This window comes from Microcebus murinus, chromosome X, assembly GCF_040939455.1.
Source record: "Microcebus murinus isolate Inina chromosome X, M.murinus_Inina_mat1.0, whole genome shotgun sequence".
NCBI classification, from domain to species: domain Eukaryota; kingdom Metazoa; phylum Chordata; class Mammalia; order Primates; family Cheirogaleidae; genus Microcebus; species Microcebus murinus.
In genome coordinates, this window is record NC_134136.1 from 120,914,441 (window position 1) to 121,058,619 (window position 144,179).

Consider the following 144,179-nt stretch of genomic DNA (forward strand, 5'->3'; position numbering starts at 1 on the left):
CAAACACTTAGAAATTAAGCAACACACTTCTCATTAATCTATGAGTTAAGGAGGGAGTCTTAAGGGAAAATTTTAAAAATGCAGTGACATGAATGCCTGAATGTAGATGAAAATACAGCATATCAAAATTTCAAGGGTATAACTTAAATTGGTGCTAAGAGGGAAATTGAGAGCATGAAATGCTTATATGAGGAGAAGATGAAAGGTCTCAAATGAATAATCTAAGCTCCCACCTTAAGAAACTAGAAAAAGAAGAGCAAAATAAACCCAAAGCAAGCAGAAGAAAGGAAATAATAAAGAAAAGGGCAGAAGTCAATGTAATTGAAAACAAAAACAATAAAGGTAGACAATGAATCTAAAAGTTGGTTCCTTGAAAAGAGATTCTGACTTAATTGGTAATGGGTCCAGTTTGGGCACTGGGATTTTATAAGTTCCCCATGTGATTCCCCTGTGTAACGAGGGTTGAGTAGCTCTTCTGGGGTGGCCAAATATATTTTCTTGGGATTTAACCTGCTGTTGGCATCTATCTGCCAGACCCTCTACTGAGGGAAATTTGTAGCCATTTCATTTTCCCTCATTTTTTGTTGCCCTCAAAGTCAGTAGTGACTTTTATGTTAACTTCCATGTCTGATTGCTCCCTTGCCATGGGCATTGATCTGACTGGTAAGCTTTAACAGCAACCCTCCTTCCCTTCACACCCACACCTGCCTTGATTTTGAGATTAACTCTGAACCCCTTCCCCCACTGGCTTGTCACACATCATTGGTTACCTTTTTAATGCTGTGATCACCCAAGCCACATTGACAATGTGTCTGGTGCACCTGGTCCTGTGACCCTGGTTCTGAGGGAGCCAAAGGACTTGCTTGGTTTTTCAGTTTTTTCGTTGTCTGTCCTCTTTCTGGTGGCCAGTACAATGCTTGCCCACTATTAGCACAGTATTAACAGTTGGTGTGCAGTGGATTTGAACTAGCTCAGTAAGTTTGGGATTGTTTCTGTGTGTTTGACCTTATATGTGAGGCTTACATGCTTGTTATTGTTACTAAAACTTCATAAAGGTTATTTTTCTCCTAATAAATTCTGATTACTTTAAATCACCTAGGTGTTATTGTAAATGTATTAGGGGTACATGTGGGTAAAGATTTCAATGTGGAAACAACTCACAACAACAGATAAGACATAATGGAAATCATTATTTTAAAAAATTGTTTGAGTTTATCTGGAGAAAGAATTATATATTTCATAGTAAAAGCAATTCTTGCTGATTTACTTTATTAGGAGGTCTTATCTGCAAATGGTATTTTATCTTAAAGTGATATATGTTTTGTACATATATATCTTTTTATTCTTAAGATGCCAAGCCTACCTATCTGGGTAGTTGAATTTTTGAATATATGTACATAAATTAAAAAGAAAATACACTGTTAATTGTTTAAATGCTACTGCAACTGAGGCCTTTTTCCTTATAAAGGTATAAAGCAGATTTTAATTTAGAAAGGGCCATAACCATTCATATTTGTTGAGTTAACATTACAGAATAGGCTACCCAGGCTAAAACCTCATTCTAATGAAGTCTCTATCAACCAGATAGTAGACTGAGAGATTGGGGGATGAGGTAGGTAGTATTAGAAGAGTGATAATTCAATTGTATGCTTCTAATTTTCAATATTCTTTCTTTCATTAAAAGAAAGATTTCTTGTAGTTTAGACCAAAAGTTGACAAACTGGCCTGTGAGCCAAATCTAGCTTGTCACTTGTATTGGTATGGCCTACAAGCCATGCAGTAATGGTTTTTATGTTTTTAAATGTTTGAAAAATAATTAAAGGACGAATAATATTTTGTGACATGAAAAGTATATGAAATTCAAATAATATGAAGATTTATTGGAACACAGCCATGCTCATTTGTTTAGGTACTGTCAATGGCTGCTTTCAGGCTACAGTGGCAGATTTGAGTAATTATGACAGAGACCATATGGCCACAAGCCAAAAATATTTCCTATCTGGTCCTTTACAGACAAAGTTTGCTGTCCCCAGGTTTAGACTCACTTCCCAACCTGGCCTTCTCATGCAAGGTGATTTCTACTCAAGGGGTTAGAAATTCCCAAATAATTTGTTAACAAGTCTGTATATTAAAGAGAGTAAGCATGCTTCCTAGTGACAGGGATAATTGTGGTTGACATAGAAATACTTGTCTCAGTGGCAGGACCCTACCTAGGTAAATCTGTATTTTCTAATTTTCTTTTTCTTTTTTCCTGAATGCTCTTTGAGGGCTTTGGAAAAGAATTGACCTCTAGACTCCTCATCTGGTCACAGGGACACCTGAATTATATGGTGTATTTTAATTTTTAAAAACAAGCTTTAGCTTCTTTTAGAAAGTACAGAAACATTCACCTACTCCAACTTCTGATGTCTCTTATTTCAAAGATTTGTTGGGGGTGAGGTAAGATACATAAGATATGTTCTTTTTCTTCTGATTATTTTTTATTTACTCAGACTCTAGATAGAATTTTATGGCTTTAATTGCTAAACTACTGAGATGTGGTAGAAATAAGATATGCAAGGCGAACAGACTTGAAGGGGAGAGTTTCATTTTCATGACATTGAAGCAGTAATAAATTGAATTGTTTTGTAGAGTAGGGTAAATCCTGAATTAAGGCATAGGCACTTAAACGGTCTCACTGTGGAGAGAGTTAGTATTGTTTATCCTAAAGCAGAGGTAATCAGCTCAAGAAACATATTTTAGCATTCATGACTTCTGTTTAAGTAATAGTTTGGGAGGTTCTTTGCCCACGTTGGTAGGAATTGACCCTTAAGGGTAAAAGAAGTGTGCTGCTCCAGTCTGACCAGTGGACTAACTTGTATGTCTGTCTCTGATAATGGCTCTGAATAATATTTTCCAGAAAGCCTAAGGGAGCTGGATTTTCAGATATTTCTTTACTTGAGAATTACTTCCAAACACCATCATGGATTTATCCTCTCTGATTTTATCTCAGTCCTTCTTGAACCTGTGTACATTTTCATTTTGTTCCACTTCTTGAGCTGATGAGTTTCCTGAGCATTGCTGAAAGTCCTGTTTTCCTTTTGATAAAATTGCCTTTAGATTTCAGGGAGTACCTCTTTGTTACTTAATTCTGTATGTAATTGGATGCATAAGCTCAAGTTGATCATTTCTACACTCGTCTTGATGCTTATTGATTTCTGCTTCATCCCTTTAGAGCAAGATTTCTCAACTTTGGCACTGTTGACATGTTGGGCCAGATAAGTGGACTGTCCTGTACCTTGCAGGATGTTTAGCGTCATCCCTCCTGGCCTCTACCCCCTAGATGCTAGTTACATCAATTACTATGACAAGCAATAAATGTCTCTAGATATTACCAAATGTCCCCAGAGGAGGCAAAATTGTCTTCAGTCGAAAACCACCGCTTAGACCTTTGGCTTTTTCAAAATGAAAAGTTTGTGCTTTCTGAACTATCTTTATGATATGGAGAACTTTATGATATGGAGAACTCTATTCAGTTAATTATATTGTGCTTTTCTGAATTTCTTCCAGCTCTGGTTAATGTCCATCTTGAATGGCAGTGACAGCAACTTTTATAGTTTCAGTGTTTCAGGTCAGCTGCATCATTTGGGGATCATGTGGGGCAGATACTTTGAATATTTGCAGTACAACTGAGGTGCTTTTTGCATGTACAGAGACTTGGATAGAAAGCAAAAGAGTGAATAATTATAGGGGAGGATATCTGGGGAGTTTCACTGAGGCGATCCAAAGAATGAGTAGACCAGGTTGGGGGAAAATGGGCTGGTCAGGGTAAACAGGGGGAGGAATTATAGGCAGAAGGAAGAGCCCCATGCAAAGGCCGGCAACAAGATGAATGTGTTCACAGAATCACATGAGGCATACCATGTGAGGAACAACTGGGAAAGATAGGGGAGCAGCAGCTGATCAGGCCTGACAGACTAGAGCCAAAAGAACACTGTGGGCCTTCTAGGCCATGCTCAGGAGGCTAGGCTTAGAAGGGGGACAGCATTCTTGACCTCTGGCTTTGGGGTCAACTTGGAGTGCTTATTGCCAATGTAACTGCCAGCTCTGCCCTCTGGTGGCCATGTGGCTCCAAGCATGTTTCTGAGGCCCAATTTCCTCATCTGTGAAATGGCTGCTGATGATATGTATAGGACTGTTGTTATGATTAGAAATCATAAACAAAGATATAAAGATTTACCATCATGGAATTATTCTGCTGCTATTTATTGGTCTCTGTCATTTTTCTACAGTAATTAAAACAACAGTATTGTCACAGAAATGGGTAGATGGATCAAATGGACTTTAATAGCCCAGACCCAGCAATTAGCTTGTTTTCTTTTCTAAAAATCATTGACGACTCATTTTCATATTTCCCAAGACTGGTGTTAGTGGTATTAGGTAATCTATTTCCTAGGCTCTTTACTGATAATACAATATTTTTGTTTCCATCTATAATAAAAAAATGGTTGTTAGTAATAGTTTAAAGAACATCAAATTTTGCAGAGTCTTAAAAATTTCCCTCTGTCATGAATGGTTTGGTAACTCTAAAGAACACACTATCATATAAAATAAAAGTTTATCCAAACTACACGAGCCCAGAACTTCAGCTGAGAGGAAGACCCATCTCACAAGTCATCTTAGGTCTTCTGAAACTCCCAGGTGAGGAGAGAGTGTCCATGCTTAGTTGGCTTTCTTCACTGAGAGTTTTAGAGAATAAAAGTATTTCTTCTATGGTAAGTGTTACTCTTGATCCCATCATGAGTCATCCATATGGAGGTTGTATTCAGTAGATACAGAAGTTTTCTACTGCTACTCTTCTAGATACCACCTAAACAGTTCTCATTGGTAAAATGTTACAATAATTTTTAAAAGTTGTTTTAGCTTTATTCAAGGTATAATTTATACACTATAAAATTCATTCATTTTGAAGTATACAGTTGTGTGGGTTTTGGTATATTTACAAAGTTGTACAGCCATCACCACCATCCAATTTTAGACCATTTCCATCACCCCAAAAAGAAGTGCTATGCCCATTTTTACTCAGTCCCTATTCTCACCCTAAATCCTCGTTAACCACCAATAGATTTATAGATTTGCCTATTATGTACATTTCATGTAAATACAATCAAACAATAAACGGTCTTCTATGTGTGACTTCTTTCACAGAGCATATGTTTTTGCTAAGTGTTTTTTAACCTGTTTTACATGTTGTAGCATGTATCAGTGCTTTGTTCCTTTTTATTGCTGAGTGGTATTCCATAGTATGAATGTACCACAGATTGATTGACCATTGATCTGTTGAAAGACATCTTGGTTGTTTCCAGTTTGCGCTATTGTGAATAAAGCCACTGTAAACGTTTGTATAAATGTAAAGTTTTCTCTCTCTGGGATAAATGCCCAGGAGTGCAATTGCTGGGTCTTAGTTGCATGTTTAATGTTTTAAGAAATGACCAAATTATTTTCTAGAACAGTTGTACCATTTTACATTTCCATCAGCAATGTGAGTGATACAGCTTCTCCACATCTTCTCCAGTGTTCAATATTTTCACCATCTTTTATTTTAGCCATTCTAATAAACATGTAGTGATATCTTATTGTGGTTTTAGTTTGCATCGCCCTAATGGCTAATGATGTTGAACATCTTTTCACAGCTTATTTGCCATGTGTGTTCCTTTTTGGTGAAATGTCTGTTGGTTATTAATTAGGTCATTTGTTTCCTTACTATTGAGTTTTCAGAGTTCTTTACACATTCTGAATTTAAATTCATTGTCAGATAAGTGTTTTGTAATAAATATTATGTGTGTGATATGTGTAAATATTTTGTCCCATTCTGTAGCTCTTTTCTTTTCTTTTTTTTTTTTTTTTTTTTTTTGCATCTTCTTAACAGGGTCTGTCTTAGAGCAAAAGTTTTTTGTTTTTTAAAAATATATAATTGGAGAGTTTATTTGGGCCAAGTTTGAGGACTGCAGTCTGGGAACGTAGATGTAAGTTACCCTGAATATATACTGCCCAGAGCAAACATTTTTAATTTTGATGAAGTCGCATTTTTCTTTGCCAAACCATACTTTGGGTATCAATTCTAAGAACTCTGCCTAACTCTAGATCTTGAAGATTTTCTCCAGTGCTTTTTGTAACTGTTTTATAGTTTTACATTTTACATTTAAGTCTGTAGTCCATTTTGAGTTAAATTTTGTGTAAGGTGGGAGACTTATGTTGAGGTTTGTTTTCTGTTTTTGCTTATTTCTCTAGTGCCATTTGTTAAAAAGGCTATCTTTCCTTCATTTGATTACTTTTTTACTTTTGTCAAAAATATCCTGGGCATATTTGTCTGGGAGTATATTCACTTTTAATAAGGCAAAAATATATTAGGTTGTGGTAGTCAGAATAATGAGCCTTCAAAGATGTCCATGTCCTAATCCCTAGAACCTGTGGATATGCTAGGTTACATGGCAAAGGGGACTCAAGGCTGCTAATCAGCTGACTTCAAAATAGGGATATTATCTTGGATTATCCAGGTGGGCCCCATGTAATCACAAGTGTCCTTAAAAGTGGAAAAGGGAAGCAGAAGAGAAGGGACAGAGAATGAGACGTGATGACAGAAGCAGGATCAGATCAGAGCGATGCATTATTGCTAGCATTAAAGATGGAGGTAGATGGCCAAGATCCAGGAAATGTGAATATCCTCTAGCAGCTATAATAGGCAAGGAAATGGAGTCTCCCCTAGAGCCTCCAGAAAGAATGCAGCCCTGCTGACATCTTGATTTTTATCTCAGTGAGACTTGTGTCAGACTTCTGACCCTCTAAACTGTAAGGTAATAAATTTATGTGGTTTTAAGCCACTGCATCTCTGGTAATTTGTTATTTCAATTTTAGAAAAGCTCCCAATACTGATAGTTAGGATTTTAAATGTTTGGGCATGCCATTTATCTGGCAAGTTTGTATGTATGGAACACCCTATGATATCAGACAAAAGAAGTGCTGCTCTAGGTAGATTTGTGCATTCAATGGGCAGTAGTTAGAAAATATTACTTTTATTTCTGTTTAAATTTCTACATTCATTGTGACTTTATACATTACTTTTTGATAGGAAGTATTTTGTTGTTGCTGCTATTATTGTTTTTGTTTGCATTTCAGAAGAGTATTTTAATGTCTTAAGTTTTGCACCAAGATGCCAAATGTAGCTGCAACACACATTTATGTAATGGGAGGCTAACATTCTATTTAAAGAAATATTCAATTGACTTTGAAATAGGACAAATAGAAGCTTAGTTAATGATCCTGATACTTGTACTCTTATTAGTTTTACTGGTTTATTATAATCTTATTAGTTTTAAATGACAGCTTTATTGAAATATAATTCATATACCATACAGTTCACCCACTTAAGTATACAATTCAATTATTATATTCACAAATATATACAATCACCAGAGAACACTTTGAATATGTTGTCCCACTGTCTTCTAACTTCCATTGTTTCCAATGAGAAGTTAGCTCTTAATCTTATTTGGGCTCTCTTATGTGATGAGTTGTTTTTTTCCACCTACTGCTTTCAAGATTTTCTTTTTGTCTTTGTCTTTCAGCAACTATGATATATCTGTTTGTGGGTCTCTTTGCATTTATCCTGCATGGAGTTCATTGAGTTTCACAGATATATAAATTAATGTTTTTTGGTAAATTTGGGAAGTTTTTCTAATATTTTTTTTTGCTCCTTTTCTCTCTTCTCCTTGTCATACTCCCATTATGTATATGTTGGTGGACTTAATGGTGTCCCACATTTCTCTGAGGTTCTGTTTATTTTTCTTCATCTTTTTTCTCTCTATTCTTTGGCTTCTGTTGACCTATTTCAAGTTCACTAATTCTTTTTTCTTCCAGTTCAGATCTACTGTCCAGGCCCTTTAGTGAATATTTCATTTCAGTTATTACAGTATTCAACACCAGAATTTCCATTTGTTCTTTTTTATAGTTTCCATTTCTTTATTGATATTCTCTATTTGACAAGATATTGTCATCATACCATTTTTCTTTAGTTGTGGTTTTCTTTACTTCTTTGAACATATTTATATGGCCAATTTGAAGGCTTTGCCTATTAAATCTGACATCTGGCTGCTCTCATAGGCAATTTCTGTCGCTTGCTTTTTTTGCTAGTGTATGAGTTATACTTTCCTGTTTCTTTGCATATCTCATAATTTTTTGTTGAAAACTGGGCATTTTAGATAAGTATATTGTAGCAACTCTGGGTACTATTCCATCCCCCAAGGCTCCTTATTGTTATTTGCTTGTTTACTTCTTTAGTGACTGGCTGGATTGTTTTATTGAAGTCTATTTACTCAACCACCCTTCCCCCATCCTGCAGTATGAAGCCTCTGATGTTTCTCCTCAGGGGCACAACCTTGGATATGCTCACAGTCACCCTGGGATGGCAGTAGTTGTGGCAGGGCTCTCTTTGGCTGTCTCTTTCCCTGACCACACCCAAGTGTTAAGGTCCACTAATTGCTTGCTGATTGTTCTGTTGTTTGTTTGTTTTTTTTTTTTTTTTTTTGAGACAGTCTCTCACTCTGTTGCCCAGGCTAGAGTGAGTGCCATGGCGTTGGCCTGGCTCACAGCAACCTCAATCTCCGGGGCTCAGCGATCCTCCTGCCTCAGCCTCCCGAGTAGCTGGGACTACAGGCATGCGCCACCATGCCTGGCTAACTTTTTGTATATATATATATATTAGTTGGTCAATTAATTTCTTTCTACTTTTGGTGGAGACGGGGTCTCGCTCAGGCTGGTTTCGAACTCCTGACCTTGAGCAATCCGCCCGCCTCGGCCTCCCAAAGTGCTAGGATTACAGGCGTGAGCCACCACGCCCGGCCTGTTCTGTTGTTTTTTATAACATCCTAGAGCACAAATTGCACCACAAGCTGATCCAATCAAATTAGGGTCCTCTAAAAGGATAGTTCCTGAGATCAGGATTTGAGATTTATTTTGACCCCAGGAGACTTCTCCCTCCTCTCTTTCTCTGGTTCTCTCTGGCGTATTAGCCAGCCTGGGCTTCAACTTCTCTATACTCAGTTGCAAGTGAAGACAGTTCCATTGGGGGAAAGAATTGGAGCCCTCTATTCTGTGCCCTGCCTCTCTCCCTGGGAAATCTCTGAGCCACAGTTCTGGTGTAGAGGATGGGGACAGTGGTGAGCTTCTCTCCGTGTGGCAGCCTCAGGTCTCCCTGCTTTGCCTCTACTGGTGTAGAACCCCCACTTACGAGCTGGGGCCAGGGCAGTCAAGGCCTCAGTATTCTTGGTGGTACCAAGCCCACCAAGGTATAGCCTCCATTCCATTGAGTAGGAACTGGGTGGAAGAAGGGAGGACCCCCTACCTGTTAGCCACACTTGTCTGGAACTTCACCTCAGTAGCAGGTAGCTGGGGGCAAGAGTTGCTGATGTCCTCTTCCTCCTAGGAAGAAAGGCTTGCAACTGGGAGCTAAGAGAGAAAGAGTTTTGTGTTCTTGTCTATACCATTCTGGCATGAGATCTGTATTGGGAGGGGAGATGGAGGGAATGGGTCTAGGTCCAAATACCATAGACTCCCACTCTACTTACTATATTTTAGTAGATTTTCTTGAATAAATGCTTCTTCATTTGCTATATACCTTTAGGATTATTTCCAGATACTTTAAATGGTGAGCTGTTTTTAAATTGAAATAATTTTCACTATTTTCACTGGGTATTAGATCTATGGAGCTCCTGACACTATCATGCCAAAAGTGGAACTCTGTAAGCTTTTTAACATACAATTTTGTTGTTATTCATAATTACTCAAAGTGGCTTTGTACTTGGATTTCTACCTCCTCAGTAGATTGTAAGTGGCTTGAAGGCAGTAGCCTTGACCTTTATTCCTTATGGAATTATGATAGCCCCTAGTAGCATTTTTGCATGTTGTGGCACATAAAAGAATGTCAGTCACTATATTACTGTCTTTTCTAGTTTGCATTTTTAGTACTTCCTTTATGACTTAAAGTGTTTAATTGTGTCTTCCTTTTTTCGTACATTCTACTGGCTATTGTGTTCCCAGAGGGTGATGCCTCCTTTTTACCTGTCATTGGCCACACTCAGTGAATAACACTTGAGCTATTAGAAGTTTTAGTCCAAAGTATTATTCACTTTTCACAATATAGGAGCTTTCTATAACATTTCTTGCAGTGTATATATAGTTATCATTTTAGATTAGGGTACTTGTTTGGGATATATGGGGACAGAGGGAATAAGAAAGGGAGAAAGGGCAGGCAGAAAAACAGTGTGGTTGTACTCAAAGGTAGGACATGCCTCACTTGTTCTTTTTTCAGACTAACCATGTCTCATGCCTTTCAACCTTGGTCCTTGATGGTGCTGCCCTAACAATTGATTTTTTTCCTTTCCTGCTCCTTCCTTATTGGAGATCCCTGGATGGTGATGGCCCCGTGGCTGCCTCTCTTTTTTGGGGGAACAGTGGACACGTGGCCACACCTGAGGCTCTGGTCAACATTGTACCGCTCATCCTCTGTAGCTTGGGCTTCCTCCTAAGGCTGTGTAGACTCACCCAATCTTTGATACAATTTGTATTGCAGGATTTCGTTACTCTAGGTCATTTGAGAATATCCTTGAAAGAAATCATTTCATTTGAGTGATTTGTCTGCTGCTACTTCTGGGATCTCTGGGACAGTATTGACTGACTGCCTTCTGGGATGGGTGTATGCTGTTTTATTCAGTGTTGTTCTGTTTCCCAGGATGCTCCAGGATGAAACGCCATAGGCGCCTCAGCAGCAGTGACAGTTCAGATGAGAGTGAGTAGAACCAGCTGGTAGCTGGTAACCTTTGTATCTATACCCCTTGAAGATTTCTTCTTTGACTTGAGGATAAGCCATTTCATGCTTCCTTCGGTGGTTAAAAAATAATGTTTCTGGGAAGGAAAGCTCAGGGTATCATTTTTCTTACTCATTTAAATTTCATTAGAGATAGATAAATTAGGTGGAAGAATTGGTTTTGTGGGGCATATAACATTTTGTTTTTCACCTTTCATTTACCTAAAAACAAAAGCTAAATTTAGTAATGCTTTAACAGATCTTCTCTAGAAAGGAAGAAAAGTATGACAGCATAAATTGTAGGCCCTGATTCTAATTGTAGCTCAAGTACTAGATGTTTGACCATGGGTCAATTATCATTTATAAAAGTCAGTGACCTTATTAACAGTAGCCTTTGGGGAGGTGCTGAAGCATACACAGATTACTTGCTCCACATCTTCAGTTTTTCCAGTTGTTTTTGCAGATATTTTTTCTCCAGGTTGAAGATGAATTGTGTTATTCCAAAACATTATGAGGCGTGATTACACCAAATCGGATCTTCTCAGCCTTAGCATTGTTGAACCTTTTGCACTCTGGGACATCACCTATAAAATGTCATTAAACTCCATTATGAGGCTCTCTTGGGTGCAGTTTGACTGTTTTCTTCAGTGGTATGAGATCTCTGTGGTCTTCTCCATCATATCTTTCATATTCTCTTGGATAACATTTAGTTTTATGACATTTAATTATATTAGTGGGTAATATATCTCAGTATTTTTTTCTAATTATCTTTTGCAGGTCCTTCTACTTCTTTTACTTCTGGCTCAATGTATAGGATCAAGTCAAAAATTCGAAATGAACACAAGAAACCTGCTGAGGTGAGCTTAGATATTCAATTATTAGACTTATGCTATAGTTTGGATGTTTATTGCCCCAAACTTCATGTTGAAATTTGATCTCAATGTTGGAGGTGGGGACCTAAGGATCATGGGGCTGGATCCCTCATGAATAGATTAATGCCCTCTTGGGGGATGGTTAGTGAGTTCTCACTTTATTAGTTCCCAGGAAAGCTGGTTGTTAAAAAGAACCTGGCACATTCCCTCCCCCAGCACACACACCTATCTCTCTCTCTCTCTCTCATATTCTCTCTCTCTCTCTCTCCCCCCCCCCTTTCTCTCTCTCATTCCCTCCCTCCCTCTTTCCCTCCCTCCCTCTCTATCTCCTTCTCCCTTTCTCTCCCTCTCTCTCCCTCTCTCCCTCCCTCCCTCTCTCTCTCTCCCCCCCTTCTCTCTCTCCTTCCCTCCCTCCCTCCCTCCCTCCCTCTCCCTCTCCCTTTCTCTCCCTCTCTCTCCCTCTCCCTCCCTCCCTCCCTCCCTCCTCTCTCTCTCTCTCTCTCTCTCTCTCTCTCTCTCTCTCTCTCTCTCTCTCTCTCTCTCTCTCTCTCTCTCGCACGCGCTCTCTCTCTCTCACTCGCGCTCTCGCTCTCTCGCTCTCGCTCTCTCCCCCTCTCCCCCTCACTCTCCCTCTGTTGCCACATGATCTCTGCACACATCAGTGCCCTTTTGCCTTCCACTGTGAGTGGAAACAGCCTGAGGTCCTCACCAGAAGCCCAATCTTGAACCTTCCAACCAGCAGAACCATGAGGTAAATAAACCTCTTCTCTTTAAAAATTACCCAGCCTCAAGTATTCCTTTATAGCAGCACTAACTGGACTAAGACAACTGTAAAAAAAAATAGATAACTGCCTCCTGCCTACATACCAAGAATATCCAGAATCTAAAGAAGATGTGAAGAGTAAAGTATGTGCCAATGGATAGGCTTGTTTTCTGATGAATTTGTTTTCCAAAAAAGATTCCATTTTCATTTCCCTTTAGGAAAACAACAATCTTCACACTGTGATTTCATTTTGGTAATGACACTTTTTTTTTTTTTTTTTTTTTTTTTTTTTGAGACAGAGTCTCGCTTTCTTGCCTAGGCTAGAGTGAGTGCCGTGGCGTCAGCCTAGCTCACAGCAACCTCAATCTCCTGGGCTTAAGCGATCCTGCTGCCTCAGCCTCCCGAGTTGCTGGGACTACAGGCACGAGCCACCATGCCCGGCTAATTTTTTATATATATATATTAGTTGGCCAATTGATGTCTTTCTATTTTTATAGTAGAGACGGGGTCTCGCTCAGGCTGGTTTTGAACTCCTGACCTTGAGCAATCCGCCCGCCTCGGCCTCCCAGAGTGCTAGGATTACAGGCGTGAGCCACCGCCCCCGGCCTTGGTAATGACACTTAAATGACTGGCTTTAGAATATTCTTCCCTTAACCAGGAAGTCAAACAGAGCCTGACATGAGGCATTGTGAAGGACCAAGAGATCTTCTGGGTTGTGATTGGAAAGAGCTAAGTTGGCAGGTGGGAGATAGTACAGGAAGAGATAGGGTAAGAGGTTGTAGTTGGAGAAGAGAAGGACTAGGTTAGCGATCATCTGAGCTGTGGGCTGTGATGGGTCCTCACAGCCTTTGGAGTACTGGTGGCCCAGGAAGAATGGATCCCTCTTTGTGATGCTGTTTGTCTTCTGCCCCAAGGGCAGCAAAGTGCCAGACTTGCACTTGAACTTGGTAATGATTTAGTGGATCCTACAGACTTTCCTCTGTGATGATTAAATGATAGGATACTAATTTTATGTGTCTTCACTTCTATGAGTAGACTTCCTTGGCTGTAAGGAAAAGAGAATGTATTGGTTTCTGTTGCTGCATTACAAATTCTTACAAAATTAATGGTTTAAAGCAGCACACATTTATTATCTCAATTTCTGTGGGTCAGGAGTCTGGGCAGGGCATGGCATGACTAGGTTCTCTGTTCAGGTTCTTTTGAGGCTGTAATCACTGTACTGACTGGGGATGTCTTCTCATCTGGAGGTTCAACTAAGGAAGAATTTGCTTTCGAGCTCATTCAGATTGGTGGTAGAACTCATCTCCTTGGAGCTAAAGGACTGAGTTCCTGTGTTCTTGCTGGCTTTTGTCAGAGAGCCACTCTTAAGTTCCTTGCCACATGGCCTTCTCCATAGGTCCTTTCACAACATAGTAGCTTACTTTTTTAGAGCCAAGAGAGGGGGAGTCTTTTCCTGCAGCTTGCTAAATTGGAGTCTTATATAACAAAATATAGTCAACCCCATTATGTTTGCCATATAACATGACCTAATCAAGGGAGTGACATCCCATCATGTTTGCCATATTATATTGTTCAGAAGCAAGTTACAGGTTCCACCTGCTCTTGTAGAAAGGGAGTGATTCCTTGGGGCTTACCAGAGAGCATTTCTCCGTTTATCATAAGTCACTTTTCCTTCATTTGCCATGGCTTTTTCTGGGCACAGTAGAATATCAGAGTGTGTTTTTGTGTTTTTCATACAGAAAAAGTTAGGGAATATAATACACATAAATAGGAATGGAAAGAATTTTCCATCTATCCAAAGGAGGCTTTGACTATGAAATGGTGAGAATGAAACCTTGCTACCTACCCCTTTAGGAAGACAACTGGTCCTAGGATATAAAGTGATTTGAGGGCTTTGGGTCTTGAGACCTATTGCCTCCAGGTCAGTGGGAATAGTAGTCTTTTGTTACAAGGGATAGTGACCTGGGCTACTGGAAGCAAACTTTTTTCATTTGTATTTCACATTCTGTTATAAAAGGGAGAACCTGGTGATGTTGTAGGACAGAGCTAGCCTTGACATTAGAAGAGCTTCATTCTATGTTCTCCTTTGCTGGCCTACTTCATTTCTCTGAAATAATTTGTTTTGTTAACATAACATGGACATTATCATACTTACCTCTCATAGCTACCATTTATTGACGTTTTATATACCAAAGCTTTACATTAGATATTAATAATTTGTTTCCCAAACGTCAGCAGTTACAAGACTATCCTTGGAAGTTTATCAAAAATACTCTTTCCAGATTCACCCTACCCTATGACATTAGTAAATTAATATTTCCAAGGAAGGTTCCTGGGCTCTGGTTTTTAAAAGGTGACTCAGGTGATTTTTATTATCAAGCACATTGGGGAAATAATACACTCTTGTTTCATTCCCCCAATAGCACTAAGAAGTAGGTACTTTTATGTTCTATTTGCAGGTGATGAGGTTCAGAGAAGTTAAGTTACTTGCCCAGGGTCATAAAAATAAGAGCAAAGTTGAAATTCAAGTTTTTATTCACCCAGAATCCTGTTTTATTAACCAGTATGTTAATAGAACAGATCACACAATCTCGGTTTGTGTGATGCATGTCTTGTGATTAGATAGAATCTATTGTTTGGGTGAAGAATAAAACAGAGATGAAGTGCCCTTCTCATGACATTTTTATTTTAGTTTTTTAGAGAAAGGGTCTCATCTCACTCTGTCATCCAGACTGGAGTGTGGCAGCATGATCTAGCTCACTACAGCCTCGAACTTCTGGGCTCAAGCGATCCTCCTGCCTCAGCTTCCCAAGTAGCTGGGACTACAGGCATGTACTACCACACCAGCTAATTTTTTGTTTCAATTTTTAGAGACAGAATCTCACTGTGTTGCTCAGTCTGGTCTCGAACTCCTGGCCACAAGCGATCCTCAGCCTCTCAAATCTCTGGGATTACAGGCGTGAGCCACTGTATCTGACTCCTTCTCATCACATTTTATCAGGGGGCTTATCATTTGGCTAAGATAATATTTATGAGGTTTCTCCATTGTAAAGTTACTATTTTTCCCTTTTCCTATTCTCTTCTTTTGAAAATGAGTCACTAAGCCTTGCCTACCATTAAGGGTGTGATATTGGTCAGAGATTAAGCTTCACCTCCTGAAAGAAAGCATTAGTTGTTAACTTATATTATTTCATAATATTCTGTAAGGAAAATTATCTTTTTGCCTCCATTTTAAAAGTTATTTATATCAATTATGGACTCATGTTTGTTTATTTGATACTTTGGGTTATAATCTAATATTACATAATTTATTGTATTCAAATTGTTCCATAAATCAGTGAAATCATCTCTATTAGTTTTCTGTTTTCAATGTCATTGATTTCTGCTCTTATTTTTATTATTCTCTTCCTTCTTCTTGCTTTGGGTTATTTTATTCTTTTTCTAGATTCTTGAGGTGGGTGCTTAGGTTGTTAATTTGAGGTTTTTCTTTTTTCTAGTGTAAGAATTTTAATACTGTAAATTCCCCTTTAAACACTGTTTTAGCTACATCCCATTAATTTTGATATGTTTATTTTTGTGTATTTTTTATTTCCCTTAAGACAACTTCTTTGACCCATGGATTATTTAGAAGTGTGTTGTTTCATTCTCCAGTGTTTGGAGACTTTCCTGCTGTCTTTTCATTATTGATTTCTAGTTTGTGTCCACTTTTGTCAGAGAACATAGTCTATATGATTTCAGTTCTTTTGCATTTGTCAAGATTTGCTTCATGGCCCAGGATGTGGTTTATCTTGGTGAATGTTCCACAGGCACTTGAAAAACATGTGTACAGCTGTTTTGGTATCTGTGGGGGATTGGTTTCAGGATGCCCCCAGGGATACCAAAATCAAATCCCTTATATAAAATGGTGTGATATTTGCATATGACCTATGTACATCCTCCCATATATTTTAAATCATCTTTAGGTTACTTATAATACCTAATACAATGTAAATGCTATGTAAATAGTTGTAATATTGGACTTTTTCCCCTAATATTTTCTATCCATGGTTCCTTGAACCAGCGGATATGGAGGGCTTACTGTATTCTGCTATTGTGGAATCATATTGGTTGATCAGGTTCTTCTGTTTCCCCACTGATTCTCTACGTCATAGTTTTAGCAGTTGTTCAGAGAGGACAGTAGAAGTCTCCAGCTGTAGTTGTGGATTTGTCTATTTCCCCTCCCAGTTCTATAAGTTTTGCTTTATGTATTTTGAAGCTTTATTGTTAGGTGCATACATATTAGGATTGCTATGTCTGCTTGGTAAACTGACCCTTTTATCATAGTGTCCCTGTTTGTCTTTGATAATTTTATTTTCTCTGAAATCTATACTATTTAATGTTAATATAGTTTCTCAGTTTCTTTTGATTCGTGTTTGTATGGTTTACTTTTTCTGTCTGTCTACCTTCAATCTATATATATGATTATATTTGAAGTGAGTTTCTCATCAATGATATAGAGTTAGGTCATTTTTCAAAAATTTACTCTATCAATCTCTATATTCTAATTGGTATTTAAACCATTTATTGAATATAACTTTTGATATGATTTGGCTTGAGTCTGCCATTTTATGGTTTTGTTTTCTATTTGTTCCCTCTGGGGTTTTGTTGTTGTTTCTCTGTTTTATTTTCTATGTTTCAGTGGGTTACTTGAATAGTTTTTTTTAATTCCATGTTGATTTATCTGTACTAATTTTGAGTGTATATCTTTGTATAGATTTTTAGTGGTAGCTTTTGGTACTATCTTTTACATACATAACTTAGTCTACTGATCTCTACATTTTGCCACTTAGAGTGAAGCATAGAATCCTTACCACCACTTCTGTCTTTTTATTCCCTCCCACCTTTATAATTATCTTAAATATTTTCTCTATTTATGGTGAGAACCACATTAGACAGTGTTACAATAGTTGCCTCAACCATCAAACTTTATTTAGAAAACTCATGAGAAGGATAGTCTATTTACTCATATTTGTTCTCTTCTTTCTTTTTTCCTAATGTTCCAATTTTTCTTTTTTGTTCATTTTTTTCTGTTTGAAGAACTTCCTTTAGGCATTCTTATAGGGTAAATCTGCTGATGATAACATCTTCGTTTTCCTTCATCTGTGAATGTCTTGATTTCACCTTCGTTCCTGAAGGATATTTTCACTTGATAGAGAATTCTGATTTGCTAGCACTTTTCTTTCAGCACCTGAAAAATGTTGTGCTGCTTCTTTCCGGTCTCCATGGTTTCTACTGAGAAATCTTCTCTCCTTCAGGTAGTTGTTACCCTCTAAATAATTAATCGTTTCTTTCCCAGTTGCTTTCAAGATTTTTCTTTGTTTGTCTTTAGTTTTAAAAAGTTAGATTATGATGTACCTGGGCATAGAATCTTTTGGTTTATCCTGTTTGGGGTCTTGTCAGTGTCTTTAATCTGTAGATTTATATCTCCCATCAAGTTTGGGAAATTTTCAGCTGTTATTGCTTCAGATATTTTTTCAGCTCTTCTTTTCTCCTCTCCTTTTGGGACTTAAGGTACATGAATGTTAGATCTTTTGTTATTTTCCCACAGGTGTCTCAGGCTCTTTTTTTTAGTCTATATTCTTTCTGTTAATCAGACTGAGTAATTTCTCTTGTTCACTGGTTCTTTTCTTCTACTAGTTAATTCCATTCTATTGAGTCTATCACATATGAGTTATTTTAGTAATTGTGTAATTCCATTCTTAAATTTCCATTTGGTTATTTTTTATAGCCTCTCTTTTTTTTGATCAGAATATTTTTTTAAAAGAGTCTATAATTTCTTGTTGAAACATTTTTATTATAGATGCTTTAAAATCCTTGTCAGATAATTCTAACATTTTTGTGATCTCAGTGTTGGTGCCTGTTGATTGCCTCTTCTCATTCCCAGGTCTTAGTATGATGAGTGATTTTCTATTGTATCTTGAACTTTTTTGGTATTGTGAAACACTAAGTCTTATTTAAATCTTCTGTTTTAGCAGTCCTCTGCTATAACTGGGCCAGTGTGGAAGAGTGCTGCCCCTTCACCACTGGTCACAGAATTCCTAGGCTCCATCCTCGCGCTTTTATCTCTCTGGGAAGCAAGGGTAGGGAGTCTCATTACCACTTGATAGAGGTAGAAATCCCTACCTTGTTGCCTCCACTGATAATAGAGAATGTGGTGGTGGTAAGTGGTACCACATTACTGATGGGTGATGGTAACAGCCCAGACTTCTACCCAGTCTCTGCTAACACCACATCAAGGAGGAGGGGTGCCTCATTGCTGGATGGGAGTGGACATCAAGGACTCTCAGGTGGTGTCCATAAACACAATAATCACCCTTTTTAAAAAAACATTTTTAATATATTTTATGAAATATAATTTCATAGCATACAATTTACCTCTTTAGAATATATAATTCAGTGGGTTTTAGTATATTCAGAGTTGTGCAACCATTACTACAATCTAAACTTAGAACATTTTCATCACCCCAGAAGGAAACCCCCTACCCATTAGCAGTTACTCCCCAGTCTCCCTACCCCTAACCCCTGGCAACCACTAATATGTTCTCCATCTCTATGGGTTTGCCTATTCTGAACATTTCATATAAATGGAATCATATATATGTGGCCTTTTGTGTCTGGCGTCTTTCTCTAAGCATAATGTTTTCAAGGTTCATCCATGTTGTAGCACATATCAGTATTTTATTTGTTTTTATGACTGAATGATAATACATTGTATGAATATAGCACATTTTGTTTATCCATTCATCAATTGATGGACTTCTGGGTTGTTTCCACTTTTGGAGTATTTATGAGTAATTTTAATGAACGTTCATATACAAGTTTTTATGGGGACATATGTTTTCATTTGTCTCAAGTATATACTCAGGAGTGAATTGTTGGGTCAGATTAACTTTATTTAACCATTTAACTATTTAAGGGATTGCCAGGTGGTTTTCCAAAGTGGCTTTGTCATTTTTCTGTCCCACCAGCAGTGTATTAGGGTATTTGAAACTTGTTATTGCTGTAGGCACCAGAGACCTGAAATCCCTCTAGTGGCCTTGTTTTTATCTCCTCTCTTGGCTTAGAGTCTTTTTGCACTTGTCCTCAGAGAAATTCTGAGTCTTGTAGCTCTCCCAGCTATTAGCCACTGTTATTATCACTGGAGGTTTAAGCATGGTTGTAGGGTATAAGGAAGGGGCAGCATTCTCTAATCTTCTAATAGGTCTTTTGAGTGTATAGTGGTCCTGTGTGTGGGATGGAGGAGGTCTTCATAGGTAGAACCTTTTTGCCTCTGTCCCCTATTCCTTTATCTTCCTGAAGCAGGTATCCTCTGATGTTCTCAGTCTTTGTCATTGAGTTTCTGCCTCCTATGGATTACGGCTTTTTGTCCCTTAGGTAACACAGGGATGCTGAGGCTGAGTGCTTTTCCCTTCCCCAGCAGTAGTGAAATTATACCATTGCCCTCACTTGATATCCTTCCTCTGAGGATGAAGCCTTTTGTTCAGTAAGGAAACCAGAGCACTAAGCACCAGGGACATAGAGAGCACCACTCAGAGAGCTTTCTACAGGTTCCCTGCCCTGCTTCTTCTCTATGTGAGCCTAGTTGGGTTCCTGAAGAAAAAGCTTGCAAAAGGATGGGAACCCCTATGACAATATCCCCCAAGAACTTCATGCTCTCATTAATAGTCCCCACATGGCTTCCAGCAATTCATCAAAATTTCTAGTTTAATGTTCCTACTGTGACTTCTGGCACAGATAAGCAAATGTTCTGTCCTGTGTCTTTCTGCAGGTGCCTCTCTCTCTTTGAATTGGCCATTTGTCCTGTGACTCATTTCTCTGATGGGTTCATGAAAAATTGTTAATTTGCTGTCTGTCCTGCCTTTTTCTTCTTATAAAGATGGGAATTTCTTTTTTCTGACTCTACAGGTCCAAGATGAAACCAGAAGTCTTGAGCCTTTTGTTTTTACTGGGAGTTAGTCATTGATGTGCAATTTAAATTATCCATTTTGCAGGGTCTTAATTCACTGTATTAATAAATACATATTTCTTTGATATTTAGTACATCAGTGAGATTCTTGTGAATATCTCCCTCTGATTTATCTTCTGGAGAAGAATTTCCTAAGGGTGTGTGAATCACACATAAGGTTCAGAGGCTTTGTGTTCAATTAGAATGTATTAAAAAGTATTCTATTCTTTCTCAAAAGAGAAAGAATTTCACCAAATATTAGTCTGGTCTGTAAAACATATCAATCTATCTTAAAGGATTGACTGCATATCATCTATAGGCCTGGCGTCTCATTTATTATCATCTAAGACTTTCATAACAGCATAGTGAAAGCTCATGTATTTTAATTCAGTGAAGAATACTACATATCCTCAAGTGGAGCCTGTTTATATCATCTTACCTATTTCTCTCTCTCTCTCTCTCTCTCTCTCTCTCTCTCTCTCTCTCTCTCTCTCTCTCTCTTTCTCTTTCTCTTTCTCTTTCTCTTTCTTTCTCTTTCTCTTTGTAGAAACAGGGTCTTACTCTGTCACTGAGGCTGGAGTGCAGTGGCATGATCATAGCTCACTGCAGCCTCAAACACCTGGACTCAAGCGATCCTCCCACCTCGGCCTCCTAAGTAGCTGGAACTACAGGCATACATCACCATGCCCAGCTAAATTTTTATAATTTCTTTTTTTAGAGATGGGGTCTTGCTATGTTACCCAGGCTGGTTTTGAACTCCTGGCCTCAAACAATGTTTCCACCTCAGCCTCCCAAAGTGTTGAATTACAGGCATGAGCCACCACACCTGGCCAATTACCTATATTTCTAATAAGCTTAGTTATTTGGTTTTCTGACCTACAACAGATAAAAAAACACTAAGCTGTAAATGCACAGTTATTACACAAAGGGACTTTGGGGGAAGAGAGAATAACTTACAAAGCAAACCTCAGATGTCATTTCTTGAGTGAAAATTGCCCAGATCTCCATGTCAGACTCAATTGCTCCCCCTCCTCCATCACCAGGTTACATAAACCTCCTCCTCCATCACCAGGTTACATAAACCCCTGTTTGGTATAGGGTAAGGGGCATAATACAGCTTACCTAAGCAACTCAAAAGTACATTGTTTTACGGTAATTGAAGTTCCAGTTGGTGTCAGCCTATTGCCATCAAAAATGTTCTGTTTATTCTGTATAAGAAACCTGACAATTATTTTAAATTATTTGAAAAATATTTCCATAGGTTTCAAAGTTGTAAATTTAGAGACTGAATAACCTTTGATTCGTTGGAAAAATCAACGTAGGATACAATGTCTTAACAATACTGGGTACCTTTGTTATCATATAAGAATGGGTTTATACTCTTTGCTAGGTTTTCTCCGCTTTAAGTGGTTGATAACTTGAAAGTCTTTTTTTGCCTTAAGATTGTACAATTATAGTTAATCCCTTTTGATTAAATTTAGTTAACAGTTTGCAGCTGTTCTGTGCTTTTAGGGTGACATATCAGTTTGTGGTCAGTTATGTATAGTTTCAGATTTCAGTGAATATGAGTGAAAATTTATCAATCTCTGCTTTATTCACATGGACCAGACACTGTTTCCCTTTATGTCATACAGGAAGTAAATGTTTTGGCTGTTCCTATGAAAAATGTCACACAAATGTTCAGACTAGCCGTGCTTTAAGAAACTGCCAGCTGAGACATGGTAATGAGAATAATAAAAGCCAGAGTTGTCCATGAAGGGCATTGTCATTTTGTGACTCTGGCAGGTTAAGCATTGATGTTCTAATTGAAGTCATAGTGAGGCCTCCTTTGTTTCTGCATGCATCTGAGAGGCCAGATGTACACGCAGTGTTGGACTTGGCATAGCTTCTGGACTGTATGTTAGCCTGTGAATCTCCTCTTTGACCATAAATGAGCGGTTATCTGATAAGTACAAAGCCTTTTTGTTTCTGGAATTTGGGGAGAAACTACCAGTGCATATAAAACAGGCTCACTATTAAGAACTTGTAAAACTTCTCAACTTCATTACCTAGAAAGGTCAGTGTCAACATCCAAATCCTTCATTCATGATTTTTAATTTAGCAGCAAATGGCCATGTTTTATTTGTGATGTTCTGCGTTACCTTTTGGCCTCTGGAATGTTGGGTTAAAGTTCTTGATGGAGCTCTCCCTTGGGAACTGTGTTTTTGCGAGCCAAAGCATGTACATTTTAATTGAGCCACAAACTCACATTTCTCCTACCTCATCGACAATTACTTTATGGATTAGATAGAATATCTTAGCTATATACTTCTTTCTGCTGTCAGAAGAAAAGCCAAGACTATGATGATGATAAAATAACTACATCTAGCATTTATTTAACAATTACTATGAGACTAATACCATGCTAAGCCCTTTACACATGTTCACCCATTTAATGCTTACAACAGCCCCTATGAGGTGAGTTTTATCCCCACTTTACACATGAGTAAACTAAAACACAAAGAATTTGGATACCTTGCCAAAAACTACTAAGGGCTGAAACCATTAGACCAATCTAGGTAATCTATCCCAGAACTCATATTCCTTTCTTTAAAAATTTTTAATTATATAAAATATTTGCCTAATTCAAACTTTAAACTGTAAAACAAAATACATTCAGAGAAGGCCGGGCGCGGTGGCTCATGCCTGTAATCCTAGCACTCTGGGAGGCAGAGGCGGGTGGATTGCTCAAGGTCATGAGTTTGAAACCAGCCTGAACAAGAGCAAGACCCCATCTCTACTAAAAATAAAAAAAAACCTAATTGGACAACTAAAAATATATATAAAAAATTAGCCGGGCATGGTGGCACATGCCTGTAGTCCCAGCTACTCAGGAGGCTGAGACAGAAGGATTGCTTGAGCCCAGGAGTTTGAGGTTACTGTGAGCTAGGCTGATGCCACAGCACTCACTCTAGCCTGGGCAACAAAGTGAGACTCTGTCTCAAAAAAAAAAAAAAACATATATATATATATATATATATATATATATATAGAGAGAGAGAGAGAGAGAGAGAGAGAGAGAGAGAGGTGTGTGTGTGTGTGTGTGTGTGTGTATATATATATATATATATATATATATATACCTCTCTGTTTTCTCACCCCCTCTGCGGAGTTAACCATTATTTTAAGTTTTTGGTTTATCCTTTTGTTTCTTTATGAAAATATATACAAATGTGTGTGTGCCACTCTGTGTATAAAATTCACATCACTAACCAGGATATTCTGTAGCTATCTTGTTTGTATTCAGTTTAAAAACCTTAAAAATGCCTTTTCTTATCAGGAGCAGGTTCATGAGACCAGTTTAGTAAATACATTTTATATCTCTTTGCAGATATTTGCTTGAGTGCTAAACTTACATTCCCATCCCCTCTTCAACATTTTATGTTCTGTCTCATGCTTGAGATGTTTGACTTCTATAGCAAGATAAGGCAGACTCTCACACTCTGCCTTGAGTAAAAATGCTTCTCTAGAAAACTTGGATCTGATGCTGTTTAATTTGGCTAGTTTGTAAAATTGAAATCAGGCTTGTCATATGTCTACTGTTTTTATCTAAAGAGGAAGGGAAAATTATAATAGTCACTGGATTTAGCTTTCATTTGCTTAATAAAAACAGGTATAAATTGGTTGGTGTTCAATTCAAGTTTCCCAGACTTTACAGAGTGCCTCTTTTTTGGAGGTTAGGTATTTCAGAAGCCATAGACAAGGACCAGATTTCATTGGCTTCTGCTTTTATATCTCTTTGTTTTGTCTAGAGACTTCAGGTTACTCTTCTGTTTGGTAAACATGTGTATTAGTTTCCTAGGGCTGCTGTAACAAATTACCACAAACTAGGTACCTTAAAACAGGACTTTATTCCCTCACAGTTCTGGAAGCCAGAAGTCCAAAATCAGCCAGTCTGCACTCCTTCCAGAGGTTTTAGGGAAGATTCTGTTCTTTGCCTCTTCCAGCCTTTGGTGGATGTCAGGATTCATTGATATGTGTACATATCTAATCTCTGCTTCCATGGCCACACTGCCTCCACCTCTTCTGTTTCAAATCTTCCTCTGCCTTTCTCTTGTAAGGACACTTGTCATTGGATTTAGGGCTCACCTGTATGTTCCATAATGATCTCCTCATTTGAATAGCCTTAACTTAATTATATCTGCAAAGACTTTTTCCAAATAAGGTAACATCCACAGTTTCTGGGAATTAGGACATGGACATATCTTTTTGGGGGAGTCACCATTCAACCCACTATAATGTGTTTCTAGGCTTAGATAGACCAGATTATCTGTTTTTATATAGAACAGATTTCATAAGCAGTTATGGCTTATGCCATGTGATTAGATGGTATGGCATTATTAAGCTCACAGCATGATTTTGCAATCCATTTTGTAAAGATTACCCATAGTATAGTGGTCATTTCTCGTAGTATAGTGGTATCACATTTGCCTCACAGAAAAGAATATCACTTGGAAAACAATGAAATACTTCAGGATACTGATAAGTCCTTGATTCTAGCATTCTTTCCAGATCTAAGGTAGGATTTTCCACAGCACTTTCTTTCCCAAAGACAGTAGTTTGGCACAATTGTAAATTGCCACCACTGCTTAACCGCTGGCTCATTAAAGGCACTCTAGTAATTTATAGAAGGGGATCAGAGTTTAAACAAAATGGTAATTCACTGTCTCCCACTAGTCACTCAGAACACTGAGCTCTGTGTAAAACACATTAAATGGATATGTCTATGATCCCTCCTTACCCACTTACACAAAGTATTATATAATAAACCACCAGTTTTTGTTTTCTCTAGACTTAGATTTTTCTCTGTGCAATACCCAATTAACTTTAATTGGCCAGGATTCTTGGTAGGAAGGTGATTTTGTTGCTGCCTGGCCAACTGGCATATATTTAAGGTATATTTCTTTCCTAATTTTCTCAGGTCTTACTATTAACTCTAAATCTTTTGTAAGTGAAACCAACAAGCATTTATAGAGTTCTCCCTGCAAAGTAGCAAATGGAATGACCCTTATTCATTTAAATGGCATCATTTGATCATATGGTTATTCAGTCCTATACTCTGAGAAGCGATGTCAGTTTAAACACAACTGCACCCACTGAGAATTAATTGCTTTATTAGATCATGCTTTGTACCTTTACTTTCATGTTATACATAACTTGGACAGTGTTTCTCCTCAGAGAACCTTTATGAGTATTAAAGGCTAAAATGTTTGCTTAATAGCATCTGTTCCTATGATCTTCTGGAAATGTGGACACATTTATCTTCCACCTGCAATTGGTTGTTTGATTTTTTTCAGGTCTGTATCTTGGTGAGATATAGACCAAGGTATGTACGCTTTTATGTGAAAGTGTTCCCTCATTGCTTATGTTACTAGACCTTCATTGCTGATATCATTGCCAGGTTAGCTTAAGAACTCATAATATACTTTTCTGTTTTTGAAAAGGCAGAATCACAAAGCTGAGGCTGCCACAACCATTTAAGTCATGTTTCCAGGCTGTTGAACACATTTCTGTGCCCCTTTTTACTCAGGGGCCTATTGAACCAGAAGGATAATATAAGCCCAAGTTGTAGCTGTACCCATAGCATCATCCCCTATCTCTGACGTTTGAACTTTCCACACAGCTAGGGCTCCCTTCCAGGCATGGAGTTTGACACCACACTGAGTTCCACAGCACATATCATTCTTATCCCCTTCTCCCTTAAAGGAGTTCACTGATAGTGATAAAAACTGATAAACCAAATAGTAAAAGGTTAAAAAAGAGAATGAAGCTAAGGGCATTTTTTTAAAGTTATAAGTGTAAAGGATAACAACTGGAATAAAACTACAAACCTTCCTAAATTAAAAAGTATATGTATAAATAGGCCTAGTGTGGAGGCTCATCCCTGTAATCCCAGTACTTTAAGAAGCCTAGGCAAGAGGATCACTTGAGATCAGGAGTTCAAGACCAACCTGGGCAACATAGTGAGACCCCATCTCTACAAAAAAATTTAAAAATTAGCTGAGCATGGTGGCGTGCACCTGTAGTCCCAGCTACTCCAGAGGCTGAGGTAGCAGGATCACTTGAGCCCAGGGGTTCAAGGCTGCAGTGAGCTGTGATTGTACAACTGCACTCCAGCCTAGGCAACAGAGCAAAACCAATCTCAAAAAAAAGTATATGTATAAATAAAAGAGTAAATAATACACATCTGTTAGAGAAAGAAACATAGAAAATATAATACATATAAAATATGACAGAGTTGAGACCAAACATATGAATCTTACCAGTAAATATGAATGGCATTTGAACTTTCTGCATAGCTAAGGCTTATTACAGAAAAAGATTGTCATTTTGGCTCACAAAAGAAGATTCAACTATATTCTGTATACAAGAGCATACCTAAAACACCTATTCAGAAAGGCTAAAAATAAGGAGATGGACAAAGGTAGACCAGGAAAATGGAAATTAAAACAGCTCGGTGGTAGTGATCCTGATATCAAATGAGGTAGAATTAAAGCCCCAAAGACAAAGGAGGAGACTTTTTAATGCTAAAAGCTATAATTCACCATGAAGATATACTTACAAATATTTATGCACTGAATAACACAGCAACCATCTTTATGAAGCAAAAGCGATAGGAGATGCAAGGAAACACAGATAGAAACACATTAATCATAGGAGACTTTAAAATACCTCTCACAGTCCTAGATTTAGTGAACAAAAAATATGAGATTGATCCAAACAGTAAAGTAGATCTGATGGATATCTATCACACTCTGTACCTTGACATTAAAGTTAATAGACAATAGGCCAGGCATGGTGGCTCACTCCTGTAATCCTAGCACTTTAGGAGGCCAAGGTGTGGGAGCATTGCTTGAGGCCAGGAGTTTGAGACCAGCCTAGTCAACATAGCGAGACCTGATCTCCCCCCAAAATTTTTTAAAAATTAGTTGAGCATGGTGGTACATGCCCATAATCCCAGCTACTCAGGAAGCTGAGGCAAGAGGATCACTTGAGCCCAAGAGTTGGAGGATACAGTGAGCTATGATCAGGCCACTGTACTCCAGTCTGGGCAACTGAGGGAGACCCTCTTAAAAAAACCAAAATATGGGAGGCCGAGGCGGGCGGATTGCTCAAGGTCAGGAGTTCAAAACCAGCCTGAGCAAGAGCGAGACCCCGTCTCTACTATAAATAGAAAGAAATTAATTGGCCAACTGATATATATATAAAAAAAAAAAAATTAGCCGGGCATGGTGGCGCATGCCTGTAGTCCCAGCTACTCGGGAGGCTGAGGCAGAAGGATCACTCAAGCCCAGGAGTTTGAGGTTGCTGTGAGCTAAGCTGACGCCACGGCACTCACTCTAGCCTGGACAACAAAGTGAGACTCTGTCTCAAAAAAAAAAAAAAAAAAAAAAAACCAAAATAGACGATGCACCTTCTTCTTCAAATGACTTGGTACATACACAAAATATGATCAAATATTAAGTCACAAAGAAAACATCAGTAATTTCCATTAAGTAGAAATATTATAAACAGTAGTCTGATCACAATGCAATAAAATCAGAAATTACCAACAAAAACAAAGATTATTCCACATCTAAATTTAAAAACTTTCTGTTAAACAACTCTTGGGTAAAAGGGGGAAATACAGACTGAATTGTAGATTTTTAAAAATAACGAAAATGAAAGTATCACATTTCAGACCCTTGTTCCATATTGTAAGTTGTATGATAAGAAGGAGACAAGCATCGTTCAACCTACTTTTTTTTTTTAAGAGACAGGATCTCTCTATGTTGCCCAGGCTGGTATTGAACTCCTGGGCTCAAGTGATCCTCCTGAGTAGCTGAGACTACAGGCATGCACTACTGTGTCCAACTAATTTTTTTTTAACTTTCTGTAGAGATGGAGTCACACTGTGGTACCCAGGCTAGTCTCGAACTCCTGTCCTCAAGCAGTCCTCCCGCCTCAGCCTCCAAAGTGCTGGGATTACAGGAATGAGCCACTGCACATGGCCCTCTTTAATTATTAAAATTACTTTTCATGGTTTCAGCATGCATTATCATTTTTATGGTCCCACACTGCTGTGTAAAGTGGGACTGCCTGTACTTTCTGGCCTCTGCAAATAAATTTGAAAACCTAAATAAGATTAATAATTTCCTATGGAAATACTATGACTAAAATTGACCCCATAAATAGATTAGTTTCCATAGAAGAAGTAGAGAAAATTATTAAGGAACTACCTCACCCAAAAAGGACCAGGTCCAGATGGTTTCACAGGTACCAGATACTCCCAGTAATTTTCAGATTATTCTAGAACCTTGGAAAGGAAGGAAAATGTCCTAATTCCTTTTATGAAGCATGTATAACACTGATACTAAACCTGATCAAGATAATAGAAAACTACAGATCAATATTGTTCATGAATATGATAGAAAATATTTTTCCATATACACTGAAGAAATCTTTAACAGAATTTAACACCCAGTCATAATAAAAACATTAAATAAAATAGCAATTATATTTTCTTAGCATTATAAAATGTAAATATCTTAATCCTAAACCTAGTATCTTATTTAATGGGGAAACATTTTCCCCATTAAATTTCCACTAATTTCAGGAAGAAAACAGACATGCCCACTATCTCCATTACTATTCAGAATACTAATAGATGTATTAGCCAATGCAGTTGAACATGATAAACCATTTAGAGATATAAGACTTGGTAAAGAAGGTGCAAAACTGTTTGCAGATGATATGGTACTATATCTTGAAAACTGTAGAAAATTGGTGATAAAACTAACTCAAGCAATAAAAGAATCCAGTAAGGTAGTAGGTTTTGAAGTTAACATATAAAATCAATAGTTTTTATAACCAATTAGAGGACATAATCATACCTGGGCCATGTTATAAAATTAGAAACTAAGGAATTGTTCAAAAAAGGATGTGACTATCAAAAGAGCACAGGCATCAACCTGAAAGAGCTCACAATGGCCAAGGTAGAGGAATTTGAGCAATAAAACAAATGACAGTAATACTGAACTATAACCCAAAGAATAAAATAGATATCCATAAGTCTATAATGATACAAATAAAGAATGGAATAAATAAATGGGGGAGAAGGGACAGATCTTTTTTTGTGGAAGAATCTCTATTAATAATTGTAGAAGAAATGAAGGAAATAGAAAATCACCATTAAAACACCACAGTAAAAATTGTTTTAGGCAAGATATCCACCAGTTGACATTACAATTAGTTCATGATAGTTTGAGGAGAAACATTATTTTTATAGTCTCAAAATATCTCCTCCAAGACATTTTATTACAAAGGGAAATACATTAATAGTAACCTAACAGTGGAGGAAACCAGCAAAAACACTACCTGAACCAAGTGATCAAGTTTAATATCACCACTAACAAGACATCAATATTATACATCCCTGATATAATGGAATGAGAAGAGCATAGCATCATTTCTGTAGTATTCCTGCCAAAACACTGCATAACCTTAATCTAATCATGAGAAAGCATCAGGCAAGCCCAAATAGGAGGGGACATAGTACAAAATACATGACAAATACCATCGTCATATATATACACGCACACATAGATACAGATGTGTGTGTGTGTGTGTGTGTGTGTGTGTGTGTGTGTGTGTTTTGTAGAGACAGGTTCTCACTATGTTACCCAAACTGGTCTCAAACTGCTGGCCTCAAGCGATCCTCCTAAAGTGCTAGGATTACAGGCATGAGCCACTGCACCCAGCCAGAATACATGACAAGTACTTTTCAAAGTTCCAAGGTCATGAGAGACAATGAAAGACAGAAACTGTGACAGATTAAAGGATACTAAAGAAACATGACAATGAAATTGCAATGTGGGATCCTGGATTGAATTCTGGAACAGAAGGACATTAGGGGAGAAACTAGTAAAATTCAAATATAGTCTGTAGATAAGTTAATAGTATTATAGCAATGTTAATTTCCTGGTTTAGGTAATTGTACTCTGGTTATGTAATATGTTAACATTAAGAGGAAACTAAGTGAAGGGTATGTGGGAACTCTGTACTATTTTAGTAACTTTTGCTTAAGTCTAATATTATTTCTAAGTAAATAATTTTAAAATGAGATGATGACACAAACAATTATAAGTTATCAGTGGATTTTTGTTGCTTAATTTAAGAGAGTTAAGGATTGTTTGTTTTATACAATTTTTTTAGCAAAATGTATTATTGATTTAAATTCAAGGAGCCCAAGGAAATAATTCAGGAAGGACTCTTTTACTCTTTATTAAATCCAGAATAAACTGGTCCCTGTTAGTACTTCAGACCTTTCCAAATAGGAGTTGATCTGGCCATTTAGAAAGTTAGAGATGTTTCTCTAACATCTCTATGGAGATGTGGAGAGTGGTTGGGGATGATCTTTTAAAAAGGACATTAAATGGTATTAGTTCCATAGTGATGGTCTTCTTAAGGTATGTGCATTATCTTCCCAGGTATTCCGGAAGGACCTCATCAGTGCCATGAAAATTCCAGATTCTCACCACATTAATCCTGACAGCTATTACCTCTTTACTGATACATGGAAGGAAGAATGGGAAAAGGGAGTCCAAGTACCAGCCAGTCCAGATTCTGTCCCACAGCCTTCTGTCAGGTACTTGCATGCTTGCATCTTTGACTTAAGAGTGAATAGTCTCACGGTTATTTGTGTGCTGCTTGGGGAGAAACTTAGAGTGGCTAATTATACATTTAGACTACAAAGTCACATACCGTGTTTACCAGTTTATTCAGATCAGTGGCAGATTATACTAGACTTTGACAGATTAGTAATTAAAGCCAGGCTCATTTATTTAGGGATGTTTTGTGCCATTTATAAGATGAAACTATTTGAAGGCGAATCTGACATTATATGAAGGTTTTGGAGACCAAGTCTGACTTAACAGTCAACATTTATTAGTCTTCAAAGAGAAACAGAACATTAATTATATAACACCTGTCTCAGTCTATTTTCTGTTATTATAACAGAATACCTGAGACTAGATGATTTATAAAGAAAAGAAGTTGATTCGGCTCACAGTTCCAGAGGCTGGGAAGTCCGGGCCATGGTGGCAGCTTCTGGCAGGAGCTTTTGTACTGTGTCATAATGTGGTGGAAGAGCAAGCAAGGGCAAGCAGAGCTTACTTTCATAATGACCCACTCTCGCAAGAACTGTTACTCACTCCTGCAAGAACTAACTCATTCCCACAAGAACTAACCTCCACTGTAAGAGGATTAATCAATTAACGAAGGCTCTGCTCTCAAGACCCAGTCACCTCTTAAAGGCCCCGCCTTCCAACACTGCTACATTGGGAATTAAGGTTCCAACACATGAACTTTTGGGGGACATATTAAAACCATAGCAACATGCACGGGAAGTTGCTTCATATAATAAGGGCCTCATAGTGATGGTATATAGAGGATCAAAAACACACAGAGTTTGTAAAATGTATAAACCCAAATGAGGGAGAATTACTGGAATAAATGAGTTGACTATAAACACATGGCCTTCATTTGCAAAGATTTGTGAAGAAAGTTGAAGTAGGAAAAGGCTTTGGTTTTGAGGAAAAAGAAAAGGACTTTTCTGCCAGAGAATAGTATTCAAGAACAATAACTGGGGGGAGGGGGAGCATGGGCAATATATGTAACCTTAACACTTGTACCCCCATAATACACTAAAAAAAAAAAAAAAAGAATAGCAACTGGTTTTGGAAGCCATTTTTTATTACTGGTCTTTGTGTTCCTTTACACAAAAGCTGGCATGAAATGAAATGTTTAGTATAAGTCTGAGTGAATGAAGGAAGGAATGAATAGAATGTAGAGTGCCAAATAAAGGGGCTGGTGGGACCTGCCAGTTACTATGAGAAATTGTAGATCTCATTGTATATCCATCTGTTTCTACTACATATTAGATTCTTAAAAGGCAGAGATAACATCCTTGAATTCTCTGCTCCTAGCACCAGGTTCTTAGGACCTAGTCATGCTCCAGTAATTGTTGAATCATTTCTAGAAACCCATGCCCAGGCTATCCCACCCACAGAGAAGCTGTCCATACTCTGCTAAGGAAAGCTCCACAGCATTTTCTGAGCCTCACAAGCTCATCATCAACACCATCTCCTGCCTCCTAAAAAACAGAACAGCATCATGAGTGAACACAGGAGTCGGGAATTTTCATATCCTTGCTGTCAGTATTTTTAACTGACCTGGTACTGAGCTGACCTGGTACTGAGTATTTTAGCAGACCTGGTACTGAGCTGACCAACACCATTCCATTGATACTCCAACAATTATTAAGAGTGACTAACATCTTGACTTTGGTCTTGTTGATAAGTCTGTGTCAATTGTCTGTTCATTTGAGGTGATTTTCATCTTTCAAGTTAAGTGGAGAATATCTAGTGTACAACTTTAAAAATGGTATCCATCTGATGAGTGAGCCATAGATAAGTAGGGTAGCAAGAATGGAGCAATAGTTTAGGAATAGTACTTTTAAAGGACTAAAACAGCTTGTTCTCAAATTGAGAGATGTGTACTTCCTAATTCATATGAGGCCTCAGTGCTCTAATTTGTTCTGAGAGTTTGAAATAGTGAACAATTTCCAGTGCTGGAAATTTTTGTTAAAATCTCCTCTGTTTCCCATGGCTCTTTGCCTATTGTATAAAACTCTTAATTGAACAAGGCAGAATAGTAAATTACTGATCATATTAAATTCCTTAATGAAATCTTGAACTGGTTACTCTTGGTAGGTACAATTTATTATTTTCTGTTTTTTAGAAGGCACCAATAAGAATCATACTGTAGTTTATAGCCTTTCCTATGAAACAGTGATTCTCAAATTTTAGGGTGTATCAGAATCATCTGGAGGCCTTATTAAAACAGATTTCTTATCTCTACCCCCAGAGCTTTTGATTCAGTAGATCTGAGGTGTGAGGCCTGAGAATTTGCATTTCTAACAACTCCCCACACAATGCTTATGCTACTAGTCTGAGAATGACACTTAGAGAGCAATTTTTATGGAACATTTTTATCATATTTCCTGAATTTAATGAAAATCTCCATGTTTTTGTCCATTTCCTTGGATTTCTGTTTTGGCTTTCAATATAAATCAACCATATGGGAGGCTCAAGTGATTTAGGATTGATACTTTATGTTTGGAATACCTAATCTTCTCATCCGAAACTGCTTATTTCATCTACCCTTAGGTGTCATCATTTCACATGGGTCAAACTGTGTCTTGTGATTTTTCCTTTTTGGATTTTGTAGGCCACCTTTTTTTTTGTTTTATTATTATTTTTTTTATTGAGACTTACGAGTCTGTTCTGTTGAATGTAGGCCACCTTAAAAATTAAATCTTTGTGATATGATATAATATTGGAGCATTGATGAATTAGTTTGTATATCCTTCATCAAATTTTCAAAATCAAATGAGTTCAATTAACATTTTTATGTACTATTATAAATTCAAGCTTATTTATTTAGCCCCATGGTATGAAGTTACTCTCAGACTGGCCTTTTACCTAGGACCTAGTCTTGAGATTTTTTGACGAAGCCTCTTATTTGCCATTCATATATCTTTATGAAATGTATCTTCACAAAAAAGAAAGAAAATAAATAAAAGTAAAATGAAATGTATCTTCATGTCTTTTGCTCATTTTCTAATTAGATTCTTGGAGGTTTTTTATTATTGAGTGTTAAGAATTATTTATATATTTGAGATATGAATATATTGTCAAATATGTGGTTTGCAAATATTTTTTCCCAGTTTATTACAGTCTGTCTTTTCATCCTGTTGACAGGATCATTTACTAAGTAAGTTTGTGATTTTTATGAAGTTTAATTTATTGATTTTTTTCTTCTTTTGGATCATGCTTTTAAGGTCAGGTCATTGTCTGTAAACCCCTCACTAGCCCTATGTCCCAAAGATTTCTCCTGTGTTTTCTTTAAGTTTTATAGTTTTACATTTTACATTTAAATGCATGCTCCATTTTGACTTAATTTTGCATAAGATATAAGATTTAGGTCAAGGTTCAAAATCAGGTAAGTTGATTCCTTTTTTTATTCTTTATTCTTTTTTTTATAATTACTGTGGCTATTCCAGTTTCTTTGTCTTTCCATACAAATTTTATAATAAGCTTGTCTATATATACAAAAAAATCTTACTGGATTTTCATAGGAGTTGCATTAAACCTATATATCATTTGAGGAAAATTGACGTCTTTACTATGTTGAGCCTTCCAATTTTCCATTTATTTAGATCTTCTTTGATTTCTTTCATCAATATTATATAGTTTTATGCAAGATGTTTAGTAATCAATGAAAATAAATAAAATTTTAAAAAGTATTATGTCATTTTCAGCAAACAAGTCCTGTACTTATTTTGCTCAATTTATACTTGTGTTAAATTTTTTGAGCAATTGCTAATGGTATTGTATTTATAATTTTGGTTCCTATGTGTTCATTGCTAGCACATACAAATATAATCAATTTTTGTATGTTGATCTGATATTCCTGCAACCTTGCTGAGTTACTTAGTTCTAACAGGTTTTTGTTTTTTTTAAGATTCCCTGGGATTTTCTTTTTTATTTTATTTTTATTATTATTTTTTTAGACAGGAGTCTCACTCCTTCCCTCCCAGCTAGAGTGCAGTGGTGTCAACCTAGCTCACAGCAACCTCAAACTCCTGGGTTCAGGTGATGCTCCTGCCTCAGCCCAAGTAGCTGGGACAACGGGTGCATGCCAGCACACCTGGCTAATTTTTTCTAATTCCAGTAGAGAAAGAGTCTCACTCTTGCTCAGGCAGGTCTCAAACTCCTGACCTCAAGCAATCCTTCCACCTCAGCTTACCAGAGTGCTAGGATTACAGGCGTGAACCAACCATGCCCAGCTGGAATTTTCTTTTTTTAAGGCCATCATACCACCTAAAAATAAGGAAGGTTTTATTTCCTCCTTTCCGATCTGTTTACCTTGTATTTCTTTTCTTCCCTTACTAAAACTTTAGTGACTAAAACTTCTAGCAATGTGTTGAATAGCAGTGGTGAAAGCAGACATCCTTGCCTTGTTCCCAATCTTAAGGGGAAAGCATTCAGTCTTTCTTTCAATATTAAGTATGATGTTAACTGTAGGATCTTGTAGATGTTCTTTATCAAGGTGAGGAAGTTTGTCGTAGTTTTTATCATGAATGTGTATTGAATTTTGTCAAATACTTTTTCTGTGTCAAACGATATGATTATGTGATTTCTTTTGTCTTTAGCCTGTTAATACTGTGGATTATATTGGTTGATTTTTAAATATTGAACTAGCCTTGCATTGTTGGAATAAACGCCCCAAGTATTAGCTTGGGCTGCCATAACAAAATGTCACAGGCTAGATGGCTTAAACAACAGAAATTTATTTCTTAAGGTTCTGGAGGCTGAAAGTCCCAGATCAGGGTCCAGCAGGGTTCTGTTTCTGGTGAGAGTTCTCTTCTTTGATTGCTGCCTTCTGACTGTGTGCTCACATGGCCTTTCCTTTGTACATATGCAGAGAGAGATCTTCCTCTTCATATGAGGCCACCAGTCCTATTGAATTAGAGTCCCACCCTTATGACCTCATTTAACCTTATTTACCCCCTATAGGCCTTATCTCCAAATATAGTCACATTGAGGGGATTAGAGATTCAACATAGGAATTGAGGGGAACAATTCAGTCCCTAGCATCCAGTTGGTCAGGGTTTATAATCTTTCTTTTTTTTTTTTTTAAGAGACAGGGTCTTGCTCTGTTGCCCAGGCTGGAGTGCAGTGGAGCAGTCATAGCTTACTGGAACCTTGACTTCCTAAGCTCAAGCAATCCTCCAGCTTCAGCCTCCCAAGTAGCTAGGAATACAGGCATGTGCCACCACACCTGGTTATTATCATTTTTTTTTTTGGAAGAGACAGGATCTTGCTGTGTTTCCCAGGCTAGTCTTGAACTCCTGGCCTCAAACAGCCACCTGCCTCAGCCTCCCAAAGTGCTAGGATTATAGGCATGAGCCACTGTGCCTGGCCTATGGTTCTTTTTATTAATATATATTATTTTATTTTATTTGCTCATATCTTGTTAAGATTTTTTATCTCCATGTTCCTGAAGAATATTGACCTATAGTTTTCTCATGATATTTTTATCTGGTGATGTATCAGGATGATACTGGCTTCATAAAATTAGTTGGGAAGTATTCCTTCCTCTTCTGTTTTTTAGAAGAGACTGTGTAGAACTGGGGTTAATTCTTATTTAAACAGTTGATAGACTTCTTCAGTGAAACACTCTGGGCCTGGAGGCTTATGTTTTAGGAGTTTCTTGACTATAAATTTAATTTCTTTAAACTAGGACTTCTACAACCACCTGGCAGTAACAAAGCAATGACCCCCACCCCCACCCTAATTTCTAGCCAGAGTAGTGTAATAGGAAGCCAGTCAAAACCAAAGGTATAAATAAGATTCAGGGTCTCATAACATAATATCGTAAATATCCAGGTTTCTGTAAAAAAATCACTCAAGAGTCAGGAAGATCTCAACTTGATCAAAGACAATAAACAGATGCCAACACCAAGATGACAGAGATATTAGAATTGTCTGACAATGATTTTAAAGCAGCCATCCTAAAAAATTTTCATTGAGCAATTATGAACACACTTGAAATAAATGGAAAAATAGTATCCCTCTTTCATTCTTGATATTGGCAATTTTTGTTTTATATCCTTTTTTCTTGCTACAGGTTGGTCAATTTTATTGATCATTTCACAGAACTATCTTTCTTTTTCAGTATTTTTCTGTTTTAATCTCATTGTTTCCGCTTTTTACTATTTTTTTTTTTTTTTTTTTGAGACAGAGTTTCGCTTTGTTGCCTAGGCTAGAGTGAGTGCTGTGGCGTCAGCCTAGCTCACAGCAACCTCAAACTCCTGGGCTCAAGCGATCCTTCTGTCTCAGCCTCCCAAGTAGCTGGGACTACAGGCATGCGCCACCATGCCCGGCTAATTTTTTCTATATATATTAGTTGGCCAATTAGTTTCTTTCTATTTATAGTAGAGACGGGGTCTCGCTCTTGCTCAGGCTGGTTTCGAACTCCCGACCTTGAGCAATCCACCCGCCTCGGCCTCCCAGAGAGCTAGGATTACAGGCGTGAGCCACCTCGCCCAGCCTACTTTTTACTATTTTTTTATCCTTCTGCTTACTTTGGGTTTATTTTGCTCTTTTTTTGTGGTTTCTTATGTTGGGAGCTTAGCTTATTGATTTAAAACTTTTCCTATTTTCTAATGTAAGCATGTAGTGCTGTACATTTTTCTCTCAGCACTGCTTTAGCTGTGTCTCACAAATTTTGATATGTTGTATTTTCATTTTTCATTCTCTTAAATATATTTTTTACTGTCCTTGAGGCTTCATCTTTCACCCATAGATTATCTAAAAAGTATGGTTTTTAGTTTCCAAGTGTTTGGAAGTTTTGTTGTTATCTTTCTGTTATTGATTTCTACTTTTGATTCCTGTGTGATCAGAGTGTATGCTGTATAATTCCAATTCGTTTAAGTTTGTTGAAGCTTATTTTATGCCTCAACCAGGATATGGTCTATCATGGTACACGTCCATGGGTGCTTAAAAGTAAGGTATATGCTGCTGTTGTTTGGTGAAGTGTTCCACTAATGTCAATTAAATTGATCTTGTTAGTTGATGGTGTTGAGTTCTTCTGTATCCTTGATGATTTTCTGTTTGTTGGTTCTGTCAATTACTAAAGGAGGTTGAAGCCTCTAACTGTAATTATGGATTCGTCTATTTCTCCTTTGGGTTTAATCCAGTTTTGCTTCACATTTTAGAGCACTGTTGTTTGGTGCACAGTAATAGAGTACATACGTTTAGAACTGCTACGTCTTCCTGGTGGAGTGACACTTTTATCATTGCATAATGTTCCTCTTCATCTCTGGTAATTTTCCTTACTGTGAAGTCTGCTTCATCTGATATTAATGACACTTCTGCTTTCTTTTGAGTAATGTTTGTGTCATATATCTTTTTCCATTATTTTACTTTCAACCTCCTTGTATCCTTATATTTTAAATATGTTTCTTTTAGACAGCATATATTTGGATCATGTTTTTAAATCCACTTTGCCAGTCTGTCTCTTAATTGCTTTATAGAACTTAAATTTAATGTGATCATTGATATGTTAGGGCTTAAATCTGCTGTTTTAGTTTTGTGTGTGTATGTGTATTTATTCTCTATTTTCTTTTTCCTGCCTTCCTGGAGGTTACCTGAACAAACTACCAAACTCACCCAGTATGAAAATAGATAATTTGAATAGCCTTGTAACTATTAATAAAATTGAATTTATAATTAAAAACTTCCTCTAAAAATACCTCCAGGCCCAGATGGTTTCACTGGAGAATTCTACCAAACAATTAAAGAAATAGAAAGTGATAATGCTGGAAGAGTAATTTGAATCAAAGATGAATGAGAATGGAATTATAGAAGAAATAGCTAACCATGGGAATATGGACACATTGCTGCCATTTGAGAGGCTCTAGATTTGCAGCCAAAATAACTTAGTGAAGGTAAACTTATAGATGTAAATGAATAAAGTGGTTGTGATGAAAAGCATGAAGATGTCCCAGAAGAAGCGCTGCCAGCAAAAAACTGCACATTAAAGGAACTCTTGGAAATATTTTTCAACATTGAAAGAACACAGGACAAAATGTTGGAAACTGATCCAAACTTAGACAGTTTGCCAAGGGATAGAAAAGGTATTTGCTCCATGTTATAAGTTATACAGTGAAAAGGAGTCAAGTACTGTACTCTTGATAAGTTTTTACAAATAAATAAATGTGTTTAATTCTTCATGTTTCTGATGTTTCAAATTGCAGTATATTAAATACATACTAGTTTTTTATTTCTTCCTATATTTATAGCTAATAATAAGAGAGCTTTTAAGTTTTGACAAAATTTTTAAAGATCACTTGAATAATCATCATTTTCCCTATTTATTATTAAAATTGCCTTTCATGGTTTCAGCTTGCACACTCATTTTATACAGTACCATACCACCATGCAAAGCAAGGACTACCTGTAATCTTTAGTTACAGAAAGCAGATCAGTGGTTTTGTGAGAGGGGACTAGGAAATGAGAGCACAAGGAAATTTTTGGGTGTGATAGATACATTATCTTGGTTGTAGTGCTGTTTGCACATGTGTGTGTATGTATATTTATGTGTGTGTGTCATAACATTTATACATTTAAAATACATGCAGTTTGTTACACGTCAATTATACCTCAATCATGTTAATAAAAGTATCATATACATTATTAATATATATGTATGAACAATCATCACTATTTGTGTGTATAGATGGGTAAGAAAATGTAATAATGGGCACATGAAAGCACAACAGTGTGTAATTAGAAGAGAAAAGGAAGAAAGACAACAAGATGTATTATTGTAAGGAGAATAGGACAAAAGGAAGCAAAGACATAGGTAAGAAAAACACAGATGAGAATAGGAGGGGAAAGGGCATAAAAACAAGAATGATTAGGGAATAACAACAAATAGGAACAACTGAACCTTCCATTTTTACCACTTGCCTTTCTTACACTAAAAATAAACATTTTTTTTACTTTATCAAGTACTTGATAGAGTTTAATGTAAGTAACATACTTTACAACTAACAAGTGATGTTTTAAATCAAAGTAGGAAAATGAGAGGTAGAGGAATTTTACTGAGTTCCTCAGGTCAAGTTCCAAGTTTGTCACATGACTGCTAGGGGCTTTCATAAATGTGCAGCTTGCTTTTTTCAGAGTTTTAAAAATTGAGATATAATTTACCTACTGTAATTTTTTTTTGCCAAGATAAAATTCACATAACATAATATTCACCTTTTTAAATTGTACGGTGTTTTTAGTATATTCACAGAGTTATACAACCATCACCATTATGTAATGCCAGAACATTTTCATCACCCCAGAGAAGAAATCCTGCATCTGTTAGTGGTTTCTATTCATTTTCCCCTTTCCTGATCCCCTGTATTAGTCTTCTAGGGCTACCATTATAAAATACCACACACAGGCTAAATGGCTTAAAGAACAAAAATTTATTTTCTCACAGTTCTGGAGCATAGAAGTCCAATATCAAGGTGCTGTCAGGGTTGGTATGTGGTGAAGCCTTTCCTCCTGGTGTGTAAACAACCATCTTCTTACTGTGTCCTCCCATGGCCTTTTCTGTGTGCATGCACATGGTGATGGTGGAGGGGAATCTCTGGTGTCTCTTCTCTTCTTACAAGGACACCAGCCCTATGGGATTAAGGTCCCATTCTTATGACCTCATTTAACCTTATTACCTCCTTATAAGTCCTGTCCCCAAATACAGTCACATCGTGGGTTAGGACTTCAACATATGAATTTGAGGAAGGCCAATTCAGTGCATAATACCTCTAATCTACTTTCCATTTATATGGATCTGCCCAATCTGGACATTTCATATAAATGGAATCATATAACCAATGTGCAACCTTTTGAATCTGACTTCTTTTACTTAGCATGTTTTGGAAATTTACTCATGTTACATATATCAGCATTTCATTATTTTTTATGGCTGTTATGGATATACCACATTTTGTTAATCAATTCATCAGGTGATGAACATTTGGGTTGTTTCTGTGTTTTAGCTATTATGAAAAATGGTGCTGTGAACATTCTCATACACGTTTAGAGTGAACATATGTTTTCTTTTTTTTAATTATTTTTCAGAGTTTATTTAAACTTAGCTAAGGATTCTAGAAAGTCTTGTCATTTCTTTTTTTTTAATATATATTTTTTTAGCGTATTATGGGGGTACAACTGTTAAGGTTACATATATTGTCCATGTCCCCCCGCCCCCGTGGAGTAAGAGCTTCAAGCGTGTCCATCCCCCAAACGTTGCACATCTTACTCGTTGTGGTTGTATAGGCACATCCCCTCCTCCCCCATCCCACACTCCCGACACCCAATAAATGTTACTCCTATATGTCCACTTAGGTGTTGATCTGTTAATACCAATTTGCTGATGAGTACATGTGGTGCTTGTTTTTCCACTCTTGAGATACATCACTTAGTAGAATGGGTTCCAGCTATATCCAGGAATATACAAGAGGTGCTGTATCACCATTGTCACTTAAAGATGAGTAGTATTCCGTGGTATACATATACCACATTTTATTAATCCACTCATGAATTGATGAGCACTTGGGTTGTTTCCACAGCTTTGCAATTGTGAATTGTGCTGCTATATAAACATTGAGTGCAGGTATCTTTTACATAAAGTGACTTTTGATCTTTTGGGTAGATGCCCATTAGTGGAATTGCTGGATCAAATGGTAGATCTACTTGTATCGCTTTGAGGTATCTCCATATTGCTTTCCACAGAGGTTGAACTAGTTTGCAGTCCCACCAGCAGTGTAGGAGTGTTCCTCTCTCTCCGCATCCATGCCAGCATTTGTTGTTTGGGGACTTTTTGATAAAGGCCATTCTCACTGGAGTTAAGTGATATCTCACTGTGGTTTTGATTTCCATTTCCCTGATGATTAGAGATGTTGAACATTTTTTCATATGTTTGTTGGCCATTATTCTGTCTTCTTTTGAGAAGTTTCTGTTCATATCCTTTGCCCATTTTTTGATAGAGTTGTTTGATTTTTTTCTTGCTGATTTTCCTGAGTTCTAAATACATTCTGGTTATCAGCCCTTCATCAGATGTGTAGCTTGCAAAAATTTTCTCCCATTCTGTGGGTTGTCTGTTTGCTCTCTTGACAGTTTCTTTGGCTGTGCAGAAGGTTTTTAATTTGATCAGGTCCTATTTGTTTATTTTTGTTGCTGTTGTGATTGCCTTTGGGGTCTTCTTCATAAACTCTTTGCCTAGGCCAATGTCTAGAAGAGTATTTCCATCGTTTTCCTCAAGAATTCTAATAGTTTCACACCTAAGGTTCAAGTCTGTTACCCATCGTGAGTTGATTTTTGTGAGAGGTGAAAGGTGTGGGTCTTGTTTCAGTCTTCTACATGTGGCTATCCAGTCTTCCCAGCACCATTTATTGAATAAGGATTCTTTTCCCCAGTGTATGTTTTTGTCTGCTTTGTCGTAGATTAGTTGGCTATATGAGGATGGTTTTATATCTGGGTCTCTGTTCTGTTGCACTGGTCAATGTCCCTGTTCTTGTGCCAGTCCCAAGCTGTTTTAATGACTATAGCCTTTAGTATAGTTTGAAGTCTGGTAAATTGATACCTCCTATTTTGGTTTTGTTGCCCAGGATTGATTTTGCTATACAGGGTCTTCTCTGGTTCCATACGAAGCGTAAAATTATTTTTTCTATATCTGTGAAAAATGATGATGGTATTTTGATAGGGATTGTGTTGATTCTGTAGGTCACTTTGGGTAGTATAGACATTTTACCACTGTTGATTCTGCCGACCCACGAACATGGTATATATTCTTTCATCTGTTTACATCCTCTGCTATTTCCTTCTTCAGTGTTTCATAGTTCTCCCTGTAGAGGTCTTTTACCTCCTTAGTTAAATATATTCCAAGGTACTTTATTTTCTTTGTTGCTATTTTGAAGGGAATTGAGTCTTTGATTTGGTTCTTACTTTTACTGTTGTTGGCATATATGAATGCCTCTGATTTCTGTGTGTTAATTTTGTATCCTGAGACTTTACCAAATTCATTTATCAGATTAAGGAGTCTCATGGTTGAATCCTTGGGGTTTTCTAGGTATAATATCATGTCATCAGTGAAGAGTGAGAGTTTGATCTCTTCTGCTCCCATTTGGACGCCCTTAATTCCACTCTCTTTTCTGATTGCTGTAGCAAGGACTTCCAGCAATATGTTGAACAGAAGTGGAGATAGTGGGCAACCTTGTCTTGTTCCAGTTCTAAGTGGGAATGCTTTCAATTTTTCCCCATTCAGTATGATATTGGCTGTGGGTTTGTCATATATGACTTGTATCATTTTTGGTAAGCTCCATCTATGCCTATTTTGTTGAGCATTCTTATCATAAAAGGGTGTTGAATTTTGTCAAATGCTTTCTCTGCGTCTATTGAGAGGATCATATGGTCTTTGTTTTTGCATCTGTTTATATGTTGAATTACATTTATAGATTTGCATATGTTGAACCATCCCTGCATCCCTGGGATGAAGCCTACTTGGTTGTCATGGATTATTTCTTGACAAGCAACTGGATTTGATTGGCTAGGATTTTGTTGAGAATTTTTGCATCTATATTCATAAGGGATATTGGCCTGTAGTTTTCTTTTTTTGTTGCCTCCTTTCCTGGTTTTGGTATCAGGGTTATGTTCTCTTCTTAAAATGTGTTGTGGAGAATTCCATCCTTCTCGATGTTGTGGAATAATTTCTGCAGGATAGTCACCAGTTCTTCTTTCTAGATGTGGTAAAATACAGGTGTGAAACCATCTGGTCGAGGACTTTTCTTTTTAGGAAGGTTTTTTATTGCTGTTTCAATTTCAGTACTTGATATTGGTCTGTTCAGGAATTCTATTTCTTCCTGGTTGAGCCTAAGGAAGCTGTGTGCTTCTAAGAAATTGTCCGATTCCTCCACATTTTCCAGTTTGTGTGCATAGAGGTTTTTGTAGTATTCATAAATTATATCTTGTATCTCTGTGGCATCAGTTGTAATTTCTCCTTTATTGTTCCTGATGGAGCTTATTAGAGATTTTTCTTTTCTGCTTTTCATTAGTCTAGCCAATGGTGTGTCAATTTTGTTTATTTTTTCAAAGAACCAACTTTTTGTTTTATTAACCTTCCGTATAGTTTCCCTGTTGTCAATTTCGTTAAGTTCTGATTTGATCTTAATGATTTCACTTCTTCTGCTGGGTTTGGGGTGGGTCTGTTCTTCCTTTTCCAGCTCTTTCAGATGATTCATTAGGTTGTCTATTTGTGATCTTTTCGACTTTGGGATATAGGCATTTATGGAAATAAACTTTCCTCTCAGGACTGCTTTAGCTGTGTCCCACAGGTTTTAGTAACTTGTGTCACCTATGTCATTTAGTTCAAATAATCTTTTTATTTCCATCTTGATTTCCTCATTTATGAAGTGATCATTCAGCAGAAGGTTGTTTAGTTTCCATGACTTTGTGTAGAAATGAGGACTCCTGTTAGGATCAATTTCTACATTTATTCCACTGTGGTCTGAGAAGATACATGGTATAATTTCTATTTTTCTAAATTGTTTGAGACGTGCTTTGTGTCCTAGGATATGGTCAATCTTAGAGAATGACCCATGAGCTGATGAGAAGAACGTATATTCAGTGGTTTTGGGGTAGAATGGCCTGTAAATGTCAGTCAGGCCCATTTGTTCTAGGGTTCTGTTTAAGTCCATTATTTCTTTGTTGATTTTCTGTTTGGAGGATCTGTCCTGTGCTGTCAGTGGGGTGTTAAAGTCTCCAAGTATTATATGGTGGTGTTGTTTATCCATTTATTTAGATCCAGTAGAGTTTGATTTATGAATCTGGGTGCACCAAGGTTGGGTGCATATATATTTAGAATTGTTATGTCTTCTTGTTTAACTGTACCCTTCACCATTATATAGTGACCTTCTTTGTCTTTCATTACTTTTGTTGATTTAAAAGCTAAGTTATCTGTAATCAGCACCGCCATGCCAGCTTTCTTTTGGCTTCCGTTTGCTTGAAATATTGTTCTCCACCCCTTTACCTTGTCTGTATGCATCCTTGCAGGTTAGATGTGTTTCCTATAGGCAGCAGATACTTGGCTTGTGTTTTTTTATCCATTCAGCCAGCCTATGTCTCTTGAGTGGGGAGTTCAAGCCATTCACATTTATTGAGATAACTGATAGGTAGGGCAGATTTCTGTTCCTTATGTTGGGTTGAACTTTGTTGCTTTGTTTTCTCTCTCGAGCCATTGTAGTATCTCGGCTTTGATCTTTAGCTTTGAATAGATTTACATTCGTGAGTATTTATTGTGCTGATCCGTGAGTAACACTGTTTTGAGTACTTCTTGAAGGGCTGGTCTGTCTTCGTGAATTCCCTCAATCTTTGCTTATCTGAGAATGTCTTAATTTCTCCTTCATATACAAAACATAGTTTTGCAGGGAATAAGATTCTAGGCTGGACATTGTTCTGTTTCAGAAGAGTAAGATGGGGCCCCAGTCTCTCCTTGCTTGTAAAGTCTCAGTAGAGAAGTCTGGTGTTACTCGAATTAGCTTTCCCTTGTATGTTACTTGCTTCTTTTGTCTTACAGCTCTTAGAAGGGCCTCTTTAGTTGATATTTTGGTCAGTCTGATGACTGCATGTTGTAATATCTTCCTGTTTGCATTGAATATCCCAGGGGTCCTCTGGGCTTCTTGAACTTGTATATCGAGATTTTTAGCAAGGCCTGGGAAATTCTCCTCTATTACATCTTCAAATAGCTTATCTAACCCTTGAGTGTTTTCTTCTTCTCCTTCTGGTAACCCTATGACCCTCACATTAGGTTTCTTCACATAATCCCACATGTCTTGTAGGCTTTGCTCTTTTCTCTTGTTTCTCTGCTCTATCTCTGTCACTGATTTATTTAATTGGAAGGTGTTATCTTCAATCTCTGAGATTCTTTCTTCTGTTTGATCTACCCTGTTCTTGAGGCTTTCCACTGTATTTTGTCGTTCTCTGAATTGATTCTTCATTTCCAGGAGTTCAGTTAAACTTTTCTTCATTGTATCGATTTCTTTAGTGAATTTTTGTTCCAGGTCCTGGAGGCTTTTTGTGGTTTCTTTGTGTTGGTTATCGAGTTGTTCTTGCAAGTCGTGGAATTTTCTTATGATCTACATTTGAAATTGCTCTTTTGTCATTTACTTTGCCTGATTTTGGTTGATGTCCATTTCTAAGGGGCTGGTGCTCCTCTTTGGGGGTGTGTTTTCCGTTTGGTTCTTCATATTTCTGGAGTTCCTTCACTGATTTCTTCCCATGTCGATCAGTTGTTCCTTCTTTTCTTTAGGTTTTCGTTTCAGTATTCACAAGCCTTGTTTAGTTTCTGAGCCAGTAGGTGGTGTCTGTGGGTAAGAGTCGACCACTCCCTGTATGATGAGTCAGTAGGTGCCGTGAAAAGGGTGTGCAGAATGTCCTCCCTGTCGGTAGGTGGCGCTTGCTTGGAGGAACAGGCTACGCTGTTGTTTTGTGTCCTGTAACCAGCTCTTGTTCCTGTAGAGAGGCACTCTAGTGCCTCAGGTGGTGGGTGGGGCCCTGGGACTTCCAGGTGTGTCCTTTTCTCCCCCTCAGTGAGGACTGGTCTGGGAGTGAGTCTAAGCGGAACTCGGTTGTGTAAGCCTGCCCTCAGGCACCACCAGTGCGGTTAGCAGGGGTCAAGCTTCCTGGAAAAGCTGTCAGGGAGGGTCTGTAGTGGCCCGCTCAGTCAGAAAGTCTACATATGGGATGGGGCTGTCTGAGACCTGCAGTCTGGAGCAGTCCTCGCTGCTTTCCACCCTCCCCAACTCCACAGCTACTCCTGGGCCTCTGCCAGCAGGCCTGACCTCACGCCACCGGGCCTTCCCTGTCTGTGATACCGGCCGGGAGGTTCCATGCACAGGAACGCCACCTGGGCTGGCACAGGGACTCCCTTTGAGAGGAGGGTTGCCCTCTAGGATGCTGATCTGCCTCTGAAGGCACACGCACCTCAGTAGGCTGTTAGCATCTATCCCTTCTGTGTCCTGGGCACTGTGAGACCTGGGTGCACGGGATCTGGTCTGCAGGTCTGAACTCTGGGTCTCAGAGTTCAAAATATATCCCCACCAGGGAGAGGAGTGCCAGTCCCAATTCACCCACGGGGAGCCCAAGCTGGTTCTATGTCTCTCAGCCTCAGGGTCTGCCCCATTCTCCTGGGATCACTGGGCCTGCAGCTCCTGGGAGGGCTGGCGGGTGGGGAGCTCACTGTCTGAGTTCCCCTCAGTCAGCTGTAGTACCCGAAAAGGGAAGGTCCCGTTCCCTGGAGGTGCCTCTGGCTGGTGGCTATACTGTCTCTCTCGGCAGCCGCGGATAGGGTCGGGGGAGGGGAGAATGAAGCAATATGGTGCCTGCCTTGGAGCTCGGGTCTGTGCACAGGGAAGTGCTCTGCGGGATTTTGGAGCCTAGTGCGGCATCCGCTACAGGCTTACCGCTCACTGGTGGTGGCCGTCTCTGGGCTGGTGTCCGCAGGTCTCTCCACCCGCTGGGGAGCCCACTAGCAGTCCAAGATGCAAGGGAGGGGAAAGTTAACCACTTCAGATACCCTTGCTGCTGTTCTCCAGGCTGCTCCGGAGGTCTCTGCTTCCAGTTCTCCTCCGCAACCTCCTCCCGTGGAGTTTCCCGTGGTCTCAGGTACCCCTCCTTCCGACCCTCGTCTGATGTATGCTCGTCTTCTTGCTTCTTTTTTTCTAATTTCTGCTAAAATCTGTCTTTTCTGCAGAAACACTGTCTGGCAGTGTTTCCCATCTGCCATCTTGATCGACACTATGGACGTATGTTTTCATTCTTCTTGGGTACATACCTAGGAACATAATTGTTGAGTCATATGATAACTATCTTTAACATTTTGAGGAACTGTCAAACTGTTTTTTGTAGCATCTGCAACATTGTACATTCCTATCAGTAATGTATGAGGGTTCCATTTTCTTCACATCCTCACCAATACTTGTTATTGTCTTTTTGTAATAGCCATCCTAGAGAGTATGAAGTGTATCTCATTGTGATTTTGATGTGCATTTGCCTAATGGATAATGATATCAAGTGTCTTTTCTTCATGTGCTTTTTAGCCATTTGTATATTTTTTGATGAGAGCTTTTCCACTTTTTTATAAAGAGAGGTCTTTATTTGATCAGAAAATACAAGATTGTTCTTTTTTTCCTCTTCCTATGAAATGCTGCTGTTCAAACAGCCAGAGTGAATTGTCTCAGTTTACTTCTTTAAGTCTCATCACATTCACTTAAGTATGTATGTCCTCGGCTGCTGAAAATCTGTTTGGGAAAAAACTCAAACCATGTTTTGTTTTGTTTTTCTTCATCTGCTTTTACATCACAACAATCATCAGCACAGAAGACTTCTGTGACCAAATCTGGAGGGTTTTCCCTACACACCAAGCAGCAGACATCAGCTGGGTGTCCTCTAATTCAGTTCCAACACTATCTACCTGAAGATAGCATCAGATCCCACAGGGTGAGGGCTCAGTCCCCAAAACTGCTCCCCCTACCCCAGATACCATCATAAGTTCAGGCCTCCAGAACTTCTGACCTACTGGCTTCAAGTTGGGGTTCCCATGTCCCCCTCTTTGGATTCTATTAGTTTATTGGAGCAGCTCACAGAACTCATTTATGTTTACTGGTTTGTTATGAAGGATATTACAAAGGATACAGACAAAGAGATGTGGAGGGCAAGGTATAGGGAAAGCAATGTGGAGCTTCCATGTCCTGCCTGGGCATGCCACCCTCCAGGAACCCCCACATGTTCAGCTATCTAGAACCCTATCCTTTTGGGTTTTTATGGAAGCTTCAATGCCTTCATTACATAGGCATGATTGATTAAACTATTGGCCATTGGTGGTCAACTTAAATCTTCAGCCTCTCTCCCTTCCCTGGAGGTTGAGGATGGGGCTGAAAGTCCCACCTCTCTAATCCTGCCTCAGTCTTCCAGTGACCAGACCCATCCTGAAACTATCAGTCAATATTAGCATACCAAAAGACAGCACTTAGGAGATTCCAAGGATTTTAGAAGTTGTATGCCATGAAACAGGACGAAAACCAAATATGTATTTCACAATATCACACTGACCCTTTAGTGAACAGGGCAACAAAGTTCCCTGACCTGCAATGTTCTAGAATGTCCCGTTTTTATATACTGCATCTGCACACACCTCATATATATATCTTCTTTGGAAAAATTATTCAGATCCTTTGCCCATTTTTAGAATTATTGCCTTTTTATTGTTGAGTTGTAAGAGTTCTTTATATATTCTGGACAGAATATGTAAATATGTCTCTTATCAGAAATATGATTTGCAAATATTTTCTCCCATTCGTTGTCTTTTTACTATCATAATGGTATCCTTAGGGTAAAAAAAAAAGTTTTTAATTTTGATGAAGTCTAGTTTATCTAGTTTTTTCTTTGGTTTCTAATTTTTTCCTTTTGATGTCTTTTCTAAGAAATATCTAAGAAACATTGCCTAAACAAAGGTCGTGAAGTTTTAAACCTATATTTTCTTCTAAGAATTTTATAGTTTTATCTCTTACATTTAGGTCTTTGATCCATTTGAGTTAATTTTTGTAGATGATATGAGGTATTAGGAGTCCAACTTCGTTCCTTTACATGTGGATATCCAGTAGTCCCAGCATCATTTGTTGAGCAGCTTCCTTTGTGAAAGTGATAAACAGTATATCCCAAACCCTACCTACCCTTGATTCCATGTATTCATTATAAACCAGGCTGCTATGGAAGAAAGCATAGTTATTGAATCAGCAAGAAATCCTACTTCTATGTTTTGAAATCTCAGTTCTTTTCATTTAAATCCTCTCTCTCACAAATCTACCAAGGTGACTTTTTAAAGGTTTTTCCTACTTTGAGATGCTAATTTCTCTACTTTATGCTTCCCTCTGTCCAAATATGAGAAGACTTCAAAAAGTTCATGGAAAATAGAATTAAAAGATAAAAATAAAAAATATAAACTTTATTTCTCAATATAAGCTCCATCAGGTTCAACATATTTTAAAGCAATAATACCAGCCACTTAGTCCATCCCTAAAGAACTGAGGGCCCTGGGAATTTAACCATGTCAGCTCAGTCTTTTTAACATTATTAATTGAAGAAAAATGGATGCCCTTTAAAGATTTTTTAAGATTAAGAAACAAAAAGAAGTCATAAGGAGCAAAATTGGGACTGTAGAGTGGATGCCTAATGATTTCTTCTAATGTAACTGCTATGTAAATGTTCCATAACAACCCCTTGCAATAATTACTTTTAGATTTAAAACTAATGTCTCACCTTCAGTGATCATGTATTACTATGTTAATTAATAATTATTCAATTGTAAAAAGTATTCCTGCCTTCCAAACTTTAAAAATTATAAATCAGAGTACATTAGAAGCATGATGACATTCCTAATTCTGTGCTAAAGGTTTTTAATAAAGAATGTTATAGCAGTTCATAATAGTATGTGAAAAATATCAAAATATAAAAACAAAATATTTGAAAATATTATTTTGGGTTGGCTCCCCCTATTAGTTTTAGTAAAATTAAAACCCAATCGGTTATTTTATTTTCTACTGATGAAAGCCTTACTTCTATGGAGAAAATACTCAAAAACATAAGTCTGTTAGAGAAATTTAAAAATGAATTTAATGTAATATTAATACTATAGTTATTTAAGTTAAAACATACTTGAAAATATTGGGAAATAATTCTTTATATATTAGGATAAGCAAATTGTTATAACAAACATCCCCCAAAAGTCTCAGCATCTTAGCATAATGAAGTCTTTATTTCTTGTACATGTCTCCACCCAATGTAGGTTTGGGATGTGGATCCCCTTTATCCCACACAGTCATTCAGGGACACAGGCTGTTTTTATGAGTGGCACCTTTTATCTGCTAGGTCCTTTTCCATTCTCTTCTCTACCCTCAAACTTCTGACTCCAGTCAGCAAGAAAAGAAAAGACAGAGTGTGGAGGATTGTGCAGTTGGGTTTGGGGGAGCTGGGCATTGAGGTGGCTTATCTACTCACATGTCATTAGCCAGAACTCACTCATATGGCCCATCTAACTGCAAAGGAAGCTGGGGAATGCAGTCTTGCTCTGTGCCCAGGTGGAAATGGAAACAGAGTTTGATTTACACATAGCATTTCTCTCTGCAACTCTTTGATAGTGACATTACAAACTCAAAGCTACATGAGCATAGGAACCTTACTGGTTTTATTTACCACTGTAACCCACTGTAGTGGATGATGGCACCACCCAGATTTCTATATAGTCTTAGGATCTCTCTACCTGGTCTGTCAGCAGGATAGTTTGACTTTTTGCAGGCAGCTCAGGGCTCCAAAATTGAATGTTCTAAGAGATAAGAAGTGGAAGCTGCTAGTGTCAAGGCCTGGGCTCAAAAACTGGCACAGTATTACTTCCACTGGGAAATAGACCCCATTTCTCAACAAAAGAAGTGTCAAAGGATTTGTGACTATCTTCAATCCCCTAAAGTAGTAATATTTTTAATGTTTGTATTTGAGTTATGTATCATTTTTTCCCCCAGAAACAGGGTCTTGCTATGTTGCCCAGGCTGGACTTAAGTCCTGGGCTCAAGTGATCCTCCCACCTCAGCCTTCTGAGTAGCTGGGAGTACAGGTGTGCACCACTGTGCCCAGCTTGAGTTAATTGTCTTATTGCTTATAGACAGATTAATCAGTCAGCTACAGAAACTTAAGTATTAATAAAACTAAAGTACACACCTCCTTTTTATTTATTACCTAATTTACAAGGTTGTCAAAATGTTTTAACATTTTATTTCCTAATGGGCTTAGAGAAGTAATTTTGGATGTATATAAACTAATTTACCTGATCCTTGGGTGCTAGAATTACTCTACTCATGCTATAGTACTGAAAAGGGGGGTTTGGGGGGACCTACAAGAGAGTAGGTGGAGAAAATCCTTTCAGAATCTTTGTTCTGGCTTTCTGAGTAGGTTTTCCCTTCTGTCTCATGGTCCTTTCTGCAGTTACCCTCTGTTGGTTTAGTGTAGTGTGTGTATGTGGTGAGGGGAGGGTTACAGAGATTACAGAACCAGCTTGCACTGTAAGTTATAGCTGCTTAGGTAAGTATTGACTACTACTACAAGGAATTTTCTGGAAATAAATTTAACAAATAAAGATATTGTTAACCCTATTACATGTCTCTAGGTAGACCATGGATGATTTTGACACTACTCAATAGTAAACAACAAGCTCCAGGTAGTATTTTTTAGGTTTTCATTTGTATATTTTAATCAGTTTCTATTGCAGTAAGATTCCAATGGAAGGAAAGCAATGCTTCATTTTTGGTTGAAAGTAAACATATATTATAAGTTGTATGATACACATTGATTAATGATGTATTTACTGTTTGTGTGAGAGTATGTATATTTTTGAATTATAGATGAACTATTGACTTATAAAAACAAAAATAATCAAAATATAAAACATTAACTTTATAGTACATATGCTTATACACATATGTACATCTGTATATGTAAATAAATGAGATTATTCTGTAACTTGCTTTTTTCACGTAATATATACTTCTATGTCATTAATAAAACTGAAATAGGAAATTATTAGATACAGATAGGCCCCTTTTTTCGCCTTAGAATATAAACTCTGGACTTAATTGGCTATGGAGAGCAATATTTCTACACTAAACTCCAGACTCAGATACACAATTTTCAATTCAACATTTCCACTTGGATGTCCAGTAAATATCTCAGACTAAAAATGTCCCAAACTTGAACTATTGATCTTCCCAAACCAGTTCTATCTGTAGTTTTCCAAGTCTAACTGATAGAAAATCCATCCTTCCAGTGTGTCTTTTCAGGTTTTCAAACAAAAATCCATAGCATCATATTTTTTTTTTTTTGAGACACAGTCTCGCTTTGTTGCCCAGGCTAGAGTGAGTGCCGTGGCGTCAGCCTCGCTCACAGCAACCTCAATCTCCTGGGGTCAAGCAATCCTACTGCCTCAGCCTCCCAAGTAGCTGGGATTACAGGCATGCGCCACCATGCCCGACTAATTTTTTCTATATATATTAGTTGGCCAATTAATTTCTTTCTATTTATAGTAGAGACGGGGGTCTCACTCTTGCTCAGGCTGGTTTCGAACTCCTGACCTCGAGCAATCCACCCGCCTCAGCCTCCCAGAGTGCTAGGATTACAGGCGTGAGCTGCCGCGCCTGGCCCATAGCATCATCTTTGATTCTTCATTGTCTTATACTCATATTCAGTATAACAGGAGAGCCTCTTGATTCTACTTTCAAAATATATCCAGATTTCATATAGTAAGTCAAAGGAAGAACATCCCTAATGATAAGTGGGTACACAAACCTGCCTCCCACTCCACTGCTGTATTTGGTCATCTAGGCCTCTCCTACCTCCCCCTACTCTCCTCACCCCACTCTTCCCACACTTCCTTTTCCATTTGCTTTCAATTATGATAATTTAGTAAGGAGCACGATGTGCAGGCCACTTGCATACACATGTTTATCTTATTTAATGTTTAAAGCAGTCCTTTGGCGGTTGTTCCACTTACTATTACTGATAGTAAACTGCCCCCAAACTTAGCAGCTTAGAGCAACTGTGTTATCATTCTCATGGATTCTGTGGGTCAAGAAATCAAGACAGGTGTGGGTCCTGTTTTAGCCTTCTACAGGTGGCTATCCAGTTTTCCCAGCACCATTTATTGAAAAGGGATTCTTTTCCCCAGCGTATGTTTTTGGACACAGAGGGGATGACTTGTCTCTGCTTTACAGTGTCTAGGGCCTCATCTAGAAGACTCAAAGCTAGGGTCTAGAATGATCTGAAGACTTATTCACAAGTATGTCTAATAGCCCATCTCTGACATCATCAGACTTTTTATAGACTTCAGGCACAGGGCTCCAAATGCATGTGTTCCTGCAAACCAGGTGAAGTCTATATTCCATTTTATGACCCAGTCTTGCAGTTCTCATAGCATCACTTCTATTGGTCAAAACAATCACAAGCCCTCAAAAGGAGAGTTTGAAACAGACTTAATCACTTGATGAGGGAGTAACAAAGTCACATTATAGAAGAGCATGTAGGATTTGGAAAATACCATCTGCCACAGAGTTTATAATTTTCATAGATGAGCCATGGAGGTTTGGAAAGAAATGGTCATCCCAGAGTGGCAAGATTAACAACGGGCATCTTGGGAAACTACTCCTGGAGATATTATTACAAGTAACTAGAGCCCGAGGCGGGCAGATCGCTCAAGGTCAGGAGTTCAAAACCAGCCTGAGCAAGAGCAAGACCCTGTCTCTACTAAAAAATAGAAAGAAATTAATTGGCCAACTAAAAATATATATGAAAAAAAATTAGCTAGGCATGGAGCCGCATGCCTGTAGTCCCAGCTACTCGGGAGGCTGAGGCAGAAGGATCACTTGAGCCCAGGAGTTTGAGGTTGCTATGAGCTAGGCTGATGCCACAGCACTCTAGCCCAGGCAAAAAGTGAGACATTGTCTCAAAAAAAAAAAAAAGTGACTGGTAGCCAGTTAGTTTTTAAGGGATTTTATTTCAAGCCTTTAAAAAATCTGAGGTTGTAGTATTTATTTGTGTAGTTTCTACAGTGTTCACAAATGATTCTAATCCACTCATTAGGAAATATAGCATAGTCTCTACCTGTCAAAGAGTCACTGGAGAGTCACTTTGCACAGGACACTGGAAGAGGCCATAATCAGGTCAGAGTGGAGGCAGTTTCTTTTTTTTTTTTTTTTTTTGAGACAAGAGTCTCGCTTTGTTGCCCAGGCTAGAGTGAGTGCCGTGGCATCAGCCTAGCTCACAGCAACCTCAAACTCCTGGGCTCAAGCAATCCTCCTGCTTCAGCCTCCTGAGTAGCTGGGACTACCGGCATGCGCCACCATGCCCGGCTGATTTTTTTCTGTATATATTAGTTGGCCAATTAATTTCTTTCTATTTATATAGTAGAGACGGGGTCTCCGTCTTGCTCAGGCTGGTTTCGAACTCCTGACCTCAAGCAATCCACCCGCCTCGGCCTTCCAGAGTGCTAGGATTACAGGCGTGAGCCACTGCGCCCAGCCCAGTTTCATTTTTATTGCCTCCTCAGTGGCACAGCAGTATCCACATGGGCCAGTGATAGTGCTGTTCTGGCTTTTTTTCTATGGAGCTAAGCAGGTATAGTTGTGGATCCTTTCACCAAAGGCCAGTCATCCAAAAGTTATTACAACATTCATTTATACTCAAGCATCTAAACTGAAAGCTGCATTTGCCTCATCGTAACAAAATTATTCACACCTCAAGGCTTGTGAACTTTTGCTGATTTGGTCAGTGGTCCGGTGACCATTCAGAGTGTCTCTATACCTAATACATAATAGCCAAAAAAGAAAATCATCCAGGGATAATCCTGAGACTTTCTCCAGCTGCAGCAACATTATATATACTTGCAGATATTAAAGCTGTTTTTTTAAAAATCCCAAAAAGGTATTTTTTTTTTATTTCAGCATATTATGGGGGTACAAATGTTAAGGTTATGTATATTGCCCATGCCCCCCCTCCCACCCACCCGATACCCGATAAATGTTATTCCTATATGTCCACTTAAGTGTTGATCCATTAATACCAATTTGCTGGTGAGTACATGTGGTGCTTGTTTTTCCATTCTTGAGATACATCACTTAGTAGAATGGGTTCCAGCTCTATCCAGAAAAATACAAGAGGTGCTATATCACCATTGTTTCTTAAAGCTGAATAGTACTCCATGGTATACATATACTACATTTTATTAATCCACTCATGTATTGATGGGCACGTGGGTTGTTTCCACACCTCTGCGATTGTGAACTGTGCTGCTATGAACATTCAAGTGCAGGTGTCCCATTTGTAGAGTGTCATTTGATCTTTTGGGTAGATGCCGGTAGTAGAAAAAGGTATTTTTTTACTAATTCTCATAGACCTTCCCCTCTGTCCTTATAAATACAGTAGTTTCTCCTTGCGAATTTATATTAACTTCACATTTTACCCATGTGTTTCCTTGCATTTGGTATTACTGTTTCAGTATATATTTTTTTATTGTCAGGCAGTCCTTAGCTTCAGACCTTTTTAGTTCAAGATACATATGGAAAGATGAGTGAGATGACATCATCATCATTATCATAAAATTTGCATTGAAGTATAATATCCACACAGGAAAGTATATAAAACATAACTGTATAGCTCAAGGAATTTTCACAAATTAAGTATATTAATTTAACTGCCACCCAGATCAAGAAATAAAAACATTACCAACACCCCAGAAGCCTGCCTTCTGCTCCCTGCCAGTAACTGACCTTCCTTACCCTAGGTAATTATTTTGCCAGTTTTTGAACTTCTTATAAATAGAATCCTACAGCATATATTCATTTGAGACTGGATTGTTTATCATTATGATCATGTGATCCATCCATGCTGTTACATGTAGTAGTTCATTTTCACTTCTATATCATATTTTATTGTGTGACTATGCCACATTTTATTTATCCATTCTGCTCTGTATACATATTTGGGTTGTTTCCAGTTTTAACTGTTATAAAAATGATGACAGGCCGGGCGCGGTGGCTCACGCCTGTAATCCTAGCACTCTGGGAGGCCGAGGCGGGCGGATTGCTCAAGGTCAGAAGTTCAAAACCAGCCTGAGCGAGACCCCGTCTCTACCATAAAAATAGAAAGAAATTAATTGGCCAACTAATATATATAATATAAAAATCAGCCGGGCATGGTGGCGCATGCCTGTAGTCCCAGCTACTCGGGAGGCTGAGGCAGCAGGATCGCTTGAGCCCAGGAGTTTGAGGTTGCTGTGAGCTAGGCTGATGCCACGGCACTCACTCTAGCCTAGGCAAGAAAGCGAGACTCTGTCTCAAAAAAAAAAAAACAAAAAAAAAAAAAAAAATGATGACAGCATTTTTATTCATCTTTTGGTATGCACATATGGATGTTTTTGTTAAGTGCATACCTAGGAATGGATTTGTTAGGTCATAGGGTACGTATATGTTCAATCATAATATCTGCTGCCAAAGTGGTTATACCCATTCACACTCCCGCCAGCAGAGTATGAGAGGTCTATTTGCTCTTTCTTACCAACATTTAGTATTTTCAACTTTTGGTAAGTCTTTTTAAGTTTAACCATTCTGGTACATACTTGTGATTTCAGTTTGTATTTCTGTGATAGCTAATGAGGTTAAGAACCTTTTAAAAGTTTGTGACAGGGCACACTGTAATACGAGCACTTTGAAAGGCTGAGACGGGAGGATCACTTAAGGCCAGAAGTTCAAGACCAGCCTGGGCAGCATACCAAGACCCCATCTCTACAAAAAATAGAAACATTAGCCAAGCATGGTGATGCACGCCTGTAGTCCCAGCTACTCAAGAGGCTGAGGCAGGAGGATCGCTTGAGCCCAGGAGTTGGAGGTTGCAGTGAGCTATGATGATGCCATGGCACTCTAGCCCAGGCAACAGGGCAAGAACTTGTCTCAAAAAAAAAAAAAAATTGGAAAATAAAAGTTTATTTGCCGTCTGGATAGCTTACTTGTAAAGTGTCTATTTAAATTTTTTGCCAATTTTTAAGTTGATTATCTTTTTCTAATTAATTTTTAAGTTTATTATATATAATAGATGTAAGTCCTTTGTTGTCTATATGTAATTGAAAGTATCTTCTCTATTCCATGGATTACCTTTTCACTCTTTTTTTTTTCCTTTTTTATTTTCTTTTGCAGAGACAGAGTCTAGCTCTGTCGCCTAGGCTGGAGTGCAGTGGCACAGTCATATCTCACTGCAGCCTCAAACTTCTGGGCTCAAGCGAAGAGATCCTCCTGCCTCAGCCTCCCGAGTGGACTACAGGCATGGGCAACCATACCAGACTAACTTTTTTTATTTTTTGTAGAGACAGGATCTCACTATAATGCCCAGGCTGGCTTCAAACTCCTGGCCTCAAGCAGTCCTCCTGCTTTTGCCTCCCAAAGTGCTGGGATTACAGACTTGAGCCACAGCAACCAGCCTTTTTTACTTTCTCAATTCTGTCTCCCCCCCCCCCAGAATATTCAGAATATTACGGGGGTACAAACGTTTTGATTACACGAATTGTTTTTGTACAGTTTGAGTCAAAGTTGTGTGTCCGTCACCCATATAGTGTGTATTGTACCTATTAGGTGTGAATTTACCCATTCCCTACTTCCCCCTCCCACCTGCTTGATTTCCATTGATTTGTATCTTTTGATAAGCAAAAGTTCTAGTTTAGTTTTTCGGTCTCTTCCTTTATGGTTAATGAATGGCTTTTGTGTCTTATTTAAAATATGTTTGCCTACCATAAGATCATAAATATATACTCTGTTTTCTCCCAGAAGCTTAATAAACATATGAGTTTAATTCAAGAACATTTATAGTCTATCTTGTTGCATGTAGAATTTGAGGCAATTGAGATGAATAGTTAGCAAAATAGTCTTCTTTTTAGAAAAAGATGATTCTTAAAAGAAAAATGGATGTTCTATAATTACCTTGTAGGCCATGCAACAAAGAAACACAGCATATTTAATCTCGTAGTCTCTGCAGAATTCATATGTATGTCCTGCCCTTTTCAGTTGGGTTTGTTTCCGTTGGAAGCAGGCTTCTAGCAGTTCCCAAAATTTTAGCTTCAATTAATATTTGAGGTTTCTGCATTTTTCTTCAAATATTTGTTGCTTTTGGCTTTAAAAACTACGTATGGGCTGGACGCAGTGGCTCACGCCTATAATCTTAGCACTCTGGGAGGCCGAGGCGGGCAGATTATTTGGGCTCAGGCGTTTGAGACCAGCCTAAGCAAGAGGGAGACCCTGTCTCTACTAAAAATAGAAAGAAAATTAGCTGGACAACTAAAAAATATATAGAAAAAATTAGCCAGGCATGGTGGCACATGCCTGTAGTCCCAGCTACTTGGGTAGCTGAGGCAGAAGGATCGCTAGAGCCCTGGAGTTTGAGGTTGCTGTGAGCTAGGCTTATGCCAGGGCACTCTACCCTGGGCAACAGAGTGAGACTCCATCTCAAGAAAAAAAAAAAAAAAACTACGTATGGTAGGAAAATTAAAATGTGCAAATATGTGTAGTTATTGATGTTATTCAGGTTATATTATTTGGAATTATAGGCTCTTGGAATAATGCTTAGGTAGAAATACTCTCTACATTTATAGGGCGGACTAGGCCTACATATATTTACATGTATTCATAGGAATATGTTTATGAATCCTTCTGCATATATAATGACTCTAGTAAAGAAACTAGCTCCAGAAGACTTCTAGCGAAATAACTTTCGTTATTTTATGATGACATATGTGTATCTATTTCTTTCCGTGTTTTTTTTGTTTCTTTCTTTCTTTCTTTTTTTTTTTTTTAGATGGCCTACCCATTCTTTGAAATTGCCAGGGAATAATAATCCGGATTGTCTCTTGGTTAAATTCTCTGATGCTTCATGCAGTATTTAAACCATTAGTTGTAGGATCATTTGTTGACATGAAAAACTTATTTCTTTCTTTGCTTGGTGTCCTTGCCTTGGGCTTTTGGATGTTAGGAGGGGTGAGGTGAAGTATAGATTTGGTTGGGCCTGCTAGAGAAGTTAATACAAGAGTGGGAATCCCATCATGTTACCTGGGCTCAGATTTATGGTTGTTGTTGTTTATGGTTGGGAAATGCCTTGAGTGTGTATAACTCCATGGCCTCTTGGCTTTAATTCATTTGAATATTGAAAATAATAAGTAATATAACAACAATGACATTATTAAGCATCTATTAATATTTTTACTATTCCCCATGCCAAACACTTTATTTTATTTATTAATTTTTTTTTTTTTTTGAGACAGAGTCTCGCTTTGTTGCCCAGGCTAGAGTGAGTGCCGTGGCTCAGCATAGCTCACAGCAACTTCAAACTCCTGGACTCAAGCAATCCTGCTGCCTCAGCCTCCCGAGTAGCTGGGACTACAGGCATGCGCCACCATGCCCGGCTAATTTTTTCTATATATATTAGTCGGCCAATTAATTTCTTTCTATTTATAGTAGAGACAGGGTCTCGCTCTTGCTCAGGTTGGTTTCGAACTCCTGACCTCAAGCAATCCGCCTGCCTCGGCCTCCCAGAGTGCTAGGATTACAGGTGTGAGCCACCACACCCAGCCCCAAACACTTTATATATTTCATATAATTGTCATAATAGTCCTACAAATTTGGTATTATGTTTATCATAATTTATGATTGTTATCCCTACTTTTTAGCTAAGAAATTAATTATTAATTAATATTTAATAGCAATATTAAATATTAATTAATATTAATTATTTATCGATAATAAATTATTGTATAGGTAATTAAATTAAGTAATTGCCCAGGATCATTACACTAATGAATGACAGAAAAAAACAGGCCTGTGTGTATAAAGTCTGTACTCTTACCACCATCCAGTATTGTCGCCATGGTAGAAAATCATTAATTTCACTGGAATACATCTTTGGTATAGGATATGGGTGTGCCTTTGTAAAGATATTGCCCCTCCCAGGATTCCCCTTCTAAATAAACTTGGTGGCCATTGCACCAAGAGCACACTAATGCAGCAACATTTTATTAGAATGAATGGTAGTAAAGACCCAGGATCTACAAAGGGGAATGAAGACTTGTTTGTCAGCAAGTTCACAGCAGACGACAGAACAATTTGTAGAATCATTTGCTTTCTAGAAAGGGTTCTGCCAAACCTCCCAGAGGGCAAAGCAAGACATTTATCCAGCATCCAAGTCCACTGTATGGCTTGAGTGCTGTTGGGCCCATCTGGTCAGTGCTTGGAATCTGTCCTTTGTTGATTGTTACCAATGTCTTTCTCTTACTTTTCTAGGATTATAGCCGAGAAGGCAAAGGATGTTCTGTTTATCCGGCCCCGAAAGTACATCAGCTGTTCCAGCCCAGAGACCGCAGAGCCTGGCTACATCAACATCATGGAGTTGGCATCATCTGTGTGCCGCTACGACCTAGATGACATGGATATCTTCTGGCTTCAGGAACTCAATGAAGACCTTGCAGAAATGGGTATGTTCTTTTCTCACAAGTAAGTTGTGCCTTGGCTTAACTTGACTCACAATTTTTTCAGGTTGTCAGGACCCTTTAACTTGCTTTCATTTTGTTGCTTCCTTTCTTTTCTGGATTTTTCATTTATTTTTCTCTTTTATCTTATCTTAATGAGGTATTTCTTCAAATGCATAAATATGTCAAAATAGAGCAGTAACATTTAAATATGACCTCTTTTTTCCTCATTCACAGTAAATAGCCCAAATCGGGGATGGCATGCAGGTTTCACGAGGTTGTTTACCAATTCTGAGTGTGAGAATGGTCGTGACCAATTGAACTTACGGTTGAGAAGGAATTTGAAGCCAATTCCTTGCTCAACCCTGAAAAGCACTCTGATCAGTGAGCAGGGCCAAAGGTAGAGGCCCCTCTGCCCAGGGGTGTTGGAGAAAAGCTCTAGCTTTAGCATTGGGCAGTACCACCGCAACTGACCACAGTTGCTGTGCCAGTACCCTTTAATGAAGGACGTATAATTTTGCTGCCTGAAAAAAGAAGAATGGCAGGCCTATGGCAAAACAGCCCTAAAACTGTTCTTAGCTACTTCCAGTGAGTTCTAGAGTTGTCACACAGATTTCAAAAAAGAAAATAAAATTAAGCAAAAATAAACAAACAAAAATCTTGGAAGTATACATAATAATTTTAAGTAAATATCTGCTATGCAGTACCATACCAGCAAGGCTAGGAAATGTCAGACTGAAAGGAAACTCACTTTATTCTTACACACAGCGCTAGTTCACTTGTTTTCAGTCTAAGCAGTGTTCAGGTCCAATTTTTCCTGTGGAACTGTGAGTGTTTTGTAAGTTTCCATATGAGATATGGTGAAGGATACATTTGATTTCATTTTTGTTTGAATCGCATTTGTTCATTGTTAGTACAAGGATCAGTGGTTTTTCTTTTCTTCCCTGTCCCTTCTTTTTTATTTGTTTCTTTCAAGGCTGGTATGTGAATGCACATGAATAAAAAATTAAAATTGTATTAAATCCAGTTTGGCATGGCGATGGTGTTTATCCTGCCAGTAACCAATACTCATTCCTTGATTTTTCAACCTTTGTTTTATGCCTTCTCTTGCTCTGCCCTCTAAGAGGAGACGGGGGTAATCAATTTAAGGTGGGAACCACAAAGAGAAGGGAATAAAAGACTGACAGAAGGAAGGTCAAAGTATGAGGGCATAATCAATTGGACTGATGGCTCAATATGCAGTTATATTTATGATGCATATTTCATATGTAGACATTGCAATCATTACGATGCTGCCTTTGACATGAAACCACCTTATAAAGAGGTCCCTTTGGTATTTTACAATTACTTCCCTTTGGATGAGTTTTTAAATAAACTTTTTATTTTGGAATAGTTTGATTTATGGAAAAGTTGCACAATTAGTGCAGAGAGTTCCCATAAACTGCTCATGCAATTTCAGTACCCATAATGTTAACATCTTACTTTACCATGGTACATTTATCAAAACAAAGAAACCAACACAGGTACGTTACTATTAACTAAATGTCGGACTTTACTGGAATTTCACTTATGACCTTTTTCTATTCCAGGATACTTCGTTGCATTTAGGCTTGGGAGAATTTTAAAAGAGGATTGCCTTATCTCAAGTTTTTCTTTAGAGTGAATGATATTGTAGTGAGGCTTCTAAGAGCTTAAAATTTTGGTTCAGATTAAGGAATTTTTAAATTGAGTATTTACTGTGTACTAGGTATCATACTAAGCTATGTGCAAACATTATCTCATCTCAGCCTCACAATAAGTCAATGAACTTCATTTTATTATTCTTATTTTATAGTAAGAACACTAAGCTCTAAAGAGGATAAGTAACTTGCCAGAGTCTACATAGCTAATATGAGGTGAAATTGGAATTTGAATCCAAGTTCTCTTTTAACCAGACACTATACTCTTTTACACACACACAAAAAATGTGAAATTTGTCTTGGCTGGAAAAATGACACATAAATAGTTTTTGGTTTCATGAGTAGCCACAACATTAAAATGGTAGTTTATGTAGAATTCCAAAGTTTCTTAGGACATCTTATATTACAAATGAAGAAGAATACTTGAGTAAATTTGTTTTGGATCATTTGAGGATTATTTCTGAGTTTACAAGCTGTTAGAATAAATACATATGTGCTCTCACAAAATCATTGGTCCTCCCAAGTAAAAAAGGTTTAGTGGTTACCAACGTCGGTCATATGAATCTTTTAGTTGGGTTATTAAGTATGGAAGGCTAGGAGAAAATAAAAGTATGGAAGGAAAAAGTAATCAAGAAGCAAAAATGGTAATTTCAGAATTGAAGTTAGATGCTTGTGAATGCTAAATAGGTTTTTGTATTATAGTTTGCCACTGGAAAATATTATTGGAATTTTTTAAAAGTCAGGTTTGGGCCGGGCGCGGTGGCTCACGCCTATAATCCTAGCACTCTGGGAGGCCGAGGCAGGCGGATTGCTCGAGGTCAGGAGTTCGAAACCAGCCTGAGCAAGACCGAGACCCCGTCTCTACTATAAATAGAAATTAATTGGCCAAATAATATATATAGAAAAAATTAGCCAGGCATAGTGGCGCATGCCTGTAGTCCCAGCCACCCGGGAGGCTGAGTGAGGCAGTAGGATTGCTTGAGCCCAGGAGTTTGAGGTTGCTGTGAGCTAGGCTGATGCCACGGCACTCACTCTAGCCTGGACAACAAAGCGAGACTGTCTCAAAAAAAAAAAAAAGTCAGGTTTGAAAAAAAATATTTTATATCTATAATCACATACACATAAGACCTAGAATTTTCTTTTATGGCTTAATACATTTTCATATCAAAATTTTCTTGTATAGCCATTAGATGTGCTCATTGAAGCTAATTTGCTAAGAATGAAATTATTATTTATGTCCAAATAGTTATGTGGTTTTAATTATTATGCTACAGAATAAAGTGTTTAAAATTATAAAGCTTGGTGACAGTCCTCCCACAGTGGGAATAAGAAAAAATGGAGAGAGATTTAGGAGGAGACTGGCTAGGATTTAGACAGAAAATTGAAAGGGTCAGTAATATATCTTCTAAGGAATATGGTGAAATGTATTAATATTTCTCCTTTCAAGTGTCAAACACTAATGTATGATTATAGGTAAATGTAAGAGTAAGAGTAGCCCTAGTAAAAGATTTTTTGAAATCTGGTTGTCGTAGGCAAGGAAGAGATGGTTTTATCCTTCAGAATCCCACCCACCCCTGCACTGGGCTCACAGTAGATGATTTGGGAATGACAGCTGAATGAGGGGTTGATTGATTGTTTGTATTTCTGTGCAGGTTGTGAGCCGGTTGATGAGAATCTTATGGAAAAGACAATAGAAGTCCTGGAACGCTATTGCCATGAAAATATGAACCATGCTATTGAGACAGAGGAAGGACTAGGCATAGAGTATGATGAAGATGTAATCTGTGATGTGTGCCGGTCTCCAGAAAGTGAAGAAGGGAATGATATGGTGTTCTGTGATAAGTGTAACGTCTGTGTGCATCAGGTTAGTGAGACTGAAGACTGCCACCTCCCCATGGTCAGCCTTTCTAAAGTTCAGTAATAATCTCCAGTACCCATATCTGGGTAGCAGCTTGCATTTAAGGGTGAAAATAAAGATTTGGCCTGGCTGTTCTTCAGTATTTCCTCTAGAAACTATACTTGTTATGATCTCCAAGATGACTTACCTACTAACTTACCCCAGGAGGCTAAACCCAGGTCTTTATTGTGTTACTTCATACCCAGATCATTGGGATTGCCTTGTTCTATTTCCCCAGGGAGTCTCCTTGCTGCTTGCCCAGGAGGGTTGGGGGGTGGTGGGAGGAGGATATTTCCTCTGCCTTCAAATCCCCATGGCATCATCAAGTTATACCCATGGCCAGTAATCTTGGAGAGTTTACACTTCCTACAGATGGAAGTCTGTACTCCTTATCCTGATACTCAAGGCCCTCCCCCATTCCCCAAATGTATGGTTCCCAGGAAGCTAGGTCCACCCTACTTTTTTTTCTATTTTTTTTATTTCAATATATTACGGGGTACAAATGTTTGGGTTATATATATTGCCTTTGCCGCACCCGAGTCAGAGCTTCAAGAGTGTCCATCCCCTAGACAGTGCGTAATGCACCACCTAGGTGTATATATACCCATCCCCTCATCCCCCTCCCATCTGCCCAATACCCGATGAATGTTACTACTATATGTGCACATAAGTGTTGATCAGTTAATACCAATTTTATGGTGAGCACATGGGCCACCCCACTTTTAAAGATCACAGAATTTTAGGATTGTAAAGGACTATTTAACTCCTTAATTTTACACAAATACCAGGAGAGGTGAAATGACTCTCCCAAGCCAGTTATTTGTCATTCTTTCCTCCACACTGCCTTTTTAATTAATAATAATTATGATGATAATAACCTTCTTTTTAGTTCTTTCTCTTTTTTCCCCTCCATAAGCTCTATGCTCCAACAAAATAAGGTTACTCAAGGTGCAGTGATGAATATTCCCGACACTGTCCTCTCTCCATGTTTCAGCCACACCCCAATTTATAAATGTCTTCTCCCACCTCCAGCTATCAAAAATCTACATATATTCCAAGATCTAGTTCAGATACTTTCTTGAACTTCCCTATTCTTCTGAACCTGTTATGTGTTTTATTCATTTCATTAATTTATCTAGCAAATAGGTACAGTACTCCATGGGCCAGGATGTGCTGTATGCTGGGGACGCAGTCTGTGATAAAGAGGCAGACATAGTCTCTGTTCCCAGGCTGATCATAGTCTGATGTAGGGACTATAAGGAAACTGCCAATTTAGCATAGTATGCCAAGTATTTTTGTAGATATAAGTCCAGGCTGCTATGGAAATGCATAGGAGGGATGGACATAGGAGGTCAGGGACAACGTCAGGAGGTAGCATCCAAGCTGCATCTTAATGGCCAAAAAAGGAGATGTCAGATAAACCAGCAATGTATGTTCAGGCAGAGAGAACATGTTCAGAAGGGATATTGAGAGTAGGCAAAGTATGTCAGAGGCAACTGTGAGTACTTTAGGATTGTAGCATGGTAGGGTAGAATAGGGAAGGCATGGAGAGTGAGGGTAGAGAGGGATACAAGGGACATGTATGAAGGACCTTCTGACAAACTAAGGAACTTCTATTTTGTCCCATCAACCCTGAAGGATATGATTTGTATTTTAGATCATTCTGGCTACAAATAACTAAAATGATCAGACTACATAATATAAGAGATAGAGAGAAACTAGGGCTTAAGACTGTTTTAATTCCTTGGGTCATCTAACACTCTGTATGTAGAAGGTACTCAATTATTCTGTGACCAACTGGATCTTTTTCTTCATTTACCTAGTGAATGAAGTGAATTTTGAAAATGTATCTTCACTCTATCAATTATTGGCATTTATATCACACCTTCAGTGAGACCAGAAAATCTTTACCATTTAAGGATGAACTTAAGTATCTGATGATACAGGTCCACAGTTCCTTCTCTACAATTCCGAAATTGTAAAGCTCTGAAAACTGCACGTCTTTGCTGAAGTTTCATATTAGAACTGATTTGGGGACAACACCAGAACTCACCCAATATGAGACCATCTATAGTCCTTATCCATTTATGTAAATACTCATATATTTTGTTAAAGAAATATTAATGTATTTGGTTATATGGTATTACCCGTGGTCCTACTGGGGGATTAGATAGTATACCATGTATATACCGTATTACTTTCCTAAGATCTGAACAACTAGATTTCCTAATGTTTCTCACTCTAGAGGCTTCAGATAAATGATTGTGAATCTGTAGTAGGCTTGAAGGGAATAATGAAAATTCCATCTGTATATATTTCCTATATTTGTCCCTTATAGTTGGGACAAAATATTAAGGAATTATTTTCAGGTTGTTTGACTAACAAAATTAAGTATAGCATAATAATTTTCCCCAAAGGTGTTATATTTGTTTTGAAAACACATCCAATAATGGCTATAAATGATACTGCTTCCTCTCATAGAGTTGACAATAACAAGTGACCAGGCCTTGTAGAATGTAAATTGGTATGTATTAAAGCTGGGACATTGGTACCATATAAAGTTTCATATCAAAGATTCTTCCAAAGTGACTATATTCACTTGGATTCTGAGAGATACTAAGGTTAGAGCTCCCTCTGTTGACTGAAAAGTGACTTAAAATTATTTGGAAAATTTGGTTTACTGCTTTACAGAATGGGGACATGTTGACATTTGAATTTATTAAACATGATTTTTCTTCTTTACTGCCACCATATTATGTTCAGTGTTTGTTCCTCGGGATAAGTGTACATAGATTGTAACAATGAACTTAAAATTTTTTCTCTAAAAAATAAAAAAATGTGAACATTACTCAGAAGGCTGGAGCGGGAAGGTTGCTTGAGCCTATGAATATGAGCCTGCAGTGAGCTCTGATTGTGCCACTGCACTCCATTCCAGGTGACAGAGCAAGACTCCATCTCTAAAAGAAAAACAATTTAATGTGAAAGTTAAGGCATTCCAAGCCTCTTTATGTGTATCCATTTTCTGCTTCTTAGCCCAAATATTGAACACTCAGATTAAGACCTGTGTCAGTTTACCTGAAGGTACATTCACTTGTAGTTTTTATATCTGTCATGTATATAATACTTTCCACTATGTTTATTAACCCCCTGAAATTATATGTAAAGCATATGTCAGTGCATGTGTACAGTTTTCTCAAGAAAGTCTACAGGCTTCATCATTTTGTGGTCCAGAAAAAGTTGAGAACCACTGCTATGAAATACAAGCTTCTGTGTTCTTATGACCACGAATAAGTGTACTAAGGCTCAGTAAATGGTGTTCTGACCAATTGAATGGCCAAAAGATAAAGGTTAATTCTAGAGCCAGCCAGTGGCCTCTCTTCTGCCAGTCTGAAAGAGGTTCTATTTTACGGCGGAAGCTTGCTTTTATTAACTAGCAAACATTCTGGGCCTCAGAAAAAGAAGACCTTCAAAGATTGGGAGCCTTGTACCCCCTAAATCTATTGAAATAAAGCATTTAAAAATATAAAAAGATTGGGAACCTTATAAAATGATGCCTTACTTTCATGAGACCAGCATAGTTGGAGTCCAGCTTCAGTTCTTAAGAGTAATTAATTTATTTTACCAAATGACCTACTTGAGCGCAGCTTAGGGGGCATTCCAGGTAAATTGATGATAAAAGCTCTACCCACAGTGAACTTACAATCTCACTGAGGAGATGAAACACAACAGCTATAGTAGAAAAAAGGAATACATGGTGCTGACTATGTACTTGATGAGGGAAATCGCATGGCGTGGAGGACAAGAGTCAGGCAATGGGGCAGACACAAGAGGATACAGTGACCTGAACAGGGCTCTTGGAGATGCCTGGAGTTTGAGCCATGTCTGGAAGGACGAGAAAGGTCTGACTATGCAAAGAGGAATTGACCATGTAGATCAGGGAAATTGCTTAGATAGACATATGGACATGAGAATTAAAATAGCCAGTGATGAAGAAAAGGGAGCCTGCCTGTCCAAGTCAGTGGCCTTGTGTTTGAGTGTGGTGGGGCATGAGAGCAGACAGTGAGATGTGAGTAACAGCAGGCTTTAGATAAGGGGCCAGCAAACTTTTTCTTTGAAGGGCTAGATACAGTCTCTTTACATATTCTTCCTTCTTACAACCCTTTAAAAATATGAAAACCATTCTTCTCTTGTTGGCTTTATAAAACAGGCCTCAGACAACAGCCAGCCCCTAGTTTAGGTGGGAGTGGGAGAGGTGAGGGCAGAAGGAATCTTTCGAAAGTTTGCCAGTGCGCAATGGTATGAATTCTTTGTTTTACTGAGAAGAATCTGCTAATTAAGTAGAGGAAGAGTTGAAGATATGAAGGGGGAGGAAGAAAATTTAGAAGTAAGTCAATCCAAGCATGCTATGATGAGAACTTAGAGCAATTGTGATGGTGATGGAGAGGATGGTTAGAATCTGAGGGCCACTCTACAGAGAGGAATAGTGAGCACTAGAGATAGCAGATGGGAGAAAGTGAGTAATACAAGTCCACAAATTTGAATCTGGAAGATGAGAAGCATTGGTGTTGACGTGGAAACAAGAAGTTTAGAAAAGGAGCAGGTGGAGGGGAGGGCAGATGTGCTAGTAACAGTTATAACTGGAATCTGAGCTGAAAATGAAATCTCCTGGAACAGGCAGAGATTTTGAAGCTGCCATGTTGAGTCAGTCAGTGGTAGAGGGTATGCCAGCCAGGCCATATGGGGAGACAAGTGTCCCCAAGGTTTAGTCTGTAATAGAATAGAGCAGTAAGGAAGAAAAGATGGGCAAAATTGGGGATAGTGAAAAGTTTCCCAAACTAATCTCCCACTTCCCCCAGTAATTCACTTTATTTCTTTGTCCAGCTTCGTTCTATAAAGGATTTGAAGCAGCTTCCAGAACTCATTATGGCTTATTGTGATTAGAGTAATATTCTATTCATGGTTCATTCACAAGTCCCTTTTTCTTCGACCCAAGCAAATAATTGCTGTGATTTGCTGAGTGCTTTTTATGTGCCAGGCTCTATTAGGCTCTTTATAAACATGAGTTAATTTGCTCCTCAGAAGTTTATTTCTGTTTATTTTCTAACACTTTTTTTCTTGATCAAAATAGTATATGACATGTAGAAGTTGTTTGATAACTGTTTGACTAATTATAATACATAATCATTGAAGAAGCTTTAGAAAACAGAAGAAAAAAGAAAAAATCCTGTAAAACATTTAATTCAGGTAACAGTTGGGCTAGCCTTTGGCTATATCTCCTTCTGGTCTTGTACTATCATCCTTGGCTAGCCTTTGGCTATATCTCCTTCTGGTCTTGTACTATCATCCTTAAAGTCCCTTCTTGTGGACAGACATGCTGATCTTAGGACAGATGCTAGAAGTTGCTTTTTTGAGTATCTTTTAAAAATTAATCCTGGATATAAGCTTGTTCAGCTTTATTTACCATCCCAAAAGCAGAGGGTACTCTTTGGGATGTGTGTCAGAACAGACATCGACCCTGGTAAGAAGATGCTGACCACTCTCCCCTCTCTTCCTCGTGCCTCCAGGCCTGCTATGGCATCCTCAAGGTCCCAGAAGGCAGCTGGCTGTGTCGCTCCTGTGTCCTGGGCATTCATCCACAATGTCTGTTATGTCCAAAGAAAGGTGGAGCCATGAAGACCACCAGGACAGGGACTAAATGGGCTCATGTCAGCTGTGCCCTATGGATTCCAGAGGTAAGAATTCATCCAGGCCTGCAAGGCCATTTGTTCTGGGGTGCCCCCATTCCCTACAATGTTCAAATTGACTCAGGCTTAGCATGGAGATGCTTCATGCTTGCTCTTGTTCCTGAGGTAATGCTTCTGCTTGAGCTACCTTAGATCCTTCTTGGATGCAAGTGTAACATGTAAGCCCATGCTGATTGATATAGTGGTACTCCCAGTGGTATTTGATAAATTTGTATGAGAAGAGGGGCTCAAAAGACCAGAGTATGAGCAACAGACTTTTTTAAGGTAAAACTTACCTTAAAATGCCAAATCTTAATGTAGTTTTGTGAATTTTTATACATGTATGTATCTGTAACCACAACTCAGACCAAGACATGGAACACCTCAGAAATAACATAGAGTACCCCAGAAGGATCCCTTATACCCACTTTCTAGTCCCTATCCCCCAAGAATAACCACGATTTTGATTTCTATCACTATAGATTAGTGTTGTCTGTTTTTGAACTTCATATAAATGGAATCATACAGTATATACTCTTTTTGATCTGGCTAGCACTCCATATTGTGGTGCGTATCAATAGTTCATTCCTTTCATTGCTGACTAGTATTCCGTTATATGGATATACAATGATTTATTTATCCATTCTCCTTTGAAGCTCTCTTCTGAGCTTAGACTCATCATTTGCCTAATACCTTTATTCATAACTCATTATCTAACTCATTGTCTAACCTGGTCTTTCAGTTGCTGGTATTTCCTAAAGGGCTATGTGTATACTAAATTAAAACAGGGCTTCCAGCCATTTCTTTTCCTTACATCTTAGGGCTGCCTTTCTTTTTCTTTAGCTGTTTGGATATCCCACTCACACCCTCTCTTCCCAACCCCTATCCAAGCCAGCAAACCTGTTAGGCATTTTAACTGCATGACAAGAGAGACTTCAGAATTCAGTTAATGGGGAGCCAATAATACTATATCAGCAGTTAATTCTCCTTTAAATTTTATTGGCTTTAATCTTGTTAATGTTAGTTCCAGGATAGTTACCATCTGATAATCAAGTTCACAGAGTTTAACTAATAGTCCTAGATACATATTTTTGTACTCTTACGGCTATAGACATTAGTATTTTTAAAAATATTTGAATCGTAGTTTCTTTTTCTTACTAAGAACATTAAGGCATATAAAGTGAATTCTCAGATTTCTGGCTTGAAAGGGACTGGTTTCCAGCAGCAAATCACCCAGCTAATAGAGCAGGCTCTCTCAGCTTATAAAAGTCTGAAACATGACTCAAGAAGAGTTCCTTAAAAGTAAAATAAGCTTTCTAAGATATTGGCATTCTGTTATGGTTTCCAGTACCTTTTGTACTATTCAAGGTCTCTCTGTTGGACTAATTTCACTTTGAGGCTACTTTTGCTGAGTGAGTAGGGTAAGCTGATGATAGTTGTGTGGTTTTAAAGACTTTGTTTTAAAAATGTTGTCAATCCTCATCCTTTCTACTTACATGCTGCAATCTCTTCATTACATAAATTTGCTGCTACAGTATCATAATTCCTTTGCAAACCAAATGGAAAGACTTGTCCTTGCCTCTTTTTTTTTCATCCTTAGTTGATGAAATGAGACAAGGCGTGTGGCATCATCTCTAACATAATGACAGGTGCTAGATTTTGTGAATTTTAATTCCTTTCCTTAGCTTTCTTTGGTTCCTAAGTAAAGTGTAGATGTCTTTGATTCATTAAGGTAACCATGCCTAGTCTATACTCCTTCCCTCTCATCCCGTATATGAATCATTTACATTACTGGAAATGATTAAAGGACTGAGCAGTAGATAGAGACAGGTTTTATTTATTCTTGGTTCCATATTAACCTTAAGAGATGGCTTACCTCATTGTTTTGATGTTCTGAGCTTCACATAACATCATTTGTGGTTTGTGACAGGTACTTTCAGAATGCCTTGGTGCCTCTCCCTTATGCTGGTGTTTAATTTGTAGGTCAGCATTGCTTGTCCTGAGAGGATGGAACCCATCACAAAGATCTCCCACATCCCGCCCAGTCGGTGGGCCTTAGTCTGCAACTTGTGCAAGTTGAAGACAGGGGCTTGTATTCAGGTAAGTTCCGATGAGAAGTGGTAGAGTGGGCTAACACAAAATTGGCCAGGCTCACCCTTCCAGTGAGTGTCCTGTTAACCAAAAGGTCACAGAGAAGGCTGCCCACTGACTCCTAGGGCTCTGCCATTATATAAATCTCTCTCATTTGTTTATTGTTTTATGTTGCTTCCAGACCATTCAGCTTATTCTTTTCCATATTCATAGTGGTAGTTAATCTTCATCTGTTGCTGTCAGAGCTAATGAATTAAGTGAATTCTGAAGCAAGGTGATGCCATCCTGGGTGGAAAAAAACTTTAAAGCAACCAGGCCCATGTTCTTGCATGGCTTGCCCATTAACTGTAGATGGAGTTGGATTGCAGAGTGATTTGACTGATAGCCCTGTTGCTGGGTTGAGTGAGCATTTTGGTAGGGAAAGATGTGTTTGAATGGTTAAATTCTGATGGATAGTTTTGAAAGTCATTCTCATTGGCGTATGTCTTTGTGTATACTAGCGTAAGTAAAGTTTTCGGAGACATCTGGGACACAGGAATTCAGCTGTTTGAAGTAGTAGTAGCTGGTATGGTACCCAGTAGCAGCAGTTGGGGGAGGGGAACATGGATGAGACTTGGAAAGGCCAGTTACCTCCAGCAAAGACACAAAGGTTGACCCTTTGTAATCTCACTTTCCATAATGTCATTTTACTTTCTATTTCAAATGTAATAAGGTGGCTCTGTTGGCAAGAGGGAAGGAAGGGTTAACAACCTTCCACTACTTAGACCTCCTACATATGAGCTGCAGGCTGGTTGGAGTTATATTTGCCTATTAACCTTCTTCACAGAAAAGGAAACATATAAAGGCATAGTGTAGGGACAATGACTCTAGGTGTTTTGTGAGGTTCCTTGCTGTCTGGCATGACAGTATGTTTCAGGCACATCTTGTAGATTTCTTGCTCCAGATTGGAATCAGCCATTCCTCCAAGGAGCCCTGGTTCTTATACTGGGAAGTGATATTTAAAGAACACAATCTAGACCCCTTTTAATTTTTTATAATTCATTTTTACATCTGACAAAATTGGATACGTCCTCTTGCTTTTTTTTAACATTTTTGATTGATTTTATTTATTTTAACTAAAGCACTTTAGCAATTATAAAGAAAAAAGTTTAAAGGAAAACTATTCCCATGGGGTCTGCTACCCTAGGACATTGCCTATTTTTGTTTATCTAAGTTCTCTCCTGGTTGCTGTCCATATGTGAGCCCCTTGAGGGCCAAGATTGTGTATCATTCTTCTTTGAATTTTCCCTGGCACAAAGTAGAGTGCCTGCCCATTGTTAGTGCTCAGTTAGTGTTTATTGAGTAAATACATCCATATTTTATTATACCATAGGTTAGTTTGTGATATGCATTTCCCCCACTAAAAATATTTTTCATATTTTCATAATTATTTAGTCATTTTATAACAGCTTATCAAATTTGTGTCCAGTAATTTACTTATTTTCCTTATTGTGATACTTGCATTTTCCCCCTACTTTTGCTGTTTTGAAGGATGATGTTTACAATAGCTAGTAATTGGCAACAGCACTGTGGTGAGAGAAAACATTGGCCTTGACCTTAACAGACCTGGGTTTACATTACAGCCCTGAATTATCACATTTTGCCTCTATTACAGTTATTTATCTATGAGTTTCATCTGTCCTGGTAAACTGTAAGCTCAGACTGTTTCATCCTTAGATTCCCCCACACCCTGATGTGGTAGATAGACAATAAATATTACACTCATGGTTGGATGATGAATAGACGAAACACTCTGGAAGAGGTTTCTCATTTGCAGGGCAATGGTTCTTATTTTCATTACTTAGAATTCAAAGTCTTTGTTTTATAAAAATCTTACCAAGTTGAGACCCTTAAAATTTTGATAAGTAATTACAGGCTGGGCGTGATGGCTCACACCTATAAATTCCAGCCCTTTGGGAGGCCAAGGTAGGAGGATCACTTGAGCCCAGGAGTTTGAGACCAGCCTGGACAACATAGTGAAACCACATCTCTACAAATTTTTTAAAAAGGGAATTATATTTATTCAACAAATATTTATGCCTAATTGTGTGTCAGGCTTTGGGTCTATGAACGAACCAACAAAGAACCTTTGTGCCATTGAGCTTATGTTTAGTTGGGAGAAATAAATGATAAATAATAGTAAACAGCACGTTAGAAGATGCTAAGTGCTATGGAAATGAAAAATATGGTATACAGTAAGAAGACAGGGAGTGTGGGGTAAGGGACATGAGTTATAAGTTTTTTTATTTGTTAATTGTTTATTTATCAAGAGAAACTATTCCCTAGCCCACATATTCATGTTTTGTAGTTCAGGAATATAGGTTAGTGATAAACTTCTATGTAATTCAACCCAAAGAAATTATATTCCAAAATCACTTTGCACTCTGAAAGATACCAGCCTTGCTCATCTCCTCAAAAGTGTTCATGGAATTATAATTTCTGTAGAAATCTGTGTATGCCTTCTTTCTTGGTTCAACCACAGCAAAGTTATAGAGAGCTGCAACCTCCAGGGATACAATGAATGCTCCAACAATATGAAATCACAGGCACCTGACCAGAAGGCCATGCATCTGAGGTTTCCTCAGAACACTGAAAGCCATGGTAGTTATTGTCCTTGATAGATAGGACCTCAACACCAGGATCCTTCCTTGCTGATGGAGAAATGGACTCGAGTTACAAGTTTAAATAGAGTAGTCAGGCTAGGACTCATTACAGGTGACATTTGAGCAAAGACTTAAAGGCAAGAGAAAGAGCTATGCAAATGTTTAGGATAAAAGTATTGCAGGCAGAGGGAATAGCCAATGCAAAGGTCCTGAGATAGGAGAGTGTCTGGCCTGTTCAAACAACAAGAAAGAAGTCAGTGAGACCAGAATGGGGTGTATGGGAAAATAAGATCAAAGACATTACATGGGGCCTTGATTGATTAGGACAGGGGTTGGCAAATTTTTTTCTACAAATGACCAGATAGTAAATATTTGTGGTAAGTATTGACTTTGTGGGCCATGTGATCTCTCTTGCAAATATTCAACACTACCTTTCTAGCATTAAGGCAAGCCACAGATGATACTTAACAAATTAACATAGCTGTATTCCAATAAAACTTTATAGACTCAAATTTAAGTTTATATAATTTTCACATATCACAAAATATTCTTCTTTTGATTTTTTTCCACCATTTAAAAATACAGAAACCATTCTTAGCTCCCATTCTTAGCTAGTGAGCCACGGAAAAACAAATGGCCAGCTGCATTTGGTCTGGGGGCCATCATTTGCCAGCCCCTGATAAGGGCTTCTAGGGCCCTTATAAGATCTTTGCTTTTTACTCTGAGTTTAAGGGGGAAGGCATTGGCAGGTTTTGAACAAATAAGGGGCATGATTTGACTTATGTTTTTAAGGCATGATTCCATGGAATGAAAACAATCTGGAAGCTAGGGTACTATGGGGGGTAAGATAAAACAAGATTGCCCATGTACCAATAATCATTGAAACTGTATGACGGGTATATAGGGTTTATTATAGTATTCTCTTTGCCATTATATAGGTTTGTAAATTTCCATAGTAAAAGGTTAAGAGCAAACCCCAAAAGTGGCACTCTTTTCTACTCAGAAAAGACTGTGAGGACGGAAGGTTAGAAACAAGAAAAGCAATTAGGCTCTCACAGTAATCTATAAGAGAGATGGTGGTGGCTTTGACCATAGTGGTAGCCCTGGAGGTAGTGGGAAGTGGTTGGATTCTGAATTGGTATTAAAGGTGGAGCCAACAGGATTTACTACAGATCAGTTACGGGGTGTGAGAGAAAAATAGAAGTTGAGGATAACTCCAAGATCCGGGCCCAAACAATGGGAAGGGTGAAGTTTTGATAAACTGAATAGAAAAAACTGTAGATAGAACAGATTCAGGCCAGTGTAGTGGCTCGTACTTACAATCCCGTCTACTCCAGAGGCTGAGGCAGGAGGATCACTTGAGCCCAGGAATTCAAGGTTACAGCGCACTGTGATCATGCCATTACACTCCAGCCTGGGCAACAGAGCAAGACCCCATCTCTAAAAAAATAAATAAATAAATATAATAAAAAACAGATTTGAGAAGATAATGAATTCTGTTTTGGACATTGAAGTGTCTATCAGATATTCTAGTTCTAAGACAGTTCTGGCCCCTGCCTTCAAGAGCTTATAATCTGTTAAGGGAGTCTAGATATAAACATGGGAGAAAAGTTAAATAACACTGCAGTGACATCTCCTCTCAGACCCTTAGGGATGAGAGACCAGAAAGGCTGGCAGTCCCTGTTTCTGTTGGAGTTTAAATACACAGTAGCTGAAGTGAGTTTTGTAGGCTGGCTTAGACCGTTTATGGCATTGTTTCTGTGACTAAGTTTTGAGCAAATTGCTCTGACATCATCCATTTGTCTATTCACGGATTATTGGGGGTTATGGGTAACCAAATGGATGTTGTCCTGCAGCAGGACAAGAACTGCTAAGGTCCACCAGGACCTTGGTGTTACAGGCAGGAGGTATCTGCTCTTGAGGAGGATGCACTGTTTTCTATTTGAAGACAGCAAAATATTTCTTTAAAGAGAAAAGGCACATTTTAATTCCTAAGTCTGTATTCTTTTTCAAGATTTGAAAAGACATGTCTTAATTCCTAGATCAGTCTCTGGTGTTCTTTTTCAAGATTTGTATTCTGCTACCCTATCTGATCCAATTCCCATTCCACAAAAACTCTCCTTACAAATGTAGATGTGTAAGGGAAACCTTTTCCCTCTAATAAAAGTATTTTTTAAATTATTTTCTATAATTTCTGAAGTATACGTAGAAAATTATTTTCCCCTTTTAACTAAACCACAATGAGATACCTACCACTTCATAACCACTAGAGTGGCAATACTAAGAAAGGCAAACAACGACAATTCTTGGCAAAGATGTGGAGAAATTGGAACCCTCGTGCATTGCTGGTGGAAATGTAAAATGGTGCAACTGCTGTGAAAAACAGTTTGGCAGTTCCTCAAAATGTTAAATGTAGTTACCTTATGAATCAGCAATTCCACCCCTAAGTATATACCTGCAGTTGGAGAGGTCTCCAAGACCACCCTCAGGTTCAATAATTCATTAGGACTCACAGAACTCAGAAGAACCATTATACTCACAGTTATGATTTATTACAGTGAAAAGTTATAGATTCAAAATCAGCCAAGGAAAGAGGCATATAGGGCATGGTCCAGGAGAGACCAGACATAGAGCTTCCAGTTATACCCTGCCAGCAGAGTCAGTGCTTATTTCTCCCAGCAATGATGTGTAATAATAAACAGAGTATTGCCAACCAGGAAAGCTCACCCTTGGTGTTCAGAAATTTTATTAAGGGTTGGCCATATAGACATGGCTAAGCATCCATGTGGATGACCTTACTCTTGGGTCCTTCCAGAGGTCAGGCTGATATCACGTGGCCCACAGCTTGCACCATAAATCACATTGTTAGCATAGACTATCTGACTTGGCTCAAGGCCCCCAGGTAAACAAAGATACTCTTATCAGGCAGTACATTCCCAGGGCTTAAAGGTTATCTCTCAGGAGCTGAGGACAAAGGGCCAAACCTTTCTCTGGACAAGGTTAATCTTTCACTCTGCAAAATACCCAAGAGAAATAAAAACATATATCCACATAAAAACTTCTACCTAAATTTTCATAACAGCATTATTTCAGAATATCCAAAAAGTAAAAACAACCCAAATGTCTATCAACTGATGAAATGGGGTATATCCATACAATGGAATATTTTTTGGCCATAAAAAGGAATGAACTTCTAATACATGCTGCAACATGGATGAACCTTAAAAACAAGCTAAGTGAAAGAAGCCAGACTCAAATGATCACTCAAATGATTCTACTTATATGAAATATCCAGATGGGCAAATCTATAGAGATAGAAAATAGGTTAGTGGTTGCTTGGGGTTGGGAACAGAGAGTGCATACAAATAGGCACGAGATTTCTTCCTTGGGGGTGATGAAAATGTTCCGGAATAATTATCTAGTGGCAATGGTTGCACAACTCTGTAAATATGTTGAAAACCATTGAAACACTTTAAAACTGGTAAATTGTATGTAAAATATGTCTCAATAAAGTTGTTTTTTTGTGGGTGTTATTTCAGTAAATAGATGTGATGACCACACTGTAATGCATGTGGTGAAGTGTCTAAAGACACATGTGTATAACCCTAGTCAACCACCCAGGCAAAAAAGGATGTTGCAGCCAGCTGGAAAAAGGCCAGTTCTTCTCTGCTTAATGGCTCAGAGAGCCTGTATTTTGATTGAATGGGAGTGAAAAGACTATATGATGTGAAGGGGTCTACTAGGCTTTTTCTGACCCCCTTTGTACAGAAACACCCAGTATACTTTCTCTGGTTCCTATCTTACTGGAGTTGTCCCTCACGAAACACAAAACAGAAATGGCTTTGACACAGTAAAGCCAATGTACTTCTGAGTCTTCACACTAGACCAGAGGGACAGAACTTGGAGGGTTCCCACAGCATAGAATGGCTATTCTCAACACTATGACAATGCCTGTCACTCTGGAGTTTTTCTCACAGACAGACAAGTAAAAACATCACAAAACTATACACACAAAAATAAAATATATTTTTAAGCATATTAAGACATATGGGCCAGGCGTGGTGAGTCACGCCTGTAATCCTACCACTCTGGGAGGCCAAGTCGGGCGGATTGTTCAAGGTCAGGAGTTCGAAACCACCCTGAGCAAGAGTGAGACCCTGTCTCTACTATAAATAGAAAGAAAATTAATTGGCCAACTAATATAAATAGAAAAAAAAATTAGCCAGGCATGGTGGCACATGCCTGTAGTCCTAGCTACTTGGGAGGATGAGGCAGGAGGATCACTTGAGCCCAGGAGTTTGAGGTTGCTGGGAGCTAGGCTGACGCCACGGCACTCACTCTAGCCTGGACAACAAAGCGAGACTCTGTCTCAAAAAAAAAAAAAAAAAGAAATATGTAACATACTTTTATGTATCAACAATCTATTAGAAATATTACAAAATGAATATATATTTTATATGTAAATATATTTAAATAGATACATATATAATAAGGTAGAGTGCTATTTTCCCATCTAAGGTGGTTTTCCCTAGCCAGGCAAGAGGAAATCATCTATATACATATGAAGGGGGGGAATAGCACACACATATACACATAAATATATATGCATACTATATTTTGCACTGAAAAGATACATAATTCTGATACATACACACATGGATATTTTAAAACTATGAACAATAATAAAATAAAAATGTATATTAAAAAGACACATATAAAAATGTTTGTAAAAGTACTGCTTGCTACAGTGAGAACAGTGTTACATCAGTTAAAAGTTTTTTAATTTTAAATTTTTAAAAATATTTTTTTAAATAGACATAATAACTCCCCTATCACCTAAGTGGTTACAGTAGAAATAAATGAGAGAAAAAAGGCATTTTGTTTAATAGAATGTGTCAGGCATGAGTTTTAGAAAAAAGGAAATAAATATTTGATTAGCTCCAAAACTTGGTTGGCACTTTCTCTTCTTCCCCTCCTCCCTCCCTCCTTCCCTTCTTCCTTCTTTTTCTTCTTCACTTTATATTTTTTTATATTTTGGTTGACAATATAAGGGATCATCAGTCAAGCTTTATCTTTTATATTGTGATCTATATTGCTACGTCATAATTATACATATTTATGGAGTATAATTTGATGTTTTTATATCTATATGTTCTATAATGATGAAATCAGGGTATTTAGCCTACACATCACCTCATACATTTATCATTTCTTTGTGGTGAGAATATTCAAAAGTCTCTTTTCTACATATTTGTAAAATGCAATACCTCACTGTTAACCATTGTCACCCTACTATGCAACAGAACACCAGAACTTATTTCTCCTATTTAAATGTAACTTTGTACCCATTGACCAGCATTTGGTGGTGACCAAAATATATAGACTCCAACCATAAATATCACAGAATTATCTTTTTTGAAACTAGATGGATTTTATAGCAGAGTCTCCAAGGAGACATCCCATTTTTCATATAAGTACTCAATTCTTATCTGTACATTATCTTTTATTTTGAGTAATTTATATTTATGTTTCTTCGTTCTATAAATTTAACCTGAGATGATCTGTTTTTAACTTCCTATTAATAGCAGTTTTATGTCACACATTCATCCCCTTGAATAGAAAATCCTTTTGCTTTTTCTTCCCATATTTTTGGCAGTTATTAAACAGCAAAACAGCACTATGCTCAAGATGTTTAATCTTTTGCTATAGAAACCTTTTGCAACTTGTTTTATAAATGCCTGGCTAGTTTCTTAGCCAAGTGGTAACACAAGGTACCCAGATAAAAGTACATCTTAGGCTTTCGTCATCCTCATTTTCATGAGGCTTGTCAAATACATGGAAGTTTTAAGGAAGGATACAGCTTTCAGTGTAATATAACAGACTTTTCCAATAGAGCTGTCCACAGCTGGGGTGGGCCAGTCTTAGGAGGTTTTTAGCATCTTATTAGTGGAAGAATTCAGTAAGTAGCTAGATTACCATTTAATTGGAAAGTGGAGAGGGGTGTGCAGAGAGTGGGGCACTATAGAGGAATTCAAGCAATAATAAATGTGATGCTGGATTAGATTATCTTAGAATTATATTCTATCCCTGGAATTCTTTATCATGTGCAATTAGTTTAAATGGAATCTGCCCCATTAAAGCTTTGATGGTTGCCAGTATTCTCTTAGATGTTGAATTTCTCAGTCTTTTTTTTCCCAAAATTTTTACAGGGGTACAAATTTTAGGTTACATATATTGCATTTGCACTGGCTGAGTCGGAGCTACAAGTGTGCCCATCCCAGACTGTGCACACTGCACCCATTAGGCATGTGTTTACCCATCCCCTCCTCCCCCCTCCCACCTCCCACCTGCCCGATCCCTGATGAATGTTACTTCCATATGTGCACATAAGTGTTGATTAATTAGTACCAATTTGATGGTGAGTACATGTGGTGCTTGTTTTTTCATTCTTGGGATACTTAGTAGAATGGGTCCCAGCTCTATCCAGGATAATACAAGAGGTGCTAGATCACCATTGTTTTCTGTGGCTGAGTAGAACTCCCTGGTATACATATACCACACTTTATTAATCCACTCATGTATTGATGGGCACTTGGGTTGAATTTCTCAGTCTTAAGGAGACCTGTCAGGTTTTTTATCCTTTTTGTCTTTATTCATATCCAATATCATTCTCTATGTTTAAGTATCAAAAACCTAACAAGTAACTGAGCAATCTGCCTTCCAGATGCAACTTCCAAAAGAGTTGAGACTTGGCTTTAACCATGAGAGTTCCAACTAGCATTTATGGGCCAGGTTCTTCTTGCTCTGCCTCCCTATGAATCATCAGTGCATGCTACATAGTAATAATAAATGTGTTAAATCTATGAATGAAAGGCAGAGTATTATAAACTTAATTTCAGATTGTCTATAACCATACTGTCTGATATAACTTTCCACAATGATGGAAATGTTTTATATCTATGCTGTCTAGTATGGTTGAAATGTGACTAGTGTGACTGAGGAACTAAATTTTTAATTGTATGTAATTCTAATTAATTTGAATTGAAATAGCAACTCATAGCTAGTTGGCTATTATAATGTTAGACAGCTCAGCTCTATAAGAATAATTTTAAGAAGTTCCCATAGCCTTTTTAAAATCTGTAAGTGCTCTGGCAATAATACTGACTTTGTTTTCTTTCATTTGTTCAGAAGCATTTTCTGAGCAACTGCTTGTTGATAGCAGTGCAAAATGAATGACACAGCTTCTGTCTTTGATCTATGGCCAGGGTCTTGACAGTTATTATACTGATAGGTACAATGTGAAAAGAAGCATATGGGGTAATATGGGGGACACAAAGAAGAGACCACATGACTGTTTAAGGGAATAAAAGAAGGCTTCTCAGAAAAACTGATACTCGAATACTTGAGCTGAAACCTTAAAACGGCAGTTTGAATATTTTTTTCCCTCTGTTTTTGCTATTTTCTGTAAGAACAGGTTTCCTGGGTTACTCATAATGCATCTGTCATAGTCAATTTTTTTTTTTTTTTTTTTTTTTTTTTTTTGAGACAGAGTCTCGCTTTGTTGCCCAGGCTAGAGTGAGTGCCGTGGCGTCAGCCTAGCTCACAGCAACCTCAAACTCCTGGGCTCAAGGGATCCTTCTGCCTCAGCCTCCCGAGTAGCTGGGACTACAGGCATGCGCCACCATGCCCGGCTAATTTTTTTTTATATATATATCAGTTGGCCAATTAATTTCTTTCTATTTATAGTAGAGACGGGGTCTCGCTCTTGCTCAGGCTGGTTTTGAACTCCTGACCTTGAGCAATCCGCCCGCCTCGGCCTCCCAGAGAGCTAGGATTACAGGCGTGAGCCACCGCGCCCGGCCTGTCATAGTCAATTGAGAACCAACTTTCTCCCTGTCTTTCCTTTGCTTCCTACAAGCTCTCAATTTTGGTCAAGAGACATGGGTCTCTCCCTTTCCCCCCAACCCTGCCACCTTGACACATCTTTTCTTCCTGCAGTGTTCGGTAAAAAGCTGCATCACTGCCTTCCACGTCACCTGTGCCTTTGAGCACAGCCTAGAGATGAAGACTATTCTAGATGAGGGAGATCAAGTGAAGTTCAAGTCATACTGCCTCAAGCATAGCCAAAACAGGCAGAAACTTGGGGAGGCTGAGTACCCCCACCACAGGGCTACAGAGCAGAGCCAGGCCAAAAGCGAGAAAACCAGCCTGCGGGCACAGAAGCTTCAGGAGCTGGAGGAGGAGTTCTATTCCTTGGTACGAGTGGAAGATGTGGCCACAGAGCTGGGGCTCCCCACGCTAGTTGTGGACTTTATCTATAACTACTGGAAACTGAAGCGGAAAAGTAACTTCAATAAGCCATTATTTCCTCCAAAGGAGGATGAAGAAAATGGGCTGGTGCAGCCAAAAGAGGAAAGCATTCACACTCGCATGAGAATGTTTATGCACCTGCGGCAGGACCTGGAGAGGGTAAGGTGACCAGCTGTGACTAGTATGTACGTCTCGGTCTGCAAAGAAATGGAGGTCCCATTTCCAGTTTAAAAATGGTCAGCTCATTGTAGTGCGGGCTTTCTGTGTCCTTGCTTATCTTCTGATTTCACTGTGGCCCCAGATATCAGGCTGTTTAAATTTTGACAGGCACAATTCAGGGGATTGGAGAGACCTCACTGATGTTCTCTGTGAACTTTAAATTTGAAGTATATTCTCATTTGGTTTACTTTTTATTCACTGTTGAGCCTAAATTGGCTGATCTATATTTTACTGATACATTTATGAGACCGGAGGCTGAGGAAAGAGTGAATTTTGTTCAAGCAAGCACTAGATCAGGGTTTCTCAAACTCTGCACTATTGACATGTTAGACGGGATGGTTTGTTATAGGGGGCTGTCCTTTGTTGTGGGGACATCGTAAGATGTTTAGCAGTATCCCTGGCCTCTACCCGCTAGATGCCAGTAGCACCCCCATAACACATACCCAGTGTGACAAACAAAAATGTTTCCAAATTACCAAATGCCCCCTGAGGGTCAAAATTGCCCCTGGTTGAGAGCCACTCCACCACATAATTCAGTTTAACTCATGACGTATTTATCAATTATCCATTAAATTAGGTGCTGCAAGAATTTAAAGATAGGCCCTGTGTTTACCCTAGAGAATTTTATAATTGAATATAATTATAGAAATGGCTTGATTTGTTTCTCTGCTACCAAAATTTGAAAGGGAACTAATAGATTTGGCTCAGTTTTTAAAATTTAGGACATACATATATAACACCTATTGTTATTACTATAGAAAAAAATACTATAATTATCATAATCATCCCTATTTACAGATGAACAAATTAGGGTACAGAAAAGTTAAGTAACTTGGCCAGGTAGGTAGTATGAGAGAGTGAGGATTTCACCCTGTGGCTGTAGAAACTTGGTTGAGCTCAAAGTATGAGCAAAAAAGCCACTTCCAGTCTTCCCAGCAAACCTTTATTCTGCTGGTCCAGCACTCCTTAGAAGATTGTACTGGGTACAGTATTGTCATCATTTGTACTCAGGGATGTAAAGGGAAGGCTGAATTGTTAAACCATCATTCAGTCTTTTCAACCTGGCTGTGTAAATAAATACCAAGCCTGTGACACTACAGGGAGAGAAAGTTTCAGGAGGCAGCTTTGGAACATTTTGCTTGTGTTGCTGATTAATATGGGAACCATAATCCCACAATTAATCATGCTGCATGGATTCTTGTGGAGTGGCTTTCATTCTGCAGCTCTTGGGTTCTGTCTTCTCTTTTCATCCTCCCCCACCCCACCTAACTTTCGGTGTCTTCATTTTAGCTAAACAATTTCAATTGTCAGGTTTACTTAACATGATGTCTTTATTTGCTGGGGATTGGGCTTTCAGGTCCGAAATCTGTGCTACATGATAAGCAGGCGAGAGAAGCTGAAACTGTCACATAGCAAAATGCAGGAACAGATCTTCAATATGCAAGTCGAGCTTGCTAACCAAGAAATTGCTGCAGGTAACCTGTATATTAAAAATGTCCTAACAAGTATATAGACACTGGTTGCATCCTATTTTAACAATTTAAATTTTATGTCAATTGTTCCACTTAAAAATCTTTAAAAATTCTTGTCAAATATCTCGTTCACTCCAGTCCAATCCTGATATAACATGGCCCACTTCGATGTCAACTAATGAGGCAAGAAATCCCAGAGTGGGGTGGGGGAAGTTGCAGGTCTAGGGCAGATAACCTAGGTCCAAGATAGATTACTTGTTCCCCAATGATTGAGACCATTACTTGGAGCCATGAAATTATTCTGTAATTATTGAATTCATTTAGAAATCAGTAGAATAGGATCTAACCCCAGTTTCCAGAAAACATTTAATTCCAGGATTATTCATCTTAATAGTCTAAAACAGCTTTAGCCAGAAGTTAGAAGATCTGAGTTCTTATCTTTTCATTTATTCACTAATATTTGTTGAACATCTACTGTGGACTAAGAACAGAGCTAGAAGACGAAGCATTCAGTAAGACAGAATCCCCACCACAGGGTACACTGCCCATTTGGTGAGTGAGACAGGTGAGCATAATTATAGTACCCTAAGCATGGTAAGCTTGGCTGGAATGATGACAATTATATTCAGTGATACCTATAACCTACCTCCCCGTGCCTCATTTAACACAAAAGTCAGTGGCAGAGCCTGAAGAACTAGGGGTCACAGGGCAGGGGGTGTGCAGAATCATCTCCTGCCAAGGGCCAGTCATAGAGCAAGAGAGATACTCAAGAAATGAGTTGTTACATCATGAGTCACAGCAGAGTGGTATAGCAGGAGGCAGCAGGGCTGCTCAGCCACGAGGGCAACAGTGACAGGCAAAACAGAACCAAATGACAGCAGGGAAAGCCCCCACATGCCAAGGAAATTGGCTCCTACCCACACACCTTCTGATTGCTAGGAGTGAGCTTCATTACAGCTTGCAGCATCAGCAGGTGGCAACCCCTGGCAGAGATGAGTTGGGGATCCTTGGGGGACAAATGCTGCCCATTGAGGCACATAAGAACTGTACTCTTCTATATCTCATTTTTGTGAGGCTACAGAAGATGATAATGGGCAAGTCCATATGCAAGGAGGAATTGTTTGGTAGTGCCTTTTTAATTTCAGAGCACTCAGAATAATAGAGGAAGCTCTGTACTAACTGTGATTATAGGGTAACATAACCGGGTAACTGATTGCTAATACTACCCAGGCTAAACCCATAGCTGGCCATTGGTAGGAATTGCTGTGATTCTTTTATGCTGGCCTCACCACTACAAAACTTCCCACCTCCATAATGGAAATTTGTAGTCAGGAAATTATTCTAGGTTAAGGATATAACATTTGCAGGAACCACCCACTACCACTTCTAATGCCAAGTTCAAACAGCATACATACTCTTCACCCTCCAAAACCTGTGTCTACATTTCTGAGGGTTTGTATTTGACTTGCTTTAGGAAGGCTAGAAAAGGTTGGAGGAGGGGGTCTGAAATGTGTCTGTTTAAGGCCTAACCTAAGTGCTTTACAGTACCTACGTGTGCACGCATGCGCGCGCGCACACACACACACACCCCCCACACACACAAATAGGGAGACCCTGTTCTAAACCATTACTAGTGACTACTTTTCAAAAATGGAAGAGGCAAAGATGAGAATGCAGGAGACAACACACTAGTCTTTGTGATCATTTTGCAGACAAAGAGTAGAGTTGGGGAGCCATATTGCAAATAGTGGCATTACTGAGTTTTTCATCTTTCGCACTCTTGGCCCCAACCTCTGGTTCACCTCATTCCAACTGTTACACCATGATGTACATACATACCAAAGTCAGATGCTTATTAGACATTTGGAAGAGTGGGTGTGTGAACCACTCTGCCATAAGAACATATGCCATTATTTAAATCAGTTGTTAAAATGAGTCTTTCTTTTTGATCTCAGGACTTCCTTTGACAAGTGCACTAGAAAACTCATTGTTTTACCCACCACCAAGAATTACCTTAAAGTTAAAAATGCCCAGATCAACCCAGGAAGACCGCAGAAAGAACTCCACAGAGACTGATCACCGACCCCACTCTCCTGACAGCGACTCCCCTGTTCATAGTATAAAGAGCATGCAGGTGCCTCAGGAGCCTCTAGAAATGAGAGTGAAATCGTATCAGAGATATCCACTAGAGAGCAAGAATAACCGTTTGCTGGCCAGTCTCAGCCATTCCAGGAGTGAAGCAAAGGATTCCAGTCCTTCTTGGAGAACCCCATCTTCAGAGTTCTATCATGGGCAGTCACTGGGAAAGCCTCTGGTCCTTCAGGCTGCCCTCCATGGACAGTCTTCCATTGGGAATGGGAAAAGTCAGCCTAACTCAAAGTTTGTGAAATCCAATGGTCTAGAGGGCAGCTGGTCTGAGAATGTCACCCAAAAAGATAGCTCAAGTGAGATGTTCTGTGATCAGGAGTCCATGCTAAGCTCACACTTGGCCAGTCAGGGCAGCTTTAGAAAATCCACCATGGAACATTTTGGCAGATCCTTTAAAGAGGCCACCAACAGGTGGGTGAGGACCACAGAGGACCTCCAATGCTGTGTGAAACCAACCAAGAATACAAACTCCAAAGAGCAGTTGTGGGGTAGGCAGCTTCTCAGGCGGTCTGCAGGGAAAGCTCCATATCAGGAAAATGATGGGTATTGCCCAGATTTGGAGCTGAGTGATTCAGAAGTAGAAAGTGATGGGAATAAAGAAAAGGTCAGGGTAAGGAGAGATAGCTCAGACAGGGAAAATCCTCCCCATGACTCTAGACGGGATTGCCACAATAAAAGCAAGCCACACCCCCTTTCCCACAGTTCAATGCAAAGGTGATCAGAAACTCCCAAGGATAACCCAACCTTTGCCTTTGCCCCATATATTGGGGAAAACCCATACACCAAAAGGATTCTAGCATATGTTAGGAGGAATTGCAATGAAAAGGATGAAATTTTTCCACACTAAATCCGCTTGCAGTTTTTTAAAAGGTTTCAAGTCTAGTTTTTACAAACATGCTACAGGAATTGCAGATTGTCCAGAGGTTTGTCAGCGGCTATTTGGAGCAGCTGGGCCCAGAATATTTACTCAGTAAATATTTTGAGTCAGCTTTCCAGTTATAGTAACACATTGATAAGTGTATGTATTAAGAGTCCTTGCGTTGTTAACAGATTTGCAAGAGACCATGATTATCAGACACTAAAACTACTTACCTTTTGAAGCTACAGCATGTGACTCCCAGAGTCCTGTCTGTAGGAAATTTCTAACTCCACTGGTATCTATAAACCTTCTTCAGGGGAGAGACCAGGAGAGCGACATCTCAGATACTGTCAAACTCACTACCCTCTTCCTTTGCACAAGGTCGAGTTCCTTTCACAGTATCTTACCTTACTGAGTCATTACTGCTAATGCTCATAATTGTCCAGTGCCTGTTCCTAGACTTGCCTGTTAGGGACACACTCATAACTTTTTTTACCCAGCTAACAAGCATAAAAGGCTAACTTGTGGATAGTGTTTACAAAAGTACAAAAGTACTACTTCTAAGGAAAATGCTCTGATTGTCTCTGTCTAGGCATTTGTGAAGGATCCCAGAGCCTTTCCCAAAGTGAGACCATTTCTGGGGTATTTGTACCAGGTCAGGGTTTTGTGTTGTTGTTTTCAAATAAGTTTGGCTGACAGTTTTTGTATACCTGCTTTAATGTTTATAAAATTTTTATTGAGGTATAATTAAAATATAATGAAATGCACAGAGGTTAAATATTCTTACCTGCTTTAATTTTGAAACAGATTTTTATTGTCAAACAGAATTTGAAAGCATGTGTTTAACACATGGATATAATTTAGCTTTGTATCAACTTTGAATCTGAGGCAATTTCCCAAACAAAAAGGCTGGAGCCATTTTTCAGAAGTTGCTTATACCTTGTTCCCAAACTATCAGCCTTGATGAATTTCTGAGAGGAAGAGAATAATTACATTGAGGAGGGATAAAAAAAGTATATGTCTGCTTCCCATTTAAAGAAGGGAGAAATGTTGCAGTTTTAAAAATGTGAAACAGATTATAATTCTCAGCTCTCATTTCTTCTTAGCCTTAAATTAACATTCTCTTCTAGTTTGGGGAAAGAATAGTGGTAATTTTCAGACTCATTTTCAATTTTTAAAGTTTCCTGCTGGTGAAACAGCCCAGCTGTAGTAGATGCCAGTCAGTCAAGGCAGGGGCCCTCTCTATATCAATATGGAAAACCCAGCAGTTTTCCTCTCCCCCACTTTTGTTCTTGTGCCCTTGTTAATGGGTTCTTTTACTTTTTGCTTTCTCCTTTTCTGAAAACTTTTGTATTTTGCCTTTCCTTCGGATACATCTTCAAAATGCTTCTTTTGTGCCTATGTACATGTGTGAACATGCCATAGCACGTGGGGTAGATGTCCTATATTTTGTTTGAATGGCAAAAACTATGGATTATCCAAAATGAGGAAGAGAAATTCCCCTATTTATGTATTAGGTGCTTTTTCTTTGAATTCTTCTGGAGTAGGTATTAATTTGACACCTTCATGGTAAAGAAATTATATGGAGCCGTGTTGTAAATTCCTTATGTCAGAGGCCAATGCAATAGCCTGTGTCCTTTCATGCCTTTCAATTCTGAGTGAGTGGGAGGAAAAGCAAACATCAAAACAGTGCTTCAGCCACATTTCATATGTAATGCCATTGGGAAAGTATTGACTAAAATATCATTCCAGTCAGGGAAACAAAGTTGTAATATTTTTACAGGATTTTCCTAGGTAAATGAAGGAGCCTTCAGTTGTATAAATTTCAATTGCCCCAAAATGTATTTGCTACATTTTGTTGTTGTTTGAAGTATTACCTCTTAACCCTCTTTGTTAATTTTTTTCATTTTGTCTTATATAGTCCAGTTTTCCAAGATAAATTCAGTCTTTTTTCAAATGTCACCTTTTTACCAATACTTTTTAATTAAATTATGAAAACTGTTAACTACTGTCAGTGTGGTAATTTTTTATTTTGGTACATTGGTTTTAGAAAATCTTAGATATGTTCCTTTTATATTTAAAAAATCATATTCACAGTTTATAGCAGCACAATTCACAATTGCAAAGATGTGGAAACAACCCAAGTGCCCATCAATACATGAGTTGATTCATAAAATGTGGTATACATATACCACAGAGTTCTACTCAGCCACAAAAAATAATGGTGATCTAAGACCTCTTGTATTTTCCTGGATAGAGCTGGATCCCATTCTACTAAGTGAAGTATCCCAAGAATGGAAAAACAAGCACGACATGTGCTCACCAGCAAATCGATATTAACTCATCAACACTTAAGTGCACATATAGTAGTAACATTCATCGGGTGTCGGGCAGATGGGAATGGGGAGGAAGGGATGGGTATATACACACCTAATGGATGCAGTGCGCACTGTCTGGGGGATGGACACGCTTGAAGTTCTGACTCGGGTGGGGCAAGGGCAATATATGTAACCTAAACATTTGTACCCCTATAATATGCTGAAATAAAAAATAAAAATTAAAAATCATATTCACAAAACAAATAAATGATGTGGGAAGAGGAAGGAGGAGGAGGAATTGAATGTTTAGAAGCACAGATTCACAATTCATGTCAATACTCAGGGCCAAAGAGAACTCTGGATACTTGGACTCTACCCAGAAATCATGATTTCATCAGGCTAGCAAGATAAAGACCTTAGGATCATCATAAAAAATCTCCAGGTAAATAGGTCCTATCTAAAGAGATAAGGTTTAGAAGGCTTAGATCAGACATCACTTAAAATATATGTTCTTTACAATATTCACTGTATTTGGAGTCATGTGAGTATATTAATGTCATAGTTATGTGGTGTCATGGGACTTTGGGGCATTATTAACATTTTCATGATGAGAAATGTGCTTGCCAAAGGTCATTGGGTAAATCTGTAGTGAAGATAGGTAAGAGGTGGTTGTTTTTCTCAGTCTCTCCCCCCTCTCCCTTGTTAATGGACAACTGTTTTGATCTGGTAAATCGTTAGATAAAATGCTGGAGAACTGAAGCTATAAATATACCCTGTTATAGCCAACAAAAGCCATCAGTTTTTACTAATGTGTACGTTTCCAGTGGGAGATGAACCTTTGTCTTTGTGTTAAAGCAACTTTTAAATTTAGAGAATAAACCAAAAGATGCACAGTCCTCGGTTTTTTCCTCTACAGGACTTTAAAATCTTCAGTATGCTTGCTGACCCTTAAGAATTAAGAAAAAGTACATGATAGGAGGAAAAACTTATTTACCACTGTATAACTTTCATATGATATTTTCCAAAACATGTATCTTATTTATAACAAATTTTATTAGATTTTCACAACCTTAATTCAATTATTTTCAAGTTTTATAGAAAGCAGCAATTTTGTATTGATTTTTTAAAAAGTAACTTTTAGGCTGGGCACAGTAGTTCATACCTGTAATCGTAGCACTTCGAAAGACTGAGGCAGGAGGATTGCTTGAGGCCAGGGGCTCAAGGCCAGCCTGGTCAACATAATGAGACGCTGTCTCTGCAAAAAAAAAAATAATAATAATAAAGATAAAAGTAACTTGTAGTTAATAAAGATCCACCCTGAAGCTGTCACTCCTATGCCAGAAGCTTTGTAACATTCAATCTGGCACTGTTAAAGAAGGCTTCTGTGAATTCAGTTGATTTTATTTCATAGGTTGGAACAAATTGTGTGAACTAAAGACATGAGGATAGTTGTCCTTGAAATGAGTCAGAGTTAGGAAGGCTCAAGCCCCAGACTGGTGTCCTCCACTCAGGTCCAGTCACTGATGAGTTCTTTGACCTGATGCTCCCTAAAGACATTAATCATCTTCATAAAGTCAGAGCATCTATCATTTCTCATTTTGTTAAGGTGGATTTGAGTGTGAACATTCCAGTCTCAAGGCCTGAATACCCCCACACTTTAAGTTTCCTTCCCCTCCCCTCAATATTCCTGCTTACCTTCTCATTTTCATTTATTATAACTGAATAGCAAGTTATAAACAAGATGGAAAGATGGAATTGAGCTATTCAAGCTACCCTCATTACAGCAAATTATCTGAATTTGGAGACCCTTTGCACAACTGTCTTTCACTCTACATTGCTTTCTAAAGTATTGCCATGATGTAATGAAGCTGCTTTTGTAAACCACATGTGGAAACATGTCTCATTATTTTACAGTCATTTCTCACATGATGAGAAAACTTTATTCTGAGAATTGCTGAAATTTTGAAAATTATAATCTCATTGAATTAATTACTTCAGCCTTATAACAGAAAGATACTTCAGGTTGGACCATTACCTTTTAGAAAAAAAACATTAACTACTTATTCCTGCTTAAGATAAACCTGGCATATGTGCCAGGGTTCTGGTAAACAGAGTTTTCCTTTTTTCACCCTAGCTTTTCCTCTTCTACTTTCTAAAATAGTATCTCTGGTTAATTCTTCCCCCTCCTCACATCTTTGCAAACAGAGGTAGCCATAGGAGTAAAACCAACAACAGTGTTCACAAGGCTGTTGGCTATCCACAGTACTGTGGCCACTCAGTGTTTTCAGTCATACTTGCCCACAGGGATAACAATGAACAAGATCACACCAGGATGCCTGCATCTTTGGAGCAGAATTTATGCCGGTATCTTGCCCCTCAGTCCTCAAAGATGGACTGAGAACTACATGGGCAAAGACCAGGCTAAAGGTCAGTTTCAAGACAGCTGCTTAGGTCCCCTAAGGAAGCCAACCAAGACCAAAACCCTTGGTAGGATAAGCCAGAAAACTTGTTTGGGGCTAATCAAATCTTCAAATATTAATAAATGCAACAATATTCATCAAGCCCTAACTCTGTGTAATGCCTTTTTCTAAGCCTTTTCCATGAGACTACCCTATATTTAGTTCTCACAACAACCATATGAAGATGATACTATTAGCTCCATTTGACATATGTTAAAATTGAGGCCAAATCATTAAGACAGTTGTTCAAGGCCCTACAGCTAGTATACAGCAGGGTCAGGACTAGAACCTGTGATGTTGCCTTTACAGCTCATATTTTTGGTCACTTTGCTTGATTCCTATGTCCAAAGTCCCCTCTCTAAGTATTCTTACTCCATTTCTTCCTGAAGAAAGCAGCCTGAGTTGGGATTTAATCATATGGATTCTGTTCCACTTGATCCCTGCCATGTTGGAAAAATTGGACCAAAATTAGTCATCTAACACAAAGACAAACACTTAAAAGGCTCACATCCAAAGTGTAAAATAATTCACACAAATCTGGACAAGACAGGCCTCACAATAAATCTGGGACCTGATGGACTTTCCTTCTCCATAGCTAGTCTAACTTGTAAATGAGTATAGCAGGCTAAATAATGGCTCCCCAAAGATTGTCCACATCCTAATCCCTGGAACTGAATATTACCTTGCATAATAAAAGGGGCTTAGCATATATAATTAAAGTTAAGGGCCTTGAGATGGGGAGGTTATTCTGGATTATCTAGGTGGGCTCAACCAATATGGTCACAAAGGTACTTATAAGAGGGAGTCAGTAGTAGGAGATATGACAATGGAAGAAAGAGATTGGAGTAATGCAAAGAAGAATCATGAACTAAAGAATGCAGGCAGCCTCTAGAAACTGAAAAAGGCAAGGAAACTCCACCGAAGTTTCCAGAAGGAACTAAGCCCTGCCTACACTGTGATTTTAGATTTTTGACCTCCAGAACTATAAGAGAACAAATTTGTGTTGTTTTAAGCCACTAAATTTGTGGTAATTTGTTATACCAGAAATAGAAAACTAATACACTGGGCATAGAGCAAGTGCACCTTACCCTTTCAGGAAATGTTCCTTGTTCCCAGTGTGCCCTTCTGTGCTGCGATACTCTTAAGTTAGTCATATAGTTTCACTCTTAATTGAACACTTTCATGAAATGGAAAACAAGTGGATTTTTTTCAGTCAATAAAATCCTCCCCTGTAGAAATTAGTTTTCTCTTTCATGCCCCCGCACTTTTTCCAAGGTAGCCTTTGGTACTTCTTAGGTAGCCTTGGATAATCCTCCAAGGGCCTCCTTGATCCATTGTGGCTAAATCTGGCACTGCCTGAGGAGTTGCCATAGGTTTGTGTGTCCCTGTTGTCTGAAAAAATGCCCAGGGAAAGTAGAAATAATTCCTGAATATTACTCCAGAGGGGAGGTGATAGAAGGCACGAGTGGTTCATTATTATGAGGAATGATGCTCTAGTTATCAGAGCCTCCTAAAAGGAAGTGAGGTGGCCTGAAGAGTTGAGTTCTTAAAGATCCCACATATCTAAAAAGAACTTGGGGATTAAAGAATGCAACTCTGTGCCACCTACAAAAAGCCCACTTTATATGTAAACACACAGATAGGTTAAAAGTAAGAGGATGGAAAAAGGTATACCATGCTAACTCTAACCAAAAGAAAGCTGGGGTAGCTATATTAGTATCATACAAGGGTAAATTCATCAAGAGGACATAACAATCTTAAGTGTTTATGCACCTAATAACATAGCTTCAAAATATATTAAGCAAACACTGAGTAGAACTGCAAGGAGAGCTAGACAAATCCACAATTATAGGTTATGTCTATAGTTAATAGAACAAATACACAGAAAATAAGTAAAGATATAGATTTGAACACCTAGATTTAATTTACATTTACCACTCTACCCAACAACTGCAGAATACACATCCTTTTCAAATGCACATGAAACATTTATCAAGATAGACCATATTCTGGGCCATTTATTAAACAAGTCTTAATAAATTTAAAAGGATTCTAGTCAAAGTATGTTCTTTAACCACAGTGGAATGAAAGTAGAAATCAATAACAGAAACATCTCTGAAAAATCCAATTATTTGAAACTAAGTAACACATGAGTCAAAAAAGAACTCAAAAAGGAAATTAGAAAGTATTTTGAACTGAATGAAAAAAACATTGGCATGGCGATGTTTTGGGGGGATGGCACTAAAGCAGTACCTTGGCAGTAAATGCCTATATTAGAAAAGAAGGGTCTCAAATCAATGACCTCACCTTCCACCTTAAGAAATTCAAAATAAAAGAGGAAATGAAATCCAAAGTAAGTAAAAAAGAAAAGGAAATAATAAAGGTCAGGGCTGAAATCAGTGACATAGAAAAGAGAAAATCATTGAAATCAAAAGCTGGTTCTTTGAGAAAATCAAATAAAATTAATAAACCTCTAGTGAGACTGATCAAGAAAAAAAAGAAAAAAGCCAAATTACCAGTATTGGAAATAAGAGAGATGACATTGTTACAGATTCTACAGATATTAAAGAGATAATAAGGGAATATGTTGAACAACGTTATCCCAGTAAATTCAAAACAAAGATAAAATAGGTGGGGAGTGGTGGCTCACACCTGTAATCCTAGCTCTTTGGCAGGCCAAGGTGGGCTGCCTGGCTTGAGGCCAGGAGTTCAAGACCAGCCTAGACAATATAGCAAGACTATCTTTACAAAAAAAATTTAAAAATTAGCCAGGTATGGTGGCAGGCACCTGTAGTCCCAGCTATTCGGGAGGCTGAGGCAGAAGGATCACTTGAGCCCAGGAATTTGAGGTTGCAGTGAGCTATTATCGGGCCACTGCACTCCAGCCAGGGTGATGGAGTGAGACCCTGTCTCTACAGAAAAACAAACAAACAAAAAAGAAATGAACAAATTCCTTTAAAGACACTACCAAAGCTCATCCAAGAAAAAATAGGTAACCTGACTAGCTGTTTGTTATTAAATAAACTGAATTTCTAGTTAAAAGCTTCTCTTATGAGGAAAACTCCAGGCCCAGATGACTTCACTAGTAAATTCTAACAAACTTTTAAGGAGCAAATAATATTAATTCTACACAAACTCTTCCAAAAAATATTGAATAGGAGAATACTCTCAACTCATTTTATGAAGCCAGCATTACTCTGATACCAGACAAATACATAAGAAAACTATAGACCAATATCCTTCGTAAGAATAGATGCAAAAGTTATTAACGAAACCTTAGCAAACTGAATCCAACAATATATCAAAAGATACAGGTGTCTTTTTGATAAAATGACTTCTTTTCCTTTAGGTAGATACGCAGTAGTGGGATTGCTGGGTCAAATGGTAAGTCTACATTTATTTCTTTGAGGAATCTCCATACGCGAATGTTTATAGCAGCACAGTTCACAATCGCAAAGATGTGGGATCAACGTAAATGCCCATAAATTCATGAGTGGATTAAGAAAATGTGGTGTGTACGTATACACACACTCACACACACCTATACATACCATGGAGTACTACTCAGCCATAAAAAGGAATGAAATAATGTCTTTTGTAGCCACTTGGATGGAACTGGAGACCATTATCCTAAGTGAAGTATCTCAGGAATGGAAAAACAAACACCACATCTACTCTCTAATAATTGGGAGCTAATCGATGGGCATGCACAGGAACAAAGCTGTGTAAAGGTCATTGGAAATCAAGACGGGGAGGGAGAAGGAGAGGAGGGGTAAAAACCTATCGGGTATAATGAACACTATTTGAGTGATGGGCACATTAAAAGCCCCAACTTAAGCATTATAAAAAGTATCCATGTAACAAAACATTTGTATCCCTTTAATATTTGCAAATTTTAAAAAAGATAATAATACATAATGACCAAGTGAGATTTATCCCAGAAATTCAAGGTTGAATTAACATTTAAAAATCAACCAATGTCATTCACCATACCTCAATAGATACATAAAAAGCATTTGACAAAAATCCAATATCCACTACTGATAATAGCACTCAGCAAACTAAAAATAGAAGGGAATTTCCAAAAACCTAATAAAGGACATCTACAAAAAACCTACAGTTAATATTATTTTTTTTTTTTTTTTTTTTGAGACAGAGTCTCACTTTTGTTGTCCAGGCTAGAGTGAGTGCCGTGGCGTCAGCCTAGCTCACAGCAACCTCAAACTCCTGGGCTCAAGCGATCCTTCTGCCTCAGCCTCCCGAGTAGCTGGGACTACAGGCATGCGCCACCATGCCCGGCTAATTTTTTATATATATATCAGTTGGCCAATTAATTTCTTTCTGTTTATAGTAGAGACGGGGTCTCGCTCTTGCTCAGGCTGGTTTTGAACTCCTGACCTTGAGCAATCCGCCCGCCTCGGCCTCCCAAGAGCTAGGATTACAGGCGTGAGCCACAGCGCCCGGCCAACAGTTAATATTATTAATATAGGCCGGGCGCGGTGGCTCACGCCTGTAATCCTAGCACTCTGGGAGGCTGAGGTGGGCGGATTGCTTGAGGTCAGGAGTTGGAAACCAGCCTGAGCAGGAGCGAGACCCTGTCTCTACTAAAAGAGAAAGAAATTATCTGAACAACTAAAAATATATAGAGAAAAATTAGCCAGGCATGGTGGTGCATGCCTATAGTCCCAGCTACTCTGGAGGCTGAGGCAGCAGGATTGCTTGAGCCCAGGAGTTTGAGGTTGCTGTGAGCTAGGCTGATGCCACGGCACTCACTCTAGCCTGGGCAACAAAGCGAGACTGACTCAAAAATATATATATTATTAATATATAATGGTGAAAGACTCAATGTTTTCCCTCCAAGATCAGGAAGAAGACAATGATGTCCACACTCACCACTTCTCTTTAACATTGTACTAGAATTTCTAGCCGGAGCAATAAAACAAGAAAAAAAAATGAAAGTCATCCTGATTGGAAAGGAAAAAATATAACATTCTTTATTCACAGATGACCAAATGACATGACTTGTCTATGTAGAAAATCAAATGGAAGCCGGGCACAGTGGCTGACACCTGTAGTCCTAGTACTCTGGGAGGCCAAGGCTAGATCATCTGAGCTCAGGAGTTCAAGACCAGCCTGAGAAAGAGTGAAACCCTGCCTCTACCAAAAATTTAAAAAATTAGTGAGGCATGATGGTGCACACCTGTAGTCCCAGGTACTCTGGAGCCTGAGACAAGAGGATCACTTGGCCCAGGAGTTTGCAGTTGCAGTAAGCTATGATGACACCACTGCACTCTACCTGGAGTGACAGAGTGAGACTCTGGAAAGAAAGAAAGGGGGGTGAGAGAGAGAGAGAGAGAGGAGGGGAGGGGAGGGGAGAGGAGAGGAGAGGAGAGGAGAGGAGAGGAGAGGAGAGGAGGGGAGGGGAGGGGAGGGGAGGGGAGGGGAGGGGAGGGGAGGGGAGGGGAGGGGAGAGGAGAGGAGAGGAGAGGAGAGGAGAGGAGAGGAGAGGAGAGGAGAGGAGAGGAGAGGAGAGGAGAGGAGAGGAGAGGAGAGGAGAGGGGAAGGAGGAAGGGAAGGGAGGGAGGGAGGAAGGAAGGAAGGAAGGAAGGAAGGAAGGAAGGAAGGAAGGAAGGAAGGAAGGAAGGAAGGAAGGAAGGAAGGAAGGAAGGAAGGAAGGAGAGAAAGAAGAAGGAAGGAAGGAAGAAGCAAGGAAGGAAAGAAGGAAGAGAGAGAAAGAAAAGAAAGAGAAAATCAAATGGAAGGAAGGAAGGAAAGGAGGAAGAAAGGAAGGGAGGGAAGAAGGGAGGGAGAGAAAGAGAAAAAGAAAAAAGAAAGAGAAAATCAAATGGAATCTACCAAAAAAGCTACCAGAACTAGTTAGTGAGTCTAATAAGGCTACAGGATAAAAGGTCAAAGTACAAAAACTATTGTATTCTATATACTAGCAAGGAACAATCAGAATTCAATTTTTAAAATAATACCATTGATGATAGCATGAAAACTTAGGTATAAATCTGACAAAAGATGTGAAAGACTTATACAATGACATCTATAAAAAAATTGGTGAGAGAAAAAGAAGACCTAAATAAATGGAGAGATACACCTTGTTCATGAGTCATAAGATGCAATATTGTTAAGATGTCAATTATCCCCAAATTGATCTACAAATTCAATACAATTCCAATCAAAATCACACCAGCTTCTCTTGGGGGGAATTCACAAACCAATTTTAAAATTCAGGCCAGGTGTGGTTGCTCACACCTGTAATCCTAACACGCTGGGAGGCCAAGGCGGAAGGATCGCTTCAGTTTAGGAGTTCAAGACCAGCCTGACCAAGAGTGAGAGCCCATCTCTACTAGAAATAGAAAAAATTAGCCAGGTGTGGTAGCTCACAGCTGTAGTCCCAGCTCCTTGGGAGGCTGAGGCAGGAGGATTGCTTGAGCCCAGGAGTTTGAGGTTGCTGTGAGCTAGGCTGACGCCACGACACTCTAGCCTGGGCAACAGAGTGAGACTGTCTCAAAAAAATAAATAAATAAATTCTAAAATTTGTATGAAAATGCAAAGGACCTAGAGTAGGCAAAACCACATGGAACAAGAAGAATGTAGTTAAAGTACTGACAGTACCAGATAGCAAGCTAGAGTAGTCAAAATAGTGTGGATTTAGTAAATTTAGTAACTGGTCACTGAGTAGTGGTGTTGGTGTAAAGACAGACAAATGTTTAATAGATCAATGGAACAGAATAGAGTTCAGAAGTAAACCCACACATATATGGGCAACTGATTTTTGACAAAGGTGCAAAAGGCAATTTAGTAAAAAGAGGATCATCTTCAGCAATCCTCTCCCCAAAAAGTGTGCTGGAACAATTCTATATCCATATGTAAAAACTAAAACTGAATTTTGATCCATACCTCACACATTATATAAAACTAATAAAAAATGGATCGAAGACTTAAATTTAAAACCTAAAACTAGCCAGGTGCAGTGGCTCATGCACTTTGCACTAGCACTTCAGAAGGCCAAGGCGGGAGGAGCTTGAGGTCAGGAATTCCAGACCAGCCTGAGCAAGAGCAAGACCCTGTCTCTACAAAAAAAGAAAAAACTAGCTGGGTGTGGTGATGCACACCTGTAGTCCCAGCTACTCGGGAGGCTGAGGCAGGAGGATTGCTTGAGCCCAGGAGTTTGAGGTTGCAGTGACCTATGATGATGCCACAGCATTCTAGCCAGGCAGGGCAACAGAGCGAGAGAGACTCGGCCTCAATAAATAAGTAAATAAATAAATCCTAAAACTTTACAACTTCTAGATGAAAACAAAGAAAACTTTTAGGACCTTAAGTTAGGCAAAGATTTCTTAGATATGGTACCAAAAACACTTTCCATAAAAGAACATATTGGTAAATTGGGCTTCATCAGAATTGAAAACCACTGCTTTGGGAAAGATGCCATTAATAGAATGAAAAGAGAAATTACAGACTGGGAGAGAAGAATTTCAAAATATTTATGCTGAACCAGAGTAAACAGAGTACATACTGTTAATTATAATTCCATGCATATAAAAATCCAGAAAATAAAAACTAACAGAGTGAGAAAAAGCAGATCAGTGGTTGCTGGGGGCTTAGGATCAGGGAGGGGCAGAAGGAAACTTTTGGGGGTGACAGATACATTCATTATCTTGATAGTGGTGATAGTTTCAGATATGTATACACATGTCAAAACAAATCAAATTATACTCTTTAAATATGTGCAGTTTAAAAATAGGCATAGATGGCTCAAGTCCATTTATGACAAACCCATGGCCAACATCATACTGAATGGGAAAAAATTGAAACCATTCCCACTTAGAACTGGAACTTGACAAGGTTGCCCACTATCTCCACTGCTATTCGACATAATGCTTGAAGTCCTTGCCACAGCAATTAAACAAGAAAAGGGGTATTAAGGGAGTCCAAATGGGGACAGATGACATCAAACTCTCACTCTTTGCAGATGATATGATCTCATAACTAGAAAACCCCAAGGAGTCATCCAAGAGACTCATAGAATTGATAAATGAATTCAGTAAAGTCTCAGGTTACAAAATCAATACACATAAATCAGAGGCATTCATATATGCCAATAACAGTCAAGCCAAAACTCAAGTCAAAAATGCAATACCTTTTACAATAGCCTCAAAGAAAATTAAATATCTAGGAATATATTTAATGAAAGATGTGAGAGACATATACAGGGAGAACTATGAAACACTAAGAAAAGAAATTGTAGAAGATGTAAACAAATGGAAAAATCTACCTTGCTCATGGATTGGTAGAATCAATATTGTTAAAATGTCCATACTACCTAAAGTGATCTACAGAATTAATGCAATCCCTATCAAAGTACCATTATCATTCTTTACAGATCCAGAAAAAATAATTCTACACTTTGTATGGAACCAGAGAAGACAAAGCAATCTTAAGTAAAAAGAACAAACTGGGAGGTATCAGTCTACCAGACTTCAAGCTGTACTACAAGGCTATAATAACTAAAACAGCATGTTACTGGCACAAGAACAGAGACACAGACCTTTGGAACAGGACTGAGAATGCAGAGATGAAAACATCTGCATATGGTAATCTAATCTTTGACAAAGCAGGCAAAAATATACATTGGGGAAAATAATCTCTTTTCAATAAATGGTGCTGGGAAAACTGGATAGCTACATACAGAAGAATGAAACTGGATCCCCACCTCTCACCTCTCACAAAAATCAATTCAAGATGGATAACAGACTTAAACCTAAGGCATGAAACCTTAAGAATTCTAGAAGATGTTGGGAAGACCCTTTCAGACATCAGCCTAGGTAAAGAATTTTTAAAGAAGACCTCCAAAGCAATCACCACAGCAACAAAAATAAATAAATGGGATCTGATCAAATTAAAATGCTTTTGTATGGCCAAGGAAACTATCATTAGAGTGAATAGACAGCCGATAGAATGGGAAAAAATATTCGCTCTCTACACATCTGATAAAGGGCTGATAATGAGAATCTATCTAGCACTGAAAAAAATCAACAAGAAAAAAACAAACAACCCCATCAATAAATGGGCAAAGGAAATGAACAGAAACTTTTCAAAAAATGACAGAATAATGGCCAGCAAACATATAAAAAATGCTCAACATCTCTAATCATTAGAGAAATGCAAATCAAAACCACAATGAGATGCCAGATATCAAACTATACTACAAAGCTGTAGTAATTAAAACAATATGGTATTGGCACAAAAATAGGAATATTGACCAGTGGAACAGATGTGAGAATCCTGATATAAAACCATCCTCATATAGCCATCTAATCTTTGACAAAGCAGACAAAAACATACGCTGGGGAAAAGAATCCCTCTTCAATAAATGGTGCTGGGAAAACTGGATAGCCACCTGTAGAAGGCTAAAACAGGACCCACACCTTTCACCTCTCACAAAAACCAACTCACGCTGGATAACAGACTTAAACCTAAGGTATGAAACTATTAGAACTCTAGAGGAAAAAGTTGGAAACACTCTCCTAGACATCGGCCTGGGCAAAGAGTTTATGAAGAAGTCCCCAAAGGCAATCACAGCAGCAACAAAAATAAATAAATGGGACATGATCAAACTACAAAGCTTCTGCACAGCCAAAGAAATAGTCATGAAAGTAAACAGACAACCTACAGAATGGGAGAAAATTTTTGCATCCTATGCATCCGATAAGGGACTGATAACTAGAATATACTTAGAACTCACGAAAATTAGGAAGAAAAAATCAAATAACCCCATTAAAAAGTGGGCAAAGGACTTGAACAGAAATTTTTCTAAAGAAGACAGAAGAATGGCCAACAAACATATGAAGAAATGCTCAACATCTCTAATCATCAGGGAAATGCAAATCAAAACCACAATGAGATATCACTTAACCCCAGTGAGAATGGCCTTTATCAAAAAATCTCCAAACAATAAATGCTGGCGTGGCTAAGGAGAGAGAGGAACACTCCTACACTGCTGGTGGGACTGCAAACTGGTTCAACCTCTGTGGAAAGCAATATGGAGATACCTTAAAGCGATACAAGTGAATCTACCATTTGATCCAGCAATCCCATTGCTGGGCATCTACCCAAATGATCCAGTGACACTCTACAAAAAAGACACCTGCACTCGAATGTTTATAGCAGCACAATTCATAATTGCAAGGCTGTGGAAACAGCCCAAGTGCCCATCAATCCAAGAATGGATTAATAAAATGTGGTATATGTATACCATGGAGTACTATTCAGCTCTAAGAAACAATGGTGATATAGCACATCTTATATTTTCCTGGTTAGAGCTGGAACCCATACTACTAAGTGAAGTATCCCAAGAATGGAGAAACAAGCACCAGATATATTCTCCAGCAAACTGGTATTAAATGAGTAGCACCTAAGCGGACACATAGGTACTACAGTAATAGGGTATTGGGCAGGTGGGAGGGGGGAGGGGGGCGGGTATATACATACATAATGAGTGAGATGTGCACTATCTGGGGATGGTCATGATGGAGACTCAGACTTTTGGGGGGAGGGGGGGAAATGGGCATTTATTGAAACCTTAAAATCTGTACCCCCACAATATGCCGAAATAAAAAAAAAAATAAATAAAAAAAACAAAAACAAAAACAAATAAAAAATTAAAAAAAAAAAACACAATGAGATATCACCTCACCCCAGTGAGATTGGCCTCTATCAAAAAAATCCTAAAACAACAAATGCTGGCGAGGATGTAGAGAGACAGGAACACTCTTACACTGCTGGTGGGAGTGCAAATTAGTGCAACCTCTGTGGAAAAGAATTTGGAGATACCTCAAAGAGTTAAAAATAGAAATATGATTTGATCCAACAGTATCACTATTAGTCATCTACCCAAAAGAGCAAAAGACATTCTATAATAAAGACATCTGCACACAAATGTTTATGGCAGCACAATTCACTATTGCAAGGATGTGGAAACAACCCAAGTGCCTGTCAATTCATGAGTGATCATTAAAATTTGGTATGTGTATACAATGGAATATTACTCAATTATAAGAAATGACAGTGATCTAGCACCTCTTGTATTTTCCTGGAGTGAGGTATCACAAGATCAGAAGAATAGGCTCCACTTGTATTCGCCATCAAATTGGTACTGACTGATTAACACTATGGTGCTCACATGGTTGTAATATTCTCCAGGGATTAGTGGGTTGAGGGAGGTAAACTCACAACTAAAGGACACGGTGAGCATTGTAGAGGGGAAGGGCATACCTCTAACCCTCGCTTGAGTGAGGCAAAGACATAAAATGTAACCAAAATGTACCCTCATAATACCCTGAAATAATAAACAAATAAATAAATATGTGCAATTTATTGTATGGCTATTATACATACACCAATAAAGCTATTAAAATCTTAAAAAGACTTCTTCCTCAGTTATGTCTTTGTGTCCCTAAGAACTGCTTTAAGTTTCACTGGGACAACAAACTATCTGAAAAAGAAATCAAGAAAACAATCTCACTTAAAATAGCATCAAAAATAGGCCGGGCACGGTGGCTCATGCCTGTAATCCTAGCACTCTGGGAGGCCGAGGCGGGCGGATTGCTCGAGGTTGGGAGTTCGAAACCATCCTGAGCGAGACCCCGTCTCTACTAAAAATAGAAAGAAATTAATTGACCAACTAAAAATATATATACAAAAAAAAAATTAGCCGGGCATGGTGGTGCATGCCTGTAGTCCCAGCTACTTGGGAGGCTGAGGCAGGAGGATCGCTTGAGCCCAGGAGTTTGAGGTTGCTGTGAGCTAGGCTGACGCCACGGCACTCACTCTAGCCTGGGCAACAAAAAGTGAGACTCTGTCTCAAAAAAAAAAAAAAATTAAAAAAAATAAATTAATTAATAAAATACTTAGAAATAAATTTAACCAAGGAGGCAAAAGATTTGTACAATGAAAACTATAAAACTTTGATGAAAGAAATTGAAGAAGACACAAATAAATAGAAAGATATCCTATGTTCATGGATTGGAATAATTAATATTGTTAAAATGTCCAGGCAGGGCGCTGTGGCTCACGCCTGTAATCCTAGCTCTTGGGAGGCCGAGGCGGGCGGATTGCTCAAGGTCAGGAGTTCAAAACCAGCCTGAGCAAGAGCGAGACCCTGTCTCTACTATAAATAGAAAGAAATTAATTGGCCAACTGATATATATATAAAAAATTAGCCGGGCATGGTGGCGCATGCCTGTAGTCCCAGCTACTCGGGAGGCTGAGGCAGGAGGATCGCTTGAGCCCAGGAGTTTGAGGTTGCTGTGAGCTAGGCTGACGCCACGGCACTCACTCTAGCCTGGACAACAAAGTGAGACTCTGTCTCAAAAAAAAAAAAAAAAATGTCCATACTACCCAAAACAATCTACTTCTTCCCCCAGAAGTAAAAAAAAAATACTAAAATTCCTATGGAACCAATAGACCCTGAATAGCCAAAGCAACCTTGAGCAAACAGAACAAAGCTGTAGGCATCATACTAGCTGATTTCAAAATATACTACAAGGCTATAGTAGTTGAAATAACATGGTACTGGCAGAGAAGTAGACACATAGACCAGTGGAATAGAATATAAAGCCCAGAAATAAACCCATGCACTTGTGGTCAATTGTTCTTTGACAAAGGTGCAATGAACACAGAATGAGAAAAGGACAGTCTCTTCAATAAATGGTGCTGAATAACTGGAAATCCACATACAGAAGAATGAAATTAGACCCTTATTTCACACCATACACAACAGTCAACTCAAAATGGATAAAGGATTTAAACATAAGACCTGAAACTGTTAAACTACTAGAAGGAAACATAAGGAAAATGCTTCTTGGCATTGGTCTGGGCAATGATATTTTGGAAATGACCCCAAAAGTGCAGGCAACAAAAGCAAAAATGGACAAATAGGATTGCAGCAAAGTAAAAAGCTTTTGCACAGCAAAGGAAGCAATGAACAGAGTGAAGAGACAAGCAGTGGAATGGGAGAAAATATTTGCAAGCCACACATCTGACAAGGGATTAATATCCAAAATATATAGGGAACTCAATAGCAAGAAAACAACCCATCTGAAAAATGGGCAAAGGACCTGAATAGACATTTCTCAAAAGAAGATATACAAATGGTCAACAGATATATGAAAAAAATGTTTAACATCACTAATCATTAGGGGAATGCAAATTAAAACCACAATGAGATATTACCTCACACCTGTTAGAATGGCTATTATCAAAAAGACAAAAGATGGCAAGTGTTGGCAAGGATGTAGAAAAAAGGGAACCCTTTTCACACTCTTGGTGGGAATGTAAATTAGCACAGCCACTTGCTGAAAACAATGGAGGTTCCTCAAAAAAATTAAAAATAGAACTACCACATCATTGAAGCAATCCCACTTCTGGGTATATATCCAAAGGAAATGAAATCAGTATGTCAAAGAGGTATCTGGTCTTCCATGTTCATTGCAGCATTATTCACAATAGCAAGAGATGGAATCAGCCTAAGTGTCAATTGATGGATGAGTGGATAAAAAAAAGTGAGATATACATATATATACGCAATATGGAATACTATTCAGCTTTTAAAAAACAAGGAAATCCTGTCATTTGTGACAACATGCACAAACTTGGAGTACATTATGCTAAGTGAAATAAGCCAGGCACAGAAAGACAAATACTGCGTGATGTCACTTATATGTGGAATGCAAAGAAGCTGAACTTATAGAAGCAGAGAGTAGAATGTTGATTTCCAGAGGGTGAAGGGGAGGGAGGGTGGGGAGATGTTGACCAAAGAGTGCAAAGTTTTGCACTAGTTAGGATGAACAAGTTCTGGAGATCTATTGTACAACATGGTTACTATAGTTAATGTATCGCATACTCCACCTAGCTCACAGCACCACAACACACACACACACACACACACAATGTATTGCATACTTGAAAACTGCTAAGAAAGTAGATCTTAAATGCTTTCAACCACACACAAAAAATGGTGTGTGAGGTGATGGAGATGTTAATTAGCTTGATTACATAGTAAACATTTCACAATATATACATATCTCAAAACATTTGCCAGGCACAGTGGATTGTGCCCATAATCCCAGGTATGCAGGAGGATTGCTTGAGGCCAGGAGTTCGAGACCAGCACAGGAAATGTAACAAAACCTCATCTCTGGCCGGGCGCGGTGGCTCACGCCTGTAATCCTAGCTCTCTGGGAGGCCGAGGCGGGCGGATTGCTCGAGGTCAGGAGTTCGAAAGCAGCCTGAGCAAGAGCGAGACCCCGTCTCTACTATAAATAGAAAGAAATTAATTGGCCAACTAATATATATAGAAAAAATTAGCTGGGCATGGTGGCGCATGCCTGTAGTCCCAGCCACTTGGGAGGCTGAGGCAGGAGGATTGCTTGAGCCCAGGAGTTTGAGGTTGCTGTGAGCTAGGCTGATGCCATGGCACTCATTCTAGCCTAGGCAACAAAGCGAGACTCTGTCTCAAAAAAAAAAAAAAAAAAAAAACCTCATCTCTAAAAAAAAAAAAATCATACGGCATACTGTAAATATATATAATTTTTTCTCTCTCTTCCAATATATACAATTTTTATTTGTCAATTATACTTCAATAAGCCTGGAGAAAGACAAAATAAAAATTTTTTTAAAGTTTCATCGACCCAGAATGAGGAGGTTTTATGGAGCCTCTGATGGCTAATGTTTGGCCTTCAGCCAGGCTCCAGACACACAAGGTTGCACAAACACCATCCACATAGCCCACAGAAGTTCTCCTGGGGTCTTCTGAGTCTAAAACTGCAACTCTCTATACCAAACACCTGCTTCCTTCATTTTTCCCTAGTATCATGTTCTCTATACATCACAATTTCTCTAGGGTCAGTTTAAAATTACAGTGGCCATATTGGGGAACTTTTGAGGTGAAAAATATTGTTCATTTAATAGGTACCTTAGAACAAAGAGGAGGCCGGGTGCAGTGGCTTATGCCTGTAATTCTAGGACTCTGGGAGGCCAAGGTGGGAGGATCGCTCAAGGTCAGAAGTTCAAGACCAGCCTGAGCAAGAGTGAGAACCTGTCTCTACTAAAAATAGAAAGAAATTATCTGGACAACTAAAAATATTTATAGAAAAAATTAGCTGGGCCTAGTGGCACATGCCTGTAGTCCCAGCTACTCAGGAGGCTGAGGCAGGATTGCTTGAGCGCAGGAGTTTGAGGTCGCTGTGAGCTAGGCTGACGGCACGGCACTCTAGCCAGGGCAACAGAGTGAGACTCTGTCTCAAAAAAAAAAAAAAAAAAAAAAGAACAAAGGGAAGAAGTTCTCGTGAGATTATTTGTTTTTGTCTAACAGGGAAATTCTGGGGTTTTTTGTTTGTTTGTTTTGGTAACATAGAAGACCCCCCCTCCTTTGTTTCCATGTTTCAAGGATTAATGAGTGGTAGCTTTAAAATTCTTTAGATTGATAAAATTGTCAAGGGCCCAAGTTATTATCTAAACCAGTTGTACACCTAAGTGGACATATAGGAGTAACATTTATTGGGTGTCGGGAGGGTGGGAGGGGGGAGGAGTGGATGGGTATATACAACCGCAACGAGAAAGACTAAGACGTGCAACGTTTGGGGGATGGTCACGCTTGAAGTTCTTACTCGAGGGAGGAGGGGGCATGGGCAATATATGTAACCTTAACACTTGTACCCCCATAATACACTGAAATAAAAAAATAAGAATAAACCAGTTGTAATCTGTCTCCCTCCCCCAGCCCAGTGTGTTTGTCAAAATGTTTTTTTTTTTTATATATCTGTATATTCCCTGTCTCTCAAGAAGGAACATAATTAGCCTTTTCCAATGGTAATGTCATATTTGTCTGAAGCTAACTCCCTCGAAATTTATTTTGTTCATTTTCCTCTATCCCCTTGGGAAACTTTAAAGATTAACTTATCAAAAAAAACCATTCAGTTGTTATGTGTATACTCTAGGACTATCTAGTCCAGATAAACTGTCAAAAGTGTCTAAAAGAAGGAAAGAAAAGGTTGTTCAACTATGTTTCTTTCCAGGGACACTGAGGAGTATATTTACATAATAAATAGCCTTTGTTATAGCCATGAGAAAATAAGAAAAGAACTTCATGTCAAAATAAAGAAGAAATATGATTGGGAGTCTTTCGAAATTAGTTTAACAATGTCAGCACAATATTTTGGTTTGTAGAAAATCAGGGTTAAATTATTTTAAACCTTATAAATTTCCTACACTGGTTTTTATGAGTTAAGCTATCACTGTTTCCATAACTTCATATATATATAAATATATATATGTGTGTCAACAACTAAATGGAATGATAACAGATGTCTTTTTATAAGGTTTAATTTTATGAATTTTTAAAATTGCCACAAATCATAAGGATTTAGTGTGGTAGCTAAAATTGAAATTTCCAATCCTAACTAAATTTAACATCTTAGATAAAAGATTAAGTTCATTAATAATCTTTGGACCAGTTAGAAACTGATGGTTTCTAAGTAAGAAACAGATAGAAAACACTGAACACTGAACATAATTTTTTTCTTTTTTTAATTAATGCCCACAAGTTGGAGATAGAAGAACACAATTTTTTATTCTCATTTCCTAGAATGGCACTGTTTTTATCAACCATCAATTCAGAAAAAGTACAGGAAACTAATGGAATTCTGAAACTACAATCATCAAAGCTCTCAGAAACCCCTTGAACATCTAGTCTAAAGTAATACCATTATGCTTGATAGCAGTAAGATCTGTCCCCTCCAGGATCCACAAATTATCTCCTTCTGAGATAATAACAGGTTTCCCCTGCATTTGGAAACTATTTCCAATCCTAGACACCACCCTCTTACAAGCCCATTACTAATTACTGCAGGGGACTCCTACACTACTTCTAGCTCTATCACCAACAGGTGCGAGCTGCATGTTCAAAACACCCACCTAAGCAGCCTCTGCAGGATCTCAACCCTGAGGGTTTGGTTTTTTGAAAAGACATCAGAGGAATACTAGCCTTGAGCCTCAATGGAAAAGGCCTTACCAGGAACTGCTAGCAACTGACACAGCAATCAAACTCCAAGGCATTGAGGTTAAGTTCACGTTTCCCGACTTCAAAGCTATACATCACTTTATACTGACTACTGGATGTCCATTCCCTTGGGATACTTTAAACTGAGAATTCTTAGGAACCTTCCAGAAACTGCTGACGGCGGAAGTGGACAGCTTCAGCCCCAGGTTAATTTTCTGGCTCTTCTGTAGACCTTTTCCCTCCCTTCACACAAGCACTTATCTCGCCTGTTGTCATACCTGCCATTCTCCAGTAACTGACTAAAAGGCTTCTCGGTATGTTCTCCCTATCTTCATCCTGTGGCTTTTGACCCTCTTATAGTCTCGTCTCACTTAAGAAAAAAAAAAAGCCCTCTGATGGGATTTTCTCAGACCATAGCTACTGTTCTGAATGTGACTGTTTCCTGACAAAAATCTAATGGTTCTTCCTTGAACATTTCGGAAGGTACATTTCTTTTTTTTTTTTTTTTTTTTTTGAGACAGAGTCTCGCTTTGTTGCCCAGGCTAGAGTGAGTGCCGTGGCGTCAGCCTAGCTCACAGCAACCTCAAACTCCTGGGCTCAAGCAATCCTGCTGCCTCAGCCTCCCGAGTAGCTGGGACTACAGGCATGCGCCACCATGCCCGGCTAATTTTTTCTATATATACTTTTAGTTGGTCAATTAATTTCTTTCTATTTTTAGTAGAGACGGGGTCTTGCTCAGGCTGGTTTCGAACTCCCGAACTTGAGCAATCCACCCGCCTCGGCCTCCCAGAGTGCTAGGATTACAGGCATGAGCCACCGCGCCCGGCCGGTACATTTCTTTTTGTAGGCCCCTTTCTGTTCCTTAAGTTTCCCTGGCATCATTGATCCCAAACTTTAGTCTCAAAAAAATTGTTCTTTCACCTCAGGTGAGTAGAATTCTCCCGCTGAAGTCATCACAACCCTATTGGCGAAAACTAGCCCATGAGAAATGGAAGCTAATATTAGGGCAATGCCTGCCTTATAATACTTTGTTCTCTCAGAGACACTCCAGCCTACTTTTTCAGGAACTTTTGAAGTCCACTCAAGGCACCTGTCCATTTCAAGGAACATATAATTAGCTAATATGAAATGATACTTACTCTCTCAATAGAGTCTGTGCCCCAGTAGGGTGCCATTTCTTTTATTTTCTTTTATTTTATTTTGAGACAGAGTCTCGCTCTGTTGCCCGGGCTAGAGTGCCGTGGCATCAGCCTCGCTCACAGCAACCTCAAACTCCTGGGCTCAAGCGATCCTCCTGCCTCAGCCTCCCGAGTAGCTGGGACTACAGGCGTGTGCCACCATGCCCGGCTAATTATTTCTATATGTTTTTAGTTGTCCTTCTAATTTCTTTCTATATTTAGTAGAGACAGAGTCTTGCCCTTGCTCAGGCTGGTCTCGAACTCCTGAGTTCAAATGATCCACCCGCCTCAGCCTCCCAGAGTGCTAGAATTATAGGCATGAGCTACTGCACCCAGCCGGGGTGCCATTTCTTATGTGGACATCAGACATACATCCACTTGCCACACACTAACTTATCCAGTATATTTGGGGGAATTGTTACAGACTTTCAGATACTTCAAATGACCATCTCTCCTGTTGATCATGTTTTGCTGAAGAGGCAGGCACAAGCTAATTTGGATAACTCCTAGGAAAGATAACTGACTGTCTTTATGTCATATTCTGTCAGCCACAGTTCCCACGGCGGTGAAAAGGTGGTCCAAACCTTGTCTCTGACCCTAGCAGATGCCATAAATGACATGACTTCTGCTCTAGAAAGCCCACTCTCCCCTGCAAAAAAAAAAAAAAACCAACAGGTAAAATTCCTTAGCCAGTGTTGTCACAAGTAAGCTCATAACCCTTGATTTCCTTTGGCTTGCCAAGCGGGAGTTTATGCTTTAGCAAACACTTCTTGCTGCACCTACGTAAACATTATAGGTCAAAGAGTCTTTGATGAAGCTAAAAGAAAAAAACACCTAGATCTCTACAAAAGACAAGCTGGGCTTTGGGACATGTTCCCATTGCCTGGTCATGGAGGCTCCTGGCTTCAGGGTCTGTTATAGAGACTAATCATCATCTTGTTTCTGGTAATTGCCTGTGTTGCATTTAGCCGATGAATCCTGTCCAGAGTCTTAAATGCCACTGCATAGCCATTGTCACATCAGAGGATTCAACAACTCACCCTGCAACAAAAGGAGCAGGAGAAACTAACCCTAGTCCTACTACAGACAACTTTCTTGGAGCTATCTCCAAATCAGCAAAATCTTGGTAATGGGGAGGATCAGAATCAATGGCATGACTTCACCTGACTTTGGATGAAGGAGAGAGTGAGGAGCAAGGCGTGGTGGCACACGCCTGTAATCCCAGCTACTTGGGAGGCTGAGGTGGGAGGATCGAGTGAGCCCAAGAGTTGCAGTGAGCTACAATCACACCACTGCACTCCAGCCTGGGCAACGGGGTAACACCCCGTCTCTCAAAAAAAAAAAAAAAAAAAAAAAGGAGAGGAGTGAGAAACCCCTGAACATGAACAATTTCAGAGATCACCAACAGACAGAGCTCCTCTGTGGCCACATTGGATCAAGACAAAAACAAGACCCATTATGTCCAGATCACAAAATGACCAAACATCACCCTATCGTGGCTCACAGACTGAGTGCTGCTGCTTTATCAGTCGCTCCATTCTCCTCGCCTTCTAGGTAACAATCAAAATACCCAATTGTAGAATTACCCCTACTTCCTGACAGAATCCAATCCTTAGACTCTCCCCAGAATCCCTAGTACAAGGCCAAATCTCACAATCCGTTCTAACACCGTGTTACTGAGACGTCCACGATTCTCCATGGTGTGTGTTCTCCTCAGTGCAAGGAGTCAGCAAACCCAGATTTGTTCAACTGATCTTTGAGTGAAGGGCATTTGTCTCATAATAAAAGATCTAGGGGGCCGGGCGCTGTGGCTCACGCCTGTAATCCTAGCTCTTGGGAGGCCGAGGCGGGCGGATTGCTCAAGGTCAGGAGTTCGAAACCAGCCTGAGCAAGAGTGAGACCCCGTCTCTACTATAAATAGAAAGAAATTAATTGGCCAACTGATATATATATAAAAAAAAAATTAGCCGGGCATGGTGGCGCATGCCTGTAGTCCCAGCTACTCGGGAGGCTGAGGCAGAAGGATCACTCGAGCCCAGGAGTTTGAGGTTGCTGTGAGCTAGGCTGACGCCACGGCACTCACTCTAGCCTGGGCAACAAAGCGAGACTCTGTCTCAAAAAAAAAAAAAAAAAAAAAAAGATCTAGGATGTACCCTCGGAGAGCTCATAATGTAGCAGGAGAGACAGATAAACCAATGGTTCTCAGTGTAATGCGTAGTGTAATGGACAGGATATATAAGAGCAATAGGTCAGAGAGCCAGGTGGGTCGATGTCTCCTCCTTCCTGGTGCAGGAGACATTCAGCTGACTCTTAAGTAAGAATTAGCTCAGTGCAGAGGTAGGGCTTCATTAGAGGTTGGAGAAAAGTGTTCTAGGCAGAGGAGATAGCAAGTTCAAAGGCAAGAAGAAGAGTATGTGGCTAGAACATGACAGAGTCAAGAAGGGACTACTAGCAAGCTTGAAGGGCCTTGCATGCTCTTGGGGTCCACCATGGGGTGCTATGACTAGGTTGTATTTTATAAAGATTCAATAGCCACATATTGTGATCCCAAAGTTAACAAATCTACATTGTTTGCCTCCAGATGCTGAGGATACAGCATCACTTTTGTAGTATTGCCAAAAAAGACATAACCTGAATTAGCCATGAGGAAAAATCAAATAATCCCAAATCCTACATTTTGAGCTCCAAAAATGTCGATGTCTCAAAACAAAGAAAGGCTGAAGAGCTGTTCCAGATGAAAGGGCGCTAAATGCAGCTAAATGCAATGCTTTACCCTGAACTGAATTTGGAAACACAATACTTTTTTTCCTTTTGTTATAAAGGACATTAGTGAAACACAATTAAATAATACTGTATCAGTGTTAATTGCCTGATTTTGATAATTGTGCTGTGGTTATAGAAGAGAATGTCCTTGTCCTTACTTTCACGAAATGCACACTGAAGTACAGTATTTAGAGGTAAAGGAACATCATCACATTTGCAACTTACTCTCAAACTGGTCAGAAAAAAATTACATATGTAAATGAGAGAGAGAAGGATAAATAAAGCAAATGTGGTAAACTGTTAACATTTGCAGAATCTGAGTGAAGGGTGATGATGAATTCTTTTTTTATTTTTTTGAGACAGCATCTCACTCTGTCGCCCAGGCTAGAGTGCAATAGCCAGATCACAGCTCACTGCAGCCTCCAACTCCTGGGCTCAAGTGATCCTCCTGCCTCAGCCTCCCAAAGTGCTGGGATGACAGGCGTGAGCCACTGCACTGGCTTCTTTATATTATTTTTGCAACTTTTCTGTAAGACTGAAATTTTTTCTAAATAAAGGTATCCCTCCCTGCAAAAATAAAAAAGCATATAGTTGAGAACCTCTACGTGTCAGCACTGTGGTGGGACGGGGACATGAGGGTAATAAGACGAATGCCCTGCCCTGCAGGACTCACGATCTAGCAGGTCATTTTAGCAGCAGATCCAAAATAACCAAAGAGGTGAGACATGGCTTCCAGGAGGATGACAACAGTCTGAGCAAAGAAATTCAGAAGGCCTGAATGAATTAAGGCAGTGCCAACATGATCAGAAGGACATCAAAGGGACAATTCTATGATCTGGTGACTAAGCGAACTTGAGTTAGGGAGCAAGAGGAGTCTAATGAGGTGTCCTGCACAGTCCATTGGTTGCACCATGGTCCCATTTCCTAAGACAGAGTGCTTTGGACATTGGGGAAAAATAATTTGATTGGTTTTGGACAGTTCAGTTGAGCTGCTGAGGAGAGCAGGGATCTATAGGCCTGTAGCCCTGGGGAGAGATCCGGGCTGAGACACAGGTTAGAGAGCCATCAGCATTGAGGAAGCAGCAGCAGCCGCGGGACAGGAAGAGAGAGGGTGCAACTGAGCCCAACATCTGGAGGTAAAAATCTCACTCTTTGCCCCACCCAAGAAAGTGTCCTTCCAGTTCTTATGTTTCTACTGATGATTTGGGCTATCTGCTAGAGTTTTTCCAGCTGAATGTGTGGCTTTGGGAGTCTCCTCTCTTTGTAGACTTGTGTTTTCCCATTTGCAAGTGGGGACATGGGAGAGTAGTTGTCTCAAGCACATCCCAGGGTGAAGGGAAACTAACTGAGGCCCTAAGTGCGAGTTATTCTAAGTTACTAACCTTAAACTTTGAGCTGAGGTTGCTCCAACCATTTCCTGCTTGCCTTGGGTTTTCTTGTGTCTTTGCATATTGATTTTTGGCCCTTCCTCTTTGGTGCATTAAAGGGTATTGGAATGACAAAATAATTGTGATTTGAGTGTACTAAGGGGTTTTAGGATAGTCGGGAATGCAAGGAATGGGACACTAGATTGAGAGATATAAATAAAAAGGTGATATAGACCCTGGATCCCACACATCCAATAAAATGCACAGATCTCAAGTGTACCACCACTGGGTGACTTCTGACAGTACCTGCACCTGTGCAACTCCAACCTCCGTCAGGACACAGAGCATTTCCATCGCCTCAGAAAGTTCCCTCACTGCCCTTGGCAGTTACTCCCTGCCCCCAGCCTCCAGGGGCAAGTACCTCCCTCCCTTACTTTTTTATTTCCTTTTCTTTTTTTTAGATGCCCCTCTCCAGAAGAACCTCCCTTACTTTTTAAAAACATATTTTAAACTTGTGGGTTATTTAGAGAAAGTCGGGATGGTCGGACTGCAGGACCAGACCCATTTAGGCTCTAGGGGGAGAAGGAAGCTGAGTGCAGTTTAGGATCGTTTATTCCGTATGATTTGAAAATCAAATCAAATGAAGCCTTTCCTCTTTCCCCACCGAGAACATTCTGCAAGAAAGAGATGGCCATCAGGGTCTTGTCCACCAGGGTTAGGGTGGAGTTGTTTAACTGCATTGTTCTTTCCTTTTTAACCTGTTTGTGTCTCAGAACCCCATCCCAATCGCTCTGTTAGGCATTTTAACAACTATTTTTGGTTTAAGTCCGAGATAAACTTCAATCATCGGTCCAAACTCCAAAGCTGAGGTTCACTGGGTCCCAAGCCTCGACCCACCATCCCCGCCCCTGCTCAGGGTGGCTTTGCAAGATCCTTCCAGCCATGGGAAAGGAGAGGGCCACAGCGTGGGCGGGGTGCCAGTGGGTCCCGGGCCAGGGCCATCCACCTGCCAAGCCACGTGTCCCGGGCAGGGCGGGGCTTCTCCTCCCCCTCCCCCCAGCCCCCACCACCCCCTCCCGCGCGCTCCGCTGCCTGACCTTCCAGCCGCGAGAGAAGTCCCTAGCCTGGTGAGTGCCTAGGTCAGGTCGGCCTCCCCGCCTCCTCCCTGGAGAGAAAAGGCCAGGTGACAGCAAAGCATGACCTGCTTGCTCGGCCGAGTCTCACGACCGGGAGCGGCCAGAAGGAGGCCGAATGCCCGTCCCCAACCGGGGACCCGCAGCCGGCTCGGCCAGGCTGGCTGTGCGCCCTCAGCAGAGGCCCGTGCCAGGGACGGAAACGAGGCGGGCTCAACCTCCAGCTTACCAGGGCCTCACGGTCGCTGTCGCCATCTGCCGAGGCCGCAGCAACGCTACCAGATCGTGAGGAGGCCCCTCACCCGCACAGGTACTCCGGGTGCAGCGGGGACACCAGACGCCCCGTCCCCGCTCCCGGCTGCCCAGGCAGAATGGGACATTTGGCAGCCCCCAGCTTGCACGACGGAGCGTGGGGTTAAAAGTCGCTATTGCAAAAATCGCGCTTCTGATCTTGGGCCTTATCTAATATTGATAGCACCAAGGCCTTTGGAGTCTGAGCCCGGTTTTAGCAGCGGCTGAACATTCCAAATGCTACCAGCCCTGGGCAGTCAGTATTTGAGACCGGTTTGAGCTGTGTGCTTTTTTCTTAAACGTGGTTTGTTGAAGGAAATATTAAACCAAAGATTATTGTCCTTTTTCCCTCCTCTATTCATTCGCCCACGTATGTGTTGGACCGCTTGCTTCAAAGCAGATACACTGGATGCCCAGGCGGAAGGACGGGGAGCAGTTTTTATCTTCGCTGGAAACCTGCCTGCTCAGGGTGCACTTTGGGAAAGAGAAAGGCGGCTTTTGAAAGTCGCCTGTGTTTCCTCTACCACGTGGGATTCTTATCTGACTTTTTCTCCTTTTCTGATATTGTTCTTGTTCTCAGAGTTCACTGGTCATAGTCTCTGGCCTAAAGTCCCAGCATAGAATGTTCCTTGCCCATGGAGTTCTAGACTCCTTGCCAAACTGGCGCAGTACCTGCCTAGGGAGCAAGAAATCGCGCAGGGACCCAGCCCGGGTCTCTTCCTCCACCTCTTCCACTGGCTCAGTTTGAAAATGGCCGATAGTTCTAATTCAGCCTATTGTCACCCATGAGCATAGTTCTACAAACGCAGTTCAAAGAAATCAACCACCCAGAGAATAAAATAAATAAATAATAAAATAAAAACGCAGTTCAGAAAAATGCACATGAGGGTGGGGCACGGTGGCTCACGCCTGTAATCCTGGCACTCTGGGAGGCGGGAGGATTGCTTGAGCTCAGGAGTTCGAGACCAGCCTGAGCAAGAAGGAGACCCCATCTCTACTAAAAAATAGAAATTAGCTGGACATCTAAAAAAAAAAAAATATATATATATATATATATATATATATATATATATATAGCCAGGCATGGTGGTGCATGCCTGTAGTCCCAGCTACCGGAGGCTGAGGCAGGAGGATCGCTTGAGCCCAGGAGTTTGAGGCTGCTGTGAGCTACAATGACACCACAACAGCACTCTAGCCTGGGTGACAGAGCGAGACTTGAAAGAAAGAGGGAAAGAAAGATGAGGAAGGCCCTGGCCTCCAAAGTGAACTGTCAGAGAAGGGAATTAACAGCACCAACAGTTGGGAGGGGGTGTGGCAGGAGAAGGCACCTGCAGACACCAGGAGAGGCCACCAATGGGAGAGCTGCTTGCCTCCTGACCCGCCTTGGAGCCAAGGGTGCCGGCATAAAGGGCAGCCTTGCACTGTCCCAGCAGCCAGCTCTCTAAGGGTCACTAGCTAGCGCCAAAGTGTGGAGGTCAAAGTGTCGCTTTTCTTTCTTTTTTAAAGATAGCTTGGAAAAAAAGTCACCGGTAAGTTAACTGAGGATGTCTCATGTTCTCTCCTAGCTGCTGTTCCTTCTTTTGCATGCATGTCTCTTCCTGCCACACTGCATGTCTTGTCCTGATTTGGAGAAAGTGTGTTCAGCCTTTCCAGTTCTAATCAAGTCGTCTGTCCTGAGATCTTGCCATGGCCTTAAAGCAGGTGTTTTACTGAATTTGCTTCATGTGATTACATTTCATTTTATCTCTGCTACTTTCAGTAGCTCTCCCTCGTGACAATGTCTTCCATCAAGATTGAATGTGTCCTGCCGGAGAACTGCCGGTGCGGTGAGTCTCCCGTATGGGAGGAAGCGTCCAACTCTCTGCTCTTTGTAGATATTCCTGCAAGAAAGATTTGCCGGTGGAATCCGCTCACCAATCAACTGCAGCGAGTGACCGCGGGTAAGGACGCGGCGGGCTACGCTCAGATCTTCGCAGTCAGCCGCCTTTTCCCAGGGGAGGGGCGTCTGCCGTTCCTGGGGACCCTTCTTGTTGAAGCATACTGAATATGCTTTGAAATGTTGGAGATTGTCATGCTCTCTGCACACTCCATGTCCTCCCACTTTGACCCCTGAGTAAATTCTGGGTGGTCAGTACTTTCCTCATCCTCCTGGAGTAAGAGGCAACATTGCCAATTTTATCAGGATGTCAAAGCACTGCAGTGTCTGTCTTTCCTTAACACCTTCAGATAACAGCCTAGAAAGTTACGGACCTGTTGTCTGCCTTGGGTCAGGCCAAGACCTTAATTTGCAAAATAATAATAATAATAATGGGTATCTCCCTTCTCTGATCATAAAGAAGAGTTTTTGGACTTAATAAGCATCAACCAGGACTATCTTTGTCCACTGCACACAACAGGATTCATGGCAGAATTTATGTGTGTGTGAGTGCAGTTCTTTTTATGGCCCTATGAATTCCAGAGATGGAGTTTATCACTTTAGGTGGCTCAAGGGAAGCTTTACATGATTGTGGAGAAAAATATTCTTGTTTTCATTGTGCTTATGGGAAAAAATACCAGGAATTTCTGTAACCTAGGGGAACTGCTTTTTTTTTTTTTTTTTTTTTTTTTTTGAGACAGAGTCTTGTTCTTGTCTCCCTGGGCTAGAGTGCAGTGGTGTCATCCTAGCTCACAGCAACCTCAAACTCCGGGGTTCAAGCAATCCTCCTGCTTTAGCCTCATGAATAGCTGGGACTACAGGCATGCGCCACCATGCCCTGCTAAGTTTTCTATTTTTAGTAGAGACAGGGTCTCATTCTTGCTCAGGCTGGTCTCAAACTCTTGAACTCAAGTGATCCTCCAACCTTGGCCTCCCAGAGTCCTAGGATTACAGGCAAGAACCACCTCGCCCCACCGGGAAAAGCTTTTTAATTCACCCAGAAATATGTCTGTGGATGGAGGCAAAGTGACTGTGACCTCTGAGGGCAGAGCCAGGATGGGAACCCATTGCCTTCCCTAGTCTGTTTCTCAGTGCGCACACGTGCCTGCCCCTAATCCACAAAGGCCCCTACCCAACCATGGAAAGGGCTTGTAGTGTGAGCAGTAGCTTAGGGAGCTACCAGGAGAAGTCTCAGGCTGCAGGTTGGGATCTCTGATGAGAGTGTGAGCCTCCGAATAATGTCCTGCACCTTCCCTGGAACCCTCCATGGCTCAAATCAACCTGGGAGTAGGGTTTGAACTAAGAGCTGCTCCTGGAGCTCCCATCACTTTGCACTGAATAGGTGCTTAGGAAATGTTTTCAAAACCAATTCTGATCAATTTATTTCTTGTGACTGCTCACCATGGTAATCAATCTCTCCACTTTAAAAAAAAGTTTTATTATAACCCAGGAAACCTAAAATTTGAAAATACAAAATATACAATGAAGAGATGTGATTGTACTGTCACTGCATCTATATTTCTATTTATTAGTTTTACCATGCTTATTATTCCAAAAAGGATTTGAGAAACAATTTTCAATTAAATACATATAAAATGGGGTCCCCTAAAAAAGACAAGTCCTATACTAGAGGGGGAGAGAGATGTCACAAAACCTAGTTGCTGTAACTAAACACAATTTGTGTCTCTGAATTCCCTGGAGGTCAGGCAAAATTGAACATCACTTGCTCTGTGACTGTCCGGGTGCCTCTAGATTAGGAACCCCTCCTGTAAACTTGATGTGGCAACTGCCCAAATGTCTTGTTGCTGCTGTGGTTTGACTCCTCTGCTTCTCCCACTAGACTAGAAGCTACCAGCGGAGTTGGGTTTTATTCTTTCTATCCTCGCTGCCCAGGACAGCACATAGAGTTTGTGCTCAACAAATATACTCAGTCATGGAGCCTTCCCTACTCAACAGAAGGAAGAGAAGGAGCCCAGCTCTTTTGACAATGGCCACTGGGTCGCTGCTGCCTTCTAACTGCTGCTTTTGCCTCTACAGATGCCCCGGTCAGCTCTGTGGCACTTCGCCAATCAGGAGGCTATGTCGCCACCATCGGAACAAAGTTCTGCGCTTTGAACTGGGAGGATCAATCAATAGTTGCCTTGGCCACAGTAGATAAAGACAAGAAAAACAATCGATTCAATGATGGGAAGGTAGATCCCGCCGGGAGATACTTTGCTGGTAAGATTTCTCTTTAGCTCACGCTTATGAGCTTTGGAGGAAACGCTATGACTTAGAAAGTTCTCACTGCTGTGGTGGCAAAAGCGTTATTCATAACGGGTCTTGGGTTCTTTTATTATTGCCTGAGTAACTTGTATCACTCAAAAGAAAGAATCCTATGAGAAAATCTTCCTAGATATTCTTTTCTATTTCTGTCTTTAGCAGAGACCAAAATCTGTATGGCACTTTGCTGGTTTGAGTGAGTTTTAAATCCAGAGGTTTTGCTGTTATTGATGTTCAAATTGGAAATAATTTCAAATTTGCAGAACAAAGTAAGAATAGGACAAACACCACCTGTATAGTCTTTACGTAGATTCACCTGTTGTTAACTTTTTGTTCTATTTGCTTTGTCCTTTGCTCTCTTTGTGTATCTAAACACATTTACCCCCAGAATTATTTGAGAATAGGTTGCAATGTCATGTATCATTACCCCTAAAATACTGCGGTGTTAATTTCCCAAGAAAAATGACAGATTCTTACATGACCACAGTTACAGCGATCAACTTAAAGAAGTTTAACATACAATGATTTTATCTGATGTACTATCTCGATTCCAGTTTTGTCAATTGTCCAAACAAGGTTCTTTATACCGTTTTCCCCTCCAATACAGAATCCAGTCTAGGAGCGTGTATAGCATTTAATTGTCACATCTCTTTAATATTTTTTAACCCAGAACATTTCCATAGCCTTTCTTTGTTTTTTATGACATTGCCATTTGTAAGGAATATAATTCCACTCAACGCCCCCCCCCTTTTAAAAAATAGAACATTCCTCATTTTGTATTTGTCTGATGTCTCCTTGCGATTAGGTTGCTGTTGTGTATTCTTGGCTGGACTACCACATAAGTAATGTTCTCAGGGGATCCCATTTGGTGACACACGATGTCCTTCTGCCCCTCCCTGGTGATATTCATTTTGATCACCCAGTTAAGGTCCTGTCAGGTTTCTCTACTGCATAGTGATTATTTTTAATTGCAATTTTTAAACAATTTATGGAGTTTATCAGTTGTATATTGCTGGATAACAAATTACCCTGAAACTTAGTGGCTTTAAAACAACAAATATTTATTATCTCATATAGTTTCTGAAGGTCAAGAATCTGGGTGCGGCTTGGCTGAATGCTTCTAGTTCAGGCCACCTCAGGAGGTCGAAGTCAGGCTGTCTGCCAGGGCTGCAGCCATGGAAGAGGCTGGACTCCCTGAAAGGGGCTAAAGGATCTACTCCCAAGCTCACTCACCTAGGGGTTGGCAGGAGGCTTCGGTTCCTTACCATGTGGCCTCTCCCTGAGGCCACTCAGGACATGGCTTCCCCCAGAGCTGGTGATAAAGGAGAGCCCAAGATGGAAGCTACGGTCTTACTTTAACCAATCCCAGAAGTGACACACCATCACTTCTGCTGCATGCTATTGGTCACACAGACAATGGCAGGGGGAAACTACATAAGGGTGTGAATACTGGAAGGCAGGAACCCTTATGGGCTATCTTGGAGGCTGGCTACAATGTGGAGAGATACTTTAAATCTACGCAGATATCCTGGTCCCCATCAACATTCCTCCCTCAGGGTCCACATTCATTGACAATTCTTGCTTGAACCAACTTTTAACTATGATGGTTGCAGAATGACTCACGTACAACTTGAAAAGGATTTTAACTACAGTTTTAAATTAAATAATGCATTTCACACATATTCCTCATTTCCCTCCCATTGTAATAACCCTCTAAGTTTGTGGAAGTTGATTCTCCATTTCTGCTGTTTCCACTTCCCCACGCTGCCCCTCACTTTGTTGGCCATGCTGCCCTGGCTCCGTTCAAGTTCAATGTGGAAGGCAGGTGAGACCTGAGCAGCTGACTATAGACTGTTCTCCATCTTCCTGGACTTTACACAACCATACATACCATCCAGGACAACCATACATATCGTCCAGGACGGGTTGAAAGATTAAAGATGAGAATCTATCAGAAGCCCTTCTGCCATTAATTTCCTCAGAATAAAGAAATATGCTTAGATACTTAACCTCCTGATGAAATTGATTTTCTCTTATGGCTAGAAGTTTAAAGTTCTGTGGCACTTTGTGAGACAAAAATGAAGATGTCCTCCAAGGCCTGACTTTTTAACCTGGAGGCTCTGAGCTGTCAGGAGACCCCTTAAAATTGTAGGCATCATTGTGGGTGTACCTACTGTAAGTGGCATGTATGTGACAGAAGCACCCAAGAAACTGTTTATAGAGAGATATCTTGGCTCTCAACAGGTGCTCAGAGGTGTCCCAGGCCCAGAAAAGGGTGGCATCATCTTATAGTCTAGCTAGAATCTCAAGGTGGTCATATCCTGAAGGTATCACCACACCCAAGGTCTGACCTGTCTGTACTTGCTACTAGATAATGAAAAATAAACCAGAACTCTCGGTTATTCTGTCCCACTAAGGAAAAGCCCTTTCCATGCAGCGGGGGATTCACATCCATGTTCCAGGCATCTCCTTCTGTGAGACAGATAGTGCAGAGGAATATTCAGGAAACGAACTCAATGGCCCCATAGCAGGAAACTGCTGAGAACATCTTTCTCCCCAAGGAGGGAGGATCTAGCCCATCTTGCTTGCTATTCAGGCTGCCCATTTTTAGTCCCATTTTCCTCCTCTAATTCGATGTTCTTTCAGATGGAGTGTGATAGAGCAGATGAGCTTTCCAGTTTCTTCATTATAGTCAAATTCTGCTCTGTCCCCGGAGATCACACTCAAGTCTAAGTGAGGATCAATAATGATTCCAATAACTGAAATATTCCATCGGCACTTGAGAAGAATGTGTATCTGCTGTCGCTGGGTGGAGTGTTCCATAAATGTCAATTGGATCCACTTGGTTGATGGTACTCAGTTCTTCTATATTGTTGCTGATTTTCTGTCTACTTGAATCCATTGCCAACAGAGGGGTTGGATGTCTATTTCTCCTTTCAGTTCTGACAACTTTTGTGGATTTTTTGTTGTTTTTGTTTTTGCTTTTTTTTTTTTTTTTTTTTTTGAGACAGAGTCTCACTCTGTTGCCCAGGCTAGAGTGCCATGGCGTCAGCCTAGCTCACAGCGACCTCAAACTCCTTGTACCTCAGCCTTCTGAGTAACTGGCACTACAGGCATGTGCCACCATGTCCAGCTAATTTTTTATATATATCTTTAGTTGTCCAGCTAATTTCTTTCTATTTTTAGTAGAGACGGGTTCTCACTCTTGCTCAGGCTGGTCTTGAACTCCTGACCTTGAGCAATCCTCCTACCTTGGCCTCCCAGAGTGCTAGGATTACAGGCGTGAGCCACCGCACCCGGCCCAGTTCTGACAACTTTTTCTTTGTGTATTTTGAAGCTCCATTGCTAAGCACATACACATTTAGGATCACTATGTCTTCTTAGTGAGTTGACCATTTTCAATATGTAGTACTTCTCTTTGTCCCTGAAATCATTATCCCCCTATATGTAATGTATCATTTTTCTTTCATTGCTTTCAAGCATTTTTATTCGACTTGAGTTTTCAACAATTTGATTATGATGTGCCTGGGTATGGGTTTCTTTGGGTTTCTTCTGTTTGGGATTCATTCAGGTTTTTGAATTGATAGTTTTATGCTTTCCACCAAACTTGAGGAGTTTTGAGCCATGTAATCTTCAAATAATTTTTTGACCCTGAACTCTTTCTTCTTCTCTAGAAACCCAATGACACATTAGCCCTTTTATTTAGAGACAGGGTCTCACTATCTCACCCACACTGAAGTGCAGTGGTGTGATAATAGCTCACTGTAACCTTGAACTCCTGGGCTCAGCCTCCCAAGCAGCCAGGGCTACAGGCATGTGCCACCACGTCTGGCTTGCTAATTTTTAAATTTTTTGTAGAGATGGGGTCTCAATATGTTGCCCAGGCTGGTCTCAAACTCCTGGCCTAGAGTGATCTTCCCACCTTGGCCTCCCAAAGTGCTGGGATTATAGGTGTGAGCCACCACACTTGGCCACATTAGCCCTTTTGTTGTTGTCTCGTGAATCCATAAGACCTCTGGTCCTTTTTCTTCCATTCTTTTTCCTCTCTGTTGTTCACATTAGGTAATTTCTATCCATCTGTCATCAGGTACACCGACTGACTCTTTCCTCTGTTATCTCAATTCTGCTATTGAGTCCATTCAGTGAGTTTTTTATTTCAGTTTTATTATTCAGTTCTAAAATTTTCATTTGTTTGTTCTTTATATCTTCTACTTTTTTGCTGATATGTTCTGTTTTGAGTTTTGTTTCATGGCTGTTTGTGATTGCTTGCTTGAGTGTTCTTTATAAGTGCTGTCTTGGTCTTTGTCAAATAATTCCGACATCTGTGCCATCTCTTTTTTGGCATCTATTGATTTTCTTGTCCTATGCAGGTTGAGATTTTCATGCTTCTTTGTGTGGCCAAGTAATTTTGGGTTGTGTCCTAGACATTTTGAATATTATGTTATGAGACCCTGCATGTTATTATTATTTTTTTTTGAGACAGAGTTTCACTTTGTTGCCCAGGCTAGAGTGAGTGCCGTGGCATCAGCCTAGCTCACAGCAACCTCAAACTCCTGGGCTCAAGCAATCCTCCTGCCTCAGCCTCCCAAGTTGCTGGGACTACAGGCATGTGCCACCATGCCCGGCTGATTTTTTTCTATATATATTAGTTGGCCAATTAATTTCTTTATATTTATAGTAGAGACCGGTCTTGCTCTTGCTCAGGCTGGTTTTGAACTCCTGACCTCAAGTGATTCACCCGCCTCGGCCTCCCAGAGTATTAGGATTACCGGCATGAGCCACGGCGACCGGCCCCCCTGCATCTTATTTAAATCCTTTGAAGAATGTTGTCGTAGCTGTCTTAGTAGGAGATGTATTTGTTTAGGTTCAGGCCACAAATTCCAACCTGCTTTCTATTGGGTACTATTAGTATCTGTCCCACATGTGTGCCACCCAGTGGTCGGTCTGGGCCCCAGAAAGAGTTCTATCCATTAGCTCCACTCCATCCCAATGTCTCTGGTATGTGAGTTAGAATGCAATCCATGCCTGGGAGCCTACCCAGGATGAGCCTAGGAGATCATAAACAGCTTTATGGGGCTGCATTCCTGAGCAACTGTCTCTTCACTATCTCTCAGTACTTTCTAGTCTTCTGGAGCTTTCTTTTTCATTCCTCCAGCCAGAAACCACCCATCTCTATAATTGTGCTACCCCTGAGGCCACGCAGCAGAAGAACAGAGAAAGAGAGAATATAAAAGCAAGAGTGATGGGCTCCACCCTTTTGACTCCCATAGTTTCTTGTTACCGGCCATTCTCTCTGCTGTCATTGCCCTTGCTGCAGAACTGTCTGGAGAATCATGCATGAAAGAATGGGGGGAAAAGGTAGGAAAAAATATAGTTAGATAGAATGAACAATATTTAATAGCACAACAAAGTGACTATCCTAATCAAGAATGAGTTAGGGTATACTTTAAAACAACTAAAGAGTGGAATTGGAATATTCCTAACATAAAGAAATGATAAATGCCTGAGGTGACGGATACCCTGATTACCCTGATCTGATTAATTCACATTGTATGCCTGTATCAAAACATCACATGTACCCTATAAAGATAAACAACTATTATGTACCCATAATAATTAAAAATAAAAAAAAAATTTTAAAGGGGTGGAAAATAACCTGGGGATTTCCTCCACTCTCTCTAAGCTTCAGGAGTTTCCTTTTCTGCTCCTTGAGTGGGATCTAGAGGGTTTCGTTAGGATGTCTGTCTGTCTGCAGCACAGCACACACTTCCAGATTTCAGGTTGCATTGGCTTCAGGCCGGGAGATACCGGAGAAAAAAATGAAGAACTCATCACCAATTAGGTGGTATTGATACTTCAGACTCTGCTGTTCTTCCCTGAGCTGCCTGCTAACATTTGCTTTTCAGAGTTCTCCAGCAGCTGTGCCAGACGTTTTATCCAGGTTTTCTACTCGTGCTTGCAGGGGAGGGGGAGAAAATGAGAGAACCAGAACATCTTGGTGCAGTTTAAATTTGCATTAAAAGTAAGGTAGCTGTCATTTTAAAAAATACAGGACCCAGATTGCGATTGTGTAGTCATGTCCTTGATTTAAACACTAGAAAGGCTCCCTGGTGAGAAAGGGTGGGGTGGCGCGTGGGGCAGAGCTCAGTGCGCTTTGGTTCCGCAGGCACCATGGCCGAGGAGACAGCACCGGCGGTTCTGGAGCGGCACCAGGGGTCCCTGTACTCTCTCTTTCCCGACCACCATTTGAAAAAGTACTTTGACCAGGTGGACATCTCTAATGGCTTGGATTGGTCCCTAGACCACAAAATCTTCTATTACATCGACAGCCTGTCCTACTCTGTGGATGCCTTTGACTATGACCTGCAGACAGGACAGATCTGTATGTACTTTCTCATTATTTTTCTCAATACTGCTGGTGTTGTTTTCATATGTTTGTAACTGGTAAGGGACCTCTCCCTCAACCCATGTGAAGAGGTCCTTCCTTGTCAAATAGAAAGCTTGCCAGTGACTTTATTCCAATATAGTAATGATGGCACAGACTTGACTGTCTTGCAGTCAAACCATGGCCCTCAACACAATTAAATATGGCCATAGTTGGCATAAGGCGGATAGAACCATAACCCTCTTCCTTGCCATCATCACCAGAAAGGAGCTCACTGTAAGAAGGATCCTGTTCCACCTTTTAGAAGGTGCCTAAAAGCAAATAATACACAACAGAATGGGAGAAAAGAGCAGAAAATTAGAATTTGGGGTTGATATTTTTAATTTGTACTGTAGTTAGACATAGGCAAGTGCTCGGAGGCAAATTACTAACCTTTCAAAATGGAAAAGCAAAAAAAAAAAAAAAAAGTAATTGCAGGTTGTCCAATCCATCAATGTGCTTTAAATGAGCTATAGTTGGAAACTGGGAGGGAAGAAATTACCTAGAATTTAGAAGGGAGTCCTTGAAACTGTTTTGTGAAAGATGCCAAACCAAAAGAACAAAACTGATAATAAAAATGACTTGTTGGCCGGGTGCGGTGGCTCACGCCTGTAATCCTAGCACTCTGGGAGGCCGAGGTGGGCGGATTGCTCAAGGTCAGGAGTTCAAAAAATGACTTGCAAAAGAGCACAAGACTCTCCACACAGATTTCGTCAGAGGCAAACTAGTCCAGTACAGAAGTCTTGCTTTGAAATATATGGCTGTTTTTACCCATTTTCCCTACACGTAGTTTTAACATTTTTCCATTACACCTCAATTTAATTACTGTAGTGACCTCAATTTTTTAGCATAAAAATTCCTCTGGATTTTGATATTTGTTTTTTGTATACTGTGGTTCCCCCCTTAAGGCCGGCAAGTTTGTTTCTGAATGCCCCTCCTATCAGAAATAAGCTCTTCTCTCAGCACAATCTATGTTCATTAAGATGAAAAAAAAAAAAAAAAAGAAATAAGCTCTTCTAATATTTTGTCTTGATTTTGGAGCATTCAGTCAGACAGAAAAAGAACTCATATATCTTACTAGTTTTTGTGTATGAACTGTTCACATGGACCATTAAGTTGCCTTATAGATCTTGGAGTTAATAAGTAGGCATTTTGGTAACCAAACCAGTAAAGGTCTAACAACAGACTGACATGAACTTGAGATGGCTGCGCAGGGCTTCAGCTCAGGTCAGCCTCAAAAAAAAACAAACAAAAAAAAACTATTGATATTTTAGTAAGAATTCTGCTTTTCTTTTTTCTCTCCTCCTCTGATAGCTTCAACAGATATGTCTGTACCCAAAGAAAAGAAAGGCAAATCCCAAATTTGCAGCAAATTGGGGTTTGTACCCCAAATCATGCAGCAAAAAGCCTTTGTTCACAGGCCAGACACTAGATAAACCCAAATGATCAGTGTTTATTTTCAGCTTGAGAGCTCAGTGTTTGATGATCAGTATTGAGAGGCCTGTCGTTTTGTTGTTTTGTTTTTGGTTTTTTTGTTGTTGTTGTTTTTGTTTTTGTTGTTTTTCAACCATAGCCAACCGCAGAAGCGTTTACAAACTGGAGAAAGAAGAACAGATCCCAGATGGAATGTGCATCGATGCAGAGGGGAAGCTCTGGGTGGCCTGTTACAATGGAGGAAGAGTGATCCGTTTAGATCCAGAGACAGGTAGTCCCATGGCACAGTGAAAAATCATGTCTAGAAAACACGAGACACTAGGGACTGGGGAGGCCTACTCGATAATAAAGTGAGAGACAAATGCAGTGGTCTCAATTGAACGATTTCAGAAATAAAGACCAAAGCTACAGCCCCAAATTTATAGTTAGAACTTCTTTTCCTGTGGAGGTCTTTTTGCTCAAAATAAATTGTCAGGGAAGGTAGGTTAATTATTAAATACCTGGATGAATTCTGACCTCCACAGTCTTCTTAGAACTTCCCTATTGCTCCACAAAGGGTCCAGATATGTTGCACGGGTTGGAAACTGCTGGAACTGAACTTTAAATAAAATATTTGGTGGTCTAGGGAAAAGACTTCAAACTGTGAAGTTGCCTGTTGATAAAACAACTTCATGCTGCTTTGGAGGGAAGGATTACTCGGAAATGTATGTGACCTGTGCCCGGGATGGGTTGGACTCCGAGAACCTTTTGAGGCAACCTGAAGCTGGTGGAATTTTCAAGGTGATACGGCTATTTCTTTTATTTTGGGGTCTGAGGTGGGGAAATCTTCTGTTAAGTAACTGAGTGATTGGTACTTTTGCATATTTCCAAAACATAATTCTATTTAGCATGTTAAGCTCATTATACTTAACATAAAACATTTTATCTAGATTTTTGAGACTGTAAGTTATCTGAAGTTAAGATAGTATGTTTAGCCTACTTTGTACGATACTATAATTTTTTTTGCTTCAGTAGTGTTTGTTGAAATTTTTCAAATCAGTAGAACAAGCTTGGAGAACCAATATTTGAAGGATTTTTATAAGATCACTTGATTGTTTTGATATCATAAGAATACTTTCAGGTTTTAACATTTTTTGCAACAGAACAAATGCTAATAAAAATTAGACCTTTTGAGCTTAAAATAAATATAGAAATGTAGAAAGCTCTTTTTTAACAGATGGGAGAGGATAGAAATAAATTCAGGTTTAAATCCAAGTTAGTTGTAAATGGTTGCTAGCTGAATTATAATCTACATTAATGATTGGGTTGAATCATAAATACCTAATCAAATAATTCCTTTTTATGATAGGGAATAAAACAAGGATAGTAGGTGGCTAAGTATATTATTATGAATCATAAACGTGATTTTGAATAATGCCTGTGAATTGCCTTTTGCCAGAGTTTCTTTCTTTTCTGTTTTCAACAGATAACTGGTCTGGGGGTCAAAGGAATTGCCCCGTACCCCTATGCAGGTTGACAACAGGTCTGCTTTGCTGCCAGAGGAAGCTTTGAAGACAACTAGAGAATTCTGGGGCTACAATTTCAATCTAGTTAGAAAGAAAAGTGGAGCAATCATATTATTAACAGGGTTAAAATTTTAATTAATTTACAATTTTTAAAAGGCATTTTTAACAAGAGATGACAGGTGGCTTTGACAACACACTATAAGGCTTCGGTAAAAGGTACTATAGAAATTAAAAAATTGTTCAACTGCCAACCAGCCTCTTGATTCCTTGCAAATTGCTTTGGGGGGGCATATATCTCTTCTTTATTCTCCATTTATACTATACCTAAAGCTTAAAAAAAAAAACTAATAAATAGTAATCTGGTAATGCCCTATTACAATCATGGTCCTTTTTCTTTTCATCACAATCTTATAAAAATATATCATAATGCTAACCTGCTTTGAAATTACACTTCCTATATGTTATTTTACAAACTGAAAATGTTATTTTGCAATCTGAAAATACTGATGGAGGATGAGACGCAAATACTCTGGCAATATCAATGGTTCTAACTGCCACCTAGTGGACATAAAAGAAATATATCACTTTCGGAAGAATAATTTTTTTATTTTCATCTATTTATTTATTTTTACACTCTTACACTGCTGGTGAGACTGCAAATTAAGGAAGAATATTTTTTAAATAGCTTTATTGAATTATAATTGGCATGTTTTTATATATATATTTGAGACAGGGTCTCGCTCTAACCCAGGCTAGAGTGCAGTGGCGTCATCATAGCTCACTGAAACCTCAAACTCCTGGGTTCAAACGAACCTCCTGCCTCAGCCTCCCGAGTAGCTGGGACTACAGGCATGTGCCACTGCACCCGGCTAGTTTTTTTATTTTTTTAGAGCTGGGGTCTCGATCTTGCTCAGGCTGGTCTCTAACTCCTGGCCTCAAGCTATTCTTCCCGCCTCGGCCTCCCAGAGTGCTAGGATTACAGGCGTGAGCCACCTTGCCCAGCCTATTTATTTTTTAGAGACAAGGTCTCGCTCTGTTGCCCAGGCTGGTGTGCAGTGGGGCAATCATAGCTCATTATAACCGCGAATTCAAGCCAACCTCCTGCCTCAGCCTCTCAAATAGCTGGGATTATAGGTATGAGCCACTGTGCCCAGCCCTTTTGTGTATTAATTGACGTGATTATGTGGTTTTCCTTCTTTAAACTATTAGTATGATAGATTCTTGCATTCCTGGGATAAACCCCCCTTGGTACATTATTTTTACATGTTGCTGGATTCAATTTCCCAATATTTTGTTGAGGATTTTTGCGTCTGTGTTCATGAAAGATATTGCTCCCTAGTTTTCTTTCTCTCTCTTTTTTTCATTTTTATTTTAACCCAGTCCAACATCAATTCTGAGTGGCCTCTAGTTTTCTTTATTTCTACTATCTTTGTGTATGGTTGCTATCAGGATAATCCTGGCCTTATAAAATGAGTTAAGAAAGTATTTCCTCCTCTTCTGTTCTCTGGAAAAGATAATGTATAATTATTGTTATTTATTCCTTACATATTTGGCAAAATTGACCAGTGAAACCATTTGGACCTGGAGGTTTCTTTTTCAGAAAATTTTAACTTTCCTTAATAATATAGAAACTCTTCGGTTATCTATTTAAATCTTGATGATGTTTGGCATTTGGTGGCTTTTGAGGCATTGATCCTTTCCATTAGTTGTCAAATTTGTGTGTGTAGAGTTGTTCATAAGTGTTTCCTTATTATCCTTTTAATAATGCCTGTGAGGTTTGTAGTGATCTCCCCCTTTTCCTCTGATATTGCTTATTTGTATCTTCTTTTTTCTTCTTTGTCAATCTTGTTAGTGGTTTATCAGTTGTATTGATTTTTTTCTTTAATTTTTCAGTTGTCAGTCTCATTGAAGTATCCTCTTATTTTTGTTATTTCCTCCTTCTGCTTTATTTGTATTTATTTTGCTCTTTTTCTGGCTTTTTAAATTGGAATCTCGCATTATGGATTTGAGGTGTTTCTTCTTTTCTTTTTGTTTTTTCTCTATAAAAGACATCATAAGAAGTACTTCTCTAAAATAGCATTTGATGCTATCAATTTTCCTCTCAGTACTGCTTTTGCTGCAGCTCACAAAGTCTGAGATATTGTATTTTCATTTTTGTTAAGTTCAAAATATTTTCTAATTTCCTTGGAGACTTTTTCCTTGACCCATGGATTATTTAGAAGTGTGGTGTTTAATTTCCAAATGATTGGAGATTTTACTGTTGTCTTTTTGGTATTAATTTCAGGTTTAATTCCATTATGGTCATAGAGTATATTTTCTATTATTTCAATTTTTTGAAATGTATTATACTCTGATTCATGACCCAGGTTATGTTCTGTCTTGCTAATGTGCTATGTGCACTTGAGAAAAATGTGTATTCATCTGTTGTAGTGTGGAATGTTCTATGAATGTCAGTTAGATTCAGTTGGTTGATGGTACTGTTCAGTTATCCTATATCCTTCCTGAGCTTCTGTCTACTAATTCTATTACTAAGGAAAGAGTGTTGAAATCTCTGACTATAATTTTGGATTTGTCTATTTCTCCATTCAGTACTGACAGTTTTTGTTTGTAATTTTGGAACTCTGTTGTTAGGTTCATACACCTTTAGAATTGTATGTTTTCTTGGTAAATTTACCCTTTTTTTTTTTTTTGAGACAGAGTCTTACTCTGTTGCCCAGGCTAGAGTGCCGTGGCATCAGCCTAGCTCACAGCAACCTCACACTCCTGAGCTCAAGCAATCCTCCTGCCTCAGCTTCCTGAGTAGCTGGAACTAGAGGCATGCGCCACCATGCCTGGCTAATTTTTTAGTGGGATGGTTGTTGTTTTTCAATCTTTCTCTCTTTGGTTTTCCAGTTGGATAATTTTTAGTGATATACCTTCAAATTCACTGGCTTTTCCCTCTGTCATCTTTATTCTGCTATTGAGTCTATCTAGTGATTTTTTAAAAATTTTTATCTCTCAGCTCTAAAATTTCCATTTAGTCTATATGTCTTCCCCTTTCTATTCCAATACTATCCATTTTAATATTTCTTTCAAGGATTTTCAGAATTGCTCATTCAATCATTTTTATAATAGCCACTTTATAGTGCTTATCAGATAATCCCAACATCGTATCATGTCATTCTTGGCATCTCTTGGTTGTCTTTCCCCATGTGAATTTAGCATTTCATTGTTCTTTGCATGCTGAGTAATTTGGAGTTGTAGCCTCGACATTTTAAATATTACATAACTTGACTCTGGGTCTTGTTTAAAACATATGAAGAATGTTGCCTCTAGGGCCTCTGCAGAGGGTACAGAGGACTTTCGAAGGGATGACCTGACATCCAGGGCTGATCCCTACCTCCAGACCAACTCCTCCAACTGCAGCAGGTTAACCAGGCTGCTTCAACCTAGTGACTTCCCAGCCTTGGCCCTCAGCTGGAAGAGATCAGATACCACCTGGGATGATTTGATGAGTCCCTGAGGGGCTCTGCAGTGAAGAAAGAAGACTTTTGGGGGGATTCTAGTAGACCAGGGGCCATCCACAGCCTCACGCTGTGGTCCCCTATCTACAGATAGCTAGCTGTCTGACATAGTCCTGGTGTCCTCCAACCTGCATTCTTAACCTGGAGACGTCATGGAGGAATGGAACCAGCACCAGAAAGCCCCAGGGACCTGTGCAAAGGGTGTAGAGGGTGCAGAGGTTGTTTGTGAGGAACATCTCTAGGAAGGCCATGGAGGCCAACACAACACAGAGGGTTCAGAGGCCTTTTAGAAGAGGTCTTCCATGGAACTGGGGTGATCCAAATCCCCAGGATATGCTCCTCCAATCCCCACTGTAGCCAGCTAGTTAACCAACCCCAAGTAGGGAACCCCAGCCTTATTTTGAAGCCTTACCTAATCCTGACCCTGATCCTGAAATCAAACAATTGAACATTGGCCTCAACTAAACTTAACCCTAAACTGACCCTGACCATGAACCTGACCCTCACACTAATCACAACCCTAAATCTGATTCTAAATCTGACTATAAACCTTAACCTTGAAGCTAACCATAAACTAGATCCTAAATATTACCTGATCATAACCTTGACTCTCACCCTAACCCCTAACCTAACCCCACACTTGATCATCTTTTTATTTCAGAATCGAGATACACATGTTTGTATTACATAATACATGTTTGTATTACATAATTTGCTTTTGTACAGTTTAAGTGAAAGTTATGTGTGCCCTTCGCCCAGATAGTGTACATTGTACTCATTAGGTGTGAATTTACCCATCCCCTGCTCCCCCTCCCACCTACTTGATTTCCCTTGAGTTTTACTTCCACATGTTCACATAAGTGTTGATCGATTAGTTCTAGTTTAATACTGAGTACATGTGGTATTTGTTTTTCCATTCTTGTGATACTTCATCAAGGACACAATCAATAGAGTAAATAGGCAACCTAAAGAATGGGAGAAAATATTCACATGCTATACATCTGGCCAATTACCAGAATCTACAAAGAACTCAAGCAAATCAGCAAGAAAAAAAAATCAAACAACCCCATTAAAAAGTGGGCAAAAAACATGAACAGAATCTTCTCAAAAGAAGATAGACTAATGGCCAAGAAACACATGAAAAAATGCTCAACGTCCCTAATCATCAAGGAAATGCAAATGAAAACCACAATGAGGTATCACCTAACTCCAGTAAGAATGGCTATTATCAAAAAGTCCCAAAGCAACAGATGCTGGTGAAGATGCCTAGCAAGGTGTACTTATACACTGTTGATGGGACTGCAAACTAGTACAACCTCTATGGAAATATGGAGATACTTCAAAGAACTAAAAGCAGACCTACCATTTGATCCAGCAATCCCACTACTAGGTATTTACCAAAAGGAAAAAAAGACATTTTATTAAAAAGACACTTGAACTCGAATGTTTATAGCAGCACGATTCACAATCACAAAGATGTGGAATCAACCCAAAAGCCCATCAATACATGAGTGGATTAATAAAATATGGTATATATATTCCATAGAGAACTACTCAGCCATAAAAATAAATGGTGATCTAGTATCTTTTGTAACAACCAAACTTGGTCTTTACCCTAAACCAGGGGTCCTCAAACTTTTTCCACAAGGGGCCAATTCACTGTCCCTCAGACCGTTGGAGAGTGCGCACTGTGGGCCCGGGACCAGTCGGCTGCTAAGCAGGACAGGCAGCTGCGGCAAAAACACCCTGTGGGCGGCATGTGGCCCGCAGGCCATAGTTTGAGGACGCCTGCCCTAAACATATCCCTTACCATGAACCTGACACTGGCTTAAACCTAACCAGAACACTGACCATAACACAGAACCAGACCTAACCCTAATCCTGACCATGATGCTAACACTAAATATAACCCTAAACTTGACCCTGACAATGAACTTCACTCATCCTGACATTAATTATAAAATTGATTTTCATTCTAACTCTGACCACAAACCTGACTCTGACCTAACCCTTATCACGAAATTAACTGTTTCCCTAATCCTGACCCTCACCTTGATCCTAAACCTCACCATAACCCTAATACTAACATCATCCCTTAATGTAACCTTAGTGCTGACTTTGTAGGAAAATGTGTTGTTCTCATCTTATTTTCACATATACTGTTTATAAGATTTTCTTTAGCCATAAGAAGTTACTTTTGAGAAGAATACGTTTTTTTGATGTGGTTTTCACTGAGCTTGTCCTTACAAGTACTGCTGAGTTTCATCTAAATTTATAAGAAGTTACTTTGGAAGAAGAACATGTGATTCTGAGCACATTTTTACTTATAATGCTTAGATTAATCTAGATTTGCTATAACTTTCAGGAATTAGTTTCCTTGGCAAAGAATGTGAGGTTCTGAGCTTATTTTAAAACATGCTGCTCACAATTCACAATTGCAAAGTTGTAGAAACAACCCAAGTGCCCACCAATACATGAGTGGATTAATAAAATGTGGTATATGTATACCATGGAATACTATTCAGCTTTAAGAAACAATGGTGATATAGCACCTCTTATATTTTCCTGGATAGAGCTGGAACCCATTCTACTAAGTGAAGTATCTCAAGAATGGAAAAACAAGCACCACATGTACTCACCAGCAAATTGGTATTAACGGATCAACACCTAAGTGGACATATAGGAGTAACATTTATCGGGTGTCGGGCAGGTGGGAGTGGGGAGGAGCGAGGAGGGCATGGATATATACAAACATAATGAGTGAGATGTGCAACGTTTAGGGAATGGTCACACTTGAAGCTCTGACTCAAGTGGGGAGGGGGGCAAGGGCAATATACGTAACCTTAACATTTGTACCCCCATAATATGCTGAAATTAAGAAAAAAAAACCAAACAAACAAACAAAAAACATGCTGCTTCTTTTCATTTGGTTTCACCTTAACTCACAATAGGAAATTACTTTTGAGAAGAATGTGTCATTCTAAGTTGTTTTTATTTACATTGCTTAATTTCACTTACAGTTGCACTAAGTCACATGTAGTGATTTTTTTTTTTTTTTTTTTGAGACAGAGCCTCACTGTGTTGTCTGGGTTAGAGTGCCGTGGCATCAGCCTAGCTCACAGCAACCTCAAACTCTTGGGCTCAAGTGATCCTCCTGTCTCAGCTTCCTGAGTAGCTGGGATTACAGGCACGTGCCACCATGCCCAGCTAACTTTTTCTATTTTTAGTTGTTTGGCTAATTTATTTCTATTTATAGTAGAGACGGGTCTCACTCTTGCTCAGGCTGATCTTGAACTCCTGAGCTCAAACAATCTGTCCACCTCAGCCTCCCAGAGTGCTAGGATTACAGACGTGAGCCACCACGCCCGGCTTGCAGTGATTTTTTATATGTAATTCTGTGCTTTTTTGTATAGGCATAGCTGAGTTTCATCTTCATTAACTCTCCAGAACATATTACTTTTGAGAAAAAATTATAATTCTGAATATGTTTTCAAATAAAGCTCTTAGTTCTACCTAGATATACTTTTTTTTTGAGACAGGGTCTCACTTTGTTGCCCAGGCTAGAGTGAGTGCCGTAGCGTCAGCCTAGCTCACAGCAACCTCAAACTCCTGGGCTCAAGCAATCCTCCTGCCTCAGCCTCCCGAGTAGCTGGGACTACAGGCATGCGCCACCATGCCCGGCTAATGTTTTCTATATATATTAGTTGGCCAATTAATTTCTTTCTATTTATAGTAGAGACGGGGTCTCGCTCTTGCTCAGGCTGGATTTGAACTCCTGACCTCGAGCAATCCGCCCGCCTCGGCCTCCCAGAGTGCTAGGATTACAGGCATGAGCCACCATGCCCGGCCTACCTAGATATACTTTAACTCACTCTCTCTTTCTAAGGAATGACAAGGGAAACAAAAGGGCTGAGGACTGATGATTTCCCCAGTTTACTGCCTGGAGAAGGTGTTAAGACCATGGCATGGCACTCTGGGAGGCCGAGGTGGGCGGATTGCTTGAGATTAGGAGTTCAAGACCAGCCTAAGCAAGAGCGAGACCCTGTCTCTACTAAAAATAGAAATAAATTAATTGGCCAACTAAAAATATATAGAAAAAATTAGCCAGGCATGGTGGTGAATGCCTGTAGTCCCAGCTACTTGGGAGGCTGAGGCAGGAGGATCGCTTGAGCCTAGGATTTTGAGGTTGCTGTGAGCTAGGCTGATGTCACGGCACTCTAGCCTGGGCATCAGAGTGAGACTCTGTCTCAAAAAAAAAAAAAAAAAAGACATGGGGTGGGAAAAATGAGGTGGAGCCCACATGACTCCCTGAGTTGAGGATTTTGAGTTTAGACTCCCAGAAGATCAAAACAGCTACAGTTGACAGAACAGAGTACCAGAAAGCCAAAATCTGCACAGAGAGTGTGATCATTAATTTTATGTGTCAATTTGGCTAGGCCCTGGTACCCAGATATTTGGTCAAACCTTATTGTAGATGTTTCTGTGAAAGTATTAATATTTTGTAGATTAGATTAACATTTAATCAGTATGCCTTCAGTAAAGCAGATTACCCTAGATAATGTACATGGGCCTCATCTAATCAATTGAAGGCCTTAATAGGAAAAGATGGATCGGCCCAGAAGAAGAGGAAATTCTCACGACAGACTGCCTTCAGACTCAAACTGTAGCATCGACTCTAGCATCAACCCTGACTAATACAGACAGAGAACCCTGGAGATCTGAAGAGAGTACACTTGTGCAATGGGAAGAATACTAATCATCAGCAGAGGTATGTGAGGAAACTACCTGAGGCCAGGGGAAGCACATCTGAAAGGATTAGAGGGAACAGTGGCTGATGCTCATATGGAGCCAGTAATAGTACCTGCCCCCACCAGTCAGACTGGAAAAAGCACATAATTCATGAGGCACTGGGTAGAATAATTAGCCCTAGACTAAGCAATGCTCAGGACCCTATCTAATAAATTATAAAGCAAGACCAGAAAGGACAAAAATATTTCCAAGTAAACCTAACTGCATCCCAGAACAAAATCCAACATTTATAGAAATACAAAAATATCCAGCACCCAACAAGAGAAAATTCACAATGTCTTGCATCCAACCGAAGTTAACCAATCATGTAACAAGGCAGGAAAACAGGAAGACAACAACCAATCAATCATAACCAATGCAGATTTGATATATATATTAGAATTAGCAGAGGAGGACATTAAAATTTACTATAACTGAGTTATTATAACTGTGTTCTACAAACTCAAAAGAGTTCAACAAGAGGCCGGGCGCTGTGGCTCACGCCTGTAATCCTAGCTCTCTGGGAGGCCGAGGCGGGCGGATTGCTCAAGGTCAGGAGTTCAAAACCAGCCTGAGCAAGAGCGAGACCCCGTCTCTACTATAAATAGAAAGAAATTAATTGGCCAACTGATATATATATAAAAAATTAGCCGGGCATGGTGGCGCATGCCTGTAGTTCCAGCTACTCGGGAGGCTGAGGCAGGAGGATTGCTTGAGCCCAGGAGTTTGAGGTTGCTGTGAGCTAGGCTGACGCCACGGCACTCACTCTAGCCTGGGCAACAAAGCGAGACTCTGTCTCAAAAAAAAAAAAACATAAAAAAAAATAATAAAAAAAATAAAAAATAATAAAAAAAAAAAAAGAGTTCAACAAGAGATACAAAAGACATAAAAATGACCCAGTGGAGCAACATCTTTAAAGGAATGAATTTTTTAAAACTGTCAACCTAGAATTCTATACCTGGAAAAAATATCTTCAAAATTGAAGGTGAAATAAAGATATTTTCACATATTCAAAAGCTGAAAGAATTCATAAACAGAAGGTTCACACTACAAGAAATGTTAACAGAGGCTGAGCGCGGTGGCTCACACCTGTAATCCTAGCACTCTGGGAGGCGGAGGCGGGCGGATTGCTCGAGGTCAGGAGTTCGAAACCAGCCTGAGCAAGAGCGACACCCAGTCTCTACTAAAAATAGAAAGAAATTAATTGGCCAACTAATATATATAGAAAACATTAGCCGGGCATGGTGACGCATGCCTGTAGTCCCAGCTACTTGGGAGGCTGAGGCAGGAGGATCACTTGAGCCCAGGAGTTTGAGGTTGCTGTGAACTAGACTGATGCCACAGCACTCACTCTAGCCTGGGGAACAAAGCGAGACTCTGTCTCAAAAAAAAACAAAAAAAATAAGTCTCAATGCCCGCCCCCTCCGCGCGGAACAATGGCAAGTTCCAACCTTACAATCACTGTCAGGCCAGCCTGTCAATCAGCTCCGTCCTCCAGCTCGGCAGCCCTGGCGCGCGGAGGGAGCTCTCGATTGGTCCGCCCGCTGCTGTGCTCTTGGCGCAGTAGCCCCGGCTCGCTAAAGGTGTCAAAGCTACTCCAAGAACACTTGATTAACTCAAAGGCTGTCTCTCGCCCACAGGTCTGTCACACCTGGCTCTGCCTCTTCGCGGATGTCCTTTGGCACAGAGACTGGCGGATCTGGAAAGAGGCTCGGAGGGCATCCCAGCCTTTCTCTGCTGGTCCTTGTCAGGTGTCTTGTTTTGTGCCCAGTGTCATCCGGGAAGGGAGGCAGTTGGGCAGTGTTGGTTGTCAAGACTATGAGTGTGTGTGTTGGGAGGGGGAGAGAGGCTTCAGCCTTTGCGCAGCCGCAGTACGAGAAAACAAAATCCTTGGGACGAGTCCAAAATACTTTTTAAGATTAACTGCCCCCGCTGGTGTTTTGGTTTTCTCTTGTAACGCTTAGGGAGTGCTTTTCGTCCAGACCACCCGAGTTAAGTGACAGTATGGTAAATGTTATTGTATGTGTGTGTGCGTGTGCGCGCACACACGCAGGACGCGCGCGATTTTTTAAATATATATTTAAATTCGATGAATCAAAAGCCTTTTTCAGGGTCAGATCCAAACTGACCTCTCTGAGCTCATTTTTTCGAAATGAAAGCTTCCACAAAGAAGCCACCACGTTTGTAGGGCGAGTGGAAGATTTTGGAAAAGGGAGAAAGCAGATTCCAGATGAGGACAATAGTGGCCCCAGAGGTCGCTATGATTTAAGTAAGAGTCTTGGCGGACGCTGAGGCTGGGAAGTGCAAGCCGAGAGTGTTTTTCATTTAAGTGGCATCTGTTCAAATCCTAATTTGGAAAGGTGCGAAGGTTGCCGCGCCTTTGTTTTTAATATTTCAGCTTTTTAATTTTTTTCATTTAGTTTTTATCTTATAAATTTAATTTTACTATTTTATTTTGTTTTCTTATTTTTTATACTTTTTAAATTGTTTGTAATTTAAAAATTTTTTATTGCTGCTGGCTTTTGAAATTAAAATTCCAAGAAAATTTATTCATTCCTCTGGTGTTAGTTAACAGGTCTGGAGTCATAATTACGATACTTTGGACCTATTTATAATCTATATAGAGAGTATTTATTCATTAATTCATTCATTCTAAAAACCCTGTTATATGTACCCCCAGAATACTAAGGTCTGGTAGGAGATATAAATAATAAATAGTGATTACTAAGTATTAATATCAATTGATGAGAATAAGAAACTCCGATAAGAGATTCAGTTAAAGTGCTGTGTTATTTTGTGTTGATTATGTCTGCCAGCAAAATTCGTCATGCACTACGTAGAAGTGATTGTCTCTTTTTTTAATTAAATTTTTTGTTATTATGGATACATAATAGTTGTATCTTTTTCTTTTTCTTCCTAGTTGGTTTGTGAGAAAGTTATGAGCAGTTTTGCACATGGAGGCTTCAATGTCTGACTAACATTTACTGACTGTATCTTCCAGGAACAGTTATAAATGCCCTTTACATATGATCTCATTTAGTCTTCACAAACAGGCACCTTTATTATCCCCATACTACAGATGGGGAAACATCTGTGAGTGGCAAAACTGGGATTTGGACCCAAGCAGTCTTTCATTTTTTTCTTTTTCTGAATGGAGAGTTTTTTCTTGACCAAGCAGAATTAAGGGCTGCACTGGAACAGTGCTTTTTTGTTTCCCTCTGTAAAATGGGGGTAATAATACATGTATAGTGATTGGGACATATGGTTAGCTGTGAATACATGACGGGCATTTATTGCTATGAAAGCCATGTTTAAGGCTCTTAGCCACCCTATGAGTTAGTTACTAACATGACCCCCCTCTTCTACAAGAGGAAACAGGTTCTGAGAGAGTAAGTGACTTGCCTAAGGCCACTCAGGTGGTGCATGGTCTAACTGGGCTCGAGCTGTGGTCACTTTCCTGCTATAAACCCTTCCCAGGTTCCACAACCCCCTCTGGATAAAGTCTTGGCATGTCAAGGCATTTGATTCATAAAGTTTAAATATATTTGTAAACACACACACCAAACCCTGTGTGATCTGACCCCAATCCACCACTCCTGCTTTACCTTAATGAGTTTAGGGTTTTTAATGCCTTTCTGCTCTTCTCTCTTTCATTAAAATAACATTTTTTAAATTCCTGGTGCCATCACCATAATTAAAAGGACAACATGCCTAATGCATTTTGTGTGTGCTATGGAGGGAAAAAAACTCAATAATAAATACAAAGAATGAATAATAAAGGAAGATTGGAAATTTAATTAAGGAAGTCCCCTTTGAGAAGATGTCCCAAAGACTTGAAGGAGATGAGGGAATTGGAAAGAGAATAAATCGACAAACTATAGCATTGCACAGCCCCCAGATGTATACCTCTAGTTACACTTCACCATATTCATCAATGGCTGCTCTTTTCCTACATTTCCGCTGGAATCCTGGATCCTCATTCTGCCCTGGCAGAGTTTCCCAGATCATCTCTACCTTTGAGATGAATGACTCCAAGAACCCTGGAGCTTTCCTGACAACGACTGCTAAAGGCCCTGACTGGCCTTTTTCAAACCTTGTCTCAAGGAACAACCACTTGCAATACCAGATCCAAAACCTTGCAGTAGTGATTGCCAGGGTTCCAAAACCACCTTCTATCTCAGGTCAACAATCTGAATGTTCCCAAAACCATGGATCCCACAATCTGAGTTTTTTGTTGTTGTTGTTGTTGTTTGGGTTTTTTTTTTTTTTTTTTTTTTGAGACAGAGTCTCACTCTGTTGCCCAGGCTAGAGTGCCGTGGCGTCAGCCTAGCTCACAGCAACCTCAAACTCCTGGGCTCAAGCGATCCTCCTGCCTCAGCCTCCCGAGTAGCTGGGACTACAGGCATGTGCCACCATGCCCAGCTAATTTTTTCTATATATTTTTAGTTGGCCAATTAATTTCTTTCTATTTATAGTAGAGACGGGGTCTCGCTCTTGCTCAGGCTGGTTTTGAACTCCTGACCTTGAGCAATCCGCCCACCTCGGCCTCCCAAAATGCTAGGATTACAGGCATGAGCCACCGCGCCCAGCCCACAGTTTGAGTTTTAAGGGTGGGAAATTCGTACATGGGCAAAGAAAGATTTCTCACACAAAGATTAAGATTAAAAGTAGTCAAAAGTTTATTTATTTTTCTGAGAGAGAACGCGAAAAGGAGGAAGTGGCTACAACACATGGAGGAATGAAGGAAGTGCCGGGCACCTGAGGAAAAGCTGTTCGGAGTTTTTAAAAGGTAAAAATTCTTTTTTTCTCTCTCTCTGCTTCAGCAGAGTGATAACAGAAGCAGCTGCAAAGCTGTTGCAGGTATTCTTTATTTTTTTTTTCTTTTTTCTGTGAGGCCGGCTTATCTGAGTCCTTGAACTGTGTTTCTAGCAGGAACAGAGGCAGAGAGCTGAAGTGGTCAGCTCATACCCCTACTGTCTACTTAGGGCTCTTCAAGGCTGAGAAACAATCTCTTAGAGGTAATGAGTTAGGCCACAGGTGTTTAATTAAAACAAAACATTGTGAGTTTTCTCTTCAAAGGGGCAATTACGTGCTGTGAGTTTATTTCTCCTTACTTTCTGTTAGATAGTTGATTTTCCTCAGATAGGTTGTTAGTAAAGCCACCTTGCATTTCCCCCCTCTCTTTGGTAAACATTAAAATTCTTTTTAAGGAATTCAGAAGATCAGAAATTTAGATGGAGGTCTCATTTTTTGGAGCTACTTCCTGCTGGACTGGGTCATAGAGATACCCCTATCGAGAGACTTCATTTGGGTCATGAAGGGTGAGGAGATGAAAATGGATAGTCTTAAAAGCAAGATTAGAGGCAGAATGAGGGTTTCTCTGGAGAGAAACCACTAGTGCTTGAATTTGGCTTTGTATAAATGTTACCAGACAGTGGAGAATGTAGGGTCTGAAAATGAGTACCAGAAGCAGAGCCA

At 39.4% G+C, this 144,179-nt stretch overlaps 2 protein-coding genes across 6 annotated transcripts; both read left to right on the plus strand.

Moving 5' to 3' along the window:
• The first annotated feature begins 8,709 nt into the window (after window positions 1–8,709).
• JADE3 (jade family PHD finger 3) lies at window positions 8,710–90,315 on the plus strand. The gene is made up of 10 exons (XM_012749719.3): window positions 8,710–10,822; window positions 11,618–11,697; window positions 30,968–31,125; window positions 61,066–61,256; window positions 64,582–64,793; window positions 70,391–70,558; window positions 72,533–72,649; window positions 83,281–83,751; window positions 85,169–85,286; window positions 87,239–90,315. Exons 1-10 carry the CDS (start codon window positions 10,732–10,734, stop codon window positions 88,147–88,149), a joined length of 2,517 nt encoding a protein of 838 aa, XP_012605173.1. The 5' UTR covers window positions 8,710–10,731; the 3' UTR covers window positions 88,150–90,315.
• A 26,215-nt stretch (window positions 90,316–116,530) lies between these two features.
• RGN (regucalcin) lies at window positions 116,531–130,789 on the plus strand. 5 transcript variants are annotated; one of them, XM_012749733.3, is made up of 7 exons: window positions 116,531–116,573; window positions 118,630–118,810; window positions 120,823–121,005; window positions 127,214–127,429; window positions 129,045–129,176; window positions 129,531–129,685; window positions 130,371–130,789. In XM_012749733.3, the coding sequence occupies exons 2-7, from the start codon at window positions 118,648–118,650 to the stop codon at window positions 130,419–130,421; spliced, it is 900 nt and encodes a 299-aa protein (XP_012605187.1). In that variant the 5' UTR covers window positions 116,531–116,573; window positions 118,630–118,647; the 3' UTR covers window positions 130,422–130,789. The 5 variants fall into 5 exon arrangements, with proteins under 5 accessions (XP_012605187.1, XP_012605186.1, XP_012605188.1 ...); XM_012749732.3 differs by lacking the exon at window positions 116,531–116,573 and adding an exon at window positions 116,586–116,889; XM_012749734.3 differs by lacking the exon at window positions 116,531–116,573 and adding an exon at window positions 116,586–116,889 and having other exon boundaries at window positions 118,633–118,810.
• The last annotated feature ends 13,390 nt before the right edge of the window (window positions 130,790–144,179 follow it).

Coding starts and splice junctions, on each gene's coding strand:
- JADE3 (XM_012749719.3), top strand. CDS start 10,732: ATGCTGTTTTATTCAGTGTTGTTCTGTTTCCCAGGATGCTCCAGGATG. Junction 10,823..11,617: donor CAGTGACAGTTCAGATGAGA/GTGAGTAGAACC, acceptor TATCTTTTGCAG/GTCCTTCTACTTCTTTTACT. Junction 64,794..70,390: donor GTAACGTCTGTGTGCATCAG/GTTAGTGAGACT, acceptor TCGTGCCTCCAG/GCCTGCTATGGCATCCTCAA.
- RGN (XM_012749733.3), top strand. CDS start 118,648: ATGTCTTCCATCAAGATTGAATGTGTCCTGCCGGAGAACTGCCGGTGC. Junction 127,430..129,044: donor CCTGCAGACAGGACAGATCT/GTATGTACTTTC, acceptor TTTCAACCATAG/CCAACCGCAGAAGCGTTTAC. Junction 129,177..129,530: donor CCGTTTAGATCCAGAGACAG/GTAGTCCCATGG, acceptor TTGGTGGTCTAG/GGAAAAGACTTCAAACTGTG.